At 50.6% G+C, this 110,950-nt stretch overlaps 4 protein-coding genes across 10 annotated transcripts; 1 reads left to right on the top strand and 3 right to left on the bottom strand.

Annotated features, from left to right (window-relative positions):
• Positions 1-8,312: 8,312 nt before the first annotated feature.
• Mrgprg (MAS related GPR family member G) lies at positions 8,313-9,185 on the bottom strand. The gene has a single exon (XM_052762846.1). The coding sequence runs from the start codon at positions 9,183-9,185 to the stop codon at positions 8,313-8,315; it is 873 nt and encodes a 290-aa protein (XP_052618806.1).
• A 14,934-nt stretch (positions 9,186-24,119) lies between these two features.
• On the bottom strand, positions 24,120-31,035 carry Mrgpre (MAS related GPR family member E). Of its 2 annotated transcripts, none has more exons than XM_052761509.1 (2): positions 30,050-31,035; positions 24,120-27,333 (listed from the first exon to the last, which is right to left on the bottom strand). In XM_052761509.1, the coding sequence occupies exon 2, from the start codon at positions 27,263-27,265 to the stop codon at positions 26,336-26,338; it is 930 nt and encodes a 309-aa protein (XP_052617469.1). In that variant the 5' UTR covers positions 27,266-27,333; positions 30,050-31,035; the 3' UTR covers positions 24,120-26,335. The 2 variants fall into 2 exon arrangements, with proteins under 2 accessions (XP_052617469.1, XP_052617470.1); XM_052761510.1 differs by lacking the exon at positions 30,050-31,035 and adding an exon at positions 29,158-29,809.
• Positions 31,036-41,995: 10,960 nt separating this feature from the next.
• Positions 41,996-72,684, bottom strand: Nadsyn1 (NAD synthetase 1). 5 transcript variants are annotated; one of them, XM_052761505.1, is made up of 21 exons: positions 72,564-72,684; positions 70,392-70,452; positions 68,462-68,578; positions 66,169-66,222; positions 65,538-65,627; positions 61,176-61,227; positions 60,529-60,617; positions 60,245-60,362; positions 58,890-59,021; positions 57,216-57,290; positions 56,503-56,627; positions 55,957-56,005; positions 55,438-55,540; positions 53,751-53,919; positions 52,194-52,329; positions 51,401-51,507; positions 47,503-47,634; positions 46,109-46,178; positions 45,504-45,632; positions 44,300-44,476; positions 41,996-42,504 (listed from the first exon to the last, which is right to left on the bottom strand). In XM_052761505.1, coding segments are annotated over exons 3-21 (1,908 nt in total). In that variant the 5' UTR covers positions 68,464-68,578; positions 70,392-70,452; positions 72,564-72,684; the 3' UTR covers positions 41,996-42,405. The 5 variants fall into 5 exon arrangements, 4 of the variants coding, with proteins under 4 accessions (XP_052617465.1, XP_052617464.1, XP_052617468.1 ...); XM_052761504.1 differs by lacking the exon at positions 72,564-72,684 and adding an exon at positions 72,287-72,446; XM_052761507.1 differs by lacking the exons at positions 41,996-42,504; positions 72,564-72,684 and adding an exon at positions 72,287-72,446 and having other exon boundaries at positions 44,363-44,476; positions 45,504-45,588.
• A 6,580-nt stretch (positions 72,685-79,264) lies between these two features.
• Positions 79,265-99,847, top strand: Dhcr7 (7-dehydrocholesterol reductase). Of its 2 annotated transcripts, none has more exons than XM_052763211.1 (9): positions 79,265-79,364; positions 83,329-83,488; positions 85,684-85,775; positions 86,855-87,077; positions 90,070-90,160; positions 90,863-91,076; positions 92,845-93,049; positions 95,021-95,152; positions 98,485-99,847. In XM_052763211.1, exons 3-9 carry the CDS (start codon positions 85,690-85,692, stop codon positions 98,947-98,949), a joined length of 1,416 nt encoding a protein of 471 aa, XP_052619171.1. In that variant the 5' UTR covers positions 79,265-79,364; positions 83,329-83,488; positions 85,684-85,689; the 3' UTR covers positions 98,950-99,847. The 2 variants fall into 2 exon arrangements, with proteins under 2 accessions (XP_052619171.1, XP_052619172.1); XM_052763212.1 differs by having other exon boundaries at positions 79,296-79,364; positions 83,361-83,488.
• Positions 99,848-110,950: the final 11,103 nt, after the last annotated feature.

The following is a 110,950-nucleotide window of genomic DNA, read 5'->3' as shown; positions in this document are numbered from 1 at the left end:
CAGAGACACGGCTCCTGACCCCATGATCACTTGAACCGGCAGTTGTCCTTGGCAGACAGTGTGGCTGCCTTAGGGGAGGAGTGGTGATGATGTTGACGAAGGAAGCAACTGTGGTGATAGCAGTGATAATGATGGCGATGATGATGATGGTAGTGATGTGGATGATGGTGGTGATGATGGCAATGGTGGTGATGAAGAAGGCAATGATGATGGTGATGATGTTGATAGCGGTGGTGGTTGATCATGGTGATGTGCTGCTGCTGCTCAGGGTAACGACAGTGAGGATAGTGATGATGACCTTGATGTTAGCGGTGATGGTGACAGTGACGGGGTTGGGTAGTGGCAGTGATGATATGTAATAAATGGCTGCACTTTGTATGAGGCCACGTCCAGTTCCAGAGCTCTCCTGGATGCTCAGGACCTCCACATTTCTCACCACAGCGTCTGCGTGACACTGTTGCTCTCCTGCCTCTTGCTTGTGGCCAGAGCTAGTGCAGCCCTTATGTGAGAAAGGATCTCCCGTGTCGCTTTCCTTTCCCATTTTGGTGGGTCAGTTTATCTAACTTTACCCCCACTAAAGTGTAGCACCAATAGGATTTTGGAGCCTGTGAGAGCAAAGAGTCAATATTTGGGGTGGGGAATAGCTCTAATAGCCCCAGCTCTACTCCCGGGTGGCTGTCCTAGGCTGAGAAGTTGGCCCCCTTCCCCGTGCATATTCTAAGCAGCCCCCCTTCATATAATAGGCACTAATGAAGACGGCACCCTGCCAGGCCCTGCTGGTTCCCATCTGTCTGCTTGGCTCTCCTGCCTTTGGTGAAGCTGGGTCTACCTACCTCCCCACGGGAAGCTGCCAAACACCCTCACTCAGCGTCTCTTAGGCATCCCATGCAGCCAGCCTCTTCCAGACCATTAACTCTGCCTAGCCACCTGCCACCCTTGGTGGAGGGACTATACGCTTGTTTGGAGGGGCTGGGGCTGTCTCCACCTAAGAGCAGGTTCTCAGCAGGACCAAGGCTCTGAGCATGGCAGAAGCCTTAGCGGAGGCCCTGGCTCCATCACTACTGAGTATCAGTTGCATCAGTTACCCTGGCTGGGCCTCAGACTTTCTTCTCCTGTCCAGCTATGAGGCCAGGATGAGGTAGATTCCTAACTTGGCAGGGAATTCCTTTTGTTATACATTAATCATGAAGGACAAGGGTATAGTGAGGCATGCCTGTTATCCCAGCACTTTGGAGGCTGAGACAGGAGGATTGCCACAAGTTAGAGGCTATTCTGATCTACATGGAGAATTCAAGGCTAACTAGGGCTACATGGCAGGACTGTATTTGTTGCTATGCAGTGGCCTGTAAAGCTTTCATCAAGGACAAACCTAAATTCGAGGACAACGTGTGACTAATCTTCTCCTTGGCGTTCACAGGTCTATGGACTACCGTCTATGGACTACCGCAGGGCAATCTGATAGCCAGGAGGAAATGCCTTGGGGAAATATGTTCACAAGTAGCTCTGAGCCCTAATGACCTTCTAAGCTCTACATAAGGCCTGATGATCCCAGTAACCTGGTAACCCCATTGAGCTCTTTAATATTCGAATCGTAAAATAACGTTCTCTTTTCCACATAAAGGAACCCAGAGAGTCTGTGTATCTATGCATCATGGCTCTCCCCTCCCAGGAACTCCAAGCTTTAGCGTTTGCTGCACTGGCTGCAGCATATATTTTTTACAAAGGCAAATACAAGAGCTGAGCAATTAAGAACACTCGCTGCTCAGTCATGAGGATGAGAATCTGGAACCCAGCACCCATATTGGGTTCACAAACACCTGTAAGGGATCTGATGTCCTCTCCTGGTCCCTTTGGGTGCTGTACACACACACACACACACACACACACACACACACACACACACACACACACACACAAAAGCACACACACATATAAATCAAATCAAATCAATCTTCTTTTAAATTATTTTTTTTCAAGACAGGGTCTTACTATGTAGTTCTGACTGTCCTGGAACTTGCTCTGTAGAGCAGGCTGGTCTTTAACTCACAGAGATCCTCCTGCCTCTGCCTCCCCAAGTGCTGGGATTAAAGGCGTGCAACACTACATCCAGCTAAAATGAATTAAAAGAGAAAAAAGAAACAGGTAAAAAAAGAAATGGAGGCTGTACTTTAAAGCCCTCTCGTGAGCGCTTCCCTGGTGAGAACTGGTTTCCTACAAATTCATGGTGAAGGGAGGAAGAGCAAGGCTGACACGCTAACCTCTCCAAGGACTTTACCAGGAGAGAGCATCCTGGAGCACTGACCTCAGAGAAGGGTCCTGGAGCATTGACCACCAAGAAGGGTCCTGGAGCACTGACCACCAAGAAGGGTCCTGGAGCACTGACCACCAAGAAGGGTCCTGGAGCACTGACCTCAGAGAAGGGTCCTGGAGCACTGACCTCAGAGAAGGGTCCTGGAGCACTGACCTCAGAGAAGGGTCCTGGAGCACTGCCCACCAAGAAGGGTCCTGGAGCACTGACCACCAAGAAGGGTCCTGGAGCACTGACCACCAAGAAGGGTCCTGGAGCACTGACCTCAGAGAAGGGTTCTGGAGCACTGACCACCAAGAAGGGTCCTGGAGCACTGATCTCTGAGAAGGGTCCCAGAGCACTGACCACCAAGAAGGGTACTGGAGCACTGATCTCCAAGAAGGATCCTGGAGCACTGACCTACGAGAAGGGTCCTGGAACACTGACCACCAAGAAGGGTACTGGAGGGGTCCTGGAGCACTGACCACCAAGAAGGGTCCTGGAGCACTGTCTTCCAAGAAGGGTCCTGGAGCACTGACCACCAAGAAGGGTCCTGGAATACTGATCTCTGAGAAGGGTCCTGGAGCACTGACCACCGAGAAGGGTCCTGGAGCACTGACCACCAAGAAGGGTCCTGGAGCACTGATCTCTGAGAAGGGTCCTGGAGCACTGACCTCCGAGAAGAGTCCTGGAGCACTGACCACCGAGAAGGGTCCTGGAGCACTGACCACCGAGAAGGGTCCTGGAGCACTGATCTCTGAGCATGGTAGTGTTACATCTTCATCAGAGCAGCTGTGATGACCTACAGGAGACTCAAGATGCAGCCTGCAGACGCTCCCATAGAAGGAGGGGTGAGTAGGGATGGCCACAGACCCTCCCCTGAGATTCCAGCCACTCCTACCAGCACCTCCCTCTTAGCTGTATGAAATTCTGTCCCAGCTGCATGTGGTCCCAGCAGGCATTAGGATACAGAGTAGAAGTTAATGAAGGTGGGAGCCTCCATCTATGTCGCCATGGGGAAGTAATCGTCTACGCTGTGGTGGGCCTTTTCAGCGATGCAGCTGTTTGGGGGGTGGTCATCCACACTCCCAGAAATAACCCCAATAAGCTTATTGGTTCACAAGGCTGGATTTGGTGAATTCGTCTATCGATGCATTATCTGAGGTGAGTAGATGTTTGCTCATGACTCCCCAGGAGCAGTTCACACAACAGGGGACAGGTGCCAGCTCTCCCTTGTGAACATACATGCAAACGTCCTGATCAGAACATGAGCAGGATCGACCCATGCATCTGCCAGACAGATAACAGATGACAATCAAATGAGGGTTACCCAAGAACGTCAAGGCCAGTGTTCGGAGATGAATCAGTGTCATTTGGGCTGTGGTGAGACTCATTAGAGTGCCTACCTGGCATGAGCAAAGGCCTGGGTTTGATCCTCAGCACTGCAAAAAATTCAGTGCAGGGGCTGAAGAGATGGTTCAGCAGATGAGAGCATGTGCTGGTCATGCAGAAGGTCAGTTTGGTTCCCAGCAGCCACGTCAGGGGATCACAACTGCTTGTAACACCAGCTCCAGGGGATCTGATTTCCTTTTTGGGCCTCTGTGAGGAGCTGCATTCTCATGTGTACACCCCTGTCCCATACACATAATTAAAAATAATAAAAAGTATTTTAAAAAATCAATGTAGCTGGGTGGTGGTGGCATACACCTTTGATCTCAGCACTTGGGAAGCAGAGGCAGACAGATCTTTGAGTTCGAGGCCAGCCTGGTCTATATAGAGAAACCCTGTCTCAAAACAAAACAAAAAAACAAAAAAAAATCAATGTAAATCACCCTCTTAACAGACAAAGGGGAAATACTGTGTGATCATTTTAACAGTTAAAGGAAAGTACCAGTTGACAATATCCAATATGCATGCATGTTTGAAATGTTCTTGGAAAACTGGGAGTATGTGGAACTTACCAGCATGGTGAGAATATGCAAATAAGCAATATGCCCGCAGCTGGATCAGTTTTTTAAATATTTGTTTTTATTTTATATCTATATATGAGAGTTTGTTTGCAAGTGTGTATAATCGCTACACGCGTGCACGTACATGCAGTACTCACATATGCCAGAAGAGGGAGCCAGATACCCTGAAACTGGAGTGACAGGTACTTGTGAGCTGCCCTCTGGGTGTGAGGAACCAAATCCTGGTCCTTTGCAAAAGCAGCAAGTGATCTTAATGGCTGATGCCTGAATTGTGTTTAGTGGTGAAGGAAAAGCATTTTCTCTGTAAGACTGGGGATAAGACAGCGATGCCTATCTTTGTGGTTCTGTCCTAAAGACGGCCTTTGTGATGACGCTATAGGATAGAATGAAAGGCAGAGAGAGAGAGAACATGATTATTTGCAAATCTCAGATGTTTCCGAAAAGGTCCTGGAAGACGTCAGCGAATGCAGCAGATTGAATCAATTAGACAGAATCAAGTCCGTGCTAAACAACTGGAAAGCAAGAATGAAGAGATCGTGTGTACATGGCACGCAGAAACCACAAATACAAGATATGTGCCAAGACACTTGTATGGAAAGCCACAAAAGAGAAGCCACAGAAGCACAGAGCTACGGGGAGGGCTAGATCTCATTCCTAAGTCAGAAAACACCACTGTTGAAATGTCAGTTTGGGGCCTGCAGAGATTCTGTCAACAGAGAGCTTGTTATGCGGCATAAGGACCTGAGTTTGGATCCTCACCCACATAAGAAGCTAAGTGTGGTGACGCTGTAACCCAAGCACAGGGTAAGTGGACACAGAAGGATCCCTGAAGCTCATTGGCCAGCTAGTTTAGCCAAACCAGTGAGCTCCAGGGTTAAGAATAAGATGGAGGGTAATATAGTAAGAAACTCCTTGGGACAGGAGCCATTGTGGGTGGTCCACACCCCCAGCACCACACCCAGAGCCCAGAATGGAGTTGCTGAAATCAGGGAGCCCTGGGAATCTGGCTCCGGACTGAGCAAACCTGAGCCTGAGTCTGGTGTCTGTGATCAGGTTGAGCTGGCTGGGAAGATTCCAGAACTCATAGCCAGAACAGTCAGTGTCCATCAGTTGTATCATTTATTCATTTGACCTTATTCTCCACTGAGCACCTACCAGTCCCTCCCTTCATTGGATCCATGTTTCCTGGCTCCTCCTCCCATCCAGGGACAGCGTGACTGCTGCTTGCTGACTCTGAGCCCTCAGGAGCACACCTGCTCATGAGAGATGCAGAACCAAGCAGGTCAGGTTTGCTGTGGTGGTGTGTATGTGTGGTACCCAGACAAGTAAGAAGTGTTGAGAACAGATTCCTGCTGCCAGGAGCCACAGCACCACAGTCAACAGACAACACCCTGGGCAGGACAAAGGCAAGCAGCAAGGCGGAGGAGGTGTGACGTCAGGTGGGCAGGGGGCACAGGGCGTCTCTGTCTGCCATAAGAGGTGATGGCTTTGGCTTTGAAGGTTAGGGCAGAATATCTGCTGCTAAAGCCTGGCTCAGCTGTCCTGGCAAACTTCTGCCTCCTCTGCAGACCTGGTTTTGAGCTGCCAGGTGACCCTCTAGAGGTCATCCAGCTACAGAGGTGCCAGAAGGCAGGAGCCTAGCCACCCTGTGATGGAGTCAGGTCTGTCCTGCATCTGCCTCAATTTAAGCCATCCCAAGAGCAGCCTTGACACTCTATGTGAGCCCCACTAGGCTTAGGATAGACATGACTGCTGCTGCCTCTGGGTTTCACTAGCATCCTCATACCCAACAATGGCCTGGGGAGCAGAGGTCCTGTGTCCCCCCATCTGTCTATATCAACTCATTTATCATATGCTCCAGGGCTGTCAGCTGCTGTGATATTCACCTGTCACCCCTGGCACACAGATGGACACCCTACAGGGCCCTGCATCTGTGTCCTTAGGCAAAGAGGGTACAGCTGACCTCAGATTTATTTCACCTTTATCTCAGTGGCAAGCCTTCTGGGAAGGGACCACTCTGTTCCTTAGGGTCTGGGGTGAAATGCATGAAGAATAGGCAGCTCTTTCCCAATCTGCCTCCCCAAAGCGGCCTCATCCACTGGGTCCTCCACCCGTCCTTCCTGAGCCCATGCTGGCCTTTAGTCTAAGGGTCTCACATCTACCAGATTCCCTGTTGGAGCCTCTCCAGTTCTAAGGGTTCCATCTCAAGGAGGACTGGGGACATGGGATGGCTACAGTCGTGTCCTGGGGAGGAATACACCCTACAGAGGTAGTTCCTTTTGGCTGGGGCTACAAGCAGGGGTTTCTTTCCATTCTAAGAACATTCTCCAAAGTCCCCAGAGTGAGTAGCATATTACCTTTCAAATGGGGGAAACACCGCTTTATCTAGCGGTCAGGTCACCGTACTGGGTCTCACAGAGCATGGAAAAGACCGTCTTTACTTTGAATTAAAATATCAATATAAACAGCTCAGTTGGTAAAGTGTGTGCTGTGTTAGCCTAAGGACCTGAATCGGGTCCCCAGAGCCCATGTAAAGCCCAGGTGGGGTGATGCATGCTTGGAATTCCAGCGCTGAGGAGATGGAGGCAGGTGGATCCTAGGAACTTGCTGACCAACTAACCTAGCTTAGTCAGCAAGCCCCAGGGCCCAGTGAGAGGCTCTGTCTAAAAGCTGCAAATGACTACTAGAGACAACCCACGGCTGGCCTCTGGCCTCCATGCACATGCATGTATACCTACACTCACACCCTCATGGGCACATATACATATGCCCTTCCCTATCTACACACAAAAGGGAGGCGTTTTCTGAGGGTGTCTGTCAGAAAGATACATGGGTGGAATGTTCTTTTTCATACCAGATGTTTCCATCTGGCTGGAAAGTGTGTTGGTGACTTATTTCCCTGGCGTTCTTGGTAAGGTTTGAATGTTGTTCTTTACATTTTTATGTTATGTGTCTGGGTGTTACGTCTGTGTACTATGTGCGGGTAGTGCCTATAAGAGGCCATAAGAGGATGCCAGATCCCCTGGAACAGGCGGTTATGAGCCACCATGTGGGTCTCGGGAACTGAACCCAGGTCCTTGGGAGGAGCAGCCAGTGCTCTCAACTGCCGAGCCATCTCTCCAGGCCCAGGGCTTGAATGCTTTAAGGATGACAATGAAAGCAGTTTTGTTTGTTTTGTTTTAGTTCTTAAAGAACCATCATAAAACATACAGAAACAGTGTGCACTTGGGAAGCTTGGCTCCCTGCCTCTTTTCTCTTAACTGTAGGTGAAGCTGGCTGGCAGGCCAGGGTGGAGTCTGCAGAAACCGCTTGGCTGAGCACAATCTTGGAGAAGCCGAGGGAAAGCGATGGGATCTGGATAGGAGCCAGGGGTGCCCTGCTGGCACTGTGAAGGTTCTTTGGGGGCTCCTGAGAGGCAGAAGTAACCAGGATGCAACTACTTGGGGTGGCCCTGGAGCCAGGACGTACTGTGTCTGTTTAGTGGTAAAACAGCACCACCTTGTGGCCTTCACGAGTGACACCAGGCTGGAGAATTAGGGAGGCAGCAGCCACCTGGACTGTGAATGTTTTGTGGGGAATGCTGGGATGAGGGAGGGAGAAACAGCAGTTTAGACGAAGCCTTGTAGTGGATGCATCCAACATAAGGCCTCTGTGGACAGAGCTGAAGGGCCAGTGCCCCCAAGAGCAGCGAATGCTCTCCAGGAGCTGATGCTGACCCTCCAGTCACCTGGCCCATCTACCGCAGGAGGCAAAGCTCCCGTCGCCAGGCCCACTGGGGCTGACGGGCAGTTTTCTTGGGTTGGAAGCCACAGGGGCAGAAGGATGCAGGGCACATGCCCTCACTGTAGCTCTGGGGTCCTCCTTTTGCCCATGCGCCTCTGTCTGTTCCTGTCCTTACCATGTCCTTTGCATGTTCAACATACAACCTGGCCTCTTTCCCTTCTCCCCTGCTTTATGAGAGGGCAGAGCTGGGACATGGCAAGAGTTTGAGCAAGACTGGGGGTCCCCTGGCAGCTATGAGGGCAGGGTAGGTGGGCATAGGATGGCCGGCCACTCTACACTTGCCTCATAGGCAGGGATAGTCCCCCAAGGCTTGACTGGGACTCCTCCCCTAAAGCCCTGTTTAGGACTACCTGCAGCGGCTCCTTCTTCCTGAGCTGCCGGCCCTTCATGTAGTACAAGAGGGGCTTTGCGCTGCTGTCGATGCAGGCTAAGAGGGTGGCCAATGGCAAGAAGAAGGGGAGCAGGAATTTTATGACCGGCCGCAGGCTCCAGTAGACAACCATGGGCAGGCGGCAGAAGAACAGCAGGATCCCGGAGCACTGGGCCACTTTGCAGAACTTGGGGAGTGGCTGCACAGAGCAGCAGTTCCCACAGATTAAGAGAATCTTGCTCGCCCCACAGGCCATGACCGCCAGCACCACTAGCCAGACAACACTGGCCCAATGGTAACTGAGGCAGACCAGGAAGCTCATTCCCTTGTACAGCAGTCCACAGGCATTGGCCGGCAGTAGTACAGCCGGCATGGTCAGTGCCCAGATCAGGAGACAGAGCACAACTGAGGTGTACCTGGGGCGGCAGCTGGGGCCGCAACAGGAGGGGAACATGTAGGTGAGGCAGCAGTCCACAGCGAAGGCAGCCAGCAGCCAGAGCCCCACAGCAAACCACAAGAAGATGATCGGGAAGTGGAGTGTGTCCTCATAGCCCAGGGCGATGTTGGCAATAGAGAAGCCCACCTGGCAGGCGAGGAAGAGGAAGTCGGCAGCGGCCAGGTGCAGCAGGTAAATGTTGAAGGGGCCCTTCTTGATGTGCAGACCAAGGTGCCAGAGCAGCAGAGCGTTGCCCCCCAGCCCTGCCAGGCTGACAAGGAGGCTGAGGTAGAAGAGTACATTGTTGAACGTGCCCCAGATGTTGAATATGGAGAACATCCTGGCTGGCTTCCGTGGGTGATCTGGGAGGCCCCTGCAAAGGGTGACAGTGCTCACTACCCAGATGCTGTGCTCTGAGTGTGGAAGGTAAGACATCAGGAGTCTCCAGCTTCTGGAGTTAGTGTGGTCTTGGCCCCCTTTCCTAGCTGCGTGTGATCTTGCCCCGTCCCCAACACCTGCTGTGCTCTGAGGCAGCATTCTCTGCCCTCATCCTGGCTGGCCAAGCCTTCCTGTATGAGGTGCTTCCTTGCAGAGACCTACCAGTTTCAGGCAAAGGGGCCACAGGTGGAGGGACTCCCCTTTCTTTTCCATCATGTACTAGTGTGAGGGCTCCAAGGCACTGACCACACCCACCCAAGGGTCTCAGATGGTGCCTGGTATGACTCCAGGACACTCTTCTGTGCTGGATGAGGCTTTAGGGGACTTCCCCACACAGTCCATCTGGAGCAGGGCATTAAACCCTCAGGATCCCGAAGGACTGTGGTTACTCACTTCAGTGATGGGTCTCAGGGCCCTGAGTCTTCTGGGGGAGTGATCAGCAGAAGGAGAGTTCCTGGTGCTCTCAGTGGGGGGGGGGGGGGCATCTCAGAGCAGTACCTCTCTTTTCATAAGGCCCATGGTTGATCTTGTCCTAGTTCAGGGGATGTTCCAGGTATGAGGACCCAGACCCAGGTTCTGGGGACAGGGCCTGCTAGGGAGGAAAAGCTATAGGAAAGGATAGATGGGGGGGGGGGTAGGGTGGGGTGGGAGAGGGAGGGAGACATAGACAAGGAGACAAGGACGGAGTGGCGGGGGACAGGGTCAGAGATGGAGAGAGAGATGGGAGACAGAGACAGAGAACACTGTGTGCTTTGTGTTTTACCCTCATTCCCTGCTTGGGATGTGTCCCCTGCCCAGGAGACCACTTCAGCTATCTCTCCACTCACAGAGGCTCACATCCATTAGCCCCTGCTTCCTCTCGGGGTCCCAAAACTTCTGCAGTGTCCTGGTAAGTGTCACCTCCCGGCTCATCACCAAGGATCCTTGCTGGCACCTCCTACAAGCCCAGCTGTCAGGGTCAGAGTGCAGGTCCTCAGGACCTTAAAATTAGGGACTTTTCCTGGACTCTTGTGCATCATTGGTGACAGAGGCAGGACCCTTCCCCTCTGTGGGCCTCAGTACACCAAGGGTGTTTAATCCAGACTCCTAGTCCTGTGTGGATTCCCGCTGGTGGAGGCAAGGCTAGTTTTGAAAGGGGATACGGAAGGTGGGTCGGGCCATCTTCCTCATCCTTGTTCTCCAATGGACCCAGAGCTGTGAATTCCAAGCCTGCAGCCTCAGCCTCCAAGGTTCCCTTCCCTTACCCAGGGAAGGTCCCTTTCGGAGGACATTCTCAGAGCCACTAGCGCCCCTCTGAAAGCCAAGCAGGGAGCAGGATGCCATAGAGGGTAAGAGAAGGGGTGTTCCTTGCTTGGGGGAGCAGGTAGAGGGGCAGACTAACCTTCTCACCTGTTGATCGCCTGCTGACAGTGGCTGTCCCCAGCTCGCTCAGGCCACACTTGTTGTCTTGAGTGTCTCCTGGCCCCTAAATCCCCTCCTGTCCTCTGGGGCTGGCTCCTGCCAGTTCCCTAGAAGTGAGAGGGCGTGCCACCTTTTCAGGGGAACCGAAGGAATGAGCTCAAACAGAGCTGTTTGTGTGGGTGGCTCCTCCCTCTCATCTGGGAGAAGAAACCAGAGAACCTTCACACCACCTCTTCTGGAGTAATCCCTGGCCCTAGGTGCTCAGGACCAAAGACAGAAATGCCACTGTAGAGACGGCTCAGTCAGGAAATGCTATGCAAGCATGAGGACCTGAGTCTGGATCCCCAGCCCCTGGGATAAAAGCTGGGCATGATGGGTGCAGGCGTGTAACCCCACTACTCAGAGTTGGAGACCAGAGGACCCCTGGGACTTGATATCCAGCTGGTCATGCCAGCCAGGTTTTTGGTGCAAGATCTTATCTTTGAAAAATAAGGTATTGGGCCAGTGAGAAGTCTCAGTGGGTAAAGGTGCTCGCCACCAAGCCTGATTCAATTCCAGGGATCCACATGGAAGGAGAGGATTTATTTCTAAAAGTGTCCCTCTGATCTGGACACCCGTGGTGGCACATTTGTGCACACACATACATAAACTTTAAATGTATTTAAGCTGGGTGTGGTGCCCCACTCCTTCAATCAGTTCTGGGGAGCTGGGCGGCTGAGCACTTGGGGAGCAGAGGGAGACTCACGGTGAGTCTACACAGAGTTCCAGGCCAGCCAGGGCAGTATAGTGAGATGTTGTCTCAAAACAGCAGCAAATGTCATTTTAAATGCTTTTTTTTAAAGTGGGGAGTAATTGAAGAAGACACCCCATGTGGACCACTAGACTCTGAATGCACCAGCACAGACGGACACATAAACACACACGACCGTGGGGAGAAGGAGAGGGAGAGGGGCAGACAGAGCTAGGACTGCACAGTGAGATAGATTGGCAAACTTACCGGCAGAGGAAGGTTCTGGGGAGCTGGGCGGCTAAACACTGACTGGGTCCCTGCATTTGGGACAGAAGACAGTGTCATTATGGGTTAGGACAAAAGCATGCTCTCAGGCCAGAATGTCTCTGGTTTATCTTCAGATTCCATCCAGAGCCAGGCCTGTCCCTCCGAGTCATGCAGTGCACATGTGCTTTCACAGCTCTGTGTTATGGTTTCCTCGCAAACTCTGTAGGAAAACCCAACTGTGGTGCCTCAGTCACAGCAGCTGTAGCTCAAAATGGCTGCCATCATGTCAAGCCATATCCGTACTGTCTCTCCCCTGTGCGAGATGGACCCTTACGATGCACATAAGCAATGTGCAGCCTCGGGTCTCTCCAACATTTCGTTGTTCTGGTGGGGTTTTAGTCAGTATTGCCCTCGTGGATTAACATAATCCACATGGTGTGCTGGTGCTGGGAGGCGATCTGCCTGTCTTTTTAGAGGAGTCTGCAGCAGCAGGAGAGCCTGTGCACAAACGAAACAGAGAGCAGAGTCGGACCGAGGACTTAGTGCCTCTCCTATGCAAGTGTGGGATGGGAGAGGGCATTGATCTGGGTTTTCACGTGTGACAAGGGATGGTGTCTGGATATGGAATTGATATTCTGTTTTGATGGGGTATGGCCCGTGGGCTGTCACTAACAGCTGCTGTGTGAATGTGACCAAAAGTGTAATGTGTGATTTAACACCTTGAGCCCCAGGCTAGACAGATGGCTCAGAAATTAAAAGCAGCCGTTGTTCTTCTGCAGGACCTGAGCCCAATTCCCAGCACTGAAGTTCAGTGATTGTACCGATCAAAGGGCGAGCAGACTCATCTTGGGTGGTAGTGTGGGGACAGTCTTCCCTTGCATCTGTGTGAACCCCAATGTGTCCTATCCCAAGTATTCTGAAGTCACCAGGCCACCAGTTTATTCAGGAGACCTTTGGCTCCTGTTTGGCATGAGTGACAAACTGCCAAGCCTCTGAGACCATATAGGAGGTCCCTAAGTGCCAATTGGTCCAAAGAAACTAAGGTCAGTGTCCTCATGTGATTAAGTCAGATCCCCCAATCCCCAGCCCTGTCACAGTGCTGCCTACTGACCAGGGTACCCATACCCAGAGTCATCCACAGGTCATCCGTCCCAAATCTATTTTTCCTTCTCCCCCTGCCCCCACCTCAATTTTAAATTACATTTATTTACTTATATGTGTGCGAATATTGAGGTCAGTTCTCTCCTTCCACCATATGGGTTCCCGGGATTGAACTCAGGTGGTCAGGCTTGATGGCAAGCTCCTATACCCACTGAGCCATATTATCAGGCCCTGTTGAATAGCAAGCGCTATCCTCCCATCCTTTGAGCCAACTTCTGCCATCTTCATGAGCTCCGCTGTATCTGCTTGACAAAGATCACCCTAGATGGACCTGATGACTTTAGAAGTTTGCTCATAGAAAGAGGGGCCGGGGAGGGTCATGGGAATCTTACCTGAATATCCATCCCCCTTCCCCCAGCCATTTGTATGCATTTCTGCTCAAGCTGCAGTCTTCAGGGTCCAGAGTGGAGTATATAATTGGGGAAGGCTCGGGGGAAGGGTTTCCACCTCCACAGCTATTATCCATGCTGGGTGCAGACCTTCCAGCTTGGCTTGCTTTAGGGTCACCTATGACTGCATAAGCCAAATAAACTCATTGGTTCCCCGTTGAACTTGGCTGTCATTGAGACATTAGAAGGATGGGAGTAGATGTTTCTTTTTTTTTAAATTTTACTTATTTTTATTTCATGTGCATTGGTGTTTTGCCTGCATGTATGTCTGTATGTATGAGGGTGTCAGATCCTCTGGAACTGAAGTTACAGACAGTTGTGAGCTGTCATGTGGGTGCTGGGAATCGAACCTGGGTCCTCTGGAACAGCAACCAGTGATCTTAACTGCTGAGACATCTCTCCAGCACCCAAGGTAGATGTTTATTAATCCCTTCCATGAGCAGAAAAATTTTGATACTGCCCCAAATCTCTCCAACTTTTCCATTGTCCCAGTCAGTCCTGGTGAGGTTTTCCTTGTTATTGTTGTCATTTTGTTGTTTATTTCAATTCAATGTCATCATGTGGCTTGTTACCCAGGGACTGGTGATCTGTGGCTGGCCTTGTCATTGACATTGGGTAATACTGTGGGAAATGTAAACAAAAATGTACTGTGTATGTCTATCAATGGGTTACATGAGACAACATTTCCTTTAAAAAACCATAAAGAAACCACTGGTCAGAACTTCGCCTTCTTCTGCCATCAGCGTTTCTTGAACTCAAGGTTGCACTCCGCTCAAAACTTCTTTCTGCTCCTCACCCCGGTTGCTCCAGTCCAATCATGTAAGAATGACAGGCTGAATGCTGACCAGTGACAATGAGGAACAGGACCCTTTATTAGGAACAAAAACACCGGGGCCCCCAACTGGGTGTGCTAGCCCCCTTCAACAGGAGTAAAGCTTTTGTCTTGCTGAAATGCTTTGGATGGGGTGGTCATTTCCTTGGGACCCCAGACCTAGTGCTAACAATATCAATGTTAGATTTCTGAAGCAGCTTAAAGAGTCGGGAGGCAGAAAAGAGACCAGTTTGACCTCAGCAGACAGGAGTGTTTATCTCAAACATCGAGGGGCAGACACAATGGGAGAGGGGTGTCTGCTAAAGAGGAAGCGAGTACTTGGGGTTCATATAGGAAGCTTGGGGAATGCAACGGCTGGGGCTACGTGCAAGCCTGCAGTTCCTCCCTCCTGGAGCTGTTTGTCCAGACAAGGTTGTTATACCTTTAGAAACTGCCTTGTCCTGGCTAGCAGGTTTCGAGTTACAGTCACAGTGGGCAACTGAGTTTGGCAATGACAGTGAGGAGGCAGGAGCTGGAGTTTCAACACAGGGCTTTCCTCGGTCAGGATCTGGCAGTTTGTTCAAAGTTGATTCTGATGTATTCCAACACTTAAGCAATAAGGAATGGGCCAGAGAGGACAAGGGTTCCAGGGATAGGACTGGAATAGAGTTTTGTGGGGGAATCTGTAGGCATGGTCTAGTTCAGAGCCCGTGGTAGAGGGGGTCCTCTGTCACTTAGCAGGAGGAGGGTTTTAACTTGATCCGCTGTAAGAGGTCATGTGGTTGTCGCCATGCCTTCTGGGAGAAACTTTTGAGAAATCAGTAGAGAGCTGAAAACAGATGATTGGGTTATAGAGTAAAACTGACAGATTGCCCAGGGAGGTAGAGGAAGGGGAAGGGGAGAGGCGGGTAAGCCGGGGAGAGGAAGTGGGTACAGAGTGACTGGGACTTGTCTCACTGCCAGGAGCACTGCTGTGCCAAAGGGAGCGAGCAGAAGCAGTAGGGAGCCACAGAGTAATAAAGGAGGAAATAGGGACTAATGGAAAGGATCGTCTGGCCTGGAGTCAAAGGGGTGACGGTTCTTTGCAGTTAGAGTTTCTTCATAGCATCTAGAAGGTCTTTTTGCAGATATATCAGCATCAGAGGGAGCTGGTGTAGGAGAGGCCCATTAAGAGACTTACATGGGACATTCTGTTTGAGTAGAGGGTGACGTTCAGTAAGTAAGCTTTTAAAAGACAGGGTGAAAACGTAAGTACAGGGATAGTAAGGAGCACAGAAGTGACCAAGGGGAGGAGCCAGAGAGGGAGGAACCCAAAGCCTGTACATAGTTGGAGGCTTGTGGTTGCATTTTTTGTCTGGTCTCTGTTGAGCAACAGCCTTGGGTCATGAGGAATTGAGTCAGGCCATACTGGGCAATAGCCCCTAGCCATAAGTAATGACTTAGCCTTTAGTCTGACCATTCTGCTCCACCTGCAGAAATAATATGCCGGGTATCAGAAACAGCCCACCCTGCTCCCAGCCAAACCACAGAAAAATAGCTGTAACTTCCTGGTAGCTATTCACATATGTGTGCATGGGCATGTACATGTCCCCTTGCTTCCCCCTAAATGCACTCAACCTTCAACTGTTAGGAAGGTCGGGGCCCCTTGCTGTTCCAGTAAAGCAGTCTTAGTCTGTTGAGATCGAGTCTGTGTGCTTCTCTGCCTCAGTTTCCCCACAGTCCCTTTTGTGTCTTTGGGGCCCGTCTCAAACCAGCTAGGGTTTGTTGGGACAGACGCAGCATCGTTTATAGAGGAGGGCACAGACCCCATCCCCAGCGGTGGTCCAGTCTAGTCTCAGAGCAGTGCAGTAGCTGGAGACTCCAGTTGGTCCTGAAGGAGGTTAAGATGTTCTGAAAATTGTCTGCGGTTTTTGAGAGCTGGTGAGACAGAGAGGTTAATTGATGTAGGAAAAGCTTCGGTCCAGCCATTTTAGTTCTGAGTCCCAAAACCATCCCTGGAGTGGCAAGGGGGATGGGTCGGATGGCCCGTGGCCCACTGGTCCCCCTTTCAGAGGTCGCCGAACGGCTTTCAGGGGCTTGGGGGTGCTGATCTCTCTGTAACTGCTTCCAGCTTACAAAATGGGCTGTGTAGAAGGGGCAGCAGTTAAGAGTGCCTCAGAGGAGGGTCAGTCCAAGAGGCCACAATAAAACTTGGCAGAGGGCAAAAATCCGGAACAAGAAAGAGCCGTCTGGTGATAATGTGTATTCTGGAGTATGCTATGTGAGGGGAATAGTACGTGTAACACATAAAAAGTGAGATTGGCCGGGCAGCAGTGGCGCACGCCTTTAACCCCAGCACTCAGGAGGCAGAGCCAGGCGGATCTTTGTGAGTTCAAGGCCAGCCTGGTCTACAGAGCAAGTTCCAGGACAGGCTCCAAAACTACATGGAGAAACCCTGTGTCAAAAAACCAAAATAAATAAATAAATAAATAAATAAATACATAAATAAATAAAAAAGAAAAGAAAAGAAAAAAGTGAGACTGGCCAGGTAGTGGTGACACACGCCTTTAATCCCAGCACTTGGGAGGCAGAGGCAGGCCAGTGAGTTTGAGGCCTACAAGGGTGAGTTCCAGGACAATCAGAGCTACCCAAAGAAACTTTGTCTCAAAAAATAAAGCAAAACAAAACCCAAAAAAAAAGTGAGACTGTTAATACTATTATGATTTTTATGGGGGAGGGGTTTGAGATGGTTCAGTGGTAACTGAGTGAAAAAAAGAAATAAATAAGGACATGAATGCTCCTAGGTATGGTGAAGGAGGTTTTTTGTAGATAAAAGGGAGAGCATAGCCAGAGGCAGGAACATCTCAGAGAGTCCAGAGTGAACACAGCCAGACTGAGCTGGGCCATGCAAGGAGATGGGGAGAGGGAAGAGGGGAGAACTGGAGAGGAGCTACCAACCAAGATGGGTGGCCTGGGCCAAGAGAGTAAAAGGGAGACCCAAAGGGCCAGGGAACCAAAATGGCTAGATTATATAGGGAAGATATAATCTTTGGGCTGGAGAACTCCAGGGTAGGGGGCAGGGTATGCTAGCCAGGAGGACCCTGTAACAGGTAAAGACTGAGGGATGCCTGGAGAACCTGGTGGCCAGCATCCATTTTGATATGGTAAATAGACCCCTGTTTGTCCCAGGTTTGAGACCTAACATCCCAGCCTTTCTGTTGATAAAAAATAAAAGATAAGGGGCGACACAATCCTCTCTATGACTACTTCCTGCTGACACTGGAGCATCAATCATTGGTGGGGGACCCCCAAAAAGCTGGAATGTTGGCCAAGGCTGGGCAAAGTAGGCTGTTTCACTCACAGTCGAGGCTTTGCAGGACCATCTGGGACTAGGGAAGTGCAGGCTGCTTCAGAGCAGTTTGTGAGGCTGGACCACCTGGGACGAGATGCTTTGAAGCTATCTGGGATGCAGAGGCCCAGTCTCCTAGGACATTCCCTTAGCAGTGGCTAGTGAGTTTGGAGCAATTTGCAGTCTTTAGTTGATTGGAAATCTGCTGGAACAGATATATATTAGGGGCAGAAGGTAAAGTTAAGGAGTTTAGGGGAAATTTTTTTATTCAGCGTGTACATTTGAAACTTCCAGGCCCACATTCCTGGTAGCTGAGGAAGGGGAGTCTTAAGATTAGGGAAGAGAGAAATCCCACCCTTGGGAATAGGCAGGTTGGGAAACAGGCTGTTGATGGACAGTACTATGTGGAGTCCATTTGACCTGTGAGAGGTAGATCTAAGTTGACTCCCTGAAGCTTACATGAATTTCTTTTTTCTTCTTCTTCTTCTTTTTTTTTTTTTTGGTTTTTTGAGACAGAGTTTCTCTGTGTAGTTTTGGTGCCTGTCCTGGATCTCACTCTGTAGACCAGGCAAGAGGGGCATCCCCAAACTTGTTACCTTCCAGGAGTCAGGGGCCAGTGGAAAGCTCTTAGAACTTCTCCCTGAGATGAGGCTTGCTGGCCTGTGCAGAGGTCCCGGGACTCTTGACTGAGCAAGACTCATGGGGGCCACAGAAAGCTCCTGGAACTTTCAACCAAGGGAGTCTCGGGACAAGACGGAAGGAGGCTTCCATGAGCCCCCAAGACCTGACTTAGGTGCCTCTCTGAGTTAGGTTGAGTGGGTTACCTTGTCCCAGTGTTTTGGCTGTGTGTTGGATGTGTGGTCTGGTCACATGGAGAATTGTCTCTTATCTGGAGGTCAGACTAAGTAAAAATGAAACAGAGACATGGGAGGAGAGAAATGTTTGATTTTTATGAGGAAAGGAGAGATGATGGAGGAGAGAAGTTCTTGAGAGTGATGGACAGGCAGATGTACCTGTCAGGTGGGCTTGAACAGACTCAGCAAAGGTGCCAGATGATCATGGTCACCAGAGCCCGAGCTGTCAGTGGCCTTCAGGAACTCAGGGTCACTAGGAAGAGCCCAAGGTCTCAACAAGATGGAGAAAGGTGGGAGGAGAGAGAAAGGTTAGGTGATAGAATGACTTCTAGGAAGAAGTAGGTGGTCTTGCCAGGTTGACTTGAGGCCCCAAGCTGGCTTTACATAGAACACCAATAGAACCTCCAGAACCAGAGGCCCCAAGCTCGCTTTACATAGAACACCAATAGAACCTCCAGAACCAGAGGCCCATCAATGGGACTTACACTGCTCACGGAGGCAGAGGCCACTAAGACCAGAGGTCCCAGGTAGACTGGTGGCTGTTTAGCTTACATAGTGAGTTTGGCAGGCATCTGTGCTCCCAAGAGAACAGTTCCCAGGAGGAGGCAAGGGCAGGAAGAAAGTCAAAAGGTCCTAGAAAGAGGGCTTGGGGGTCCCCAGGTGTTCTCCTGGGCTTCAGCCCCAAATGTTGAATATATGAGGCAGAAGGAAAGAGACCAGTTTGACCTCAGCAGACAGGAGTGTTTATCTCAAACATCGAGGGGCAGACACAATGGGAGAGGGGTGTCTGCTAAAGGGGAAGCGGGTACTTGGGGTTCATATAGGAGGTTTGGGGAATGCAACGGCTGGGGCTACATGCAAGCCTGCAGTTCCTCCCTCCTGGAGCTGTTTGTCCAGACAAGTCTTTAGAAACTGCCTTGTCCTGGCTATCAGGATGAGGGTCATAGTGAGTGACTGAGTTTGGAATGGCAATAAGAGGGAAGGAGTTGGAGTTTCAACATAGGGCCTTGGTCAGAGTCTGGCAGAGTTTGTTCAAGGTTTATTCCAACAATGACATCAGCCTTAATGCTTGGAGTGTTTTGTTTCTACAGAGCTTCTGACATATTTATTTATCTCAAATTTTCCAATCTTGTCCTCAGAGAGGAGACATCCAATATGGTGGTTCAGACTTCTGGAAAGAAGGAGCCATCCGCACACTCAGTGTGCAGAGATGTGTGCACTTTAGGGGATGCTGGCACTATAGACAGCCTTCAGGGAAGGAGATGGTGGGATCAACAGGTGTGCCAGACTACAGGTGTTAAGACACATTCAGGACTAGCCAGGGCAAATCAGCACCCTCTGAAGACGACACTGGTGACAGTGTCCCTGCAGGACAGTAGAGCGACTGCAGGTAGGCCAGCATGATGGAGCATGCTGCATGTGCTAGCCAGCGGAACATGTCTGTGAATGAGTCCTAAGATCAGTGATGAAGTGGCATGCCAGGCCAGCAGGCTACTGCGGAATACTGTCATTGCTGTGTTATGTACGTGCATTGTGCCTGTGCGCCATGTGGGTGTGTGCATACACATGCATAGGAAAGCCAGAGGGCGATGTTGGGTGTCTTCCTCAATCACTCCAACTTACTCTTTTGAGACAGATCACCGACTGAACTTGGAGTTCCCTGCTTTGGCTAGATGGTCTGGCTGGCAGATGCCATGCTCAAGGCCATGATGATCCAGTCGATGAGGGCCCGAATTCTTCAGATCTGATGGGTGGAATGTATCAGATGTGTCCAGCCTTTTGACACTGCAACATGAGGCTACCACCTACAAAGTTCATGAATCCTTCACCTGAGATACTAAAGAATGCCAATAAATAAATAAAAACAAACAAACAGAGCACAAATCAAGGGCCAGCAGTGAGCAGTGACTACGCATTCCCTGGTGCTCTGTTTCCCGCTAGAGAGATGCCACCCATGTTACTCCCTGGACCTCACATTCACGGAGCTCACCCCTTGATTATTGTCTTGAACCACCTGACAGCACTTCGGTCTTAAGCAGCCTCCTTTGTAGAGTGTCCCCCACCCCCACCCCAGAGTCTGCTTCCGATGGTGTAAGCATGGAGGGAGGGAGGAGTGCGGCTCACAGGCTGCTGCCCTTCCACTGTGCCTTCAGTCCCCAGGTTGCCTTTCTACCCTCTTCCCAGGTTTCCAGATCACTGCATCCCATTCCACCCCCCAAGCTAATGGCTGGCACCTGTCTTACCTTCCCATCCTCCGCCTTTAAAGCTGCAAACTCGGGTTGTTAACTTGGAGCTATGGTTCCCCCTTAAGCAGCTTCAAGGACAAGAGGGACATAAAGATGCTTTTCTGTTTCAAGCTTCTATAACTCCTTAGCTCTTCACCCTCGTCCTTGGACAGCTGGGCATCGATGGCCAACTGAACTGCTGACAGCAATGGCCGCCCCACTTCTGAGGCTTCTTGCTTTCCTTACTGCCAGGGGGTGAGTGGCATTCAAATTGCTGCGCACACCTGGTAATTTCAGGGCGTCCACACAGCAGGCTGGAAGCATTTAGCATGGAGCCCAGCTTTCCCTGCTTGGTGTTAGATGGCCTGCTGGGGGCTTTGCCCACTCTGCTTCCATCCCCCTGGCTACTTCCTCAGCCTCCTTGCTGGTTCTCTTTTGTGGACCAGCCCAATCCTAATGTCTGAGGGCCTGCCTGAGATGCTGTGAGACACCAGAAAGAGAGGCAGACAGATCATAGACCACACTGCACACAGTTTCTTGGGAGAGTTGTTGAAAGTGAGGGCCACTGTAGCCAGACCAGTTGGATCCCTGTGCTTTGGGTAAGCCTGGAGGTGCTCTATATCCAGCAAGGGCTGGACCTCCCAGCTGCTGCATGGGAGTGCTAAGTGGCTGCTGACCGAACCCTTTCTGGCTGTGTGACCTTGAGAGAGTGACCCATCCTCTCTGCTCAGCTCATTGGACTGACCTCACATGGACAGCTCTGTCCTCAGTGGACTTGGCTTTCTTTTTTAAAAAAAATTATTTTGCCGGGCGGCAGTGGTGCACGCCTTTAATCTCAGCACTCGGGAAGCAGAGCCAGGTGGATCTCTGTGAGTTCGAGGCCAGCCTGGTCTACAGGGCGAGATCCAGGACAGGCACCAAAACTACACAGAGAAACCCTGTCTTGAAAAACCAAAAAAAAAAAAATTATTTCATTTATGTATGTTTTGCTTGCATGTGTGTCTGTATACCATGTGTACCTAGTGCCCTCATAGCCCAGAAGAAAGCAGATCCCCTGGGACTGGAGTTATAGATGGTTGTAAGCTATCACGTGGGTGTCTAGAAGAGCAATCAGTGCTCTTTAACCGCTGAGACTTGTACTTGACTTTCAAATGCAAAGTGTGTGTGGCTTGGATCTCAGGCAGCCCTGTGACACCCTCGTCCACTCCAGTGGCCTACCATTGTCCTGGTGGCTTTACCTAGCGTGAGCAGATGCCTCTAGACTTTATCCCATCAGCCTGTGTGTGGTGCCCTCTCTGGGCCACTTATCCTGTCTCTGGCCAGTGGGGGGTCTGATGCCTCCAGGCTATCTCAGGACCTTAGAAACTGCAGCTTCAGCTCTAACCTTAGCACTCCAGAGCGAGTCAGGGAGCAGAAGATGTAAGTGGAAAGTGCGAGTGAGAGATGAACTTTGATCTTCCTGGGAAAGAATGGGCCTAGCCGAGCAATGTCAGGGCCCTGGATACGAGGGCTGTCTCTGATTGGTTGACTCCTGCCCTGGGGGCTGAGGGAAGAGGTGGTCACAGGAGAATACGAACCCTATAAAGAAGGAGGGGTGTGGGCTCTGCATCCAGGCCTGCACTTGGAACCATGAACCAGTATGTGATAGTCTCTAGAAGTTAGCTTGCTCTGGGAGGAGTGTCTTTCAGCATCAGAGAAACCCCAGATACCAGGGCAGCATGAAAACAGAACAGGACCAGGGACACAGGGACACGAGGTGGATGGGGCAGAGGTCTCCCTGTTCTTCTTTCTTTCCCTGGGCTGGGGCCCCGCATGGCTTGCTGAGAGGGGCCCCCTACTTCTCACCACCAGGTACACAGTCCCCTGTGATAGATTCACAACACGCCCCCATGGTTGGGCAATCCCGGCGGACCTAGACACTTCCGCCTAGCCAGTTCCGGATCAAAATAGCCATTTCCGGGTCAAAACGTCTCGCATGACCAGGACCCCGTAGCTTTGCATGGTTGCATAAAGTGCGCAACGCAACCATGTGATCTACGCGCATGCATGGAGTAGCCACATGAACCTGTGTACGCATGCGAGACCCAGCCTTTATAAGCCGGCGCCATATTCCCGGCTTCCTTCTTTATGCACGTGTCCTTTCAACAGGCCTGAGCACACCTGTCTCTCTCTTTTCTTAATAAAACTCTTGTTAGTGGATTCTGTCGTGTTTTGTGACGTTTCCTCGCAGGGTAAGAGCGCCGCCAAATAACTAACACCCTGTGGCTCCTGTTTGGTCCTCTCCACCTCTGGAATCCTATGAAGGTTATATGACATCACACCTGTCCCCATGTGATCCCTAGTCCCACGTAGACTCCACACCTGAGGATGTCACTAATGGACCCCAAATTTTAACACTAACTCATTAATAGAGCCCGGCCTGATGTGTCTTAGTGACCACGCCTTAAGTGATATGGGAGCATGAAGGCAAGTGGGACCCCACCATCTCAGGTGCTCATGTGGCCTCTCTGGAGCTGGCCCTACAGGACCCAGAGGGGCTGGACACTAGAACCCAGGATCAGAGCAGTAAGGAGCTGTGAAATACACAACCCTGGAAACAACAGGAGACAGAGGCCAGGGCAAGCCTGGGGTTTGATGGTACTTTCTGATCTCTGAGATGAAGAGATAAGTGAGTCGTGGGCTAGCAAGGCCCTCACAGGTCTTGGGAGAAACACTGTTTTTTATCAGCATGCAGCAGAGTGGAGTGGGCAATAGGGTGTTATCTGAGGCCATTGACTCAGATGGGACTTCTGGGCTGCTGTTCCTGCTCAATCTATGTTCTTGTTAACATAGGCTGGGCTCCTCCGTGCTCCCTGGGGGCCATGGGAGGGGCCAGGCTTACAATGACTCCCAAGAATGTCTGGCTGACCTGGTGGTGACATCACAGTGACATCCTGTTCCTGAGAAATCTGTCTTTCCAAGCAGCTCCTGTGTCCCCAGGTCCTGAGATGGATAGGCCATGGTGGATGCTCGCTTGGGCCCCCCGGCCAGTTCTCCTAGAAACTGGGCCTCTCAAGGTCTGACTTTGCCTACAGACCCAGGGGAGGGGAACTTGGAGAACCTGGCTTCAGGGTCAAATTAGGTGGGGGTGGTATTAAAGATGGCTGCGGGTCCTTTGTGAGGCCTTTGTTGCTCTGAGGTAAAAGGAGAGATGTGGTGAGGCTGAGGGCTGGCTGCTAAGACAGGATGGTCTTTTGGAAGAAGACTGAACAGGCAGACCTGAACCCAGGGAACAACCAATCAGTCCAGGCCATCGGGACACACACACACACACACACACACACACACACACACACACACACACACACCATAGGGGTGGTAGAGTGGACTATTTCCATGGTGACCTCAGAGAGGATGCATATGCATTTGGGGATCTTTGGGAAGAGAGTCCTCTACTCATGAAATCTAGTGGAGAAGAATTTTGAGGAGTCCCAAACCCATCTAGGAGGAAGGGTGTATGCTGAGGGCCCCTGATCTGTCTGTACCCCAGGGTGGCTAAGGGGTCTGAATAAGAGGTGTGGGCCCCTAGAGTGGGCTATGACACTTCAGCCAGCCCTGGCCCAGCAAGGCAGAAGATGTATGTACTAGTTGGCTTTCTATTGCTGTGATAAACACCATGACCAAAAACCATTTGGGGAGGGAAAGGTTTATTCAGCTTATACATCCAGGTCACGGTCCATCGGTGAGGGCAGTCAGAGCAGGAACTCAAGCAGGAGCAGAGGCAGGAATCATGGAGCTTAATGAACTGACTTGCCCCTAGCCTCATGCTTAGCTAGCTTTTTATATAGCCCAGGCCCACTTGCCTAGGGGAGGTACTGCTCACAGTGGGCTGAGCCCTCCCACATCTATTAGCAATCAAGAAAATGCCCACAGGGCAACCTGATCAAAACATTTCCCTGAGACTCCCTCGGATAACTCTGGACTGCGTCAAGCTGATAGCTGAAGCTAGCTCAGAGAGTAGTGGAGGGTCTGGGCCATGTTCAGGGTTGTCTCAAGCAGACACAGACCACTCTGAGCCTCAGGGTCTTACTGTACTGTGGAAGGGCCTTCCAGCATCACTGACAGGGCTCTGAGCTAATGCACAGTCGGATGGACACCTGCAAGGCTGGCTTGGACGTTCCCCCTGGGGAGAAGTGGGTGTCCAGAGGCCGAAAGTTGGACTTTTGGACAGGCTACTTCCCTTCATGCTCTCGGTTCCTCAGCATGAAGTTGAGAATCCTGTCCTGGAGGCGGACAGACAACCACACTAGCTCCTAAGCTCCAATGTGGAGGAGGGAAGGCCCTCATGGGGGATGGAAGGGACTCCTCTAGAAGAGGAGGACCAGCCTTCCCCCACCCCCAAGCTCCTAGACTCCTGGGGTCCCTGCATCTAGACTTGTCAGAGAATCGGAAGTGGAGGCATCACGCCACAGGATGCATCCCAACGCAACCTGCGTGGGGTAGGGCGGGAGAGTTGTCAATTCCAGGATGCCAGGCCGTGATCTGCTGTCCTTGTCCAGACTCAGGTACAAGTTTAATCATGACAGAGACCAAATATCCTTTGATCTGTGGGCCTGGTCCAAATCAGAATTACACCCACACAGATCTCAAAGGAGGCCAGCACATCTTGGATGTGGACCTGGAGTGCTGATGATAGAATATAACCCTTTGGGACTTGCTGGACACAACTCCACCGTGTATCTGTAAGTCAACTGACTGTATTCCATGAGGGAGTAGAAACGTAAGGGTAGAACTAGTGCAGGGACACGTGGGTGGTGGCAAGCCCTGGTTCTCAGCCACCTGTGCCTGGATAGGTGGGCTCCAGGCAGGAGCTCAGCCGCCTGCTGTGGGGTGCAGCCAGACGACTTCTTCAGAGGAACCCTGCTAGATAGATCCTGACCAGGACAGACGGGGAGGCAGGAGCTGTGTGGATGCTGAAGCTCTGGGCTCCATCCTGCTAGGTAGGGGTGCTTTGGGTGTGGGGGGAGCTGAGAGGTGCCTTGCTGCCCACATGGAGTCACCAGCTTTTCTGCAGTGTTGGGTGAGGTTTGCATCATCCAGTGCTCTCTCTTCTACAGCTCCCCCCCCCCCCCGCTTTGTTTTCTGCGATGGGTCCCCTATAGCTTAAACTGACCTTGAACTCTATATTCATTGTGCGCACTCCTGTGTGTGTGTGTGTGTGTGTGTGTGTGTGTGTGTGTGTGTGTGTGTACCACATGCATGCTTTGACTGCAAAAGCCAAAAGAGGGAGACAGATACCCTGAAACTAGAGCTACAGATGTAGCTCAGGCAGGATTTGGTTTACAACCCGCCTGCCACGGCTTGCCAGGCAACGGTGCCAACTCCGCTCTTGGTCCCTGACAGAAGCCAGGCAGGCTTTGCTCTCTGGCTGTGGTATGGGGTCAGGAGGACATCTCCGGCTATAGTGCGGCCACTGAGGACTCCCAAGTCACCTATTCTCCCATACCTAACCGAGTGTCCAATTTCAGTGTCATTTATTCCACACTAAAGGGAGGAGCGTGGAGCACAGATGAAAAATCACCCCACTCTCTATAGCTAGGAGGATGCTGATAGTGGAGGAACCGTTGCCTGCCCCCTCTCCTTGCTGTAGCTGTTGGGAAAGGGTAGCTGTGGAAACAGCTGTCATGAGGTGGAGCTCTTGCCTAATATGCACAATCCTAGGCCCTCTGCAGAAACATCACTCTGTCTGCCCCCTCCCAGCATCCTCCCAGGGGACACACGACTGGGTCATCAGCAAAGATGTTCCTCCAGGGTCTTACTGGTAGAGCTCTGATCCTGGCTCTTAGTTCTATCAGGCAGTTCCCCTGGCCCCCATGGGCTGGAGCTACAGTTGTGACCCACTGGGCTTAGACAGTCATGTCCACAAGTCCCCCTTGGGAAGCCTCCCTCACAGCCCCCAGCTCAGCCTCATCCCCAAGCGCCCGCTGGAGCACCAGCCGGAGGGGTTCCTGCAGCCTCTGGCCAGGTGTGCTGCCCAAGAAAAAGTAGATGGCAGGCTTGGCTGCACTGTGCACACTGGCCATGAAGAAGCTGAAATGGTAGAAGTAGAGGGGGGTGTGCCAGGACAGGTTCTTGGACAGCCAGAAAATGCCGAAGGGCAGGCCACAGAAGAGGAAAAGGAGGATGGCCAGCAAGACCAGGGTGGGGAAGCCCCGGGGCTGGTGCCTCTCTGGACCACGCTCCACCCGCAGCAACAGGAGCAGGCTGGCCACACACATGGTGCAACACAAGGCAGCTAGGAGCACTGCCACCACCAGCCACAGCATCCCACACAGGTGGTAGCTGGGTGATCCAAAGAACTGGGTGCAGGCCCCGCTCAGCAGCAAGTCCAACAGCAGGCAGAGCACCCAGATGAGCGCGCACACACAGGTGGTCAGGTATCGTGGGCGGCGGCACAGGTACCAGGCGGGGAAGAGAGTGGCCAGGCACTGCTCCGTGCTGATGGCCGCCAGGAGGCTCAGCCCCACAATGTAGCAGAAGAATCGCAGCATGAGCAGGCTGATATGTACGAATCCTGGGAAGCTCAGCTGGTCCGGCAGCAGCTCAGGGATGATGGCCACCATGTGGCAGCAGAGGAAGATGAGGTCAGCGCAGGCCACATCCAAGAGATAGATGGAGAAGGGGTTCCGGTAGACGTTCTGGTTGAGCAGCCAGAGGGCCACCCCATTGCCCAGCAGCCCACCCAGGCTTAGGAGCTCGGTGAGGGACAGGATGGTCAGGTTGAATGCCATGTCTTCCTGGGTTCTGGGATACTGCGGGTACAATCTCAGCGACATTGTGGGGTGAAGGCGACGGCAGCAGAGGCTGCAGAAGTCTGTGTTGCGTTTTCTCTCTCCAGACACCCCTGCAACCATAATGACACCAGCTCAGGGACCTGAGCCTGCCCCTGCCCACTCCGGAGGACTGGCTAGGGAACAGTAGGTGACAGAAATGGTGACAACCACTGGGGGAGGTGCCCACCTCCCATTTCCTTCTCATCATGGGGCCTAACCCTCCCTCTCTGTCTGAGGCACAAGGTGGGAATGTTTCTGTCAGTCTTTCAAAGAGCCTCATCCCAGAAGCCTACTAATACTGCTCGCTCTGTACTTTCCTTGAAGAGGCTGGATGGTCTGGAACACAGGGAGAGGAAGAGAGGCCCAGACCTGATGGCTCCCTTTGTACGGAGAGACGGGGACCTGGAGGCCCCCTTGTGTTTGTCATCAGTATAAAAAGCTCTCAAGTCTTCTAGACCTTTCTGGAGCATTCCATGAGGGTGTGTCGCCAACAGGCTCTGGACCCTCTAGCTGACCGCCATATCCTGTAGGTAAAGTAGACCCAGCAACTGTCCCTGTCTCCTTAGCCATGTGCCCACAGCCTGTGACAGTACCCCAGCCCCTTAGGGACTAGGGAGGCCCCTCCTTTTCACATGCCACTCACTCGTCCCTCTCCTTCCCTGTTTGAAGGTGATGCTAGGCAGGGTCCTCACCTGCCTTCCTTGCCTGAGACAGTGGTTCACTGAATGCCGGAGGGCGGGGCCGGAGAGGCAGCACAACCCTGACCCTGTGTCGTAGCTGGGGCTGTGACATAGAGGCAACTAAACTCCAGACCTCAGCAAAACCCCCACATCCTACCAGCATGGTTCCCAGGCCCCCCATCCCCCCATCCTATCAGCATGGTTCCCAGGCCCCCACATCCCCCACATCCTACCAGCATGGTTCCCAGGCCCCCCCATCCCCCACATCCTACCAGGATGGTTTCCAGGCCTCCCCACCCCCCACATCCTACCAGCATGGTTCCCAGGCCCCCCCATCCCCCACATCCTACCAGCATGGTTCCCAGGCCTCCCCACCCCCCACATCCTACCAGCATGGTTCCCAGGCCCCCCCATCCCCCACATCCTACCAGGATGGTTTCCAGGCCTCCCCACCCCCCACATCCTACCAGCATGGTTCCCAGGCCCCCCCATCCCCCACATCCTACCAGCATGGTTCCCAGGCCTCCCCACCCCCCTGTCACCTGCAGTTTCCTGTCTTATCCCAGCACCTGTGGTCATCTGTCCCCTCCTTCCACCTGAGGTCATCTGTCCCCATCACTATCTTCAACTTTTCCTTGTGCTTTGGAGAGATAGGGCAGGGCCTTGCCTCTCCCCAGAGACTGGCTGGAGTCTTCCTCCTGCCTTGGTGTGGCTGACCCTCTGTTCTCCTTTGGGGAGGGGGTGTCAATCCTGGGTGGAGATTTAGGGCTCCATTTCTGGCTATGTGTTCCATCTTAGCTCCCAAGACATTGGGATGACTGAGGGGCAATGGGCAGGAATATGGGGGGTCCTGTGGGTGGGTGGAGTCTAGGTGGTGAAGCTGGGTGGCCCCTGAGCCCACACTCCACAGGGAAAAACACTGTGCAAGGTCCTGGGCATCCCTGCTCTTACTGATGGGGTGAGCCAGTGTTTCCACACCTAGGAAACCTGGACAGGTTGCCATGGTCAAGGGGAAACATTCAGAGGTGAGACCCCTGACGCACAAGACCCCTCTCAACTACTTAGTTCCACACAGTCACGCACGGAGGGAGCCTCCAGGACCACAGGGAGGCTCTGGCTTTGAAGGAGCAAGGTGGTCTTCTTCAGCCTTGAGTTTCTCACATATGGCTTTGCAACCTCCCTCCTCTCCTTCTCTGGGCTGCCTTCCTCACTTACTTCCGACCTGAAGGGGCCTGTCTGTACCAAGGACCTCAGTGCCAGCTACAGTCAGGGGCTAGGGAGGACACAGCCCTGCAGACCCCAGGGAAAGTCTGGAGAGGAGGGAAGAGGAGAGAGCACATGGTAAGTGAGGTGGTCGGGAGGGAAGGGGGAGAGAGGTAAACTGAGAATGAAAGCTATAGCCACGCCAGGAGAATGATAACGACAGCGATGATTCGGGGGTGATAGACAGGGCAAGGCTTAGCCAGCCTGGCCAGTGTCCCTCTCCCACTGGAACCCTGTGTGGGGGCTTTGTGTGGGGTCACCTGCCCAACTGGAGGTTGGGGCAGGGGCCTCAGGATTGGGTAGCAGGAAGAACTAGATTGCATGCTATGGGTGGAAAGGAGGAGATGGAGGGGGAGGACAATGGAGGAGAAATGGGGAGGTTCCCCTTGGAAACACAGAAGGCTGGGATAGGACATAGGCGTGGCTCTGCCTTCTATAGCTTGGCATCGGGCACTCCCCGCCCTGGCTCTGCTCTTGCTGGGGAAATCAGGATTGAGGAACAGTACCCACGTGACTGTCCCCTAAATCTCCTGTACTCTCCATGGAGTAAGACCCATCTTCCTCTCCCTCAAGGGACACAATAGCACACACGAGGGACCTGATGGGACAGGAGCCTCACCACAGGTGGGGGAAGTGCTGCCCTTCTGGAGTGGCCCAGGGCTGCCTGCAAGCCAGATGGCTCAGCCCAAGACAGAGGATGGAGGACAGGCCAGCCAGTCTCATGTAGCCGCCCCTCCCCCACCCGCCCAGCCGCCAGCCCCCCCCCCCCCACATCGCCCAAAAGACACCCAGCTACTAGACTGCCCCAGAGCTCCTCCTTGACCAGTGTCCCCTGGGTGCTCACCGTTCTGGTCCTCCCTGCTCCACCCCGGCCTTGGAGGGAACTGTCTTGGCCAGATCAAGCCTCTAGCGGCTGCCGGAGCTACCAAGCTGCAGGCAGACCGGCGCTCAGACTCAGCGTCAGCCGGCTGGCTCTTCAGTGTCACATGGTAATGGAGGGGATAGGGCCAGTCAGGAAAGAGCCTCTCTGGGGACCTTGTTTCTAAGCTGGACTCAGTTATTGCCCAGGTATGGACAGCAAGAGAAAGCCAGCTCCTCCCTGCAGCCTTCCTGGTAAGCCTGGCACTTAAGAGGAAATCAGGATAGCTCAGGGAAGCCTGCTGAGCATCGATACACTCAGCAATGACCTCATAGCCTCTCCAGTCTAGACTCAGACACCCAGGGGCCTTTTAGAGACCACTTCTCCCTACTGATGACACAGAGGGGCTGCCATGTGTCTGGCAAGGTCTAATAAGCTGTCTCTAGCAAGCAGAATATGGAGGCTGCTGGCCCTGGCAACTCCAGGCATCAGGGCTGTGGGAGCCCAGGTTGTGGCAGAGGCAGAGGTGCTGAGCTAGGGTACAGTCTCCAGCAGAGAGGAGACCAGAGACAGCCTCATGAGGGCGGACCTTACTGATTCAGTGTTCTTGATCATCTTAAAACCACAGGTCACTGATCACAGCTGGTGTTCAATGCGGAAGGGCAAGTGCATGTTTTACTTCCAGGACCTCCGAGTGACTCTCTTCCTCACCTTAGTATTGGGGGAAAGCCTTAGATTTACGGGAGAGGCTCAAGAGGAACCCCAAATTCACCAAGTGTAAACGGTTTCTGTGGCATTGGCACCTGTGGTCCTATCCTTTGTGGAGTCAAGCTGGAACAAGTTTAGACAGTGTCCTTTCAGAAACCTGGGCTGCAACCTGAAGACCTAGCATCACCCTTCATGACCACAGGGTGACAGTCACATTTAGGAAATCATGGTGTCTGATGACTGCTGGAGTCTGAGTCCCAAGGGCACCACCTGTTGGGATGTCTCCAGGCCCCATTTCCACCTGCTTATCTGGTGCTGGGATGTTTTCCCACATCTCTGTAAGCTGCTGTCTGGCTTTGCTGGACAGTCGCTGGGAGGCCATGCCAGCAGGGTGTGCTAGAGAGGTCCAGGGCAGGAGAGAAGGGTCTTACTCAGTTTTGTGAGCGTGGATCTTTCGTGTGTTTGAAAGTCTCAGGCCAACGTGGCCTTGAACTCTTTATGTGGCCAAGGATGACCTGGAACCGCTGATCCTTGTGACTCCATCTCCTAAGTGCTGAAATTACAAACCAAGGTTAGAGGTATATGCCACCACACCCTGCTTATATGGTTCTGGGGATGGAACCAGGGCTTTGGTCATGCCAGGCTAATACGCTGCCACCTGAGCTCCATCCCAGCCCCACCTCACGTTTTGAACCCTCTCTAGCTTTTGCTCCTGGTTACAGTCCACACTGCTCACCAATTTTCCCAGCCTTGTAGCAGCAGTTGATTTCAGTTTATGGTCTTTGTACAACTTGAAAAACCCATTCCTTGAGAGACACCAGCCACTAGCTGGCTGCCTGCCCTCTTCAAAAGTCTGAGGAGGCTTTGAATAGATGTTAGCAATGGCATCTCCTTTGAGTTCCCAGGCCTGGGTGTATATGTGTGGAAGGAGCTAGCAGCTGCTGTCTCCCGCGGTAACTTCCTGCAGTTGCTACTCCTGCAGTTCCTACTTCTTAGGGCTCCCTCTTCATGGCTGTGTTCTTTAGTGACATGCAGCTCTTGCCTCCTGACTGTCCCTGCTTGGGTTGGTATTGTTCCAGGAGTTCCCCACAAACATGCCATTTGGCTGGGTCAGGCAGTGTTGTTGGAGGTGGTTAAGAGGAACATTAGCAGTCGAGGGTATGTATGGCCTCAGGGTTAATCAGAGGAGTACTTGTGACGGGCTGTGGATGAAGCAATGGGCACTGAGTGTGGCAGTGCCCTATGGCAGCCATGAGTACTGCAAAGACCACAGCCTGGGGTGACGTCTTCTGAGGGCCTGGAACCAGTGCTGGCTTCCACTCCCAGTTATAAGGGAAGAATACCAGCTGGAATCGCTACCCCATCATAGAACCAGAAACTCGGTAGTGCTGTTGAAGGACTTGGGCACCAGGCAGTGCAGGGCAGGGCTCCCCAAGAGAATGCCGCATCTGGATGAGGCATGCCCTTTGCTCACTGTGACTGTCTGGAAGAGGTCTCCAGCTGTGGCCTGGGAGGAGGCACCACAGGGGCTCACCAGGGGAACCCCAGTAAGGAAACTTCAGGAAATTGTGAAGATGGAAAGGCAACTTAAAAACCCCAGAAAATGGACCAGAAATTTAAAAAAAAATCAGTAAAATAAAAACAGTATGAAAGATTGATAGACTTCTAGCTAGGCATGGTGGTACACGCCTTTAATCCCAGCACTCAAGAAGCAAAGGCAGGCGGATCTCTGTGAGTTCAAGGCTAGCCTGGTCTACAAAGCGAGTTCCAGGATAGCCAGGGCTGTTACACAGAGAAATCCTGTCTTCAAAAACAAAACAAAACAAAAGATTCATAGAATTGAAGAACTTTATGTAGACTAACTTAGAAAACAAATAATACAAATTATTAAGATGGGGTGCCTCTCCGGTTTCTCTTTGACACAGACTTGTAATCCAGTCATGGCACTTGCTATGTAGTTAAAGCTGGCATTGAAGACAGAGTGATCCTCCTGCCTCAGCCTCCCAGTCAGTCCTGGTATTTTGGAAGGGCTTCACCATGTCCAGCTCCAACAGTGTTGGGGCTGGACCCTGGGCCTTGTACTTCTCTACCACTCAACTATATGCCCCGCCCTTCCCCATCACATGTGATGGCCAAGAGGCAGCTCCCACAGAGCCCAGATACTCAGAGGTTGTGGTGTACAACTAACACAAGTTGTGTGCAGACACGTGACAGGGTTTAGGACATGGTATGACTCCTTCAAAGATGCAAATGAAAACATGAAGAGCTCTGGAACTCAGAGATGTGCCTGACTCTGATTCCCGGGTGCTGGAATTAAAGGTGTGTGCTACCACCATCCAGCTAGAAATTAAGATTCTAATTCAACACTTCTTCCTCAAATAATTCTCCATCCCAGTGGTACAGCTGGTAAGGCCATGGGTCCTTAAGGCTGTTAGGAAATGAGTCATTCTGGGTTGGGGAGTTATCTCTGTCTGCAAGTGCTGCTGTGCAGGCCTGAGGCCCTGAATTTGTTGTCCATAACCCCAATTGCTGGGGGGGGGCACACAGAGGCGGGTCCTGGGGCTGGCTGGCTGGCTGGCTGGCCAGTCCAGACCATTGTTGAGCTCTATCTCAAAAAATAAGATGGAAAGCAACCACGGAAGACACTTAATGTTAGACTTCTGTCCTCCACACACTTGTACCTACACGGACATGTGTACACACAGGAACTTGCGCGCGCGCGCGCGTGCGCGCGCGCGCACACACACACACACACACACACACACACACACACACACACACACACAAAGATAAGGAGGGGGCCATTTAAACCTTACAAAACTCTTTAGAAAATAGTTGAAGGAAACATTTCCATCCATTTTTAGAGGCAATAGTGTTCTGATATCCAAGCTGGTAACATACATTACGAACACAGAAAACTTTGGACCCACATCCTCTTTGTATATACCCCGACCACTGCTGCCCACCGGCCTCTCTGAGGCTGGCCCTGTGGTACTGGCGGTTTGGACACTGAGACCATGGTCAGATTGGCAGGGAGTTAGGCTATAAAAGACACAACCCTGGAAACAAGGGCTGGGGTTTGGCTGTACTTTTCCAACCAGTGAGGTAAGGGAGCATTTGAGGAGTAAGCAAGGCCTCCCCAGGAGAGTTCTCAGGAGAGGCACAGTTTTCACACAGGCATGGAGCCAGGTGGAATAGGCAGTGGGGGTGCCAATCCATCCAGCACAGGATGGGCTGGCTCTACAGTGCTGCCTGTAGGCCCTGGGCGGCACCAGGATTACAGCATCCCCGGAATGCTGGTTGCTCCAGCTGTGATGTTCTGGTGTGATGTTCCCGTTCCTGAGAATTCTGTGTTGCCAGAATAGCCCCATGATCTCAGGCCGTAAGTGGGCAGACCAGGGTGGATACATCCTCCTGGGATCTGAGTTTCCACAGGTCTGGCTTTGCCTGAAGGACTGAGAAGGGGCAGTTGGCCTCAGGGACACATAGGGAAGGGCTGCCACCAAGGCTGGTTGGTGGGGATAGGGGGTCTCTTTGTGGGGGTCTAGTGGCTCTGGAGTCAGAAGGTAAGGTCCAGCTGGGCTAGTCAGAGAGGAGATGTGGCTGGTGTGGGGTAGACTGGGGAGTCACAGCCAGGCCTGGAAGCTCAGCTCCCTACTCAACCTGAGGCTTTAGCTTGAAGGAGTGTCCTCCCTGGTTCCAGAGTCCTCTGGAAATAAAAACCAGTAAACACGAGCTTCTGTGTAGGACCCAGCAGCCTGAGCCCCAATTTAGAGGTTATTATAAGATTTGAGCTTAGCCTGCATGACAGGGATTTGGAGTATGGCCGGGGGAGGCGCAGGCAAGGGAATGGGGGCCGGACATGGAGAGCATCATAGACACACAACATGGACATGGCTCACAAGCCTAGATGGGACCAGAGATCGGAGGGGAGGTCCTCGCAGACTTTTCAGGGGCTCCAGGAAACAGGATGAGATTGTTCAAGGAAGATGGAGGGAGAGCGCAGCCCACCACACTCAGGAGGGGATGTGGTAGAGAGGACAAGAGTGGAAGGCTGGAGGTCTGTGTGCAGTGGAGGAGCGCTCTGCTGTGGAGGTGCCTCTGCTCTCAAGCCCTGGATATTGAAGAGACTTTGTGGGAGTGAGTGTTCCAAGGCACTGCGGAGGGGTCAGTGCACCTTTGGGCCCTAAAGAATGGGTGACTGGAGCCCATGAATACAGATTTCTAATTATCCTCTGGTGGATGGTTCAGGGGCTCCTCAGAAGGTTCTGAATAGACTCAGGTTCAATTTCCCACTGCAGAGGCTGACTGGGCAACTCTTTCTTATGTGGTCAACTTGGTTTGATCCTCCTGGTCCTTCAGTTCTGCATCCTAGGATGGCCTTCTAGGCAACCATTACCTCTCAAATCCTTGTTACAGTCTGCTTCCAGGAGATGCTTGGGCTGGGACAGCATCCCACCACATGGTTGGTTCTAGGGTGGGTAGTGGGGACCCCTAAGAGGCTCAACATGGCAGGTTTCCTGGTCTAGAGGGCCCTTGTCCCCCTGTGGATGCAGGGATGCAGCATCCATGGAATTCTGGGTATGGCTTGCTTTGGTTTCCCCTCATCTCTCAGCCCTATCTTGTTTCAGCATGCCAAAAAAAATGGGAGGTACAGCTTGGCTCGTGGCTGTGACCTAAGATGGCATGTGCCTCTGGTCTGCCATAAACAAGAGGTGAGAGCTTGCTGCAGATAGCCTCATGAGGAATGTTTGGGAATGCTGGGGTGGCCTTGTTTGTACTTCTGGATGATAGAGTACTGCATATGTTGGGACAGATCTACCTCTAAGATATCAGAACATTTTTGGTACAAACATCACGTGTCTTTTGACTTGGCTATGTTCCCTGCAACGTGGGGGAAATCCCAAGGAATCCGTGGCCCCAGGGGTGGTTGCTCCAAGAGCTCTGGATGTGAGCACAGAACCTCAGCATAAAGCTGGGACTGTGGCTGGCTTCCCAAAGTGAAGAGCCTTTGTGTGTCGGTGCAGGGAGTGGCACTGAGATGACTCTTCTCCGGGGTGCTCAATCACACGGCATTGTCACACAGAAGACTGAGTTTTAATTTTTTTTAAATGTGTATCGGTGTTGCACCTGTATGTATATATGTGTATCACCTGCCTTCATGCAATGCCCTTGGAGGCTAGAAGAGGACATTGGATCTCCTGGGACTGAAGTTACAAATGGTTGTGACCCATTATGTGGGTCCTGGGAATTGAACCCTGATCCTCTGGGAGAGCAGTCAGTACATTTAACCACTGAACCATCTCTCAAGCCCCTGATTTTGCTGGTGGCCTTTTCAGAGGAGCAGCAGGTGGCAATTGAAGTTCAAGGTGTCAGCCTACTTTGGAGGCTCCCTGATGGGTGAGTCTCAGATAGGCAAGGCCCCGAGACCACAGACCCCAGACTGTCATTTGCTTCTGCTGTGTCTTTACATGTTTGCTGCTGCCATCTTTCTCTGGGATCTGGCATGGTGTGAATGGGTCTGGGGAGATCCCCACTGCCTGTAATGTAGTGTGTTTATCTCATGGAAACATCCCATTCTACTGGGCATTTTTGCCTGTGGATTATTATGAAGATGATTCCTCCCTAAGCTGTGCTGTCTAATTGATAATAATAATGGTAGCTTATACAGAGTTTTGATGAATAAAAATAAATACAAGGAAATGTTACACAGCTAGAACACATGAGTTTCTACTAAGGAGCCGTATAGACTGTGGCTTAGGTTAATGATTAAGAAAAACAATTGAGTCCCAGTAGCCCAGCTAGCTTAAATTCTTTTAAGCTTGATGTTAGGAGATATGTTCACAGGTTTTGGAGTGCATGATAGCTGAAACAAAGCTTTGAAAATAAAGTTGGACTAAGATATTTTCATCAAATAGCTTTGAGGTTAAAAAACCCAAGAAGACAATGTAAAGTTTTAGAAAGCCACATAGTTGAATGAGGAACTCGTTAAGGTTAGGGAACAAGAACAAAGCAGCCCAGTTATCATTAGTTGACGTGCTTTTCTTGCTAGGATTAGTTAATGACCAAAGGTGATGATTAATTCCTTATACCCATTTTTGCCCTCAATGTCTCTCTCTCTCTCTCTCTCTCTCTCTCTCTCTCTCTCTCTCTCTCTCTCTCTCTCTCTCTTGTTTTTTTTTTTTCAAGACAGGGTTTCTCTGTGTAACACTCCTGGCTGTCCTAGAACTTGCTTTGTAGACCAGGCTGGCCTCGAACTCACAGAGAGCCGCCTGCCTCTGCCACCCAAGTGCTGGGATAAAAAAAGGTATGCATCACCACCACCCGACTAATCTCTTGATATAAAAAAACTATTGATGAGTGGGTACATACCCTAGAGATTTAAAGTAGAGCTGACTGATTCTTTATAATATAATACATTCTTTATAAAATATAAAAGTTTAGGTTTGTGATTCCTTTAAAATTCCTTATAATATTACCTTTCAAGATAAGTAATAAAGTAATTGGCCCTTTCTTTGTAACTGCAAAATGCAGCCTGCCAGTAAAAGACCTGACTGAGAAGACTATCTTGCCTGCCTACATGGTTAATCTATAACAAGCTGCTTGGGTATGAATGTACATGGGTTCTTGGGATAATTTGTTTTTCACCTGTAATACATAGAGTGTTTAATTGTGCAAGGGATATGGAAAACAAGTTTTTTTTTACTTGTGTTCATTGCAATCATTCACTTGAAAACTAGAATGTAACCACACTGTAATTTTTATATTGCCTGAAAGATTTTGCTGGGGTACATAAGCTGTAAGGGAAAGAATAGAGTTAAAAATAAGTTAGAAGGAAAACATGAAGAATGAGAGAATTAGGAGACCATCAAGAGAGCTTGAAGAAGGACATCAAGAGAGTCAGAAGGAACATTTCTGGAGAGAGATAAGAAAAGAGAATATAGAACACAGAAGAGTAAAGAAGGAAACCATCAAGAGATAGTGTGTCTTTTTTCCTATGCCAGAGATAAAAAAGTCCTAGTATGTGCCGACTCTGTGAATTCGCTTTGAGCCCTGTGCTGCTGGGGGCTGGACCCGCAGGCAGCAAAATGATCTCAACTTTTTTACATTTATTTCTTTATTTTTTTGTGTGGGCAGGCTTGTGCCATGGTGTGCACCTGGAGATCAGGGGACAATTCTTGACAGTTAGTTCTCTTTTTCCACCATATGGAATCCAAATATGGAACTCCGGTGGCCATGCTTGATGGCAAGCACTTTTACCAGATTTTTTAAAATATAAAAATACAAAAATATTTTTTTTTTTTTTTGGTTTTTCGAGACAGGGTTTCTCTGTGTAGCTTTGCGCCTCTCCTGGAACTCACTTGGTAGCCCAGGCTGGCCTCGAACTCACAGAGATCCGCCTGGCTCTGCCTCCCGAGTGCTGGGATTAAAGGCGTGCGCCACCACCGCCCGGCACAAAAATATTTTTTAAAAAATTACATGTAAGCCAGGTGGTGGTGGTGCACACCTTTAATCCTGGCACCTGGGAGGCAAAGGCAAGTGGATCTCTGAGTTTGAGGCCAGCCTGGTCTACAGAATGAGTTCCAGGAAAGCCTGGGCTACACAGACAAACCCTGTCTTGAAAAAGCAAAATAAATAAATAAGTTACATGTATGCCTGTGTATTTGTGTTGGGTTGTACATGCACATGAGTGCAGCTGCCCACGGAGGCCTGAAGAGGGCACTGGATTACATAGAGTTGGACTTGGCAGGTGACTGTGAGCTGTTTGACATAGGTAATAAGGAGCTGAATGTAGGTTCCCTGCAAGAGTAGTACATGCTCTTAATCACTGAACCAATTCTCCAGTCCCAAAGTATTTTATTTTTAAATTGCTTGGCATGGTGATACACCTTTAATCCCAGACTTGAGAGGCAGAAGCAGGTGGATCTTTGTGAGTTCGAGGTTAGCCTGGTCTACATACTGAGTTAGTTCCAGGTCAGCCAGAGCTACATAGTAAGACCCTGTCTCAAAAAAAAGTTATTAATTATGTGCATACACATGTGTCTGTGTATGTAGTATAGGTACCCTTGAAGGCCAGAAGAGGATGTTGGATCTCCTGGAGTTACAAGGGGGCTGGGAACTGAACTGAGGTCTTCTGCAAGGCAGTATGCACTCTGAAACACTATGAACTGCTGAGCCTTCTCTCCAGCCCCCAGGGCTTGGTTTTTAACTCTCACATGTTCCAGGACACCTCTGTAGCCGAGCCTTGGGGCAACTCTAGTCCCCATAGTGCTGGTCTTCCCCCTCTGTCCCTGGCCAGAGAAAACACTTTTGACAGTGTTCAATACGGAGATCCACACTGGCTCCACTCCAGGTCTCCAGCTTTTCAATTTGTCTTTATGACAAGTGACCCTCTCCCTGCAGGACTCCACTGCACTCAGGCTGCTTCCCTGGGTATCATGAAGATCGCAGTTGGGTTTATCACACACATGGCCCCATGTTTTACCTCGCCTGGCCCAGCATGCATCACTGCCTAGACATCTAGATGCTGCTGGGAACAACCCCTGGCTCTAACCCTGTACCTCTGACCTTCCATCTCCTCCCCTACTGTCCTTTCAGAAGCATGTGAGACTCAAGGTGAGGGGTAGGATTCAGGCCACTGGCTGGTGCACACATCAAACATCTGAAAAAGTATAAACAAATCAAAAAATTAGAGGAAAACCTAGCCTGCCATACAAGTCTCTGTAAAAGTCCACTCACTATAAATGGAAATCACCTGGTGGGAGTGGGGGGTGAACATGAGAAACGATCCATGGGCCTCAGAAGAGGTTGTAGGACCCCAAGCAGAGTGGACACAGCTGGATTGACTCAACCTTCTACATGCGATCCCATGTGCAGGTCCCCCCAAAGACCTGCCACAAGAGGGCGCTGCTTCCACACAGCAGTTCAGGGACTAGTGACTGCAGGTGGCTGACAAAGAACATCTGTCTGATGAAGGATCTAGAAGTGGGGCTGGGCCCCATGCCCAAGAGGAGCAGAGCACATGCCACACATACGGAGTCAAGGTGTCAGAGCACGACTCTCTTAGCCTCTGCACTGGAAGTCGGACCCCGAGTGGACAAAGCTGGGTTGAGTCTCACCCCCAGCTTCCCATCTCACTCCATATCCCTCCCGTAAAGACCTCCAAGCCTCACTTGCCGTCTCCTGCTTCCCGCAGGGGGACAGTGTCTAACTGTCCAGGCTGAGCATCTAAGTCTCCATCCTAGCAGGAAATCTATGCCATATTCCTGTCTGCCTCCTCCATCCTGGTTAGTGAGGTCTGCCTAAGAAATAAAGGCGAGGTCCTGAGTCTAGTAAAGGGCTCAGTTCCTCCCCAGCCTTCTCTTCTGTCCTCCATGTTCCCACAGCTGAGGGCCCTAGTGACGTGTCCCCTCTGAAGGAAACTTCTCCCTGTCTGCAAGGAGAGTCTGTGACTCCCCAGGGTTCTTCCATCTGAGTAATCAGAGCACAGCTTCCGCCATGAAGGACTCAGGACACTGGCCACTGGTGATTAAAAAGTCACACTAGGGAGGTGCAGAGATGAATCAGCAATTAAGCATTTACTGTTCTTACAGAGGACCTGAGTTCAATTCCCAACACCCACATCAGGCTGCTCACAACTGCATGCAACCCTGGCTCCAGGAGCTCCTTCACCCTCTTCTGATCTCCATAGCCACACATCCACACATCCACACATCCACACACACACACACACACACACACACACACACACAACCAAAAACCAAAACCACACCCAACCCCTCCCCAAAACAAACCAAAAATATCCTCACAATCCTAAATTAAAAAAAAAAAAAAAGTCACACTAAGGACCTCTGGGGTGGATGCTTCCACTGCAGGTGATCGCTCTCAAACCAGTCCTCCAGCCCTGTACCCCGCCCTCCTGGCTCTGGGGTGCTTTCCTCTCCAACTGTGGAACCTGGAGAGAAGCCCATTAAAGTTGTCTCCACCAGCCTCCAAAAATCCAGCTGCTGTAATGGTGACAGTCCACACTGACCTGTCACCTGATTACCCAGCGTGTGCCCATCAGGGAGAGACAGGCAGATAACCCTGACTCTCCCAGGGGCCTCCGCTTGGTTTGTTCCCCACCGCATGCAGCCTCCTTGAATTGCCGTCCATCTCCCTCACTCTCGTGGGGACCTGCTGCCCACCTGCTGGTTCCTCTGCCTAGACCAAAGCTGCCCTTTCACCTGTAGTGGCTGCCACAGCGTCCCCAGCTTCTGGTGTGTTACCTTATCAATAGAGGCTCCGGCGCCGTCTACTGTTTTTCCAGTCTTGACTCCTCATGCCTCTTTGGAACGCCTTGTCAACCCTTCGGGGGTTACTCACTAAGTGATGTAGTATGTGTATTCTGATAGCATTCGTCATTCAGATTAGAATGAAAGAAACTGTGTGCTTGGCCAGGCTATCGAGGAAAGCGGGACTATTTGGCACATTGTGGTCACTGAAAAAGCTGTATCTTGTGAATTTGTTATTCAATGAATTCTGACATTGTGGAAAGACAAATGTGTTCATCTTTATGCTTCTGACATATCGAGTGGCCACTACTCTACACTTGGACAGCCAGCCAGAGCACTGCCTGGCAGGAAGGAGGCAAGCCCACGAGCCAGGCAGAAGACGCAGCTGCCCTTGGGCAGAGGTATACACACAGGGGAGGGGGTGCCCTGAAGGGCCCTCTAGTCAGAGAAAGGGGCCAGATGCCATCCCACACCAGCCCTGCTCCCAGACCATGCAGGTCCCCACAGGACAAGGAAGGCTGGCTCTCAGACTCCATATAAGCAAATGTGGCAGAACCATCCATGATCCCACTAGAACCCAGGACAGGGGGGCAGGTGTGGGGAGGAGGGGGAGGGCTTCTCATGTGTTTCCTGCTCTAGATGCCCCTCCTTGGTCAGAAGCCACGTCAGGGTTCTGCCTAGACAGGCCCATCCCCACATGGGGGCATCCTCTAACCCACGATGGCCATATCCACAGTGGAGAGCACTATGACTGAGCATGTCCGAGCATACTTGATGCTCAGTTCGTACAGTGCTTGTTACCTTCAGAGGACTGGAGTTCAGTTTCCAAGTACCCACACCGGGTGGCCCACAACGGCCTGTAATTACAGCTCCAGATTATCCGATGCCCTCTTTTGGCCTCTGTGGGCACCCATGCACACACACATAGACACATGTTTGTACACATAAATAAATCTTTTTGTCTTTAGAATTTTACTCATTTTATTTTATGTGTATGACTTTTTCTGTTGGCATGCATGTCTGTGAACCACATTGGCTGCTCTCGGAGAGGACCCAGGTCAGATTCCCAGCTAGCACCCCACGGTGGCTCACAATCATTTGTAACTCAAATCCCAATGGACCTGATGTTCTTTCTGGCCTCTACGAGCATTAGGCATGCATGTGATACACAGACATACATGTAGGCAAGAGGCCATACATATAAAATAAAATACATTTTTAAAAAGAGCATTTTTGTTTATTTCTTATGGCATTAAAATGAACATCTCTCTCTTCCTTGAAAGGTAAACAAAACCTGGCTCCAGGAGGGCAGTGGTGGGCGGGGCCTCTAGTCCTGACCATTGGTGATTTGAAATCATGCTAGGGATCCCCAGGGAGGAGATGCTTCCATACAGGTGACGGCTCTTCCAACATCCAGTCTTCTAGGCTCTGCTGTTTCTTCCTCTCAAGCTGTAGAACCTGGAGAGAAGCCCATTAGAACTGTCTCCATCACCCTTCAAAGAACCAGCTGACAAAACTACCAGCCATGGAAGTTATGGGTCACCCAGGGATAGAGTGTAGAGGGTGCTGGGGAAAGGCTTGGCCCAGGAGTCCCTGGTGGCCACTGTGGATGGCGAGATTCTGGGTGATTCTATTTCTGCCCACCGTGAGGCCACACAGCTTCAAAATCCCTTGCTGATCTGGAGGAACTGCTGCCAAGTGGGTCTTGGTGGGAAGTGGAGTATCCAAACCCTTGTCACCACTAAAGAAGCCAGAGCTTGGTGTTGGAGAGATAACTTAGTGGGTGAGAGCACCTGCTGCTCTTCCAGGGGACCTGAGTTCAGTTCCCCAGGCAGATGTCAAGTGGATCACAACTTTTTGTAACTCCAGCTCCAGGAAGTTCAATGTCTCTAGCCTCCATGGGCACTTTACTCACATGCACATATCCATACAGGTAGATTCATACATAGTTACGAAGAACAACAATAAATTAAACATCAGAGCTGATGCAGCTCCTACCCTCTCCCCTAGGTGGCTAGACTGTTCCATTCCTGTGACTCAGGGACAGCAGGACTCAGGGACAAAGCATGTGGGTATCAGCTACACAGCATGCAGGCTCTGCGTAGACAGTGAGAACATAGGACAATAGTATCCTGACCCACGTGTCAGCTTCCTAGTGGCCACCACCTGCTTCCCAGCGGCAGCTCTACCTCCCAACATCCCACTGACTTCCATTGAATCCTCTGAGTTACTGGGGGTGGGGTGGGGGTGGTTCCCAAAGTCAGCTGGATACAGAGTCACTTCCTTGCAAGGGACAGCTCACAGGGTTTTCCAGTCCCACGACAGTTTTCTTTGGCCCCAGCATTACTACTGACCAAAGGGACCAGATGACTCTCAGGGGCAGGGTACCACCTGGCAGCATCCCTGCCTTCCTTCTGGATGTCAGAAGCTCTGACTCCAGCATCAGGATGACCCAGTTGGGCACCTAACGACGTAGAGGTAGCAAGTACGCCTTGCACCCTCAAAGTGCACGCTAGCTGCTCAGGGTCCTTGCATAGCCGAGGTTCCTGACAGTTCTTCTGGTCCCTTGGGTTCTGCAGCTCAGCAGAGCACTGTCCATGGTTCGCCAGCTTTAACTGTTGTCCCTGTGCTGAGCAGCTGCCCCTCTCTTCAGCAGAGCAGAGCCTCGCTGAGAAGGAGCTGTGACTAACTTGCCATCTGAGGGTGTCTCCGCTGTGGTCTTCAGAAAAGGACAGAGGTGGGGGTAGGGGAGCTAAGTATGCTTTAGTCAAAGATGTGGTGCCTTCAACCCCAGCACTCCAGGGGCAGAGGCGGGAGGGTCTCTGTGAGTTTGAGGCCAGCCTGGTCTACTCTGCAAGTTCTACAGGGCTACAGAGAGAACCTGTCTCAAAAATATATAAAAATAAGCCTGTGCACACCTTTAATCCCAGCACTCAGGAGGCAGATAGATACAGGCCGATGTCTGTGAGTCCAAGGCCCTCCTGGTCTACATAGCAAGTTCCAGGACAGCTATGGCTGTTATACAGAGAAACCTTGTCTTGAAAAACCAAACCAAATATATGTGTGTGTGTGTGTGTGTGTGTGTGTGTGTATAACATATTATATATAATATATATAATAAAACAATCCCATTGCTGAAGCAAGGACAGTAGCATGCCATGTCATTTTCCATATGAAAAAGTTTTTCTTCTCAAGGGAAGCCCCTCGTATGTCCTCCCAGGCTTGACACACCACGCTCTCCAGTAGGGCTCACCTGGTTATCAATGCAGTGGAACTGCCAGGGCCACATCGTGTTGTACAGAAAGGGCCTCAGGTCAAACCTGTTGTCGTCAGGACTGTAGCTTTCAGCATGATATGCTGGCGTGAGGGTTGTCATCTTGTGCCTGTTCATGGAGTACTTTGAGAAAAACCGCTTCACCTTCTCAGCTACCTGGTGGGCGAGAGACACGTGGGCTTCAAGTCAGAAAGGCAGGAAAGACTCAAGGCTAAGAGGCCTGCTTTTGGGAGACATAAACGGCCACCAGGTGCCAGCACTCACTGTCCCTGCCTTTTCCTGACAACAACATGGAGACTTAACAGCTTGGCTGACACTGGCTGAGCTGCAAAACTGTAGAGTCCTGGTTCTGACAGCCCAGTGCGGTGCTCCTGGAGGCCTCCAGGTGGGTCCATGGACCCAGTGATGTTGTAGAATATTAGTTTAAGGTGTGTTACATTTGTTTCTGCTGTGGAACATTTGTTTAATGATGCAAAGATGTGTTGCATTCTTTTACATTGCATTTGTTTAACTCTGTGAAGCTGTGATACTTTGCCTGTCTAAAACACCTGATTGGTCTAATAAAGAGCTAAATGGCCAATAGCGAGACAGAAAAGAGAAATACGCGGGGCTGGCAGCCAGAGAGAATAAATAGAAGGAGAAGAACATTAAAAAAGAGGATCAAGGAGCAAGAGAACAGGAGAGGAGGACGCTAGGGGCCAGCCACACAGCCACATAGCCACACAGCCACGCAGCCACACAGCCAGCCATGGAGTAAGAGTAAAAGTGAGATATACAGAAGTAAGAAAAGGAAAAAGTCCAGAGGCAAAAGTAGATGGGATAATTTAAGTTAAAGAAAGCTGGCTAGAAATAAGCCAAGCTAAGGTCGGGCATTTATAAGTGATAATAAGCCTCTGGGTGTGATTAATTTGGGAGCTGGGTGGTGGGCCCCCCAAAAGAGCAAAAGAGTAAAAACAACCAGGTACACAGTAAGTCCTCTGGCCAGTGGAGTCTTGAGGCATTCTGAAGCCTCTGTACCACACCAGCACACCGGCATGGCTGGTCCATACTTGGGTTAACTTCGGGCAGCCAGGAATCCCAAGCTGGTGAAGATGACAGCGTAAAATGTTACTGTGTATGAAACGAGTTTATCTGTTTGGGGTCACCCATAGGTGGTTCAGCCTGATGTCACACATGGCTTTACCTGTCTTGGCGTCCAGCTGTCCTTCCACATGTTGAGCAGTTTGCAGAACATGCTGTAGGGCCCTGCCTTGGCAACCTTCCGAAGCCTGCCGAAGACGGAGAGTTCTGAGTATGTCATCCCCATGTCTTCCTGTGGGGACAGAAGTGTTTAAAGCACAGTGGGGTGCTGCTGGGAGGGGCCTCAGAGCCTCCTGCAGTCGGGGACTAAATGTCCAGGAGAGATGAGGCTCAACAAGGGTCGGGAGTGGGTGCCCAGCTGGGGTTCTCAGAACTCACTGGGTGCCAGGAGATGTAGGTTTGGAAAAATGACCAAGACCCTGCCTGCATGGGAGGTGAATGACTCTACTCCAAGGCTGCTCTGAGGGAGGGAACCTGCTGTTTCCTAGCTCGTCATCCTCACTCTGCTTCTGACCCACCCTGTCATCCCCTTCCTCAGCCCTAACCACAATGAGAAAGCTAAGTCAGAGTGTCTGAGGTCAGCAATTCCATTGGCCCGAGTGAACCAGGGTCCCATGGCAGAAAGGTTTCCTTTGGGCAGAAGGAGGCTGTGAAGGGACCCAGTGAGAAGGGGAGACACATCCACCACAACGAAGCCACCATCGTTACCTCATCTGTCTGAGACACCTGCCCGTTGGCTAAGGGCTCCAGCTCTGCAGTGGCCGGTGCTGACAGGATGCTGCAGTTAAGACACACTGAGTCAGTCACTAGGGCTGCTGATGTGCTCGTGAGCTCTGGCAGGACGTCCCTAGACAGACTGCAGTCGGGCTGGCCATGACTGGCAGGGTCATGCCTGGGCTCATGATCCTGAGGCTTCAGGACCCAAAGGACAGTGGATCAAAGTGGGTAAGGAGGTGAAGAGCGCAGGACAGGGGCCCTCCACTGCAGGAATATTAGTAGCTGTGGTCAGGAGACTGGACCGAGAGGGTATGGTGGGGTAGCTCGATATACCACAGGACATTTGGGAGGACCCCCAGCCTGTGCCTATGAGCTGCCAGGAACTCTTTGTGACAACCAAAGGGACCTCCACATATTGCCAGAGGTCCCCTGCGGACATGACTTACTGCAAGGACAGCAAGGACACAGGTTTCCTTGTGGTGGTATTGTGTTCCCCAAAATGGGCTAGCTCAGTCGGTAAAGCATGAGACTCTTAATCTCAGGGTCATGGGTTCGTGCCCCACATTGGGCGCCAGATGTAGCATGAATCTTAAAAGTTCTCATTAATAAAATCAAACCTGAGGCCAGTTATTGGGGTGAACACTGGAAGATCAGAGAGACAGAACAAGCCACAGCTAACCTCACCTGGCCAACTTCTCAGCTGATCTTGTTTCCTCAGACTGGAAGCCTCTGTGTCCTCATATCCGAATAGCTCTCAGCTGAACTGCTGCTCGAAAGCCTGAAAGCTTAACCAGCCAAAATGCATAACCAGGCCAAATGCTGCTAGTTTCTGGTCTTCATGTCTTATATATCTTTCTGTTTTTGCCACCACTCCCTGGGATTAAAGGCTCACTTCTTGGGGTTAAAGGCATGTGTCACCATGCTTGGCTGTATCCCTTTGGCCTTGAACTCGCAGAGATCCAGACAAATTTCTGCCTCTGAAATGCTAGGATTAAAGGTGTGAGTGCCACCATTTTCTAGCCTTTGTATCTAGTGGCTGTTCTGTCTCTGACCCCAGAGAAGTTTATTAGGTTGCACAATATTTTGGGGAACACAATACCACCACATTTCCTGGCACCAGTAATGATGCTGTAGTGTCCTGATAGGTTGTGGGTGTCTTCAGCAGGTGCCACCACCAGTCCCTCTGCCCTGAGATGGCAGCAGGAGAAAAGCCAGTCTAGGAGGAATTGTCACTTAAGACACTTAAAACTATGGGTGCAGGAACAGGAGTGGGTGGGGTCATGACTTCATGCTCCCAGCTGGAGGGTGGGGCATAGGAAGCTAAGGAGGATGGCCAAGTGGAGCAAGGGTGGCCTTGGTGGCCCAGGAGCTACAGGAGCACTCACATCTGCAGAGCGGGAAGCTGGAAACGCTCGGCGCAGAACTGGACAAAAGCTCTCAGGTCTGTCTTGCTGATGCCGCCTATGGGGTTGATGTCTGCACTGGAGCAGTCATACTTGGTCAAGTAGCCGAGGAGACTGCCAGGGAAAAAGGATAGTGTCCCCATGGTTTCTGGGGTACTGCTGGCTATGGGTTCCACCAGTGCTGGCCAAGGGCTCCCTTCTTCCAGGGGCCCAGAAGTCTGAAGCCCAGTATAACCCAGGCCCTGGAGGAGGCCAGCAGGTTGACTTTGGGCACACTGTGTAGACATCTATCTTGGCTCAGAATGCTTGGGTACCACCATCTGCTGACTGGGAACAGCTTGTCTAGAAGGCCAGAGACAGCTAGGTGGAGCTGAGGGACAGAGGCTTCAGAAGGGGAGACAGGAACTTGCACAAGTGCACACTCAGCCTGATATAAAGCTCTGATCTGGAGCTCTGGCTCTGTGACCTCACATAGTAAAAAGGGCCCTGAAGATGTATTGAGGACTCCAGACAAAGATGGACCAGGATTACAGGGTGGGTGTGAGAAACAGCTCTAGGTCTCCTCAAAGGGAATAAGAATTAGAGTCACGGCCAAAGGGGCCATCAGGACGCTGAAGGTGTGAGGGTACAGGGAGGGTTGGGTTGGCGGTGGGTGTAGGGCGAGCCTCCAGAGGCCTCGGCGAGGACCAACGACCTCAGCACTTTGACAGCTTAAAGCAGCTGCCCTGCAGTGACCGTGAGAACAAACAACTCAGAGCTCACACACCTCCTAACCCCGCCCACCTGCCATAGCTCTGCCACAGGCCACTGTGTTCCCTGGTGAGACCACCCACTCCTGGCCACACAGGAGTTTCTGCTGACCCAGGGGCTCCAAGCTAAACTGGCACATAGTGACGAATCTACTAGCCTCGGTGAAGTGTCTTCAGGTAGAACAGAGGGATGGTGGAACGGCAGTGGAACTCAGATTGACACCAGCAGAGGCACGGGCCCCGGAGAGGTGCTCACAACACATCCTGCTCTCCTTCTGCTTCCATGGGACAGACCACTCTCCATGGCCTCATGGACCCTGGCAGGACTCTGGCCTTCCTTCCTCTACCTCCTGCTAGCTGACATCAACCGTCAGCCATGGTTGCCTCGAGTGTCCATTGTTCTGGCCTTACTTTGATCTTCTGTTAGCAAGACCACTCCCCACCCCAACGCACCCTCACTCACCTGTGTGTCACCCGCAGGCCTGGGACAACAGTCCTCCTTCAGAAGGCATCCACCAAGTAGCTTGCCTAATGTCGGGAACCCAGGCTTGTAGGGCTCCCCTGTCCCTCCTTGACAGAGGTCCCTGGGCCTAAGCTGTGTGTACAAATGACATGACTGGTGCTGAAGTCCTGTATTCCTCCTGGGAGGTGGGGTTTCTGGCAGGTGTCAACAGAAGGTGCCTGCCAGCCTGGGTTTACCTGTACCCCAAATACTGAATGACCAGCTGCCCAGGAGGTGGCCCTTTACACCAGCTGTCAGCAGGATGTGGAACTGGATGTATCCCTTGTACCATCATTGGGAGCAGGCTTGGCAAACTGGGCCAGGGTGCTCTTCCTTACCCAACCTCACTGCCAATCTGTTTACAACTCTACACCAAGCCCCGAGTCCTCCTGGCCAGTCATCAAACACTCTCACGTAACTCACTGGGCCCAAGATGCCACAGGCCCCCATCTATCATCCTTACGGCTGTGTCTCATCATCTCTCCCAAGCTCTTCACTCACTGCTTCTCGTGGCACCAGCTGCTTTACCCAGCACTTCCTAACTGCATGAGCAGCAGCAGCTAGGTGCTGCGTGCTGCGGCAGAGGGATGGCAACCCCACTGTGCTCCTATCATCCTCTCAACCCCACCCCCACTGGTGATTCCTCTCCCTCCTTCACCAAGGAGAAAAAGAACAGCCCGGGCACAAGGGGATGGCTCTGTGGGTAAAGCATTTCCTCCACAAGGACGAGTGTTGGGGGATATTTGTACACTGTGTGAAGATACATTGCTGTGATTGGTTTAATAAAGAGCTGAATAGCCAATAGCTAGGCAGGAGGTGTAGGCAGGACTTCAGGGCAGAGAGAGGAAGCAGGAGGAGATAATCCAGGCACCAGGGAGATGCCAAGGAGACATGGAGGGAGTTGGACATACTGAATTAAAGAAAGGTAAAAAGCCACATGGTAAAACGAAGATTAGTAGAAGCAGGTTAATTTAAGTTATAAGAGCTAGTGGGACAAGCCTAAGCTAAGAGCCAAGCTTTCATAATTAAGAAGTCTCATGTCATTATTTGGGAGCTGGCTGGCAAGACAGAAAAAGACTCGCTATGGACAAGAGTCTGAGTTCAGATCCCCAGCACCCACATAAATCTGGACACAGCAGCACCATCTGTGATCCTGGCACTCCTATGGAGAGATGGAGACAGGATCCCGGGAACCTTGCAGAACAGCTAGCCTGGAGTCTACAGTAGTGAACAATGACAGCCTGCTTCAGACAAGGTAGAAGGTGAGCAGCGACACTGAAGTTGTCCTCTGACCTCCACACACATGCCATGGCACATGCTGGCTGCACGCATGCGCGCGCACATGCACAAATAAAAAAAAAACCCTGCTATCTATGGCAACACAATCCTATAATCCTAGTCTCAGAAGGCAGAGGCAGGAGGATTGCTTCCAGTTTGAGGGCAGCCTGGGTTACATAGTAAGTTTGAAGCTACCCTGTGCTTCAAAGTAAGGAGCTGTCTCAAAATCAAACCAAATGAAACCACGGAATAGGGGGTGTATGTATATGTGGGTGTATATGTGGGTGATTGGGTAGATGGATAAGTGGGTGGATGTACATATGTATGGGTGGGTGGATGGATGGATGGGTGGGTGGTAGTGTATGTATGTATGTATGTTGGGTGGATGAATGGATGGGTGGGGGTGAATGCATGTATGTTTGGGTGGGTGGATGGATAGATAGATGGTTGGGGGGGTGTACATATGTACGGTTGGGTAGGTGGATGGATGGGTGGATGGATGTATGTATGGGTGGGTGAATGGATGGGTAGATGGTTGGGTGGTCAGAGTAATGGATGGACAGATGGGTGACTCAACTTATGGATAGACAGACTGGTGAAACGACAATTGATGAATACATGATGTTTTTAAAATTCCTCAGCTAATGAGGAGCACGTGAGGACAGTTAGGAGGTGAAGTCGCTCACCGAAGGGAAGCAGGGAAACCGAGCCTGGGAAGGGGATCTACCAGTCTCCACTGCTGGGTCTGAGGTCGGGTGGATTTTACCTGGAAACAAGAGGGCCACTGGATGTTTGGGGTTTTTTGTTGTTGTTGTTGTTGTTTTTAAGATTTACTTATTATTATGCATACAGTGTTCTGCGGGCATATATGCCTACACACCAGAAGAGGGCACCAGATCTCGTTATAGATAGTCGTGAGTCACCATGTGTTTGCTGGGAATTGAACTCGGAACCTGTGGAAGAGCAGCCAGTGCTCTTAGCCTCTGAGCCATCTCTCCAGCCCCTATTGGATGTTTTTTAAGCAAGAGAAAAAGGCATTTGTCTTCAATTCACACAGAAAAGCAGCTGTCTTGTTTGGAGTGGAAAACTGTTTGCAATGAAATGACCTATGATGCATGGGACAGGAAAGGAGGAGGTGACGGGAGCCTGTGGGGCTGACAGGAGAGGAGGCAGGTCACAAATGGAAGCAGCCTGCAATGGATGAGAGTGGGTTGGGCTCGGAGCAGATAGAGGTTTCTTGGTCTGCAGTCTCTGGATATCCAGATATTACAGGGAGACTGTGTCTTGAAAGGACCAAACTTCCACCAGAGACTTATGGTGTCATCAAGGCAAGTTCCCCAGCCACACCCACCTCTCATCCACATTGGCAGATCCAAGCACAAGAAGGCCCCCTCGAGCACCCCGGGACCAGAGGCTCAGCTGAGCAAACAGGTAGGCGAGAACCATCCTTATCCGAGCCTGGATGAGGGAAGAAGGCAGTTACCCTGTGCCAGGACCCAGGAAGCAGCTGGACTATGATGCAACCCTAGCGCGGGAGCAACCAAGTCAGAACACAACACAGGATGAATCAATCTGTCCTGTGCCAGGGGCTGGGGTGGTGGTGGTGGGGAGCCTCCCATGCTCCTTCTACACCAGTCCACAGCAGGGTCACAGCAGGAGCCAGGCACTGAGGTAGCCAGGAAGATGCTCAGCAGTGTCCTCCATACTATTTACCATTTGAGAGGTGGCCAAGTACACATAGGACAAACAGAGATGGCCATTTCCCAACAGGCAAGCCCTGGGACCCTTCCTCTCCCTGTTGACACACGGCATGTAGGCTAACCAAGGTAGCCCAGGGGTGGGGCAGGGCCAGCCAGGCCAGGGCTGGATGAAATGCACAGGTAGGTCCCCACATACACCTGTGTGTGGTCATGCTCCAGCGCACAGCCTCACCAAGGCTCAGATGGGCACACACTCGGCACACACTTTCCCATGCGCTCACACTCACAGACCTGCAACCCCAAGCATGGCTGTGTGGCCAGCGTCTCTAGTGAGGCTTACAGGCGGTTAAGCCAGCACTGCCCATCACATCCCCAGGCTCCCTGTCTTTTACTGACTTTACCTCCACACCTTTGTGAGGATCAGGGCCAGGCTCAAACACCTACCTGCACATTCTGCAAGGCCAGGTTCTCCCTGCTGCTCCCTCCGTGTGCTGAAAACCGAGGGAACTTCCGGGTCACCAGGCTGAAGATGCCCAAGACGGCCTTCACGGCAGTGTCAATGCTCAGACTGATGTGGTAGCTGGAAGGGCAGGGGTGAGAGCGGTCAGCACAGGTGTGCTAAGACATGCTCTTAACTACCTTTGAAAAACATTTCTTTGGCCTGGGTATAGTGGTGCACGCCTAAAATCGCAGCACTTGGGAGACAGAGGCAGATGGATTTCTATGAGCTCCAGGTCAGCCAGAGCTACAGAGTGAGACCTATCTCAGAAAGAAAAAAAAAAAAAAAATTCACTTGGGTCTGGAAAGAAGGCTCAGCAACCTCATGGCGGCTCACAACCACCTGTTAACTCCAGTGCCAGGGGATTCGACGCACTCTTCTGGCACTCATGTGCACATGCCCACACTACATAAATAATTAAAAATAAAAATTTTCTTATCACATGTATGGGGGCGGGGCACATATTCCGTGGCAGGCGTGTGGCTATCGGAGAATAAGTTCTGGGAGTCAGTCTCTCCATCCAGCATGTGGGTGCAAGGGGCTGAATTCAGGTCATCAGACTTGGCGGCAAACACCTTTACCTACTGAGTCCTCTTGCTGACCCTCAATTATCATCCCAGAGCATGTGACTCAACCGTGGTCGGCCCAGTCATGACACTGTAAAACCAGGACTACTCGCCATCTAGTTCCAGAACTCACCACGCCAGAAAGAAATCCTGCCTAGCAACCGTCATTCCCTGCTCCCATCCGCCCCCGCTTGACAACCGCCAGTCCACTGTCTGGACTGATATATCCACTATGGATATGTCGGGCTGGGCAACTCACAGCAACAGAGTTGTGCACGTCATGACCTTTGATGCCTGGCATTTGTCACTCAGCATGACAATTCCAAGGGTCACGTATGCTTTGGAGGTACTCCACACCTTTTCACATCAGAGTAGTACTCCGGTGTGGACAGATGACATTTTGTTTAGCTACTCATCAGCCAATGGACGTTGGGGCCATTTCCTCCTCTCACTACTGTGACAAAGGTGACAACCAGGAGCGTCCTGTGGAGGTAACTGTTTGGGCTTGTAACTCCTTTGGGCATAAGCCCAGGAACAGAACCGCTGGCAGGGAGGCTTTTGGCTGTACCCAGCAATGTGACAGGCAGTGTCTTGGTTTTCTGAAGAGCCAGAATAAAAGACTATTCTAGATGAGGTGAAGTCACACCTCCTGGAAAAGTCTCCCCACACAGCCTGCAAGCTGCACCCAAAGACTGCTGGACCAGCTCGATGGTATCCCACTGACAGGAATAGGTGACCTGCAACTGCACCCAGGGGCAGGGCTGGGTGACGGATGTTTATGTGTGTACGCGTGAACTGTACAGTCTGGGCTCAAACCCACGGCAGCATTTCACTCAGCTGCCAGGTGCATACAAAGACACTGCAGCCACAGGCTTGTCACCAGCTCTGACCTTTGCCACGGTGCCAGCCTGAGCTCGGCACAGGATGGAGTCCTACCTTCCAATCTGCTGAGCCAGTTCTGTGGCCCTGCTGTGGGTCTCCTTGGAGGAGTTCTCACTGGCCATGTAGCAAGTGGTGAGCAGGCGTCCGCAGAGCTCCTGGGGATCTTGTGGGGTGTAGCTGTTCTCGTCCACCAGGCTTTGGATGTCTGTCAGCACTTGCTGATCTGGAGCCACCATGGCAGGATGAGAACCACTGTCTGTGCACAAAGTCCTGGCCTCCCTCCCAAGTGCCCATGCAGCCAGCCCACATCTTCCAAGTGGCAGCCTCCGCCCACCTCCCTGGGGCCCACGTAGGTACCAGGTACCCCTGGTCTGATCTTGAGCTCCCACACACTAGCCCCAGTCCATCCCTGGAGCCCACCTAGTTAGCCCCCAGTCTGTTCAGTTCCCACAGTCCATCTCCCATGTTCCCTTGCATCTAACTCCCATTGATCACCCCAGAGACCACCAATCTAGCCTGGTCCATTGCCCAGAGTCCTAAAAAAATGAGCAATTCCCTCTCTCAGGTGCTTGCACACTGGTCCCTGTGCTCACAGGGCTAGCTGTGCTAACACACCGATCTGTGCGTTAACACACACTAGACCAACCTATGGTCTGTGCTGGGCTAACTCTCGGCCCCTACACTGCACTAACCCACTGCCCTCTGCTGTACTAACCCAATCCACGGCTCTGCACTGCACTAACCCACTGCTCTGTGCTGTACTAACCCAATCCACTGCTCCGTGCTGCACTAACCCACTGCTCTGTGCTGTACTAACCCAATCCACGGCTCTGCACTGCACTAACCCACTGCTCCATGCTATACTAACCCAATCCACGGCTCTGCACTGCACTAACCCACTGCTCTGTGCTGTACTAACCCAATCCACTGCTCTGCACTGCACTAACCCACTGCTCTGCTCTGTACTAACCCAATCCACTGCTCTGCACTGCACTAACCCACTGCTCTGCACTGCACTAACCCACTGCCCTGTGCTGTACTAACCCACTGCTCTGTGCTGTACTAACCCACTGCTCTGTACTGTACTAACCCAATCCACGGCTCTGCACTGCACTAACCCACTGCTCTGTGCTGTACTAACCTAATCCACGGCTCTGCACTGCACTAACCCACTGCTCTGCACTGTACTAACCCACTGCTCTGTGCTGTACTAACCCAATCCATGGCTCTGCACTGTACTAACCCACTGCTCTGTGCTGTACTAACCCAATCCACGGTTCTGCACTGCACTAACCCACTGTTCTGCATTAACTGAGGTCTGTGTTGGGCTAGCCTGTGGTCTGTCCTGGGCTAACCCTCTGCTCCTGCACTACACAGGCTATTCTTAGGGCCACTGCACCCATGGTGAGATATGGACTTGACCTAGGTTGCCAGACCTCAAAGCCTATGTGTGTCGTGTGTGTGTGTGTGTGTGTGTGTGTGTGTGTGTGTGTGTGTGTCCCCAACCCCCAGGGCTGCACTGCTGACAGACAGTGGCAGGCAGACAAGGCCATATCTGCTAACTGCCCAGGAAAGGCTGTTACCCGCCTGAGTTCTGGGACCTGAATAGGACAGACAACATCTATGCCCAGCCATGAAGCCTTCCTCACCCACAGTACCCATGACCTGGGTTTGTCCTTCGCTCCCTGACTGGTTCCCAACCTGACTCTCTCCTCAGATCAATGGACATCATGTCACCTACTTCCGCTCTGCACAGCCTCGCAGACCAGGCAGCACATGGAGTAGACGACGCAGGCGCTGGCCGCACTATCCACACCGCCACTCAGGGGCAGGAAAAACCCAGCCTGGAAGGGGCCGACCAAGTACAGCGTGAACCGAGCTGCGGATAGGCTGTGCCCCACCCAATCTCCAGCCTAGCACCACCCTGTGAGCCCCACACTCCTACAGGAACATAGCTCAGCATCATCCCCGGGGTGGGCAAACGACCCACTTGTATGACAGGTTTCCTAAAGGGCAGGAGATGCCACTCTGGGTCCCATGCTGTCTTTCTGACCCTAGATGTGCACACATTGGGAGACGTAGGAGTTCCTCTGCCTTTCAACAGCTCCACAGACCACCACATGGTCTCAAAGTGGGCTTCAGCCATCGGGCCTCTGGCCAGTTCAGATACACACCCCCGAAGAAAAACATCACTAACCCGCCCTAGACTCACACACCAACCAGGAGAGCCCCTGGGGTGGGTAGGAACTAGACACCCTACCTGTTTGCTCCGTTGAAGGAAGTCCCAGAGCCAGCAGGCAGGTCCGAGGCTGCAGGAGATAAGAGTGTTGAGTCTGGAGACGCAAGCCTGGCTCACTGCACCTGTACAGTGGTCCTGCAGGGGGCCCCCAAAGGCAGGGCAGAGACACAGGCCTGAGCCTGGGCTCTTGCTGGGCCATCTGCTATCATAAGTACTTCATGTTAGTCTGGGTATTTTGGTTCTAACAAGTCTGGGGGAAACCCCAGAGATATCCCACATAAAATGGGCACACTGAAGCCTGGCTTCAGGACACAGTACAGGGAGACCACCCTAGGCAGAACCTCATCAGCCACAGTGACGCTTTTTTTGGACAGGGTCTCACTATGTAGCTCTAGCTATCTTAGAGCTCATTATGTAGCAGCCACTGCATCTTAACTCCAGTGAAGCATAGGGTCCACCCTAGGCAGATTTCGGGAATCCTTGCAGCCCTCACACCTGGCAAACGTTGGCAGCCACTGGGACGGTGGTGGCCACAAAACAACAGGATCCAGACCCAGGGGCACCTACCTTATCTCCTCCTCAGGACTGTGGTATGTCCACTCCACAGGTTCTGACACCAGTTCCAACAAGTCTTCACTGTCTGAGAGGGCAAAATCCACATTCACCCGGGGGTATGGGCTCACCCTGCTTGCCTGTTGGGGGAGGACATGAGGACACAGTGACCAGCTGCAGTTTGGAGCCTTTATGGGTGAGGAACAGGGCTCTAGCAGCCATGGGAGACACAGACAAGCCCATGGGGAAACAGGATGGACTGATCGAAGTTGACAGGTGCTGACAAGGGCTTGAAAGGGCAGAGAAGTTACAGACTTTTCCCAGTACTGCGGGAATGGGAGGGGGAACAGCCACTCAGGCAAGCAGTCTGATAACTCTTCAGCAGCCTGAGCATGAGGGCCCCATGCAAGCCGGAGGACTTATTCCTGGACAGATACACCCAGGAGAAAGGAACCCATGCTCACTCAAAACTCTGGAGGCGGGGTGGGCACCCAGTGGTATGGCCACTGGGTGGAGTATTACTGTACCCTGAAACAGAGCAGAATCCCATTATGCTTCCACATGGTGGACCCCAAGGATGCTATACGTAGCAAGAGGAGCCGGGCTCACAACAGCAGCCACTGTTCAGCACCATCTCTGGCCCCATAGCCTTGGTCAAGCCCACAGCATACTGCGCTACTAGCAGGGCCTGGCTCACCACTCAGGCTGGTGTTTCCCAGGGCACTTACCTCCAGGTTCCGAGATGAGATCTCTGCCCTGTAGCTCCGGACGTCCTCCAGGTCCAGGGTGGCAGTGAGGACCTCCTGGATGGGGAAACGGAGAGAAAGCACAGGACTGCTGTCCCACGTGGATGGGTCGGATGTTTCACAGCAGGGGCTGGGCATCTTCTGCCCCTAGCAGGGTGAATGGCACCACTACCCTCTTGAACATTTTCTCCTCTTAAAAAAAGTACTCTAAATTATGAGTATGTGTGTGTCCTGAGTGTTATGTGCAGGTGAGTGCAGTTTCTGTAGAGGCCAGGAGAGGGCACTGTTGTTCTAGTGCTGGAATGAAAGGCAGTTGGGAGCTGCCCGACATCAATGCTGTGACCTGAACTATCCCTCCTGCTGCGTCTCTGTCTGGTTGACACCGGAACCTCAGCTACATTTAGACATTCCCCAGGGACACACCAGTTACAGCAGGGTACATAACTCTGTCAGTAACAGGGACGGGGAAGTTTTAGGAAATATACTTTTTTTTACCTAAAAGACACACGGAAAACAACGACTCCTCCAATTCTGAACATAGTGACTTATAGATGGGATGGCTGGACCCACTGGAGCCATCCTGAGACCAGAAAATCAAGCCAACACAGAGGAAGGCAAAGGGGGAGAACAGAGTGGGGAGTAACATGGCAGTCCACACCTGCGTCTTCTAGGCATTGAGCATGCAGCTCACCAGGGTGGATCAGTACATCTGTGCGGGGCTGTCCTCTGCCTTCCTGTCTCTTCTCCGTGTCCTCACACCCCTCTGCCAAAGGATTGTGATGACACTTCCACCCTGTCCCTCGCCTGGCTGGCCTCATAAAGCCCCTCCCCACGAGAAGTAAGGGGTTTTCTCTGTGCTTCCGATCACTCAGAGCCCAAGCGGGATGTGATGGTTAACACTGATTGTCAGCTCGATGCAATTTAGAATTACCAAGGAAACAAATCTCTGGGTATGTTTGTGAGGGAGTGTCTGAATGTGGGTAGCACCAGCCTGTGGACTGGGGTCCCAGATTGAATAGAAAGTAGAAAGTGCTGAGCAACAGCCTTCATCTCTATGCTTCCGACTGTGGATGTGATGTGACCGGCTGGCTCACACTCAGACTGCCGCACCTTCCCACCATGATGGCCTGCTAGCCTCAAACTGTGAGCCAAAGTAAACTCTTCCTCCCGAAAGAACTCCTGTCAGGTATTGACACATTAGAGAGAAAAGTGACTAATGTAGGTATGCCCCCCACCCCCAACATGTGCGGTCCAAGCCATGGGGGAACTGACAGATCTTGGACAGGCCAGATGCCCCTGAGGATAACATCCCCAGTTAAGCTGGATGGTCACCATCCCTTATGACAGGACCAGGCCTAGTGTCTGCTAATCCCTGATAGGGGGGGTTTCATCTTGTCAGCCTCCAAAATGAGTCAAACATGCTCAATAGCCCTGTGTCCCAGACACTGTGGTATCTGCCCCAATGTGCTCACTTCAGCCTGGGGTCCTCCTCCATAGCTCATGCCCAGCAGGGACATTTTCCTCTGCTCTGTTCAGCCAGAGCCTGCCCTAAGGGGATCCCTCCTCACAGCTAGGGGAGGGGGCACTATACAGATGAGCAGTCAACTGACTGGGCAGTGTGGAGGCCGCTCCCCATCCCCATGCTTGGCTCATTACCACATCATCCAATGAGAACTGAGTGCCCTGGGCAAAGATGCTCCCATTCATGGCAATCATGGCACAGCCATCATAGTAGAGACGGTCACCGTCGCAGCCCTTCTGGTTGGCTAGCAGGTAGATGCCACCATTCTAGAAGAAGCAGAGGTGACAGCAGAGCTATCAGTGCTTTATGTAACCTGTGACTGCCACTAGTGCTGAACAGGACACCTAGATGCCCCAGTCTGCTGTTCTCCACCCGGTCCCAAGTTGCCATTGGCATCCGGACTCTGACAGATACAGTAGGTGCAGGTGGGGACACAAAGCTCCACGGCTCCAGTTCATGGGGCTTTGCCAGGTGTTGTGCTGCAATTTCCTCAAAATGGAAACATCAGGAAGTCAATAATGTACACGTCTCAGGAAGTTCCTGAAACTTAGCAGATGCACAAGGCCCCTCCTCTCCAAGGCCCCGTAAGCAGTAAGGACTGCTGAGAGGCCCTCAGACCAGCCAAGCTGCCTGGAAGAGACACTTTCTGATCTGTCAAACTGCCTGTAAATTGTGAAGAGCGCTCCAGGGTTCCAGCTTTTATGGACTGTCCATGGGACTTTGGTGATGCAGCTGCCTCTGATTCATCCCTACACCTGTCTGTAACCCCTCACCTATTGCTGAGTAATTCCAATAAACTCACTGGTGTACCATGTTGAACTTTGATGGTATTGTTACTTTGGTCTATCATTGGTTCCCTATCTGGGGTGAGTAGACCTGTTGAGTCTTCTTGAAATACTGTCACATGACACCAGGTGTCGGGCACCCCATAGAACATCCATTTTTACTTTCCCTCAGCTCACAGTGCAGTACTGCTGTCCCTATATGACAGGGCCACTGCAGCTAGGGCAGTGTGATGGGGCAGCACTGAGCTTCAGGGCCACCGGAAGCACTGGTGACCGTGGGTGACCTCTGTGAGGGATAGATGTTATCTCCTATCTGTGCCCATCTTCAACCTGGGGCAACTCTATCTGCACCAAGGACTAACAGTACTGCTCCACTGTGTCCAAGGTCAATGGCAGGTGCATGCAAGTTGGTACGTGTCTCCATGACAATCATGGACAGGAACACATCCTGGTTCTCTGTCATAGCAGTGTCAACAGAATCTGCTTTGAATGATGGCAGTTAGGGCCTGGTGATACCAGCAAGAGAAACCTGGGAGGGACCAAGCATGTATGGAATGCAGCCTCAAACCACAGCCTTAAGTATGCACCAGAGGTGTGGTATGCCCCGGTGGCTGAGCCCTGCCCCAGGTGCTGTTGCTCTTGGGGGTTCCTCTGATGAAGCCTTAACTTGTGACACTACTCTATCCATCCTGCCCAATGCCCACCTTGGAAGTGGCCATGGTTACCAGATCCACCCTGGTATGGGCTTTGCGTAGCACGTGGTGGCTGCCCGAGGCGTTGGTGATGATCTCCACACCATCCAGGCCCATGTCGATGTGGGGGCTGTTGAAGGAGGCAGGTGGAATGACTGCTGGGCTCCTGTGATACCTCAGCTCTCTAGGGGGACCTCCATGGTTAAGGCCACGACCTCAAGAGGCTGCAAAGCCTGGGTCGTCTTCCCACTGGTCAGCCCACGACGGGGAGTGGATGGCGTAGAGAGCTGGCTGACCTGCGCGGTGTCCAGAGCTCCTCACAGACCTCGCTCCCAACACAGGTGTCCCGGGTGGCCAGTACCACATCTCCGAAGGGCACAGTTTCCTGCAGTGGAAAAAAAAAAAAGACCACTTTTGATCCCGGGGCTGCTTACTGGGCTACACACTGGCCTCCGACATCTTGAAGGCTACCATACTATCCCAGGTCCTCCCTAAGGTTTTCCTCACCTTGTGCCAGCCCCAGCATATTCGACTTCTGCTGACCCCAGGCTCTCCCACTTCCCTACTCAATGACCACGAGACACACAGCTCCACTATGGCTGCAGCAGGCCCTTTCCTCCACTCCATCTCCTGCCACCAACAATGTCACCATTTACCAAGGAGGCAAGCAGAGTGAGGACCCCAGGTCCACAGCACAATGAGAGGGATGAAGCTCAGAGATGTGCCCACCACCGGCTGGCTGTGGTCTCCTAGAACTGTCCTGGAATCACAGTCCACCTCTGCCGAGGGCTGGCTGGCTCCTGCAGCCTGGCTTGCAGTCAGCCCTCCTGTGAAGTTCCGCTCTGTGCTTCCCATCTACCCAGCTATGCTTTGACTCCACCCAGGAGCTCCTCCTGTGCCCACCCTCAGCCCGCACTGGCAGGAAACCCTGGGAAGGATGCACCTGCTTTGTCAGGTCCTGTAACATCCGAGGGAGGACATATTCCTCAGTTTGCCTGAAAGGAAAGAATCAAAGCATGGCAGAGCTGAGGTGAGGTCCTGGGAAACAGGAAGCATGGCAGAGCTGAGGTGAGGTCCTGGGAAACAGGAAGCATGGCTCAGACATGGGCCCTCAGTCTAACCATGCCATGCTCCTGAGAGTGCTGTGTCGTCAGAGGCAATGCCACCCCCTCACACAGAGACCTATGATAGACACTGTAGAACTCATGCATACTGGAGTGTCTCTGCCTCTCAGTGTTTTCTGCGAGACTGAGGGAGGGGGGACTAGAATCAGGTTGCCATTCCAAGGGAGAAATCAGGGTTTCTCCTCACCCTGGAAAAGTCCTGTGACGTTCACCCATAGACACAACCACACCTACCTTACCAATGAGACAATAGGGTTACAGTATACAGCCTTTGACAGGCAAAGTATTTACCACACACAGCTTTGGTCTAGGGAGTCTCATCTACTCCAGTGGACTTAATTATAAAAAAAATAAATAAAAAAATAAAAAATAAAAAAAAACTATATAAAAAGCTAACATTTCTTTTTTGTTGTTTTTTGGGTTTTGTTTTTGCTTTTGTTTTTTTTTGTTTTTCGAGACAGGGTTTCTCTGTGTAGCTTTGCGCCTTTCCTGGATCTCACTCTGTAGACCAGGCTGGCCTCGAACTCACAAAGATCCACCTGGCTCTGCCTCCCGAGTGCTGGGATTAAAGGCGTGTGCCACCAGCACCCAAAAGCTGACATTTCTGACTTCAAACAAGCCACTGTAAGGCACACTGCTCAGACACCAAACACAGACTGTTCTATTCACTTTAGAATTCGTGGTGTGTGGACACAATGCCAGTGGTTCTTCTACTGAAGCACAATGCCAGAAGTCGTGGAGCTGAGTGGATAGGCCTCTCCCACCCCTCCCCCATCAACAGAGGGAACAGAAACAAGATGCCCACAGACCCCCTCATGGCCACACCATCCTAGAGGGGTCCTCTGACCCCATCTGGAGGTCAGGAAGCAGCAATGTCCCTAAACCAAAATGTTGATGAGCCATCAGTACATTCGTCCTCACATTTACCAACTCATGCAAGGATCCACTGAGTACTGACCTGTGACCCTAGCACTGGACTACAGTATAAGATCCCATGTCAACAAACCACAAAACAAAACAATAACAAATTACCCTTATTATTATATAAAGTAAAACGTTACTGGGTAAATGGCCTCTCGGCACTCTGCCCCATTTATGGGTCATCTAAGGATGGACCAAACAAGTCCCGGGAAAGGCAGGAAGATGCTAGGAAAGCCATTTCTTTTTCTTTTATTTTTATATTCATTTATTCATTGTGTGTATAAGTATATGGGTGTGCACATGCCATGGTGCTTGTGTAGAGGCTAGAGGACAACTTTCAGAAGCCAGCTTCTTCTGGAAAGGCCATTACTTTAGATACTTTTAAAATTTGTATTTATGTGTGCACATGTGTGTCTGTCTGTGTGTAGGCATGTGTATATGAGGACAGGTGCTCACAGAGGTCAGAAGAGGGCATCAGATCTCCTGGAACTGAAGTTACAGACAGTTGGGAGCTGCTTGTGGGTGCTGGAAACTGAACCCAGGTCCTCTGGAAGAGCAACCAGTAAGTGCTCTTAACCTCTAAGCCATCTCTCCAGCCCCTCATTCTTAACTTGATTATTAGTTTTTAGATAAGAGTCTCACTGTGTAGCCCTGGCTGGCCTGGAACTATGCAGACCAGGTTGGCCTTGAATACACAGAGCTCAGCCTGTCCCTGCCTTCTGTATGTTGGGATTAAAGGTGTGTGTCACCTATTCTTATGTGGAGGGAAATTTTAATACATTGTAATTGGATAATATAGCACTCTCATAACACATCCAGGACACAGAAAAAGAAAACAACCTCATAATATTAAGACCAAAACACAACACAAGAGATACACCACTCCCCAACAAAACAAAACAAAACAAAAAACCTCTAACAGAGCACTGGCATACAATTCTAGAAAGTAAGTCAATTTCTGAATAAACCTTAACAAACTCAATCCAAGTCTTTTGCTTGTTTATTGTTGGGGCTTTTTTTTTTTTTTTTTGAAACAAGGTTTCACAGTGTAGCCCTGGGTGTCCTAGAACTCTCTCTGTAGACCACGCTCACCTCAAACTCAGAGATCCACTTGCCTCTGTCTCCTGAATGCTGGGATTAAAGATACCGCCTGGCTGAATCCAAGTTTAATGTCCCACATTCACTTGGAATTTAAGCAAGGGCACAAAGGTTTACTCTCTCTGTTCACCTGACTTATTTGGACTTCAAACTGGACTTCAACATTCATTCTCCGTTTTAAAAAGGCAGAGCTGTAGAGTTGACTCAGCAGTCAAGAACTGAGTTCTGTCCCAGCAGCTGGGAATGGCAGCTAACAACTGGCGGTAACTCCACCACCAGAGGATCCATTGCCTTCTTCCGGCCTCTGTAGGCTCTGCATTTATGTGCACATACCCCCACACAGACACAAACACATAAATAAAAATAAAATGTTTTTTAAAATTCACAGTGAAAACAAAGGGTGGTGGAGACATAAGTCTGAAGCCAAACGGAGAAACTCAAGGAGATTTCTAGTTAGTTAGAAGGAAGGCAGAAATCCAAGCCTTCTGTTCTAGGAATAATCTAAAATGTTGTAGAAACACTTGCTGTGGATATCATTCTGTATAAATAAAACACTGATTGGCCAGTGGCCAGGCAGGAAGTATAGACGGGACAAGGAGAGAGGAGAATTCTGGGAAGTGGAAGGCTGAGGCGGGGAAACACTACCAGCCGCCGCCATGACAAGCAGCATGTGAAGATGCTGGTAAGCCACGAGCCACGTGGCAAGGTATAGATTTATAGAAATGGATTAATTTAAGATATAAGAACAGTTAGCAAGAAGCCTGCCACGGCCATACAGTTTGTAAGCAATTTATAATTCTCTGTGTTTACTTGGTTGGGTCTGAGTGGCAGTGGGACTGGCAGGTGAGAGAGATTTGTCCTAACTGTGGGCCAGGCAGGAAAACTCTAGCTACAAATGCTGGCTGGCAAAAGTGAAGAAGATGGACTGAGAAATGTAAATATGGAAAGAAATCACATCAGGTGCTCCTTATGCAAGAGTTCTACTTGATGGAAAAGCAAAGGAAATCAACACAATTACAAGACAGGGCCAGAATTCACAAGCCCCTCAAATACACAGCAACCCTCAGAATCCAATCCTTTTCCTAGGTCAGCTGTCGACCACTTAAAGTATAATGCTAAAGACCCTGTTCACAGGGATAATAGCCAATTATAAATGGGGGTAACTGTGGTGGTCTGAATAAGAATGGCTCCCATAGGTTCATATATTTGGATGCTTAGGGAGTGGCACTATTTGAAAGGATTAGGAAGTGTGGCCTTGTGGAGGAGCATGTAATAGAGGGTGGGCTTTGGGATTACAAAAGCCCAAGCGAGGCCCAGTGGCTCTCCTCTCTTGATGCCTGTGGATCCGGATGTAGAACTCTCAACTACTTCTCCAGCACCATGTCTGCCTGCATGGCACCATGCTCCCTGCCATGATGATAATGGACTAAACCTCTGAAACTATAAGCAAGTTCCAATGGAATGTTTTCTTTTATATGAATTACCATGGTCATGGTGTCTCCTCGTAGCAACAGAACACCGACTAAGACAATAACCTAAAACACAGAGCAGGACTTCCCAACTCGGGGCATTTTGCCCCCTAGGAAACATTTTTTTAAAGTCTGGGACAATCAGTTTTTGCTCTGTGGCAGGGTCTTGAGTTCCCCAGGCTGACCTGGAGCTCACTATGTAGCCAAAGGTGTCTTTGAAGTCCTGATTTTTCAGCCTTCACCTCCAAGTGCCAGGATGATGGGTGTATACCACCATGCCTACCTAGCTTAGGGGTAATTTTGGTTAATAAACTCTACTCAGAGGTTGGGATGCCTCTGACCACCATATACTGCACAGGACAGGCCCTCTACCCTCAAAGAACAAACTGTTCCCAAAGGTCAAATGGGCTACGCTGGGAGTCCTTGCTATAAAGGACAATTTGAGACACAGTGTCCCTCCACTTAAAAGTGACCAGGACCACTGACTGACGGCTAAGGTCTTGTGATGTCTACTGGCTCAGACTTGAACTAACAGCATGGAATTGGCCATGTCTGAATGGCAGGAATAGTCCTCCCACCCCCACAGTGTTCTGTGGCTCACCTCCCAACCGAGGCTGCATGTGCTGAGGACATTTAGTGAACACTTGGTGTGTGTGGTCCCAACACACTGCAACCGAAGCACCTGCCACTCACCGGCTCCTGGACCAGGGGGTGAACCAGCGCAGTTCCCGGTAGTTGCCTTCATTGGCCAAGGCCATCTTGGGCCTGATGAGCAGGATCTTCCTACAGGAGGTGAAAGGACTGCTCACACCAACCTCTTGGCACAAGCAGGCCTCTGCCATGAAACGTGCCCCATAGGATAAGGTGAGGCCGCTGAGCTGGTTCCAGACCAGGGCCTTGAGCAAATCTGTTTTGTTTTGTTTTTTGTTTCTCTCTACGCTTGAGCTTTCTGCTTGGGGAAAAAAAAAAAGGTCTCCATGATTCCATTAGCCAACAAGTGCACTTTGCTGGAAGCGTGTGTGTGTGTGTGTGTGTGTGTGTGTGTGTGTGTGTGTATGTGTGTGTGTGTGTGTGTGTGTGTGTGTGTTGGGGGAGGGGTGGCCAGAAGACTTTCCTCACCTTTATTGTCCAGGTGACAAGGATAAAAAGCCCAAAAAACCCAACCTTGGGTCTCCTCCTCTATCCTAAGTGAGATGGCTGAGGCCCAGAGAAGGAGATTCACAGGAGTTGCTGGGATGCTGCACTCACTAAGGGCACCCCTCAAGATAGCCCCCACCAGAGCCAGGCACAGGCATGCCAGCCCCGCTCCTCCCACCTCACTTACCGGTTGAGGAAGATGACCCTGCAGTTGTAGCGAACATTCCGGTGCATCACAGGCCTGCAAGCAGGAGGGAGGACACGTCACGGGAGCACCCTGAGCAGAGGTGGTGGCTCTAACTAGAGTCATGTGTTCCTTTGTTGTGTACAGACAGGCCCACTCCCATGCATGCACAGCTGGACACCAGAGGTCAACATCAGAAGTCCTCCTTAGCCAGCTCTACCTTAGGTTTTTTAGGATTAACCTTTACTTTTGATTTTGTGTATGTACGTTCATGCATGCATGTGTGCATGTGCACACACAGTTGGGAATGCGTATGTATTTGTACACATATCTACATACACGCACCTGTGTATGTATACACACATGCGCTTGTGCATGTATGTACACATGAGTGAGGTAAGAGGTGTCAGATCTCCTGGAGCTGAAGTTACAGGCAGTTGGGACATAAGTACTTGGAACTGAACTCGGAGGTATGCAGCATGTGCTCTTAACCATTAAGCCATCTCTTAAGCCTCTCTACTTATTTCTTGAGATAAGGTTTCTCATTTAACTTGGGGCTCACAGGTCCAGCCCCAGGGACCCTTCTATCCTACCTCCCAGCACTGGGGTTTCAAAGGCATCCTGATGTATATGGCTTTTTACATGGGTCCTGGAGATCCAACTCGGGTGAGCAGTCCCCCAGCCCCTGGATGCTTTGTGGTGGTGTGTGGTTTCCTCAGATCTTTAGAGAGACTCTCAACACCCTTCTGAGGCTTTCAGATTAAACTCAAAAGTGTTCTGAAACAAGGCTCCCTCTTCTAAAACGTCCCAGAGCTCAGGGTGATTGTTCCCATCACTGCTTGCTTCCGCTGCCTCCTCCCCTAGTCAGAGGCTGACCTGCCCTAATCCTTCCTCCCAAACAGGTAGGATACATGCAGGGGCACCCTGCCCTTCATCTGTCAACACCCCCTAGCCCTAACCACGGTCATGTACTGCCACTGTGAGCAAAACTTATGACATCCTGGCTTCCAGGCCTCTCTTAAGCCAAGTAAAGCATGTTAAGGATGGTGCCATTTGTGCAAGGGTGTGCAGAGTACTGGATATACAGATGACTTGTGTAAAGCAGGGGCCTCAGACAGCACGCTCATCCCAGTACTCTGGAAGTGGAGGCAGGAGGATTAGATGTTTGATATCATATTCAGCTACACAGAGTTCAAGGTTAACCTGGGTTATATAAGACCCTGTCTCAAAGAAACCAAACTGGTTGGTGCTGAAATGGCTCCGAGGGGTGAGGAACTTGCCACCAAGGCAGACTACCTGAGTTCCATCCCTGGGACCCATACGGTGAAAGAGGAGACTGACTCCATCAGGTTATTTTCTGACTCCCATATGCATGCGGTGGCATACAAGCACATACAAAATAAGTAAATGCAATTAAAAGAATTAGAAAAAAAAATACAAAAATCCTGAACCAAACCACCCAACAAAAACAAACAATCAAAACAAACAAACAAAAAACAAAAACAAAAGAACAGGGTCTTCTAGCTAGAGGAAGCATTGAAAGAAAAACAGACACTACAAGATAATGATCAGCGCTGTCATCACACAGACATTTTCAAGTTTAACCGGGAAGCAAAATTAAACAGTAGGCAGCACACAAGGAAACATTTTCTTCATGTGGGAGCATATTGTGGCTCTTCATATACAAAGAACTCTCCAAACAAATAAGACATAGTTGTATATAGAGCTCCCAAACTAGACAACTCCCCAACAGTACACGACGACCACCAAACAGGAAAATACTGAACTCCTTGGGTAATAGAGCCAATCAGGGCTGGGGAAAAGGCTGCATGGTGCACAGCACTTGCTGCTCTTGCAGCGGCCATCGACAGGGGACCACTATGCCAAGCATGGTCAGACACACACTAGAAGGTTCCAGTGTGCTGGGTGGAGTCATACTTGAGGAATCCATGTCATTCAAGGCTCATGGATGGCATGTCCCCAGGAGAAGCTCCCCCAAATTTACCATGAAGAAAACTGTGTCAGGATGAACATTTAGCTTGCATTTGTGTGGAATGTGCTCATGGGTGCCCAGAAACTCCTTGAAGAACTCAAAAACTGCTTCAAAGAGTTGTTGCCTTGGGAAGGATAAGTGGCTGGCTATAGGGTTGAACAAAATCTACATTCAACCTAACTAAGGGTTTTAGTGTCCCACTTGGACTCCATGGCCCTGAATGAAGGGGTGCTGGGTACAGAACTCCCTTGAACTTGCCTTTCCTCCAAGTTTCCCCTTTCTCAGCCTCATGCTGGCACTTACATGCCCACGTCACAGATGATATCCTGAGTGATGGGAGAGTCCAGAAGGGCAGCCAGGACTTGGAGCGAATGCAGGAGGGTGTCTGACTCGTGATAATGATCCCAACATCCATAGCCACTGAAGAGAGAGGGAGCAGGCCAGTGAGGGGCCAGGAGCAACCAGGAGGGACCCAGGGCATCCATGACAGGTTGGGTCAGGGGCCAGGTTTTCCAGGGCCTTCCAGGTAAGTGAGTTGTTAAGAACAAATTCAATGAGAGGCGCAGACACTCTTGGATGGCATGGGGGACAGAGTCAGGGTTCTATGGAGAGACATTAGACTAGTGAAGCAGGTTAATCCAGGAGGATGAAGAGGAGGATGCCTTGGGACTAACATAAAAGTTCGGGAGAGAAGTACATGTCTGTTTCCCTTATGTCCAGACATCAGAACAGTGGTTCTCAACCTTCCTAATATTGCAACACTTTAATACAGAGTTCCTCATGTTGTGATGACCCCCAACCATACAATTATTTCCTTGCTACTTCATAACTGTAATTTTGTCATGTTATGAATTGAAATGTACGCTATGTTATGAATTGGAATGTAAATATCTGTATGTGACCCCCCCCCCCCCAAGGCGGTCTCGACCCACACGTTGAGAACTGCTGCATCAGAGCAAAGTAGGGAGGGGGACAAAGAGGAGGTGGGGAACCTCAAAGACAGACAGGTACCCCAAGCCAGAAAGGAGCTGTAGCTGGACAGGGTCACACAAGGGGTTGGCCTAGCAAGAGAACAGAAGAAATCAAGTCATTGGTTTCTCTATTCTCATGAAAAGGGCACCAGGAAGGGACCATTAAAAGATGCTGAGATGGCCGGGCGGTGGTGGTGCACGCCTTTAATCCCAGCACTCGGGAGGCAGAGCCAGGCGGATCTCTGTGAGTTCGAGGCCAACTTGGGCTACCAAGTGAGTTCCAGGAAAGGCGCAAAGCTACACAGAGAAACCCTGTCTCGAAAAACCAAAAAAAAAAAAAAAAAGATGCTGAGATGATGGGATGAAATCTCTTTATGGCCAAATAGAAAATGAAAACATGGGGTTAGCAAGATGGCTCAGTGGGCCAAGGCACTTCCCACCAAGACTGATGGCCTGGGTTTGATGCTCACACCCATCTGGCTCACACACAACTACCAATTTCAGGGGATCCAACCATGCTCTTGCGGCCTCTGTGGGCACCAGTCATGAAAGTGCTGCCCAGAGAGATGTACAAGCAAAATACCCATATGCATAAAATAAATAAATCTAAAAAAATTTTTAATTAAAAAAAAAAAGAAAGAAAATGAAAATCTAGGGAGATGTCTCAGTGTACTGACCTGCCATCTAAGATACCACGGGAGCCCACTGCACCCAGCTCTGGGGCTGCAGCTGCAAAGTCAAGGCGTCTGTAGAACTCATGTCTGCTACAGACTGCTCCCTGCTTCAAATATGGCCCCTTCATCGCTCCTCAGCATTTTGGCCCTGAGCAGTTGCAAAGAGGGCACCTTGCAGGTGGCGTCTTACGGGGGAGGCAAATAGGCTTTCTGGGGCCTTTATATAAGATGCCACTAATGGTGATTTAATCCCCTCTCCGAAGCCCCGCCTCTCAGTACCATCACCCTGGGACCAGCTATCTGCAGAAGAATGTTGGAAGAACATTAAAACCAAAGCCTCAGGGAAGGTGACACAGCCTGGCTTTGAATTCAGCTCCAGCCTGGCCCAACCTTGCCCCTCTATTTGCCCACCAGAAGCCTGGAGTTATCCAGCCTCCCTGTCCTGCCCTGACCCAGGCGCACTTTCAGGTTGCTGACATCCTAAAGGGTTTACATTTCTTCTGCTCTCAGTACTGCCCCTCTTCTTCCCATCTTTTGATTCCACTACCTGCCCTCCCAGGGGTGGGATGCCAGTGTGCTTAGCCATACCATATTTCCAGTTCTGGTCCAAGCCTATATCTTGCACCTTTGTTTTTGGCAATTTGAATACCTATATGGAGAGAGAGGGAGAGAGAAAGATTTCAGCAGCTAGGACACATTCAGGGGCAGGAAAAGCAGGGTGCTACAGTAGATACGGCCAAAGCCAAGCTCTGTCGTGTCCACAGGCCACTGCAGCCAGTTCTGCTAAAAGCAGAGGACAGCAGGCACCTACCTGTACACACCTGTATACACTTGCAGGAAATCAGAAACAGGGAGGGTAGTGTACTAGTACTTTCTCGTTGGACTTTCTTGGACTGCCAGCCCACAAATAATGGCACAGACACTTAGTATTAATTATGAAAGCTTGGCCTTTTGCTTAGGCTTTTCCCTAACTAGCTCTTATAATCCAAATTAACCTGCTTCTATTAATCTACCTTCTGCCAAGTGGCTCGGCTACCTCTCCTCCATACAGTGTATGTGACTTGTTCTGTATCTAGCTGGCGTCTGCCGGCCTCTCTTCATATCAGAGTTCTCTCTCTCCCTGGAAATCCCGCCTATCCTCTCCTGCCTAGCTATTGGCCATTCAGCTCGTTATTAAACCAATCACAGTGACACATCTTCACACGGTATAAACAAGTATTCTGCATCAGGGTATAGTGACCTTAGCACTGGGGATGGGTAAGTCATACCGTTGTAGGTAATCAATAAGCAGACACCCAGATTAGCTATAGGAAAAAGCTGTAGACAGGATGTGAAGGCTTCCAACTCTAGGAGTGAGCCATCATCCAGCACCCACCCCACGTTGACAGCTGCTGCCAACATGCAGGCAAGGGAGACCATCTTCACCCCAAAGACATACACTCTGACAACAGAAGCAGGTCAATATACTTTAAAAAACAAAGCCACCCGGGCTGGCCAGATGGCTCAGTAGGTAAAGGTGTTTGCTGCAAGGCCTGACAACCGGAGTTTACTGCTGTGCTTTAATACAGTTCCTCATGTGCTGACCCCCAGCCATAAAATTATTTTCATTGCTACTTCATAAGTGTAATTTTGCTACTGTCATGAATCATAATGCAAATATCTGTTATGCAGGATATCTGGTATGTGACCCCTGTGAAAGGGTCGGGTCGTTCAGCCCCCAAGAGCTTGCAACTGACAGGTTGAGAACTGCTGCCTTCAACCCACATGGTGTTAGGAGACAATGATTCCTGCAAGCTCTCCTCTGACCTCCACATGCACACCATGACAAGCAAGCATGTGTACATGCAATAAACAATGATAAATGTGGGGTTTTGTTGGTTTTTAAAGCTGACCGGCTACCTCTTGTTCCTGTTTAGTTTTCTTACAGAGGCAGCTCAGCATGGACAACCTGAAGTGGGAAATCTGCAGCTCTACCCAGTGGCCCCAGTTTGGACGTGGTAGAAACAGTTCTATCTTTTTGGTGAGCTGACATGAATGTCAACAATACATGGATATTCAGTGGCAACGACACTCCTCTGAGCTGAGAGCTCACCCTTTACCTGCTTTCTCGGTTCGGTATGCATTTTCCCAATGCCCATCTACCAGGAATGTCCTCAGGGACCCTAGACCATAGATCCCACACAACCAGCTCCTAGGACAGGCAGCTCTTCTCCAAGGGACACTAGAGACCCATCAGATCCTAGAAGATGGCTGAGGGCTGTGTCTGCCCAGCCAGGTAGGACATGTCCATTTCCATTCTCGCCTTGCTACTCCACGTGTCCCCCAATAGGAAGTCCCCCTGAAAGCTCAACAGGGCCAGGCCATTACCCTTTTATCTGTTCCCATGCCCAGCTCTATGAATCTCTCCTGGGCTGGTCTTGAGTGCCATACCCTGATCATTGGGGACTTTGGCTTCTTCCTGTCCCCCGCCACCCCAGACTCACTCTTTAAAATCCTCTGGAAATTGCCCTCAAAATCCAAGGCCCACTGGTTGAGTGCACAGGTGGCCACGGTCACCTTCCGGCCCATCCTGGTTTGCTGGTTCCTGGATGCAACACAGGACAATGCACAGCAGCCTATAACGCGGCTGCTCGGCCTACGCCTGCGCAGCGCGTCCTTCCTAGAGGCCCCGCCCCTCTGCCCGCCATAGCTCCTCCCCTCTGCTCCTGTAGCCCAGCTTCTGCCCCCACTCGAGAGGTGCGCCGGCGCAGAGCGTTTTACCGGGAAGCCTCGCCCCTGTGCCCTTCACAGCCACACACACCCGGCCTCTTTCTTCCGCAGCGCGCCTGAGCAAAGCATCCTCTGGGGAGGCCCCGCCCCTCTGACTCCAAGTAGAGCCCGAGAAGCGCGCCTGCGCGGCCAGGCTGTCTCGGAGCCCCGCCTATGCCAGAAGTCAGAGCGCAGGGCCACGCCCCCAAAAGTTTGTCCTGGACCATCTCCATGGCCGCCTTAGCCATGTTTGATGTTGGTATCTCATGAAAGGCTCGTTCCTGCCACCAGAGGTTCCTGCCACCTGTCTGGTTTGCTTTCTGTCGCTGTGATAAACACGTGACCAAAAGCAGCTGGGGAGGAAAGAATTCACTTCACCTTACAGCCTTATAGTCTCTTATGTAGGGAAGTTGAGGCAGAAACTGAAGCAGAGCCGAAAGACGACCACTGCTTACTGACTTGCTTCAAGGCTTGCTCAGACTCCTTTTTTTTTTTTTTTTACACCACTCAGGACGACCAGTCCAGGGGTAGCACCGCCCACCGAAGGCCAGGCCCTCCCACATCAATAATCAGTTAAGAAAATGCCTCACAAACTTCTGCACAGACCCATCTGATGCAGGCAATTCCTAAAGTGAAAAACCCTCTTCCCAGGGGTTTTTTAGTTTGTGTCAAGCGGGCATAAAAATAGGCAGCACAGTTGGGTAAACACTCTCATAGCCACACGTGCTTCGCCCTGAGCCCCTCCTCATTTCTATCTCTCTGGCCAGTGCCTGCCGTACCCCAAGCAAGGTAGATGCAATGGCGCTTCTCCAGGTCAGATCCCTTCTCCTCAGCCCTTTTCCCTCGGACAAAAGCCAATCCAAACCCTTCAGACTGTGCTAAGAAATGTCTTAGATCAGAGCCTTGATGGATGGGCTACAGACTCTGCTGGATCCCTGTCAAAGGGAGGTCCTGTGTGCTAAGAGTTACAGCTCTGAGGGGAAAGATATCCCCAGTACAAGTGTTGTCCTTCTGAAGGGAAAAGTATCCTGGCAGTTGGGAGCTAAGGCATACCACAAAGTCACACTGTACAACAAACCTCACATAAGAGATTTCTTGGGAAGACATAAGAGAGTGGATCCTTTGCTTGGACAAGCAGCAGCAGAGAACTGAGTGGGAAGGCAGGCTTTATATAGTGTTTCTTGGGGGCAGCGTTTTCCAGAGTGGAGATTTCCAGGGTGGGAATTGGTAGGATTTCAAGTCCTGAGCCTGGGGCAAGCCCAGGGATTGGTGGGTTTTCAAAACCCGGAAGTGAACTTGGACCTTTTTACCCTACACTGTGACTGCACACGTCAATCGTTCACAGTTCAGAAGCAACTCTCAGGAGCCTGGGAACCATTCTCGGGGAAGATCTGTCTCTATGGAAGGACAGTCCTCTCTACTCTGGAAAGCACCAGAAAACAAACTCCCCTGGTCTGGACTGAGGCAAACTGAACCTGCAGGGTAAAAGGTTCAAGACCACTTCCAGGTTTGAAAAACTACCAAACCCCACCAATCCCTGAGTGTTAAATCCCACCAATTCCTGGCTTGGCTTGAAATCTCACCAATCCCCACCTTGGAAATCCCCACCCTGGAAAACTCCTCCCCTAAGAAACCTTATGTAGGCTTGTGTCCTGCTCAGTTCCCTGCAGCTTCTCACTCAAGGAGAGACAGCCACCCTCTTGTGTCTCTTCCAATAAATCTCTTGCATTAGGTTATTGTGCAGTGTGACTTTGTGATATTCTGTGGCTCCCAACTGCCAGGATACCTTTCCCTGCAGGGCTGTAACATCTGCATTAGGGAAACTTTCCCCCTCAGAGCAGAACTGTAACACTTCCGTTGGAGAAAGTTTCCCCCTTAGAGAAGCAACACCTCTGTGGTGGTTTGAAAGAAAATGCTCTCCCACAAAGGGAGTGACATTATTAGTAGGTGTGGCCTTGGTGGAGTAGGTATGGTCTTGTTGGAGGAAGTGTGTCACTTGTCACTGTGGGAGTGGGCTTGGGGTCTCTTTTCTCAAGCTTCACCCAGTGTGATAGTCAGTTGACTTCCTGTTGCCTGCAAGATGGAGGATTGTCAGCTGTTCCTCCAGCACCGTGTCTGCATGCCACCATGCTCCCTGCCATGATGGTAATGGAATGAACCTCTGAAACCATAAGGGAGCCCCCCCCCCATTAAATGTTTTGTTTATAAGAGTTGCTGTGGTCATGGTGTCTCTTCACAGCAATAAAAACTCTAAGACAACTTCCACTGGGGAAGCCTTTCCCTTCAGCTGTAATACTTCCATTAGGGAAGTGTTCTGAGAACCTTTGTTCTTTCCGCTTCTCTAACCTGAGACACCCCTCCCCTATGATCCTCCTATTTTACCTTCTGGAATCGGACTGTAAATGTGGCTGATTCTGGAGGTCACACAGCTGGGCTGCATCCACTAGCTTTACCACAGAAGGCCCATCTGACATGTGAAGTATGAGGACAGTGCCTGCTAAATTACTTTTCAGAGACTTTAAGGCAGGTTTTTTTGTTTGTTTGTTTGGTTTTGGGTTTTTTTTTTTTTTTTTTTTTTTTTTTTTTTTTTTTTTGCTGTTGTTGTTTTATCAAAACCACTTAGCTCTTAGGCTGGGGAGGTGGCTCATTTGGTCAAGTGCTTGCCTTGCAAGCAGAAAGACATAAGTTTGATCCCTAGAACACACTTTTTTTTTTTTTTTTTTTTTAAAAGCTGGCATGGTGTCAACTGCTGATAATCCTAGCTGGTGGGGATAGGGGAGAGTCAAAGAGCACAGATCTCTGGTGTCTCCCAGCCTGCCAGCCTAGTCTGCTTGGCATAAGGTCCATGCTGGTAAGATCTCATCACAAAACAAAACAAAAACTCACAGATGCTGGGGGATGACACCTGTAAGTAAATTAAATTTGTTACAATCTGTGGGTTTGGTCCCAGGTTTTGGCACCAAAATGTGAGTTTTGCAACTCTGGGGAAAGGTGTCCTGACTATCTGGGGAGTCAGGCAACACCTTGAGCTGCTTAGGACAGTTCTGGCGCCTGGAGCTGCAAAGAGACAGCCCAACCCTGGAGGGGAAGTTTTTCTGACTTCTTGGGAAAGTCAGGCCTGGAACTGCTTCAGCAGGCAAGGATATCCTGACTATTCAGGAAAGTCAGGTTATACTTGGTGTGGTGGGGGATGGTCTCCCCGCAGGATATAGCAATCCTGCTCCTCTCCTGGAGAGCCGCTATGGCTGAATTTTGCTCAGCCCCCACTTAAGGGGGCTTCCTAGCAGAGCTCTGCTTCTCCGGCCTAAGATGTTGCTTCTTTTACTTCACTCTGCAAAAGGGGAAACCCCTGCAGAAATGTAGCAATCTCTGGCTCCGGAGAGAAGTGGTACTTTTTCAGTTCCTCCTTGCTCTGTCCACTGAGGGACATCTCAGCAAGGGTCTTCTGTTCAGCTCCTCCTTGCTCTGTCCACTGAGGGATATCTCAGCAAGGGTTTTCTCTACACGGGTGAATGAAGATCTTCACACTCAAAACTCTTTTGAGAAAGAGATTTATTTGAGAAGGTGGAGTCCAGGAGAGTAGCTGCCTCTACCAGGGTGGAGAGAACAGCCCACAACTGACCAGGCAGGGTGGTTTATATAGGATGTCTTGGGGGCAGAATCAACCAGTGATTAGTCAGTTTTTTTCTGCCCAGGGATTGGCTAGTTTTGTGGGTTAGGGACAGAGATGGCCCTGATTTCAGGGCCAAACTGTGTTTCTTTCATTGGCCTTTTTTTTGGTTTTTTGACACTGCCTCTAAGGCCAGGGTACATTTCTTTCACTGACTCCGATTCTAGGGACCAGGAGTGTTTCTTTGGTACTAGTTTCAGAGTCAGGGCATGTTTCCTTGGTTCTGGGTTTGGGGATAAACTTGTCATTTCTCTGGCTCAGGTCCCCAACCCAGGCTGTGTTTCTTTCCCTGGTTCTGGGCCCCAGGGCCAGGATTCTACTGTCCTGCTCTGTGATTGGTTGGTTTCACAAGTCAGTTGGCCAGGGCAGAGATGGCTCCGATTTGAGCCAAACTGTGTTTCTTTCACTGGCCTTATCTGAGCCATCTTTCCCTAGTTCTAGGCTCCAGGGTCAGGGTGGGTTTCTTTAGCCAGCCCCTTTTCCCTACAACACCCAAGTTGCCTTTTGACCTACATGCACAGGTGTACACACACACATACACACACACACACCCACCCCACCTCTTCTCATGGGCACACCTGTGTGACCAATGGGTGACCTTTTGCAATTAAGAGGCTGAAAATTCCAACCTCAGATCAAGCTACAGCCATTCTGAGCACATGCCCTCATCAAAACCATGCTTTTACAATGCACACACAGACCACAAGGCATTTCACCTCCCTCCTTTCCCCCATGCCTTTCATTGCCCTGTTCTCTACTCCATAAATCTCTAAATCCTACCTACCCTCCAGGAGTGGATGGAAGTTCAGTTGCCCATCTCCACCCCCAGCTGCCTTGCAAAACTCCTTTCAGTGATTGGCACATTGCGTGGCAGACAATTAGGACCTAGCTTGGTACTGCTCTCAAGGAAGGTTAAGACATGTCATTCAAAAATAGCCACACTGGCCTAGCCAGTCAGTGAGCTCCAAGTTCAGTGAGAGACCCTATCTCAAAGGACAAGATGAAGAGAGATAGGGGAATATCCCTGATATAGGCCTCTGTTCTCTACATGTGAGCATGCGCAGGCATAGAGTGCACACACACACATACACACACCCCTGCAAGATCCAACTTGAAAGGGCTGCACTGGTCAAATATGAGATCACACAACACAGGGTCAGTAAAGAAAAAGAAAGAAACCCACTGGTCCATCCGGATAAAAGTAAATTGAATGGCTTGGGTTGGCAAGATGGGGCAGCAGGAAAAGTCCTTGCAGTGCAAGCCCGGCTACCTGGGTTCAAGCCCTGAAACTCACACAAAGGTCGAGAGAACTGACTCCACAAAGTTGTTCTCTGACCTCCACACGTAGGTCACAGCGTGTGCCCTACCCCACAAATGGAGACACACATTGTGTTTCTCAACCAGATATCCTGCATATCAGATATTTAAATTATGATTCATAACAGTAGCAACGAAATAATTTTATGGTTGGGGTCCCCACAACATGAGGAGCTGTATTAAAGGGTTGAAGCATTAGGAAGGGTGAGAACCACGGCACTGTAGTAATAAGAAATATATTTTTTCTGTTTTTTTCGAGACAGGGTTTCTCTGTGTTACCCTGGCTCTCCTAGAACTCGCTCTGTAGACCAGGCTGGCCTCAGACTCACAGAGATCCACCTGCCTCTGCCTCCCGAGTGCTGGGATTAAAGGCATGTGCCACCACTGCCAGGCAGAAATTCTTAAAAATTTTCAAAGTTAAAGAGCTGACCTCTTGATAACTATCAAATAATAAATAATAGTTTAATACTAAGGTTGAAGGAATGATGAAATCAAGTCAGCTCTTTGTACCAAGAAGTAACTGATGCCCCAAGTGTCCTCAATGAATGCTCTGTCACTAGGGTCAAAGGTTGCTAGGGAACACTATATTTACCAGTCTCAAAATATCACTCCACTCATTTACTTATTAATCAAGAGAAAGGTGGGGGTGAGAGAGATGCCTCAGAGATTAAGAGTACTGGCTGTTCTTGCAGAAGATCCAGATTCGATTCCCACCATCCACGGGTTGGCTCACAACTCCAGTTCCTGGGGTGACCATGTGTGTGTGTGTGTGTGTATGTATGTATGTATGTATGTATGTATGTATGTATGTATGTCAAGGGCGCCAGGTGCCCTGGAACTGGAATTACTAATGGTTGAGCTACCATGTGGGTGCTGGGGATTGCAACCCTGGTCCTCTGGAAGAGCAGTTATGTACTGTAACTGCTGAACCATCTCGACAGCCTCGACCCCCATATTCTGCATAACCTATTATTCTATTGAAATGTGTACCCTGACTGGAACCCAGGGTTTGAAGAAAGATCAATAAAGGATACTGTTGGGCGCTGGGGCACCAGCACGCAGACAGTGGCTAATAGTGCTGAAGTCACTTTCGTTTTCCGTTTGTTTTGTTGTGGCAGCAGAGGAGACTGTCTCTGGGAGGGGGCGCGGAGGGGAGGGGGCCGACTACAGCTAACTAATAGGTGGCGTGGAGGAAAGAGAGGAAAAGAGAGAATCAATCCTGTGCAAATTGTTCACAGCTGCTGTGTTAAGGCTCAGGCGGCTTGAATGCAGGCTGGGCTTTACCCAAACACCTTCCTAGGAACCGAGGTGTGACTGAGTTCTGCCCACCAGGGGGCCTGTTGGTCTGTCAGGCTAGGGCCTCAGCGGCCTGCACCCTTCGGCTAGCTGCCCCCTTCTTGAGGGGCTGGTCTGATCTCCTGATCCCACCGCCATGGCAGCATCTGTTATTCTGTGCACCAGATGCGCCTTTAGGTGGGAGCTTTGCAGCAGGGTAAACTGAGGCATTGGAGGGGCGGGCTAGGAGCCTGCGCTGTGGAATCCACATTGGCATCCTTTCTTCCACTAAGCGGGGAAGAACCAGACACCCCTGGGGGCGTGGGAGGGGCGGGGCCGGCCCTGCTGTCAATCTCAAGCCCGCCGCGGCCGACTGGCGGTCCCGGTGGGCTCCGAGTCAGCTCACCGCCTTCACCAATCGCAGGGCGCGGCTCTCGAAATCCACTCCCAATTGGTCGCCCATGATATCACGTCACCTGGGGCGGGGCTTCAGGCAGACACTTGGGGCTCGGCTGGAGAGCGTGGGTCAACCGACTGAACCCCGCAAGCAGGTGAGGTTTTGTGTGCACTGACCAGGACAGAGGGCGAGAATGGGACTGTGCGCACAGACAGAGGGTGGGGGGCTTCGAGAGTGCAGGAGAGGGGGCCGTATGTACAGATTGCGGGGGTTGGGGGGGTGAGTATTCAGGAAAAGAGGCGGTGTGTGAGATGGGAGGATGTGCGTGTGATCCGAATGTGTATGTCGACGGGGGCATGAGCGTTTGCACAGGTTTTGGGGAGATTGGGGAACAAATATGAAGATTTGGGGGCGTTTGCTCAGGCGAGGGACCAGTGTGCAGATCAGGGGCGTGTGCTCAGGACAGGGGGCTGTGTGCTCAAGTTTGGAGAAATGTGTGCTAGGGGAAGGGGACTGTGGGCCCAGTGGTTGGGGGTCGGGGGACGTAGGGGATGCTTGCTCAGATGGGCAGGTGAACCTGCGAGTAAGTATGGCGGTGGACCTTGCTTTGCTTAGCTGGGGCCTGTGGCTAGGAGAGGCAGCCATCTCCTGTGGGATGAGGACCCAGTTCCCTCGGGGACCTGCGAATGCTCAGATGTAGAGGGGCAAGTGTAGACACACACCCTTTGGCCCTTGTTCCTACCCCAGGGTACATACAGCTTGGTTAATCTTTTCAGGAGGATTTGAATGATTCTAATTATTCTCCCAGGAGACAGATGGGTTACCTGCTGGCATGAGGGTCCTGGGAAGTTCTAGGCATACCTGGCCTCTCCAGGTTGTGGAGAGTCCCCCACCCCACTAAAGATCAAGATGGTTTTCAGAGGACGAATTCAAACAACAGAACATCCTTAATTTTTGAGCTACTTTTGATAGAATCTTCCTAAAACTGCTCCTTAAAACAAAACAAAGAGCCAAAGTAGCCGATGGGCATAGTGGGTCTGCATGCCAGGAAGAGGTACACACCGAGCAGGGTAGAGTAAGGCTGTGCTACCAAAGAATTGGTAAAACAACCAACCAACCAACCAAACAACAAAAAAGCTTTTGGACAGAAAAGTGGAACAATAGATATGTGTAAATAATAAATCTGTGAACAACCTGGGAGGGTAATAAGGCCTGGGATGGACTTGAGGGAGGAGAAAACACTTGGTTTCACATCTGATGGATATTTTGGAACTTCTGAAAAGCAGAGAACCTATAGCTTTGGGTAGAACCAGAAATTATTCCAAAGAATCAGGGATCAGGGTGTCAGGTCATTTCCTTCCTCGTTGGGCTCATGCTTATTTCTGGGGCCTCCAGGAACTGCAGTTCCTCCACAGGGACCCCAAACTTTCAAGACAAGTCAGACCAGAGTTCTGCAGCCTTGGGTCACTCCAGAAGCCAGCCTCACTTGACCTGGGAAAAGTGGTGGGGCACAGTAGACTAACAGATGCCATTTAGCTACAGAAGCTTGTCTGTTAGAAAAAGGGAGGAAAACCCAGTGTGTCCCGACTTGTAATGCTCTCAGAGGACCCAAATGGAACCTCTCATCTTCCGGTTCCTTCCATGATATAGGAGGTGCTGGCCCCGCTGACACCTGCAGAGCCAGCTCTTTGTGGCACTGGGTGCCAGAGCATCTGATTTCTCTGGTGATTGTCAGTGGGTGTGACATAACTTTTCATGTCTGTACAAGGCACTACAAAAAGTAATTGCATCTGCCCACTGCCACCACCCCGAGTATTTCCCAGGATAAATTCCTGTCGGTCCATGCAGGTGGACATGTTTCTCATCACCCACCCATTTCCAGGATTTCCTACCTTTTCATCTTAAAATCCAACACCACACCTGGGGCTAACAAATCTCCAGATTGGACACCCTATTGCTTCTGGAAAATTCCAGCAACATAGATGTCTCCCTACATGGAAGATCCCTGGAATCTGGTATGCAAAGTTAGCCATGCCATTACTTCACAGACTCCCAGTGTGCCAAAGTGGAGCAACAGACCCAGCCTTGTCTCCTAGGCTGTGTTAGCAGCCAATGTATTGCCGTGCCTTCCTCTTCCCTGGAGTCTCGTCTGTGTAGGTGGGTGTAACATTGCTCATTCTTCAGGTAGGCTGGGCACCTGGCTCTTGGCAGATGCTGAATGGCTGGTAGTTGCTGGTGACAGGCTGTGTCATCCCATGACAGCCCCAGCAGTAGCTCCTCTAGCCGGACCTTCCTGTTGCCCCTTCAGGATGTGAAATGACTGAGCAGTGGCTACTAGGGTCTCCAAGGCAAGATCTGAAGGGCTCCCCTTCCCCCAGCAACTGCCCTTGTGAGTGCTCTCACTGGCTCGAGGCCACCCATGAGCTAGGCCAAGTCAGCCCACATGGGCCTGTGGGAGGAGAATCTGGGCATCTAAAACTCTAATGTACAGCTGGCTGCTGCCATAACACAGCCCTGCAGCCCATCCCTCCCCTAATTTCTGACCTGCAGAAACCATGAGAGATGCTGAAAGATTTGTTTTGGTTTGCCATGCCCCAGTAACCGGAATGTTAGTCTAGATGACTCAACACCATAGGTTTGTGCTTTCTGCTGATTTAGTAGCTGTCTGCTGACCTCTACACATGCTCCCCTCCACAGCATAGATAAATAATAGTAATTAAAAACTGTGGTGGCATACGCCTATAACTCTAGTACTTAGGAGATGAAGGCTGAAGAGTCAGGAATTCAAGGTCATTCTTGGCTACACATCAAGCTCACATGGCCATCCAGAAGGACAGGCCTGCCACCTTCCTCTGTGCTGGGTGCCACCTCTCAAGGCCACAGGTGTTCTGCTTTCACAACCAACCATCCTGGTAGCAGTGGTTTCCTTTACAGGTTGGCACCACTCACGGCCCCTCCCCTCAGCTCTACAGCGTGGAGGTTCATCATGAGCACTTTTTGCTTTTCTCTTCCTGAAGTGTCATTGAAATCATCCCATCGCCTTAGTTTGGTGGATGTTTTTCCAGTTGCTGTGTGGCCAGGCTACCTTGACCTGAGTCATATTCTTTCTTTGTCTCTCTCTCTCTCTCTGTCTCTCTCTGTCTCTCTCTCTCTCTCTCTCTCTCTCTCCCCGTCTCTCTCTGTCTCTCTCCCCGTCTCTCTCTCTCTCTCCCCGTCTCTCTCTGTCTCTCTCTCTCCCCGTCTCTCCCTGTCTCTCTCTCCCTGTCTCTCTCTGTCTCTCTCCCCATCTCTCTCTCCCTGTCTCTCTCTGTCTCTCTCCCCGTCTCTCTCTGTCTCTCTCCTCGTCTCTCTCTCCCCGTCTCTCTCTGTCTCTCTCTCTGTCTCTCTGTCTCTGTCTCTCTCTCTCTCTTTCTCTCTTTCTTCCTTCCTTCCTTTCTTTTCTGTTGTTGTTGTTGCTCTGCTGGTCTGGAATTCACTGTGTATTCCAGGCTGGCCTCAAATTCACAGAGCTTTGTCTGCTTCTACCTCCTAAGTGCTGGGATTAAAGACATGTATCACCGTGCCTGGTCCATTGGTTTCATTTAACAAGTGGGACACCAGTGAACCTTCTTCATCTATCTTTTATAACGATGACCAACACAAATCCTTGGGGACATAGACTTATGTGCCATGGGACACTCAATAGGTCCCCAATTCTCTTGCATTCCCATAGAGACTGGTTCCCAGTACAGGTTGTTTTCTGAGCTCCTCTGTGTTTTTGGCATCAGTGGCTTTCTAGTGTGTTCCATGGGAATGTGTCAGCTCCAGGGTAAGGGATGGTACCAGGGAGTGTCAGAATGGTTTTGCATGTGCAGGTAGAGCTGTCAGCATCCTAGGAGAATCTCTTAATGTCTGTGGCTTGCCTGTGCTGGGTCCAGCACTTCTGAGCCTCTATGAAACTTTCCATCCACCCACTGCAGCACAGCCCTCCATGCTCTCCGCTGACATGGCTCAGTCACCCTAGATAGACTCTGTTGAGCGTTGAGTGACAAGCCTGAGCTTGTCCTTTGCTTGATATTAGCAGTGGCCTTGATACCTGCAGTGTGGATCCTTATCTGCCTTTGACCTTGACATTTCAGCTCCTTGGGTAACTTTGTGGCCTCTCTGGCAGAGTGTTGCTCAGTATATGGACAAGGATTGAGCAGACCTTGGGGGACTTCTGATCCTGGACATTTTGAAAGTCACTTCTAAGAAAGACAACTCCATTCTGTTGTGAAACCTCTGGCCCAGAGGTCAAAGGTGAGTGTGTTGCTCACAATGCTTGTGAGCGTGGGCCGCGGCAGTGAGGCACTGTTTTAAAAACTGAAGAAGGGGCTGGAGAGGTGGCCCTGTGGCAAAGAGTACTGGCTGCTCTCCCAGAGGACCTGGCTTTGATGCCCAGCACCCATATGGTGGCTCACAACTATCTCGAACTCCCTACAGTTCCAGGAGACCTGGCATTCTCTTCTGGGAGTACCGTATGCAAATGATGTACAGACATATATGCAGTCTCCATACACATAAGAAATAAAATCTCAAAAAAGTCACCCCCAAATGAAGAAATCAGTGCACCAGTCACATGTCAGTTGTTCTGTGAGGCTCGAGAGTTGAAAAGGATCCCCTCTACCCTTGGTCCCCTCTACCCAGCTGCCCTGCACAGGCTGGACTTTTTTCCTCAGAATTTGGTGCCTGTGACAGAAGTATGGCCAGATACATGACCTCCAGATAAATTTAAAATATTTACTATTGTATTTTTTCCAGAGTCTCATGTAGACCAAGCTGGCCTTGAACTTTCTGTGTAGTTTCGGACGGCCTTGAACTCCTAATCCTCCTGCCTCCATCTCCTGTGTGTCGGGATTGCAGGTGTGCAGTATCACACCCAGTTTATGTGGTGTTGGGGATTGAACTCGGGGCTTTGTGCATGCTGGGCTCTACCAACTGAGTCACAGCACTAGTCACATGCTCTCTGCTGGCCTGGCTCAGCACTAGCTGTGGCTCAGTTGGTAGAGCCTCGTATGCACAAATCACATTTTATTTCCTTTTTTTTTGGAGGGAGGGGGTATGCCATAGTGCACAGAGGTCAGAGGACAACCTTAAGAGTTGGTTCTCTCCCTCTCCCACCTGGGTCCCAGGAATTGAACTCGGGCTGTCCACCTCAGCAAGAGGCACCTTTAGGCACCGAATCATCTCGTCAGCCCTTGCTTTTTGTTTGTTTTTGTTTTTTTTTCATCCTAGAAGATGCATGTTATTGCTAGGTGTGGTGGATCACAGCAACTTTGAGGCTGAGACAGAGGGATTGCTGTGAGTTCCGGGCTAGTCTAGGCTACAGACTAGTAAGACCCTGTCTCCAAAAGACAGAAAGATGTGTACTCTGTGGGCAGCCTTCTTTAGTGTCTTTGGTGTTCAGGTCTGAAGTTCTTTCCTCATTGGCTTTTTCAATTTTCCAACCTATTAAATTACCAGAAAGTAATGTTGGTGCCAAGCTTTATATCCTTGGGTCTTATCTGTGAGTCAGGGCCAGAAGAATGCCAGCGTCCTCTGTTGAGCCTCCTGGAAGGCATGTGGGCACGTGGCCCTGGGTTTACTGTCATAAGTGTAGGCACCAGAGATGGAGGAGATAGGGGCCCCATTGCCTGCTGCATGGGACTGCAAATATGCCACGTGCATTGTGTGCTGCTGGGCGAGAAGCAATGTGACAGCTTCTGGGGGTGGGCTGTTAGAAGCAGGCTGGCATATCTAGGCAGCACAGGTTCTGAGGCCAGAATCGCCAGAGAGCAAAGACCTCTTTGAGGTAGATCTCTCCCTTGTCCCCTTTTCTTTATCTATGTGTACTTGTGTGTGTGTGTGCACACGCGTCCTTGTGGAGTTTCTCAGTGGCTCTCTGTTTTCCTTGAGGCAGGAGGCAATCTTTCCTAAAGACTAAACCTCTAGCCTGCTTGCTCTGGGGACCCTGTCTCTGCTTCCTGAGGCTAGAATTACAGATGAGCTGCCATGCTTACCTGGGATTTGTGTGGGTCATGGAAATCCAAACTCTGGTCCTTAGGCTTGTGAGCAGGCAAAAGCTCTCCCCAGCCAGAGGCAATTCTCTTTCTCTATATCGATTCTACTATATATATCTATAGATGTAAGCAGGGAGTGCCCAGAGAGCCTGGAGCCAGACTTGGGGTGAACAGAGGGGCCCGTCTCTTTCTGCTCCACTGTTTCTGCAGAGGTTTCCCTGTTGGATTGACTTGCTGCTGCAGCTCTCACATTATGTGACAAAATACCTCTCACCATGTAAAATTTTGACGGGAGTGTGCCTGAAGCACCTTCTTCCCCTAGCTTCCCACCCCAGAATCTGGTATGGGTGATCAGGTGCTGAGAAGCTGTAAAAATCGTCGTCTGTTCTGGTCACTGCTCAAGTCCTGGTGGGGTCTGTCTTTCTGGGAGAATCTAAAGCCCTCTTCTTCCCTCAGGACCTGATGGCTTCAGAATCCCAGCACAACGCCCCCAAAACCAAGAGTCCGAATGGCAAGGCTGAATCTCAAGGACAGTGGGGCCGGGCCTGGTAAGGGGCTCATGTGTTTTACTAGCTGGAGGGTGACCTGGGATCTCCAGGGTTTCAGCCTCAGGGATGTTATGGACGTAGGAAAAATTCATTATTTTCTTTAAAGACAAATGAAAGCTAAGCTGTTTCCTGTTCTACAAAATAAAGAATTGGAAAGAAGACCTTGAAACCATTTTGGGTAGACTATCCCTTGTCTGAAGTGCTTGGGGCTGGAAATAGTCTCGTGTCTGACTCCCCCCGCCCACCTTGTATATTGAGATATCTGTGTGTATATCCTGAGATATCTTAGGGAAAGGATCCGTAAGTGCCCCATGCTCACGGCCTAAAGGTAATTTGCCAAGCTATTTTCACCATGACTATGTTTTGAATGCAACTTATCAGCTATCACATGAGGGCAGGTGTGTGACTTTCCTCTGCCCTACCCTGCCAGGATTCCAGGTATTTCAGATGGCATAAGGGTCATCTGGAGCCCTGCCATCAACCTAGGGGCCCTGTGTTGGTGTCATGGTGCTCTGCCATTGAGCACTTGAGTACCTTGTGTGTTCAGTATCCTCCCTGCCTAAGGACTGGGGAAGCTCCTGGCCTTGAGGGTCCTGAAGAGTTCCCTGTGCTCATGCCTGGGCTTTTTGTTGGTGGCCACAGATAGGACACCTTCTGGTGATGACACAGGAGCAGCCTGAGTGACTTGCCTTGGCTGGAGGGTTTGCTGAACTGATACTCTTTCCCACCAGGTTCTGAGTGGTGTAAAGGAGAGTCCCACACATATGAGAACACCTTGGAGACCCCTATGTGGCCCAAGGGGATCGGAGGGCTCCAGGGACAGAAGAGAGTCTCAGAGGGATGGAAGGGTGTCTTAGGTACCCCACCATGGGGTCTGAGGGGAAAAAGGGAATCTCAGAGTCCCCTATAGGGCCCAAGGGATGGGAGAGACATTTCAGAGACCCCTGTGAGGTTCAAGGGCTGGGAAGGTGTCTTAGAAAGCCCCGTCATGGGCTCCAAAGGACAGAAGGAAGTCTGTAAGTCTCCTTGGGCTTGAGAACAGGAGGCCTCATGCTGACCGCCCTTTGTCCTTCTCTCAGGGAAGTGGACTGGTTCTCCCTGGCCAGCGTCATTTTCTTGCTGCTCTTTGCGCCATTCATTGTATACTACTTCATCATGGCGTGTGACCAGTACAGCTGCTCGTTGACCACCCCCATAGTGGACATAGCCACCGGCCGTGCTAATCTGGCAGACATCTGGGCCAAGACGCCACCTGTGACAGCTAAAGCTGTTCAACTCTACACCTTGTGGGTCAGCTTCCAGGTCAGTCCTTGGGGCTGGGGTGCAGTGGACGGGGAGCATGTTCTGCTGCCAGGGTCTTGTCTGAGATGCAGTCTTCTGACTCAGAGTGATGCTCATATTCTCGGGATGTAGCAGTTATCTCCAAAGCAGATACACAGAGCAGGAAGCATATGTGTGTCATACTGTATCCTTCATGGTTTCTGGCACCTGACTGTAGCTCAGCAGCATGCCCTACCAGGCAGTGGACGAAACTGCCTGGGAGGGCGTAGGCTGGCCTAGGGAGACCCTACACGCAGCTGGAATCTTTCTCACAGTAGCTCCTGGCAGGAGGTGTTCTAGGTAGACTCTTGGTAAACCCAAGGCTACTGCTTCCGCCCACAGGTTTTCAGATGATCCTGGTCAAGTGTGTTTTTGTCTGTGATGCAGCCACTCTGACCTGAACTGGGCAGAAGCAGCCTTCATAGGTTGGATGTCGGACAGGGTGTGTTGTTAAGTGTACACCCAGGACAGAGTTGTTAGGAAACCACATGGAATGCAGATCAACTTGCATTTCCCCAGGCAGAACTTTGCATTGAGTCTTGTTTCTCCCAGGGTCCAAGCTTTTGTGCTCCAGGGTCCCCCTCCTTTTCATTCCCCTGGTCCTTTGGGTGAGAAGGATAGCGTGAGTCATGACAGCCAAAGCAAAGAAACAGTATAAGTAAACTGGTTCATGTTTTGCAACTCTGTGGGTTTGGTGTCCTGGCTACCTAGGGAGTCGGGCAGCACCTTGAGCTGCTTAGGACAGCTCTGATGGCTGAACTGCAAGGAGACAGTTCAACCCTGGAGGGCGAGGTCTCCTGGACACCTTGAGCTGCTTAGAACAACAGCTCTGCCCTGAAGGTGTCCTGGACACCTGGAGCTGTTTAGCACAGCTCTGACGGCTGGAACTGCAAAGAAGCAGCCCAGCTCTGGAAGGGAAATTTTTCTGACTTCTCAGGAGAGTCAGGTCTGGAACTGCTTCAGCAGGGAAGGGTATCCTGACTATTCGGGAAAGTCAGGCTATACCTGGTGTGGTGGGGGATGATCTCCCTGAAGGATATAGCAATCCTGCTCCTCTCTGGAGAGCTGCAATCTCCTCCGCCTCAGTGTTACCAGCTCTCTCTTGCTCTGTCCACTGAGCGACGTCTCAACAAGGATCTTCTGTTCAGCTCCCCCATTGCTCAATCCACTATGAGACATCTTAGCAAGGTTGTTCTGTTCAGCTCCCCCTTGTTCAATCCACTATGAGACGTCTTAGCAAGGTTGTTCTGTTCAGCTCTCCCTTGCTCAATCCACTATGGGATGTCTCAGCAAGGTTCTTCTGTTCAGCTCCCCCTTGCTTAATCTACTATGGGATGTCTCAGCAAGGTTCTTCTGTTCAGCTCCCCCCTTGCTCAATCCACTATGGGATGTCTTAGCAAGGTTCTTCTGTTCAGTTCCCCCCTTGCTCAACCCACTATGGGATGTCCCAGCAAGGTTCTTCTGTTCGCTCCCCCTTGCTCAATCCACTATGGGATGTCATAGCAAGGTTCTTCTGTTCAGCTTCCCACTTGCTCAACCCACTATGGGATGTCCCAGCAAGGTTCTTCTGTGCACTAGTGAATGAAGGTCTTCATACCCAAAACTCTTTTGAGAAAGATTTATTTGGGAAGGAGGAGTCCAGGAGAGTAGCTGCCTCTACCAGGGTGGAGAGAACAGCTTTTTTTTCTTACTTACTAGGCAGGGCGGTTTACACAGGAAGTCTTAGGGGTGGAGTCAACCCTGGGCCCAGGGTTCTAGTATCCTGCTCTGTGATTGGTTGGTTTCACAAGTCAGTTGGCCAGGCTCAGAGATGTCTCTGATCTGACTGAGCCAAACTGTGTTTCTTTCTGCCCTGATCTGGGCCATCTTTTTCTAGTTCTGGGCTCCAGGGTCAGGTTGGGTTTCTTTAGCCAGCCCCTTTTCCCTACAAACAGCCCCGCCGTCCAGTTGAGGACAGGATAAATAACATGTGGTCTGTCCATGAGTGGAATACTCTTAGACTGTAGGAAGGAATGAGCTCTGGTACAGGCTGCTCTTTGGACCAGTGTTGGAAACAGGTGCCAAGCGGAAGATGCCAAGGCCCGTTCGAGTGATCGCATTCATGGGAAGTGTCCAGACCATATCCACAGGCTGGAAAGATTGGTGGTTACCAGGAGCACGGAAGAAGGATGAGAAGCAGTTGACAATGGAAACAGGGCTTCCTTTTTTAAAATTAAAAAAACATTTTTAAAGATTTATTTATTTTCCTGGGTGGTCGTGGCAAATGCCTTTAATCCCAGCACTCGGGAGGAAGAGACAGGCAGATCTCTGAGTTTGAGGCCAGCCTGGTCTACAGAATTGAGTTGCAGGAGAGCCAGGGCTACCCAGAGAAAACCTGTCTCAAAAAACAAACAAAGGATTTATTTATTTTATGTGTGGGTGTTTTTCCTACAGGTATGTGTGTCACTGTGTGTTTACGGTGCCCGGTGAAGGACAGAAGAGTACGGCATAGGGTCCCCTGGAACTGGGATTACAGACAGTTGTGAGCCGCCATGTGGGTGCTGGTGCTGGGAATTGAATCCATGCCCTCTGGACGAGCAGCCAGGCTCTTACCAGTGAAGTTGTTTCTCCCCACTCCTACGGCTCTCTTTGGTAGTGTTTTAAAATCAGACTGTAGTGATGGTTGCCTGGTCTTGTAAATCTATTACATGACTTTGAACGGTAATGTTGAAAGGGTGGGCTTCATAGGGTGTGGATGGAACCTCAGTGTCTATAAATGGCCTTGAAAAGGGGTTGGGAGGACCCATGTGTTTGACTTGGGAGGTTACAAGGCCAGGAGTAGGTTTTTACACATTTGTTGGGAAGCCTGACCAGCCCCTGGAGCACTATAACTCAGTGTCTTGTGTTCATATCTGTCCAGTAAAATCAGGCCAGGTCAAATCATACAGCTATCCCCTGCAGGCTGCCAATCTTTCCGACTAAAATTCCATTTCAGGTGCTCCTTTATTCCTGGCTTCCTGACTTCTGCCACAGATTTCTGCCGGGCTATGTGGGAGGTGTCCAAGAAGGTGCCGTAACTCCAGCAGGTAACCTTTCCCCTCCGTTGGTAGGTGTCTTTCCTTGGCCACCTCATGTCCCTGGCTCCCAGAGCTGCTCTTCCACACTGAGTCCCAGATAAGAACTAATTTAGTTTGGATGTCGTCCACTAGGCTGCAAGGTTCCAGAAACATCCGTGCCATCATAGACATGGCTTCTTCCTCACTCAGGAATGCACTCCTTGATTCTGCTGGCCTCTAGTCCCACTGCTTCACAGTGGTGTGGCAAGCCCAGCCCTACCACTAACCCATGGGTCATCTCTAAGAACCCTCAGGGAGCCCAGCTTCATACCACTAATGGCATGGGTTGGAATCCCGCCTATTTCTCTAGCAGAAAGCTCTCAGAGACACCGCGGCAGACACAAGTGGAGTGTGGGAGAACATAGGGTTGGCCTTGCCTTACCTGCCACTGGATTGACCTTGCTAACACCTCACAGACCTAAAGAGCATGAAAAGCAACTTGTAGAGGTCTCCCGCTCTGGCTTTGGTAGGAGCAGCCATTTCTCACTGTGTGAGGGGTGCCACTGGCTTGAAAGCCTGGGTATGCAACAGAAGATGCCCTCCTTCTGGAATGGTACCCGGGGGCTCCAGCCAGGGGTCTAAAGCAACAGAGGTCAAGGAGCAGGTAGGACATGAGGCAGGTACACAGCCAGGCCATGTGATCCAACGAGAGTGCTCTGTTTGATCCTGCAGGGGTTGTAAACAAGTATGAGGTGAACGGACTGCAAGCCTGGCTCATTACTCACTTCCTCTGGTTTTTGAACGCTTACCTCCTATCCTGGTTCTCCCCCACCATCATCTTTGACAACTGGATCCCACTGCTATGGTGTGCCAACATTCTGGGCTATGCTGTGTCCACATTCGCAATGATCAAGGGCTACCTGTTCCCCACCAGTGTGGAAGACTGGTAAGTTCCTTAGTCACTGGTCAAGCCTAGAATGGATGGTAGATACCTCCACCCAGGGTTGTGTGCTCCCATGCAGATAAGTTGAGAAGCCTTGAGAAGTGAGATCTGGGATCAGCCTTTTGGAAGTCTGGATTTTCTTGCTTGAGAGGCAGCCAAGGCTGCCATGGGAGCAGCTAAACCAGAAGGACAGCTTCTGATGAGGCAGAGGTAGATCATTGCCTCTGTCTTTGATTATCTCTTGTGAAACAGCCTTAGCCTTGGAAAAGAATCTTGTTATTTTTATCATCACTGCTTCCCAGGAGATCCCTGCTTGCTTGAAGCATTCTCATGGAAACTTTGGGTTAGAGGCCAACCATCAGTTCCATCCCATCTGCCTACCCATCCATTTACTCATCTGTTCATCTATCCATCTACCCACTTACCATCTATTTACTCATCCATCTACCCTCACAACCACTTGTCTAACCTTCCATACACCTACCCACCCATACACCCATCTATCTCTCCATCCATCTATCCATTCATCAACCTACCCACCAACCCATCCATTCATCTATCCATCCACCCACTACACACTCACTCATATATCTATTTATCCATCTACCTACCCTCTTATATACCCATACACCCTTCCATCTACCTATCCACTCATTCATCCATCCACTTACCCATCCACCCATCCATCTACTCAATCATCTATATATTTCCCCATCCACCCACCCATCCAACCACCCAACCATCCATCCATCCATCCATCCATCCATCCATCCATCCATCCATCCATCCATCTGTCCCTCCATCCACTCATGTACCAATCAGCAGATATTTGGTGAGGTCTTCTGGAATTCTTAATTTTGTCTGGGGATCCAGATGAAAACAGAACATCCCATCCTTAGCTGTTGGTTTTGGCTTGGGGAACCGTACTCAGATGAGGATGCTGTGTGGCTTGTGTTACCTTGCCCTGCAGGTTACTGCCGTACTGCCCTTTGTGGCTTCCAGGGCTGTTGCTGCTTTTGAAGATGTGACTGATGTTTTAGTTCTTTCTGCTTAGCCTGACGGTGGGAAGTAGACATGAGAACCTGCTGTCATAGCTAGCAATAATCCCTCTGCGTGCACAGTAGGCTATACCTAGGAAGGGTCTCCACCCAGGTTATCTCAGCTAATTCTCTGCCCTAGTCTAGAATAAGGAGTCTGCTGTGGGCCCAGGTGACCAAGACCATGAGTGGTCACTGAAGTTGTGGAGCAGGGAGAAATGTGGGCCCTGGAGCTTAGGCTGTGAGCACGGGACACTTGCCACTTAATCCTTATTCTGTGTCTTTGCTGTGCACTGTGTACTCTAAGCGAGAACAAATGTGGATGTGGGGCTGAGGGAAGGACTGCCACGTTCTCCCCTCCGTGGACACTTTGTGGTTATGGCTGCACCCTTGCTGCCTCCTTTACTTGCCAGCACCTGAACACTGGTGTCCACAAAGCTGGATGAGCCACATTAAATTAAATTTGATTAAATGTGACGTTGGAGGGTGGGGAATATGGCTCGGTGGTTAAGAGCACTGGCTGCTCTTGTAGAGGACCTGGGTTTGATTCCCAGCACTCACATGGCAGTTCACAACTGTCTATAACTCCAGTTCCAGGGGATCCCAGGCCCTCTTCTGGCCTCTGAGGACACTGTATACATATGATGCACAGACAAGCATTAGGGTAAAACACTCATATACATAAAATAAATCTAAAACAAAATTTTAATGTATCTTTTGTTGATGTTTTTAAGCAAATTCACAGGCAATTTCTTCTACAACTATATGATGGGCATTGAGTTCAACCCTCGCATTGGAAAGTGGTTTGACTTCAAGCTGTTCTTCAATGGACGCCCAGGGATCGTGGCCTGGACCCTTATCAACCTGTCCTTTGCTGCCAAGCAGCAGGAGCTTCATGGCCATGTGACCAACTCTATGATTTTGGTCAATGTCCTACAGGTAACTTAGTGTGCTTACAGCTGGGGAGGGTGGGCATCATACCTGCTGGGCTCTGGGAGATTTCTCAGCATGCCATCCATTCGGAGCTGGCCCCTCCAGGCCACAGTGAGCACATGTTGAGAATCTACCCTTATATGGATGCCATACTGCTACTGTGCTAGCCCCAGGAGGGACGAGGTAGACACCATGCCGTCTGGCCCTTAGGGACTGCACTCAGATGGGATCTGAGAGTACATGGGCTTTTGTTAACCAGCTAGAGAAGGGAGACCACAGGCATACTCCAGGCACAAGCAGTGGCCTGTGTAGTCCACGGGTGGGAGAGGCTGAGACGGTGAGGAAGGGCCTCTGTCTGGAGCATTGAAAACTAGGGAGCTTGTGGCCAGGTGGGACCAACATGGGCCCTTTTGGGGATTTCCATCAACTCCTGAGCAGTTATCACTCAGGAGGCTGCAGCAGGAGGATTCTTGTGAGTTCAAGGCTGCCTGGGGGCTACGTATTGAGTTTGAGAGCTGCCTGGACCAGGGTGTGAGACCCTGTTTCAAGAACAACACGATTAGAGAGATGGCTCTGTGGTTAGAGTACTTCCCCTAAAAGCATGAAGGCCAGGGTTAGGATCCCCAGAATCCATGTAAATGCTGGGTGGATGTGGTAGCCCACCCATAATTCCAGCCTCAGAAGGCAGAGGTAGGGGATTTCCAGAGTAAGCTAACTAGTGAGATTAGCCATCAGTGAACTCTGGGTTTGACTAAGAGGCCTTGACTCAATGAATAAAGTGGAAGACTTCAACCTCTGGCCTACACACATACACACACACACACACACACACACACACACACACACACACACACACGAGGCACATGCATCCACATATATATGTGTCCCCACACATGTACTGCATACACATATGTACAAAAGAAAAGGAAAAAAACAAAACAAAACAGTAATAACAAAAGAAGTAGTGAGAAAAAATGCCCAGTGGTGTTGGGATGTGGCCTGGAGCTTGTGTCCAGCAGGACTGCAGGGTGCCAGGTGAGAATGATTGCCGAGGGGGAGGAGGCCAGCAGGAGGCCTTGGGCACAGCTCAGGCAGGCTAACTGTGCTGGGGTAGGACCAGACTGGATGGGGTAAGTCCCTGCCTTCCACCGGCTCTGGTCGTTTGCACCTGTGGACCTGAGGAGTAGGTGATATGGCCAGGATCATGGCCTCTGGGAGGAGTCTTCTCTGTGGTCCTCCGTGAGGCTCCTTCTGTGCTGGGGCCTAGAGATGGATGCAGAAGAGACCCACTTTTCCTGAGAGCACTGGGTCTGGGCTCCTCGGGCCAGCTTCCCGTCACAGCCAAGGGACTGTGTGTGGGTATTGTAGGCAAATCCCAGCATGCCTGTGTGAGGTGCCACTCCCCACTTGTAAGGGACATGCTAGGGCAGGGTGCTCTGATGCTGTTGCTTATGTAACTGTGGCTAACACACCTTAGTGATGAGTCTGGAGTCTCTGGAAGGCTCCCTAGGTGTCCCAGCCATAGTCATAGCTTATGGCCTCATGTTCCCTTGAGATGGGAAGTGACAAAGCAAAGCAGGGTCTTTGCTTCTTGCCCATCTCTGTGAATGGACCTCAGTCTTCTTGGACACCTTATGTGTGTCATGGTTCTGAGGGGCAGCTGACAGGGGCCAAAGCTGGGACACTCACCCTGTGGATGTCTTTGTTGGTGTCTATCACTCAGGGCCAGCATCCCAGGGACAGTCCCTGAGCCCTTCCATCCTGAGTCACCTCTGCTCTGAGCTCCACATCTCATGTCACCAGTGGGAGCCGTAGCTGGGAGCTCCTCCTGCTGACGGACAGTGGCCCCTCCACCCCATGATTGTTCCCAGCCCCACAGCGACTTAGTCACGTTACTTCACAACATCCCAGTTGCCCATCCCCCGTCCCTCCCTTGCATGGGGCTGTGATGGTAACAGTGGTGTCTCTGTCTTGCAGGCCATCTATGTGTTAGATTTCTTCTGGAATGAAACCTGGTACCTGAAGACCATTGACATCTGCCATGACCACTTTGGGTGGTACCTGGGCTGGGGTGACTGCGTGTGGCTGCCCTACCTCTACACACTGCAGGTGAGGAGCCAGGGTGCTGGGACAGGATGACCACCCTGGGCATTAACTGTGTGGTCTTCAGCTGCTCCTGAGCAGATACGTATGTTGAGCTTGCCAAGGTGTTAGCCCCTGGGGCTCACTGGACTAGTGTCTTCTCCCATGAGGGGAAAGTTCCTTGTATCACAGATATCCTCCACCCACTCTGCACTGAAAGTATCCAAAGTGCATATAACTCACCTGGCCTACCAACTGAAGCTCAGCCTTGCCCTCGTGGCCATGGCTGGGCAAAGTTATCCCACATAAGGCCTGGAGAGCTGCTGAGAACTGTACAGAAATTGAGCAGCAGATGGTGTGGAATGGCTTTTGAACCATGTTAGGTCTGGGAAGCCCTGGGATTGCACCCATCTGAGCATGTCCCTAGTCATCCTGCAGTCAGGGCAGAACCCCCAGCTCAACCAGGCAGGGTAGAGCCATCAGGGTGGCCAGCAGTGACTCAAGCTGGGCTGTATGTCCTAATCCCCACCTCTCGGCTATGTCCGCACCATGGTAGAAGTGTGCCTGCTCATCAGAGGCTGGAAGGAGTTCAGAGCAGCACAGAAGGCTGTTGTTGGCCTCTCCAGGTGGGAGTCGGTGAGGTGGGCCTCTGGCAGCTGCTTGCGTAGCTGATGGTGACATGGGCTGTGGAGTGATCTGGCTACCTATGCACGGGTGCTGGGAAAGTGGTAGTTCCCAGCAAGGAGGAGGGTGGAGAGTAAGGACTTGGACGGTGTCAGCCCCCGACTTTCACTAACTGTAGGTCCTCACCAGCCATGAGCAGCTCACATGGTCCGGTGTTTGCATTGATTGGGCACCTGCTCATGGGCCGCCTCATTGTATCTGCAGTACCGGTGTGTGAACTGGTGACAGAGACCGAACTTACACAAGTCTTTCTATCTAGCAGGCCTTGTTTCAGCCTTAGGATACAGTGGCTTCTGTGTTGAAAGGTCCACAGATTAAGCCAGACATGCATTGGAAGTATTTTTTTTTTAAACTTTCTGGTCTTCTTGAATACTCCCAGCTCTTGGGAGGTTGAGGTAGGAGGATCAGGAGTTCAAAGTCACCCTCAGCTACATAGAGAGTTCAAGGTCAGCTTGGGCTACATGAGACTATCTCAAAACATAAACAAAAAACTGTGCTGAATGAATATGGAGGTTTTTTTTTTTCTGTGTCAGTATTCCCTAAATGTGATCTAACAATCATTTGTTCAGCATTTACATTTTTTTTTTTTCTTCAAGACAAGGTTTCTGTGTCCTGGAACTTGGCTGTCCTTGCCTTGACTATCTTGGAACTCGCTCTGTAGACCAGGTTGGCCTTGAACTCACAGAGGTCTGCCTGTCTGCTTCCCAGTGCTGAGATTAAAGGCATGGTCACCGCCACCTGGCCAGCATTTACATCTTAATGGACTTCACATAGGCAATTAAACATCTCTATTATATAGTATATTGTAGATAATTGGCATCTCTTTAATCTAGAGGTGACTTCAGGTTTATAGGGGGATGTGCACAGGTTATAGACAAACACTACACTGTCTCTTGTTTTTTTTGTTTATTATTTTAGATTTATGTTTTCATTATCAGTGTGTGTGTGTGTGTGTGTGTGTGTGTGTGTGTGTGTGTGTGTGTGTGTGTTTATGCCCATGAGTACAGGTGCCCACAGAATCCAGAAGGGGGCACTAGAACCTCTGGAGCTGGAATTTCAGGCAGTTGCAAGCTGCTCCACATGGATGATGGGTCCTCTGTAACTGCTGAGCCATCTCTCCAGCTCTGTTTTTATTTTGAGGTAGTCTTACTATGCAGCCCTGGCTGGCTGGCACTCACTGTGAAGCAAAGCTGGCCTTCAGCTATTATCCTCCTGCCTCAGCCTGAGTGCTGGGATTGTGGGTGAGAGCCACCACATCTGTTTATGTACCTGTCTCACATGGAGGGATTGAGCACAATGGATTTGGGTGTCCATGGGGGCGTCCTGGAACCTGGCCTTTGTGTTCTGAGGCACAGCCATATGGCTATGAGATGTGTGTATACAGATATATTCTTTATTCTGTATTTGTTTTGGGGGTCTCTCAAGGATCAGAATAAGCAGGAGCCGGGGTGATGATGGGGCCTGGTAAGTCCCAAACTTTCAGTGGGGGCCTGGAAGCCAGGAGAAGGCTGCTGTTAGAGTTCAAGATCGAAGACTGCCTGCTGGCAGCATCCTCTTTTCCCAAGGGAGGTTGGTCTTAATGTATTAAATGAGGTCCACCCACATTGTGGGTGTTTATCTGCTTTACTCAGTGCTTATTTAAATGTTAATCTCAGCTGGAGAGATAACCTCAAGGGTTAAGAGTGTGCTGCATCATCAGGAGGACCAGAGTTCAGATCCCAGCACCCAGAGAACAAACTGGGAGTCCCATGCATGCCTGTAACCCTAGGGCAGAAACAGAAGGATGACTGAGCCTTCTCAGCTCCTAGCCTAGCCAAGAAAACTTGAGCCCCAGGTTCAGGGAGAGATCCAGCCTCAAAGAAGAAGGTGGAGCGTGACAGAGGAGGACAGCAGACACTTTCTTCTGATTGCTTCATGTGTACTCAAGTGCATATACATGTACACACAAAAAAAATAAATGTTAGTCTCATCCTCACAACTTGTGGTTGACCAAATATGAGTACAGTGGTCTACGCAAGTTGATAAATAAAATCAGCTGTCATCACGATATTCACATTATCTTATGTGTTGTATACTTTACTTTTGTACAGTAGAATGATTTACCAGTTCCAACCAATGGTGATCCAATGACAGTTTTTAGACCTTGTGATGATGTAAACACGGTTGTCTTCATTGGCACACAGAATGCAGCAGCTGCAGAACCCAGTCAGTCGAGTGATCAGAAAGCAGTAGACCCTGTAACCAGGGAGGGTGTTGAGGGGCTGAGTGTATTCACCCTGCTTTCTTCCTCCCCTCTCTTGCCCTCCCTCTCTCTCCCTCTGCTTGCCAGTCCTTGGAGTGGCACCTGGACCCTGGGCATGCTAAGCAACTGTTCTATCACTGTACCACATCTTCTGCCCTCTCCTCTTACTTATTTTGAAACGAGGTCTGATGAGGGTTTAATAAACTGTCCAAGCAGGTCTTGAACTTGCAGCCCTCCTGCCTCATCCCCCTGAGTCCTGGGACTACAGATGTGTGCCATTATGCCTGGCCCTATGTATCTTAATGGAAAAGAAAACTGGTGTGATGTGTCTGGGGCAGGGGCAGGGTCTGCCCTCCTCAGCCCACACTACTGCCCACTGCGCTCCATGATGGGCCACCCTTCATCTCTCTCCTCCTATCCTCTCTCCCTACAGGGCCTGTACTTGGTGTACCACCCTGTGCAGCTCTCCACTCCCAATGCTGTGGGCATCCTGCTGCTCGGCCTGGTGGGTTACTATATCTTCCGAATAACCAACCATCAGAAGGACCTGTTCCGTAGGACAGATGGACGCTGCCTCATCTGGGGCAAGAAGCCCAAGGCCATCGAGTGCTCCTACACATCAGCTGATGGGCAGAAACACCACAGCAAGCTGTTGGTGTCGGGCTTCTGGGGTGTGGCCCGCCACTTCAATTATACTGGGGATCTGATGGGCAGCCTAGCCTACTGCCTGGCTTGTGGTGGCGGCCACCTCCTCCCCTACTTCTACATCATCTACATGACTATCCTGCTCACCCACCGCTGCCTCCGTGACGAACACCGCTGTGCCAACAAGTATGGCCGCGACTGGGAGCGCTACACGGCTGCAGTGCCCTACCGCCTGCTGCCTGGAATCTTCTGAGGACCATCCTGGGAAGCATAGGGAGGCTTTATCAAATGCGTGGAGTTGGATGCATGGGGGCTGGCATCCCGGCTTCCTCCTGCAGGGGTGTCAGTTTGCTCATCTGGAAAATGGAGAGCCTGGTGCCCAACAGTGTCTGTCTGGTGGCAGCTGGACTGACCCTCCAGCAGACTGGTGGTTTTCTTGGTTGAGCATCCTGAGGGCAGAGGACCTTGGCCCTTTCATGTCTGTCTATGTTGGGAGCCCTTGATCTGTGTTGCCCAGATGGCTTAGGCTTACCATGTGTCTCCCAGGACTGGGCCGTCCTGTTAAAATTGGAGACAATGTGGGATCTAAGGATTTTGACACTGCCCCCTTCCCCTCCTGTTCTGCCATGGTGGACTGGACCCATGGGCCATTTTTGTCTGAAGAAGTGTGCAGTGTTGATCAGCAGAGGGCTCAGAGGACATTGCAGGAAGAAGGCTTTGTCTTTAGGTTCTTGTTCCTTGTTCTTACCCCAGGAGTGCCAGGCAGTGGACTGGAAAGTCAGTGGTAGGGACTTCACAGTCCCTGGCTAATCTGCTAAAGTCTGTGTGACATGAGACAGTTTCCAGGACAAGACTCCCTGAGGACCCACCCACCTAGCAGCTTAGCCACCTGCCCTCTCCTGGAAGGTGCTTATTGTTCACCCCAAAACACTTGGTTCGAGGGTAAACAGATTTGGCTTAGACAACCCAGAATGTATCACCAGCCAGTGGCCTCAGCCACACCTTCCCCACTAGGAGTTCCAGTGGTGCGGAGGGGACCCGTTCTCATTAGGGATACTGGCCCTCAAAACTCAGGGTATTCTGTAAAACTAGATAGGATCCTCTTAGTCTTACTGATGATTCTTTCTATTAAATCTGCCTTTTTAAATGTGCCACACTGTGCTGTCTCCTGAATGGGCCTGACCAGTTCCAGAGGTGGGGATGGGGGGTGTTATACGGCATAGGATGGAACCCCAGGAAGTATCAGAAGCAGTGCACAGGGCACTGTCAAAGCTTCATATGCTATTGGGTATCGGGATGAACTGTGCCCCAGACCTCTGTAATCCCCCATCAGTCCGGTCTTTGCTGGGTAATTTACTTGCTGGAGGCGAGGAATCCATTCCATTTGCCGGTGACAGGAAGCCAGCATGTTTAGCTGCCTCAAACGAATGCAGAAGCTACACGGCTGAGCCTGGACTTTAGTTTCTGGAGAAGCGGAGGTGAATGAGAGGTGAGTGGTGCCCACAGCCCTGACACAGCTGGTCTGCTTCCGGTTAGAGCAGGTTGAACATTGACAGCTGCTCCTAGAAAGAGTCCTGGATCCCACCAGCCTAACTTGGTGATCTCCTGGCCTGTCTGAGAATGTGGACACAGCGGTTTCAGGCATCTTTATTGGCCACACATTGGCACTTTCATTTCTCCCTTGAGCAAGGTCCTAAGGATGCTGGGATATGGTGGCTGTAAACTTAGATACCAGGTCTCACTGTGTACTTGTGAACTCTGGCTCTGCCTTCTGAAGGCTATAAAACCTTGAGTAGGTGACCCACCCTCTCGTGGCCTCAGCATCCTCCTCTGTGTGTGCTGAAGGTCAGAGTTCAGTCTTCCTGTATTGCTGGAGAAAGACATTTAAGCTCCTGTGGTAGGAGGCCTGGATTCAAATGTCTGTAGTGCTTGTCAATTGCTTATATGGTTCTAGTTTGTTTTAGCCTGGGAGCCCAGCTATGGTTTAGGGCTTTGGTGTGGTGCCTAAAGCGGGGAACTAACAAGGCAACTCCACATAGTTAATCTGGTAGTTAAAAGAGGTTTATTTTGGGATAACTTACAACCAGTAAAGGGGTTGGTTACAAGATCCGGAGAGGCGAGAGGTGCAGTCCAGCATGGTTCTCTGGAGAACTCTGACTCGGTCTGCCATCCAGTGTCCAGGATCATGAGGAGCCAAGAGAGCCGGCATGTATGCATCTCAGGTCGTCAGGGCTCCCGTCTCGGTCATGACCCAGGGGCAGGTCATAGGCTTGTGTGGCAGTTACCTGCTGCCTTACTAGGGGCAGTGCTTCAAGGTCAAAGCTGGAACAGCTGCCCACTAGAGGTGGCCTCACCTCTGGTGCTCAGTGACTGCTGGGCTGTGGTCTGCACTCCCAGAGCTCTGACTGCTGTGGGCCTGTCTGTCCTGCCTACCTTGCCACCACAGATGAAGCCCACTCCCTCTGGAGTGAAGACAGTAAGCCACAGAGCCCAGGACCATAGACTGTGTCAGCCTCTGCCATTCAGCAGCTACAGTTCTCAGTACAGCCTCCCACCAGGCTTTTCGTGGTACTTCCAAGGTGGGGCTAGCTGAACTGTGCTCTGGCCAGAGGCACCCTGACAGTCTCCTCACACCCCATCAGGCATCAGACAGACCCAGAGAGATTGAGTGTTGGAAACCATGGGTACAATCAGAGTGACTGGAGGGATCATTTGTCCTTTGTCCCTTGAGATAAAAACTGGATCTCCAGCAACAGGGCCAAGACATCTGCAAACTTGTTTTCCAACCAACCCTCGGAACACAACTTCACAGCAGTGTAACACGTCTGTGTTTCTGGAGAGCCCTTGGTTACACGGACCTTTTGTGACAACATTGGGTGACTCAAATGGGATGAGGGGATTGAAGCAATCTGCCCTGAAAAATGTGCCTGGCAAGTAGCTGAGACCAGGTTTAAAAGTAGGTGTCTTCATCCAGTCCTACGACAAGGGACAGGCCAGGAGCCCTGGGGCAGAGTGCATGGAGTGCTCACACACAGGACCATTATTTTGAGATCTGTTCCACAGCACAGGAGCCATTGTTAATAATACACTGTTTTTCCTCTTTAGTTTTTTTTTCCTAAAACAGTAAAATCTCCCATGTAGTCTAGGTTGGCTGTGGGGCGTTTACCCAACCATCCCCACAGTTCCCCAGAGTTTTCTTGAGTCAGAGCAGCAGGAAATATTAGATAGAAGGATTTATTGCAGAGAATATCACGGAGATAAACAGATAGAAAATAAAGGATAGCCTCCAGAAGGCCTGGAACCTATTCCAACGGGCCCCGACTGTCTCTGCCCCAGGGTTTTTATAGAGACGCCAAGGGGTGGAGCAAAAGACCTCCTCCCCCAGCACAGCCAAGTGCAAACCATCTCAGACACCTGCACTCAGGCCCGTGGTCCTAATCATCCTCTATGCGGACCTGCTGGGTAAAGCCACGAAGAACCCGAGAACGGGCTGCCACAGTTGGCCCAGAACCTGTGGCAAACTTTTGCCTCAGCCCCCAAGACCTGGGCTTACAGATGTGTATTCCCCTGTTTGCCTGGCTTCTGGATTGAAAATGTTTTAAAAAGTTTTTTTAGATGTATTTATTTTTATTTTATGTGTATGAGCATCCTGCCAGTATGGATGTGTCTGGGGGTTTTTATTACTGTGAAGAGACCATGATAACACAGTAACTCTTATAAAGAAAACATATAATTGTGGTGGTGGCTTACAGTTTCAGAGGTTCAGTCCATTTTCACCATGATGGAGAACATGGCAGCATGCAGGCAGATGTGCTGCAGCTGAGCGTGCTACATCTTGCAGAAAACAGGAAGTCAACTGAGACACTGGGCAGTATCCTGAGCATAGGAAACCTCAAAGCTTGCCCCTACAGTGACATATTTCCTCCAAAAAGGCCATTCCCACTCCACCAAAGTCACACCTCCTGATATTGCCACTCCCTATGAGATTATGGGGGCCAATTACATTCAAACTCCCACAGTATGTAAGAGCACTGAATGAAGGTCTGGTGCCCAGAGAGCAGAAGAAGGAACTGGATCCCCTGAAACTGGAGTTACAGATGGTTGTAAGCTGCCATGTGGGTGCTGGGAACTGAACTCCAGGCCTTGCTTTAAAATATTTTAAAAAGAATTGCCTTTGTGGGCTGGGGAGTTGGCTCAGTTGGTAAAGTGTTTGCTATGAAACCATGAGGACTGAGTTTGATTCTCAGAACCCACATGAGGAAAGCTGGGTGTGGTGGTGTGAGCTGGGAATCCACTGAGGAGACAAGAGACCAGTGGGTTGCTGGGGCTCACTGACTGGCCAGCCTAGTGAATTGGCGATCAATGGGTACAGTGTTTGCTCTGTAAGCTTGAGGACCTGAGTCCTCATCCACAAAAAGCCAGATATGAGCATCTATAATCCCAGGTTCAAGTTAAAATGGGAGCCAGAGGCATGTGGACAGAGCAGGGAGCCCTTTCTCCAACAAGGTGAAGGTGAGGACCAATACCTGAGGTGGTCCCCCCTTCACCAACTCTCTCTCTCTCTCTCTCTCTCTCTCTCTCTCTCTCTCTCTCTCTCTCTCTCTGTCTGTCTCTCTCTCTCTCTCTCTCTCTCTCTCTCTCTCTCTCTCTCTCACACACACACACACACACACACACACACACACACACACACACACACACAAAGGGTGATTTAAGCCATCCACAGGGGTCCATTGTTCTTGCCCTTAGAGGCTCAGAGATGGCAGCTTCCATCTGGTTCTCCCTCAGCCTCCTCCACAAGCCACCAATGTTAGTTATCAGAAAGCTGTCTTGCTCCTGGCTTTCATTTGAGTAATTTTGTTTTCTGAGAGGCCCAGGCCTCTGCCTTTCCAGGTAGGCAGGCAGGAGTGAGCCAGGAGTCATGGATGTCATACCTAGGGCACTGAGACCATGTGTCTCTGATGCCTTCCAAGTCCTCTATCTTCATCTGTTCTTGCCACAGTTCCTTTTTGCAGCCATGCTACTTGGCTCCAGCACCTTGGCTGAGAACTCTCCCAGGGCCGTGCTAAGCCAGAAGCCAGGAAGGAACTGCAGAATCTGGGAGGACCTGCTCTCAATCCTCCTCCCTCAGCCAGTGGAGGGTCATCAGATTTCAGTCCCTAGAGCTCTGGTTGTGGTGGCAAGCCTCTCCTCTCAGTGGCCATCCTGAGTCTCCTTGCTCTGGGCTCTTCTGTAGCAGCCTCCAAGATGGTACCTCTAGACCCACCTGCAGGCAATCCTGTTATCTGAAGAGCTCTCCACCCAGAATAGCACTGACCTGTGTAATCAGTAGACTGTAGTAACACAAAATGGAATTCCATCTTCCAGATCTGCATGGAGGTTCAACAGCGCGAGGTGGCGGGGGTGAGGAGGGGGAGATATAACCCATCCTTCTAGCAATGGCTTGTGACTTGTGAATCAGAGTCTGGAAAGTTCTATTGGAAAGCCTTCCACTTGTCCCTACCTGTTCCCATGCCTTGGCTTCTGGTTAAGTAGCAACTGTGTCTACTGAGCCTAGAGGTCCTGGCTGTGTGTCTGTGGCCTCTCTCAACTGGAACCTTGGACAGGATCCACTGCAGCCACTGTCACATGGGACTGTAAGAAATAGATTTCCAAAGTGCCTTGAGCCACCTCAGGTCCAGTTAGACATGAATAAAATCTCTGGACCCCAAAGCTAGTCTGTGGTGATATTGTGTTCCCCAATATATTGTGCACCTTAATAAACTTATCTGGGTTCAGAGAACAGAACAGCCACTAGATAAACATAGAGGCCAGAACATGGTGGCACACACACCTTTAATCCTAGCCTTCTGGAAGCAGAGATCCATCCAGATCCCTGTGAGTCCAAAGACACAATGGAAACAGCCAGGCATGGTGACACATGCCTTTAGTCCCAGGAAGTGATGGCAGGAAGCAGAAAGGTATATAAGTTGTGAGGACCAGGAACTAGAGCCTGGTTAAGCTTTTAGGCTTTGAGCAGCAGTTCAGCTGAGATTCATTCCAGATGAGGACTTCCAGTTTGAGGAAACAGGATCAGCTGAGAAGGTGGCCAGTGAGGTTATTGTGGCCTGTTCTGTCTCTCTCATCGTTCATTGTTCACCCCAATGTGGCAGGGTCCTGTGCTGTTTTTCCCTTTGAGGGAGGGGGCCAAGTAGGCACAGAGTCAAACCACACAGACTCAGGGGGAATGTTGAAACAACAAGCTCAGTTTATTCTGTTAGAGGCAAGGCTTATGTACCCTCCACCCCTCACTGGGGGGAGGCCTGATGAATATGTATCTGCTGGTGTGACATGGCTGTCTCTCATTGGTCCAGGTCATCTCCAGATCATGTTTCAGCTGCTGTTGCTAAGGCCCTTAGGCAGACCTCTCAGAAAGTATCTTTTTTAATTGCTAGGCCTCAAGCCTGCTAGCTATGAGTTATCCCACACCCTAATACCTGGCTCCAGGTTTGTTTTTATTAATAAGACCTTTTAATATTCATGCTACATCTGGCACCCAATGTTAGTGGTTTGAATTCAAGAAAAAGCTACTTGCCTATGGCCTTGCAAGGCCCCAGTTCAGACCCAAGCTACAGGTTGCCAGTTGTGGTGGCACACTGGTTGGATTTAATGAAGGAGGTATAGGCAGGAGGATCCCAAGTTTGAGGCTGACCTAGGAGGCTTGCTAAGGAGAGGCTTCGGCCTGGGCCGAGCCACAAACGGTGGAGGTGGGACCATGGAGGCAGTGGCTGCTGCTCCGAGTTGCTGGCTCCTTCTCATCCTGTTGGTGACTTGGTTGATGCTGCTACCTGAGACAAAGGGTTTACTGCTGCTTGTTCAGAGAAGAATTGCCAGGACCATTGTATTACAAGAAAGCTTTGGCAGAGGTCAGTTTGGAGAAGTTGGTGAGGCAAATCTTGGGGAAAAGTTGCTGTGAAGATATTCTTTCTGGGAAGAACATTCGTGGTTCCAAGAGACATTTATCAGACTGTGATTATTCCTAACCACAGAGGAGGCAAAAAAAAAAAAAAAAAAAAAAATCTGCCATAAACCAGGACCCTGCCTAACACTGACTTTGAAATCTTGAAAAAGATGACAGGATTCCACAATGACAGTTCCACACAGACTATGGTAAAGCCATTAAGCTGATTAATACCCCGGAAAGATCGGCTTTGGACTACAAACTGCTCAGGACAATTTTGAGATGCTAGCTGAGTTGATCCAGATTCACAGACTACTCAAGCAAGGACTTGAGACAAGCCCTGCACTTTCCCATTATGCAAATACTGGACAAATGATACAACTAACTTACTCTCTTAGGACTTGACAATTAATCCAAAATTTTTTTTTTCAGGATTCCCTAAAGATGTCTTTGCCCCTAGGAGGCAAGAAGTAATTTTAAGAAAAAGATGCCCACATTCCCAAGAGGTGGGGTGGGTGTTTTTTTTTTGGTCATTCAATGGTTTATGGTCAGGGTATCCTGTAAAACTAGATAGGATCCTCTTATCCTTGCTGAAGATTCTTTCTATTAAATCTGCCTTTTTAAATGTGCCACACTGTGCTGTCTCCTGAATGGGCCTGACTGTTGGTTAAGTGGCAGTGCTTGTGGCTGGCCACGGCCCGTGGCAGCCATGCCGACTTGGGAGAGTGCTGGATGTATCGGTGATGGAAGAGTCAGGAGGCATGGTTACCTTTCTAGAGCTTTATTGGGAGAGAAAGGGGGAGAGAGAGAAAGAGAGAAAGAGACCTCGGGGAAGGGGGGAGAATTCAGAAGGCGAGAGTGCGGAAAGAGAGGGCACAGAAAGGGCATGCCCGCTTTTGAGGCTGGGATGCCGTCGCAGACTGGTGATGTAATTAAGGACATAATTCTTACATCCCAGACTTTCACTTACTGTAAAAAAAAAAAAAAAAAAAGCAGGTAGATGGGAATAGGAGCGTCATTTCTCTCAAAAGCTGCTTCCAGCTGACTGTTTTACATCGGTTGGCTCTTGGGGGATTCTTCCGAGGTAGACAGGCATTGTGGGATGCTGTCTGCCATTCGTTTGCTCTGGAGACATGTATCCCTCTTGGCTGTGGCTGGGAACCTTCTGTCTGACAAGATGCTGGTGACACAGAAAAAAGCTTAGAGAGAAAAGAATCATTATTATTTTATGTTGGTAGATCCGGCCAGTCCAGATGGATTTTGAAACATGTTAAGCTTTATCAGAGACAGATTATTTTAAAGTACCTGTTTTCTTTACTAGTTCGGTATCCAGGAGACAGGTGATCAATTGTTAAAAGCATCTCACAGTAATAGATGTTTACATTAAAGTCTTTTTTGTAGTGCCCAGGCGCTTTTGGATCTGGGAGTGTAAATTCCTTTTAGCTATTACAGTTTCTTACTTGATGATCTTTGGACTCTGGTTCTGTGGTGGTCCTGTATCATTGGCTGAACAGTGAGTTAGAACAGGGAACTGGGAAGAGAAAAGCTTGTGGTGCATGAGAATTTATTTTTTTTGAAATTAGGAACAAGTCAAAGATCAGGGCCCTGTCTGTATACACGTGAGAAACACAGGCAGTGGATCTGGAGTGAAGCAATGAGCTCTTATTTTACATGGAAATCTTTTTTTCATTGAATAACTCTGAAAGTGCAATTAAATCTGGTGAGGTGGGTAAGGCTGTCCTCTGTACCGACAATAGAGATAGGAGAGGTGACATCACAAAACTCCCAGGACCAAGTCAGAAGTTCTGGAGTCCAGAAGGACAGAAATGGATCGCTTCCTTGTTGTGTTCTGGGTCCCCTGCCATGTCTGTAGCCAAGCCTAGGTCTGCTGGAGGTTAGCTTGATGTACTCATGCGTCTTGTTGCTGGGGGCAGTCAGCTGACTGCGTGTCTTTCTAGGTGGCACTTTTAACAAGGCTGTTGATGGCCTGGCAGGGCATTCCCTAGCCCGTGGCCTTTTTCCTCATTTAAAACAAGGACCCAACAGCTTTTGGGAGTCAGCCAGTGCCAGCACTTGGCAATTTTGTTTTCGGGCTTTTATCTCTTCCCTTGAACACCTTAAATGCCACAGGTGACTCTCCTGCCTGTGCGGTCAGGAGCCTTGCTTTCCAGATGTTTAAGTTTTAGTAGGGGAGGTCTGAGGAACAAGAGATGGATTTTACTCCGTGTCCTGAATTTTTTTTTTCCTGATGATTGATGGCTTAAGGGCAGCTTTTGGAAGATCTGCCAGGAGGCAGACTATAAACTGATCCTTTTGGAAGACTTGTCTGAGGCTATAAGCTGATTTTTGGTTTAAGAGCCATTCTGACTACTGTAAACTTATTTGTATGGATCTTAGTCGCTACTAGACCCCTCTGTGTTTTTCAAGGCAGTTTGAAAATGAGTGGGTGGAGTTAAGGTGAGTTAGGGTGAAAGTCAGTACAAGCTGCCCAAACCGGCCCATTTGAGCCTGCCCACTGCCTTCGGAAGTCAGACAGAAAAGGTTGCACGTGGCAGATGCAGAAATGGGGAAGGAGAAGGGTTCAGAGCTTTAGCAGAAAGCTTGGGGATAAAGTAACTCTTTTATTTGCCCGTTGGCTGGCAGAAGTTTCCGAGAAGCTGTTATGTGGCCAGATTTATCGGTACCTGCCCCTATCTGCCAGTGTAAGTGGTAAATGTATCTGCCCCTTGTCCCATGGCTGTGGCCGAGAGAAAAATAAAAAATTAAAATAACAAACCAGGATCAGACTCCAATCTCGGGCATCCTCAAGGACTGGAGAGAGATCTATGAGTCAGCTCAAGTTACCATCCTCTTCATCAAGGGATGGGAAGGGCTGCGGCTGTGCTGCAGTTGGTCCATGGTGGACCTGAGACAGCATTTACACCCTCGTCAGGAGCGAAAATGCCTGCCATTGTCAGCACAGTGCGAGGACAACCCCTGGGGTGCCCGTCACAAAGAATACAGCTCAGACTACAGCCTAGAGAACGGCAGATTCACTGTGGTGAAGAATCATGGTGGTAGCAGTAGTGGTAGCTGTGTGCGGGTCCAGCAGGGGCGAGGGACTCGGGGTTCTGCTGGATGGGGGAGGAGGCGACAAGCGGCTGTGGTCATAGCAGGTCCTTGGAGGTCTATCTGAGTCTGAACGGCACCAAATATTGGTCAAGCGGAGGCGCTAGTGGCTGGCTGCTGCCCACGGCGGCCATGCCGACAAAGGAGAATGCTGGAGGAAAGCCATGGTTACCTTTCTAGAGCTTTATTGGGAGAGAAATGGAGATATATATATATATATATATATATATATATATATATATATATATATGGAGAGAGAGGGGGGCGGGTGAAGGGAGAGGGAGAGACCTGGTGGAGGGGGGAGAATACGGAAGGAGAGAGTGCAGAAAGAGAGGGCACAGAGAGGGCCTGCCTGCTTTTTAGTCTGGGGCGCCGACACAGGCTGGTGACATAACTAAGTACACAATCCTTACACAGACCAGTTCCAGAGTTCAGATGGGGGGATGTTATATGACATAGGATGGAACCCCAGGAAGTATCAGAAGCAGTGCACAGGGCACTATCAAAGCTTCATATGCTATTGGGTATGGGGTGAACTGTGCCCCAGACCTCTGTAATCCCCCATCAGTCCAGACTTTGCTGGGTCCTTTGCTTGCTGGAGGCGAGGAGTCCATTCCATTTGCCAGAGACAGGAAGCCAGCATGCTTAGCTGCTTCAAACAAATGCAGAAGCTACACAGCTGACCCTGGACTTTAGTTTCTGGAGAAGTGGAGGTGAATGAGAGGTGAGTGGTGCCCACCATTGAGAGCCGCTGGTAGTAAAAGTCCATGAGAGTATACAGCAGTGACAACTAGAGTTCAGAAGGCCAACCTATCAGAACTAAGGGTTCTGTTAGAGGAAACCATCACACAAGGTGTTATGGAATTCGTGCCTTCTGAATGAACTGGCTGTCTCTTGTTGTAAACTTCTTATGCAATAACAGCTATGATTCTCCCCATTTACCATGCATCTCCATGTTATGTGTACATGGAATCTCACAATTGCACCTCAATCTTGGACACAACTTTCCCTATATATTTGGGGTAATTGGACAACTGTCCCCATCTGTGTTTATTTTTCATTAACATATATCTGTCTAGGGCCATTCTCCGGACAATAGTATTTCAGCAAAGATACCATTTTCCAAGGACAAAACTGCACATAGATAAACATTAGCTCATCTCACTCACAGAGAAAAGAACCACTAGCAATTAAATCCTCAACCCCTTACCTTCACCCTGGGTTATTTATACAAGACTCTAATTTAAGAGATTTACTGCTACATTCCTGGGATGATGTTTCAGCCATTTGCTAGATACTGAGTTAAGGGAGTTACTTCCCACTGACCCAAGGAGATTGCCTACAAGGCCAGGCCAGGGATAGGTGCCAAGCTTCTTTCTTGTGCAAATTCAGTTTTTATTCCTCCTCAGCCAGGTGCTATTCCTAGATTTTCTCCTCAGCAATTACTCTGAGTGAAAGTGCTTTTACTAACCAAATGCTACATGCTCTGACATAGGTTGCTTAGCCACCTAGCATATGTCCCCCTCCCTATCAGAAAGCAGCTGCAGCCGGGACGAGCGGGAGAAGTGGCGCCAAAGACAGTTTATTTCTTGTGACTTGTTGACCCCTAACATTCTGCCTAGCCATTTCTAGATTATAGTTTGAGCACACAAATTCCCTAATTGATCTTAGCCTTTAGTTGACCCTACCAGAGAACTCCCCTTTAGTCACTCCCCTTATGGGTTGTAATTGGAAGCTGACAATGAATTGCTTTATGTGTGGATCCTTATCACCTCTTTCTGTGACCCTGAAAACTTCAAACCTCACATTGTTTACCAAAGAATTACTGTGTGGGTATATATACTGGTTCTCTGAGAGCACTGGGAGGATTGATGGAGAAGAACAAAGATGAGAATGAACATGGAAAGAACTGGGTAGACATGAGAGAACTGCAGAACGGACTGAGAGCAGAAGAAACCGAGAGGAGCTAAGTAAGAGAGCAGAAAAGAAACTGTAGATAGAATTGACTCAGAAGAATAAAGTGAATGGAGTAAAGAACTCAGTGTGCTTAGATTCATTGAATATCGCTCAGATTAGACTCCTCAGCTGGTTGGTAGACTCTTCCACAGACCCTGGGACCATAACAGGCTGGACCTATTATTGTTTGCTTTAGTCCACAGCCAGGGCATAGCTGATCTGCTTCCAGTTAGAGCTGGTTGAACATTGA

The sequence above is a fragment of the Peromyscus californicus genome, unplaced genomic scaffold (genome assembly GCF_007827085.1).
Source record: "Peromyscus californicus insignis strain IS unplaced genomic scaffold, ASM782708v3 Scaffold_4__1_contigs__length_199733344, whole genome shotgun sequence".
Lineage (NCBI taxonomy): Eukaryota > Metazoa > Chordata > Mammalia > Rodentia > Cricetidae > Peromyscus > Peromyscus californicus.
This window is presented reverse-complemented; position numbering and strand designations above follow the sequence as displayed.

Excerpts from the sequence above, each read along its gene's own strand:
- Nadsyn1 (XM_052761504.1), bottom strand. The coding sequence starts at position 72,371 with ATGGGCCGGAAGGTGACCGTGGCCACCTGTGCACTCAACCAGTGGGCC. Across the intron at positions 51,508-52,193 it reads TGGCCTTGCAGAATGTGCAG|GCTCGGATAAGGATGGTTCT; the intron begins GTAGGTGTTTGA and ends TCCCTCATCCAG. Across the intron at positions 47,635-51,400 it reads TCTGCCAATGTGGATGAGAG|TCTCCTCGGCTACTTGACCA; the intron begins GTGGGTGTGGCT and ends TTTCCCTGGCAG.
- Mrgpre (XM_052761509.1), bottom strand. The coding sequence starts at position 27,265 with ATGTCGCTGAGATTGTACCCGCAGTATCCCAGAACCCAGGAAGACATG.
- Mrgprg (XM_052762846.1), bottom strand. The coding sequence starts at position 9,185 with ATGTTCTCCATATTCAACATCTGGGGCACGTTCAACAATGTACTCTTC.
- Dhcr7 (XM_052763211.1), top strand. The coding sequence starts at position 85,690 with ATGGCTTCAGAATCCCAGCACAACGCCCCCAAAACCAAGAGTCCGAAT. Across the intron at positions 90,161-90,862 it reads AGGTGCCGTAACTCCAGCAG|GGGTTGTAAACAAGTATGAG; the intron begins GTAACCTTTCCC and ends TTGATCCTGCAG. Across the intron at positions 95,153-98,484 it reads CCTACCTCTACACACTGCAG|GGCCTGTACTTGGTGTACCA; the intron begins GTGAGGAGCCAG and ends CTCTCCCTACAG.